This window comes from Nyctibius grandis, chromosome 6, assembly GCF_013368605.1.
Source record: "Nyctibius grandis isolate bNycGra1 chromosome 6, bNycGra1.pri, whole genome shotgun sequence".
Taxonomy (NCBI): Eukaryota; Metazoa; Chordata; class Aves; order Nyctibiiformes; family Nyctibiidae; genus Nyctibius; species Nyctibius grandis.
In genome coordinates, this window is record NC_090663.1 from 79,813,770 (window position 1) to 79,957,948 (window position 144,179).

A 144,179-nucleotide genomic window follows, 5' to 3' on the forward strand; every position below is an offset into this window, starting at 1 on the left:
TGATAGTGCCACAGGTTAAACAAATACTGGAAATTTTGATAGCAGAGGTGTTTTTTTTCTTAAGCATTGGAAAAAATACAAGTACTTCAAAGTTTATGGCAATCTCCAAAGAGCAGAATGACTAAGATGAGAGTCTCCCAGACACTCATAATCCCTCTGAGATGTTTTCTACATGTTCTCGTCTATCTGGCTGTAATTCGACTCTCTGATTTCTGCATGGCAATCTCTCTGTTCCTAAATTACCTATTGCCATCGGTGAATGAAAATCTTCTCTTCCAAGACACTATGTGTCAAATTTCAGCGTGACTATTAGAATAAAATGACATCAGCTTTACTCAAGCGATATGGTAGGGCATCTTCTAATATACTCAACCAGCCCCTTAATCTTGATAAAGACCCTTTTATAAATATGTATATTATTCAGTTATGGGGATCTATTTTTTGGCTCTGCCAGGTAAGAATATGACTGGAAATCAGGAGCCAACATAAAATGTTTGTGAGAGGCATCCAGAAATGCATAGCATCATTGATAGGGAGATCGGGAAACATTGCTGGTTGGGTATTCTTGTCTGAAAGCTGGTCCTGTGTTTAGCTTTGTTAGGATTTTTAGAACCAGATCTCATCAAATCACTGGTTTCTTAATTGCTTTTTGGATCACTGTCACAAAAGATCTATAGATGGAAAGGTATAGATGGAGGTACACAGTGTGCAACTTTGTAGGGCTAATGTGACTTGAGGAGTAGGGTTCTTCTGGAATTCAGGCCAGAAAAAGTCCAACATAATAAAAATAATATATGCAATGCAGGGGTATTATAGCACAAATTCTACACCTGGCAGTATTTTTGAACCTATTTTTCTGTTAACTTTTTTAGAGATCTGCCAGCTTGAATTCTTATACACAGTTTCCCGATGCATTAATCTCCGTAATAAAATACTATGCATTCCCACAGAAGCCAGCAACACAAAAGTAAAAGGGAACCTGTGCTCATATTTCACCATAAAAATGATCTGAAAGAATTGCTGTGTGCAAGGATTAAACTGTATGAGTTTGCTAGCTAACCCCCTCTCTGGAGATAGAGTAATAATGCGGATGTCCTGTGAAAATAAGAAATTGCAAGACCGTGCAAGCTGAAAATTCAACTAGAAGAGCTAATGCACGATTATTGATTTTGGAGTGGTTTTGGGGATTCTCTGCTATTGCACGTTCCCATTTTCCCACTGCCATCAATATCGCCACCACCGTCCCTATATGGCCACAGAAAGAGTTTCCCTAGGGAGCTCTTTTTTTCCCCTCTCTTTCTGACCATCTCCCTGCTGTATCATGTAGCCACTTCCATGCTACATCAGAAATCCCTTTTGGCACGCAGAGAATCATCTCAGATAGCAACTGCAGGTAGAAAAACACAGTTTCTGAAGTTAGCAGGGCCTGGTAAACTAACTTATCAGGCAAAAATGACACGAAGAGCTGCCAACGTGTACCAAGTAAAAATCACATGATTCCCCACCGTGTGCTATGGCTTGCTGAGCACTGCAGGGAGCAAAGAGAGCACTAGTACTGCGTGAAGGCTTTCTGACGGCTGGACTCTATTCCTGTTCAGCAGCAATAGCAATGAAAGCATCCTGACACATCTGTCTGGCTCTTGAATCCTTTTGAATATTGTGACAAAGAGAGGAATACGAACAATCATAAATTATTCATTTCCGAGGTGGATGAATTCCTTAATATCATACATAAGATGCTGTGAGGCACAGCAGATTTGCTGTCCTTAATTTTATCGTGCCATAAAATCACATTCTGCTAGACACTAGTAAGACATATAAAAATGGAATGGGACTATATAACCTAAACAAGACCACTAAATACATTTAGGTTGTAATTTATACTAGATGATAGTTCCTATGGAAATCTTCCATCAAATGACCCATTCTTACACTCCCTGGGAGAATGCTTGTTTATAGTAGCCTGTTCTTCACATCTTTTTTATTGATACAGCAGAAAATGTGATAGTGAGATTTGCTTGAGACCAATGTATCTACTGCATATGCAACATGTACAGGTCATATATAGTTGCAGAATATATGGTAAAGCATTTTTCTGTAGAATTTAGCAATGTGAAATTGCTTTTCAATTCTTTTGCTTCCAAATGCCTTTGGTAGGGATTTGTTTGTTTTTTTCCCCAATATTATTTCTGAGCACAGATAATGATGCTACAAGCATTTGAAAGCTGTCATTTCTGGTTAAATCTCCATGCTGAAAAGGATTATTACATATCGGTACCTAGGCAGGTTTTGTCAGTGTAATTCAACTGATCAGGGACTGGAAATTCTAACTTTGCAAATTGTCACAGTCCCTGGACAACTCACCGACTTCAGAGCAGTGTTCATAGCTACAGATGTTTGTTTTTAGTAAATTTTTCCTTTCTCTTTTTTTTTTTTTAAATCAGAGCATATTATTTTCCTTATTTATTTTTTTCCATTACAGGACCCTTCCCAGGCCCTACTCCACAAACAACCATTACCTCCAAATTTCAGGAGTCATTTCACAGGTATTTTCACAGTCAGCCCAGTTCTGACGAAAAGAGACAAAATGATCTCAAAAGCTCTCATGAGCAGCACTACACCTGTTAGCTTTGTAAAAAAAAACCAAAGTGCAGTATCTCTTGCCACTCTCCTTCCCTCGGGAGAAATGGCAGCTCATACCCACTTTATGCACTTAAGTAACAAGTCTCTAAGCTGCTGATTTGTTTGAACCACAAAGCTGCCCAGCTTAGCAACGGAAACATGGCTCTGTCTCCAACAACTGGTCACATGCAATAGCAAATCAGGATGAGTCCATAAGGACTGGTATCCAAGGTTGTTTCAGGCAGACAGATACTTGGTGTGACACTTAACGTTTGAAGAATCAATAAATATGCATTGATTAGACTTTCCTTTTCATAACATCCAAATGATTAAAGCTACTCACATTCTTTGTAGCCCACTCTCTTCTAAGACACCAAGGCACTCACGTTTCTCCACCAAGTGAAAAATCACGATTCCCCAAATGGGTAAAAATTCCCCACAGTTATTTCTAAAATTTCTCGTATAAAAAAGGAAATCGTTTCCAAGAGCCCGGGGATTGAACACAATTTTCCAGAGTCAATCAGACAACCCTACTTTCCTATAATGCAGTGCTTTTGAAATCAGCCCCACAGCCTGCTACGTGGCAGTATCCTGGATCTAATTATTTCCCCGTTTATAAGAAGGTGTGAAACAAACATACTATCGCTTTATATTACACTTACACTTCTAATTATAGCTACAGCTTGTTATCAAAACCCTAATTAGGTGAGCTGCCAACAGGTCACAGAGCTCGGTTAGTAACCGTGGCGATAATTAAACAACAGCTTATGGTAGTAGTTACCTCTGCTGTAGCCTTCACAGTTTATTAATTAAAAAAAACCAAAAAGCCCAAATCTTACTTTCTAACAAGCAGGAGGTTTTAGCAAGTTCGAAATTAGTTACTCAGTTAGTTGGCTTACTGGTCTCTCTGGAATAGATACATGGACACGATGCGTGGATGAAAATGTAGACACTTATTAATTAGTTCCTACTCATTAATCATACGCATCTGCTGTGTGTGGTTTTTCTGACCAGAAAACTAAAAGACAAAGGGAAGTTAGGGAGCGCGATTCTGCCGCCCTTACTCTCTGCAAACACTCTCTGTACAAGTACTCTTGCTCAATTCAGTGGGATTACTGGTTGCATGATGGGTTTGAGCCCTAGACTTCTTTACAGTACATTTTGTAGCTGGAGCTTACCAATTCATGTCAGAAATCACCTGGCCTTTCCTTGCCTTTTTGCTTTGAACTGAAGTCAAAGGTGCATGCAGCCGCACATATTTTGGCTAATTCTAAACTTTCCAGATGGGGACTCATATTTCACAAGTACAATTCAAAGCAATATGTACCTTTGATCAGTTCATTATAGTAAGCAGAACAGAGAACCTCAAATGCAAATTAATTCAAGCCAGTTTCAAACAACTTAATACACACTTTCTTTTTTAATACTGAAATTAAGTCTACTGATGGGCGGGCCAAATCGGGGCTACTTAAATTCAGTCCGTAACATGGGAAATCCTGTCTTTATCAGAGATGATACCTTGCCTAATATGATACCTGAACATCTTTTTTGACAGGACAAGGGGCAACGGGTGCAAGCTGGAGCACAGGAGGTTCCACATAAATATGAGAAAAAACTTCTTTATGGTGAGGGTAACCGAACACTGGAACAGGCTGCCCAGAGAGGTTGTGGAGTCTCCTTCTCTGGAGACATTCAAAACCCGCCTGGACGCGTTCCTGTGTGATATGGTCTAGGTAATCCTGCTCCGGCAGGGGGATTGGACTAGATGATCTTTCGAGGTCCCTTCCAATCCCTAACATTCTGTGATTCTGTGATTCTGTGATCTTTAAACCACTGTGCAAGTCTGGATTTAGATATGGAGCTAAACATTATGGGTAATGAGTAGCTATGTGTAGTTCTTGTACACTACCACCTTAGGCATGAAAGGCATTTCAGAGGCCACCTTGTCCACCTGAGGAGGACCAATTAGGTTCATATCCATTATATTAGATGTTTATCCAACCTCTTCTTCAAGACGTTCAGTGATGCGGACTATAACCCTGCCCAGGTGACCTACTTCAGTGCTTCCAAAACTTTACTATTGGCAAGCTTTTCTTACCACCTGCTGTGACTCATTCTGGTTTCAGCCCATTATTTCTTGTCATAGTGAATCAACCTACAATTCTGGGTTTTCTGAAATGTTATTACGATTTCAGAAGTCTCAAAATGCTGTAATTTAGGACACTTGTGACTTCTGTTTAAATATTAGTTAGGCTTTTACAATTATCTATTGATAACTGTGTATCCAGTATATTTTTCTAGGAACTACCTAAATCGTCACTAAATTGTCCTCTGAGTTTGTCTCTGAGAATTTTGCATCCTTAAAGTATGGTATGTAAACATAAGTATTGTAATTACAGAAGCAAATAGAAATCTCTTAGTATTGCAGTCCATATTACTATTATATGAATCCCTCTTTTGTAACTGAGGGACCTTTTTCATTGTTAACACTTCGAGTTATAGTATAATTGATTTGTTGGTCAGAGAATTTATTTTTTTTTTCATTTTTAGCAACTGCCTTGTTTTAGAAGAATTTTCCAAGGCAGTAGAAATATATTGGCTATGTAGTGCTATGTTTAGAAGTATAGCCAAATGTTGCCGTCAGTAAGTAGCTTACACATAACAACATATCTAAGAGAGCACGTAGATGGAGCTTTTCAAAGCTGATCGTGTTTTCCAGTTGTTAAGTGTCTGACAAAATTAACCTGTTGGTTTCTGCAAAAAGCCAAAGGATGCATTTTAACTTTCTAAAAAATGTGTTACTATATTTATTCACAATTATAATTTTCACCATAAGATGGGCAAAGTCACTTATAAAATGTTGTTTCTGTTCACCAATTGGATTGATTGAATTTCCTCAAGATTTTTTGTACGTAGCAGTTTAAGTTATGCTAAGCTTTTTAATTATTCAAATCACCTGAGTACTCGTAGAAAAAAAGAGATTCAGAGTTGTCTTCTAATGGATAATGCCGCCGGTGTGAAGACTTTGTTTCTAAATTGCATTTCTCATCACAATATTTTGCATAACCTCAGCTGAAAATAAAACTTGCTTACCCAAAAGTGAACAGACAAATGAGCCACAAGAAAACAGATTTTTATACAGAATATCATTATGTAGGCCTAGTTTCAAATCCAGCTGAGATATGTCAGCCTCTTCTGAATGTAGAAGGAAAATGCTGAAGATCACCATACATTCCACAAAGATGTCATGCTGCTAGGAAATTCCTCTGAAATATGTTCCGAAAGGCAGAAAAAATAAAATTATAAAAAACTTGTAAAAAGGCAGTGTAGAGAAATAGCTGAGATTCCACCAGTCTCCAGAAAGTGGACCCATCAGCTGGCACAGGGGTCTTGACAGACCTTCTTCTCAGAGCTAACAGAAGGGCATGCAGAGAAGTGCCTCCAAAGGATTTTTTTCCCATCCAAAGATAATTGCCTAAGCTGAGTGAAATGCGTCTCTCCTGGACATTTCTCTTCACTGAGGTAGCTCAAACAGCTTTAGACAGATCCTGGATGACTGGCTTGGCAGAGGGACTTGCCTTTCAAGTGGATGAAGATACAGAAGAAAGAATATCATTCTCAGTGACAGACTATAAGAATGAAAAATCTATGAGATAGGATTTATCTGTCTATCTATCTGGGAATACGAATCCCTATACTTGGGGCTTTCTTTTTTTTTTTTTTTTTTTAATACAAAAGGCATAAAACCATCTTGGAAGCAGAGAACAGACTCCAGCCTTTTCCTCCTCCACGTGTGCCTTCAGCCATGGTTCCCCTCATCTTCTGCCCCACAAATCTCAAGCTATTTTCTCCTACCTCCAAGCTGAAGAATAAAGAACATTTCCCACCTCCTGTAGGACAGTCTAAGCTGTATGTCAGTGACTATGGCCCTCTCCTGTGGGGCGGGAAGTGGATCCCACCTCATCATAGCATTTCCAAATAAAACAGTTAGTTCCCAGAACCCAGAGAGGCGACTCCAGCTGTGAAGTTGTTCTAGACTCTAACTCGAATTCCCGAAGGCTCATAAGTAAGAACTATGGGTAAATACCCAAGATGAGGAGAGAGGAGAGCTTTTAGCTATCCTCCCATCCAGCATTTTACATCAAACCAACTGAAGTTTCTGACTGCGCAATACAGAGGCTGTTTTGTATCCTGTGCAGGACTCACCATATGTTGTTACACAGACAATTTGGCATCTCATTCTGCATTCTGAATCCAGGACCTGGTCACCCAACACCGCCTCCCCACCCAGCAAGGCTCCTCGTCACCATCCTCAAGTCCCCCAGTGGATCTTCATACCTGCTTTTAAGACTACTAAAGTATTTTATTTAATAACCCAAAACTGGAGCTGGCAACTGGTTTGCTGTCTTTTGGCCTCCAGAGGAACATCTCCAGTCCAGCAGAACATTTTATAAGACTCAGCATTTTTCTAAATGGCATTAATTGTTATTTCCCTTCTCAGCTGTGTGCTACACTTTGTGCTTTTTGACTGCCAATTTTATACCAGGGCAGCTGCAGTTCACGTTTGCTGGGATTTTTGGGGATGGCAGAGAGTATATAAATATGAAACAATATTGAAAAGCATACCAGGTTATCTACTTGTAAAACTACCTGCCAAAGCAATATAACATTCCAGACACACTTGGGTGCACATTGCAGGAAAAACCAAAGGAAAAGTCAAAATAAACTCTAAAAATAATATGTTTAGTTGGGGGTTTTTTATGCTTTGGCAAATGTACATATACGATTTTTTAAAGGTAAACGTTTTTTTAATCCTAGAACATAGTACAGTAGCATACATAGGTCTTTAAATAATTAACATTTACTTTTTTCAATTATCCTTTACAGTAAAGAGCTGGGACTTTACATCCTTTGATACTCAATTCAGATACTGCAGTATTTGTTAAGGAAGGAGGATGAGCAAGTTAGGTCTCTTCCATTTCCAAAACAAGTGAACTTGAAATGTAGATGCTTTTATCCTGCACTTGGCTCTGAGCAGTCCTGCGCCTAAAATTAACAGAGAGTGTAAAATACACTTGATTCTGAACATCCTTTGTTTCAATAAATGAATATACAAACCAAACTCATGATGCAGCAGTAGGATAAAATAGTCACTGTTGTTTCAGTCTGCTGAAGGAAAGCTACTTCCATTCTGCACAATCTCACAGTAAACATTTTAAATGACAAAGCTAGTTCAGATGGTAGGTGCAAACATGTATTATTCTTCCATTTTCTCTTGTAATGTAGCCCAGAGGATTATGCCACATGGTATACAAAATAAACGTGGAAGAAATAATCCTCCATCAATCAGAGGTTTCTCTACCATAGTCTGATCCCAAACTCATTGAAATCCATGGAAAGACTCCTACTGACTTAACTAGGCTTTAGGACACGACAGTAGTAAATCTGTTTACATCACTAAACTATTTTACAATGTGCCTAACGAAGGAAGACAGAAGAGGATTAAAACAAGAATTCTTCCATCCAGTCTATAAACTCCTCGGGAAACAACACTGACGTGAACTCACTGGCATGCATATTTTCAGTGAATCATGATTTTAGCTAGCACATATTTGCGGGCTGTCTTCAGAGAAGACAGATAATGTAAAAGGCAAAGTTTTAAGTTTTTTTTTTTTGCTGGGGCACTATTTCTGCTTCCCAAAACTAAATAGAAGGAAAAGCACTGTGAACTTACTTTTTGACTAGAATAAAACGAGATGTATTCATCCAGCCAAAACTAAGGCTTGTTAAATATCTTGCATATGAAGACCACGAATGTTTCTTTGGAAAGGCTTACAAAAACACCCCAAACCTGTTCAATAATTTATTGACATTATTTATTAGTAATAAAAATTACTTTTCTGGTAATCATAACTTTATCCACTTAACTGATATTTTGTCCAGAGGAAAGTTCATGGAAAAAAGAAAACATTTATGCACATAGAATTGGAGTGGCATGCTAGTGAGTCTCTTCACCAAACCATAAGAACAAAGAGAATACTAAGACATGAATATAGTAAAACCAACATGACCATATCAAACATTTTTGCACAAATTAGGTAAGTTATATGTAAAAAAAGATAAAATTTGTAAAAAAAAAAAGAAAAGCTGTAACCCGTCTATGGCAGGAATACAATATTTTTCAATATTTCTTATAGTCGTTCAGCCACCTTCAGCCTTTTCTATTGTTCATTTGAGATCCTTATGGTCAGTGAGTAGTACAGATATGCCTCTGAATGGATAAGATAGAATACTGTAGACATGCAACACATAAAAGCTACTGTATTTCTTTTGACTCTACTTTTTAACTTTTGTATGGGAAACTAAACTGAACCAAATCCCTAGGAACATTGTCAAGGTGCTACGGTAATGCCTTTTGTGGCTGTTGTGAGATATATATAATGCAGGATGTCCAGTGAAATGAAAATAGATTTGCGTTGGAAAGCAGAAGCAACGAGCTCCTTTAACAAAAGTAAAAGTTCTTTCTGTATTATAAATACAGTAAAGTATCCTCATAGGACCTTGAGATGAAATGAATGGTCCCAGGTGCCCCTAAGACTTTGAAAACACTGAGAAACTTGAAAGATTTCATATTGCAGAGCCTACACAAAACTGTCCCTCTGCGCACTCTTGCATCTGCAAATACACCTCACCATGTAAAGTGGATGGAAGATATATGATGGGATTATTTGCAACATAATACTTGATTCAATAACTCACATCACCTTTTCCAGCCGCATGCTATTTTACTCTATGGTCCTCTGAAGCTGGGGAGGAAACTGGGGCATGGAAATAAATTAACCTAAAAAAGATTATGCATTCTGCTAACAAGTAAGAAAAGTAAAAAGAAACTGCCAATTCTCCTCATTAAATTATCCCTTAAGATTTGGTTGATGACACACCGTGAGTTAATTTTTAAGGTCTGTATTTTTTTCTGTGGGAAATCTATCTGAAAACAAAATACTAATAAGTGTGGTGGGAAGTTCCTGAACTTCCAGAACTGCAGCAGGAAATATTTGACCTTAATAGACCCCTAACTGCGACGTTTTCATCAGGGAATAATATCACTAAGCAGTGTCTACAGTAAAACTGTCTTACAACAGCACCGTGGAATTTTAAACAAAATATGTCAAGAGTAATTAAAATCAGAAGAATGATCAAGTCTCAGTTAACATTGCTACATAAACAGCCACTACCAAAACAAGAAGCAAAAAGCCCCAAAGATTATAGAGACAGAAAGCATTTTGTTTAAGAAAATTTAGAAGTTTAGAGTTTTTGTGTGACTACATCCATCATTTATTCCACTTAAATTTAAGCTGTTCATCATTTTGGGGGTCTTCCACGAAGTTTAATTACAATGCAGTAAATAGAGGGAGATTAAGAGCAATTCTGTTGTGCAATAAAATTCAATTACTGACAGTTTTAAGAGGGATACTTAGACCTGGGGGAAGTTTGGAAGGGAATTTCCATACATATTTTGCCGAAAGCAAAGAATGCCTCTACTTAATCCATGGCAGCATGAAGAGGTTTTCCTGAAAGATAAATGATAAATAAATACATAACAATAAATAAAGTGGCATCTTCCATTTTGAACTTGCTTTTCCCTCTCAAGACTGCATAGCAGCTTTGCTGTCTACAGGTCGAACCACTCCCCAGAGGAGAACTGTCAGAAAAGTCCAGAATATTTAGGAAGGGGCAAAAATGAATGCGTGGGATTGCCTTGGAGCCTCAGTGAGCCACTGCTTGACTGATAGAACAAGGGCTGGGACACCAAGTTCATGTCACAGGCACAGTTTGTGTTTTACTCCCCTTTCCACAGCTTCTACACACTTAGGGCTGACGAGGAACTCAGTGGAAATACAGTTTATCTCTTGTGATTGACTCCTGGATAGGCCAGAGCAGACCCACAGGACGCAGCAAAGACCACAGCACTGTGAAGAACTGTCCAAAACTTAAAAAAAAAAAATAGAACAGATGACTTCATCAAGTTTATACAGTTCATATAATTAAAAGACCACCTTCCTCATCCTACAAAGCTTTGGCACCAAGTGCTAGTGACCTGAGGGCACTAATAGGCCTTAATTGCCCAAGCAGCCCCACCTGGGTCCCCCACCCACCCCCTTCCCCTGGGGGTATTTCAGCCCAGCCCTGGCCCTAGCCTTAGTTTGAGCAGTGTTACAGGGGTCCTTGCTTCCAGGGCTCTTCTGAAATTATTGCTTGGTGCTTCTGGAGCAGCATGCTGACTATCTTGTCTCTGAAAGCTTGTGACTTTGCCCTATGGATGTGAAGGTGGTGCACTGTTTCTTCTTAGCTCCTTCAGGAAACAAGGAACTTGCTGCCATTGCTGTCCCTTATGTGGGTAAGTCCCACCATTTGAAATTGGTAAGGGAACTGGTGGTACTTCACGTTTGGATCTAAGATCTGCTATTCTTTTAAAGCAAGTGGCAAGCTCTAGGTCCTGATGCAATCCCAGTGTGATACTGAGAGGTCTTCTCCAGGCTTAGAGGGGCAACACATCTGAAGGACACAGTGTTTCTTTGAATTTCTTCTGTTTGCATAAGATTGGCTTGCAAGACTTCACAGGTTAAGGATTTCAGGAAGGATGGTTGAAGATATAGTAGAAATAAATTAGATGGTGGAGGAATCACACATGCTGACAGCGTGTAAATTAGTATCTTTGAATGTTTTTAATATGGCTTTGTTTATGCCATAGACAATTCCAGCTTGAACAGTACCATTGCAACTTTTGTGAAGCTTTTTTTGAGGAACTAATGTCTGACTTCCTAAATTAGTGTGGCTCCTTAAAAAAGATCTTATAAACAAGCTCCTGCCAGAGGAGCTGTTCCTGATGTTCAAGGTGATAAATCCTTCAGTCCAATTTTTCCACTTGAAACCTGACAGACCTTCCAAGTGAATAGCCATGTGCCATTTGCTCCTTTGGAAAAACTACTTATTTACCGGCATGAGGAAGAGCTTTCTGGAATCTATACATTGTCTGAATTCTGCAGCTCATAGTAGTGACTCTTTGGATCTCATCTTGGAGTGTGCTGAAGGCAAATTCAAACCACATAAAGACAAATGTTGACAAGTACAAGATCAAATTATTGCTGATATCATTACTCTTCCCACTCCAAAGCATCAAAGGAAAAGCTATGGGTTTGTTGATTGTTTTTAAATGCAAGACTGACTAATGAGAAAAATAATCATAACTTACAAAATCTTGTTTATTTGTATTCTAAAGGACAAAAGCCTCTTTAGATGTTTTTTCCAAGGTCAGGCTGAAGGCTTTACTTTGTTTGAAAGAGAAAGAGCAACCAAAGTTGTGCACTCTCCAGTACCTGAATTAAATAAAGATTCCACTGGAGATCTTCCAATCTTCTGTCTGAAATATGTAGCTTTAAGATCTCTTTTCATTCTGTGTGTGTTTTTCTGTGTTTTCCTTTGACTTGCATTTGCTAATGTAGAACAAAATCATCTTATTGCCATAAATTGCTTTAAGAAGTAATGATCTATGGATGTCATGAACTGGTGAATCACACTCAGAATTATTTAAAACCTTATGTAGGCATAATGCTTTGCTAGATCTCATAGAAAAGAACCAAGATTCAGAGGTGAAAGTCATCGTTTACTCATCTGAATAAGCCATAAGACATGATAAAAGAATTTGAGAGATAAAATATCTACATTGTGAATGCAGATGGTTGATTAGTACAAAGACAAAAACATGCAGAAAGTGTATTGCAAATATTGTTTTCTTTCAAGATGTTCCTAACACAAAACACTATCAATGGGACATCATCAGGAACACTTTCCAAAAAGGAGCCACACAGATTTAGAAATTAAACTATTTTGTGGTTTTTAAAATATGAGTATTAAACCTGGAACTCATGAAATTTTGGGATGTTGTTTCTGTAAATAGTGGATGAATTCTTTCATGCAGTGGAGCTGACTCAGTATTGCAGATGAGTAAGAGGAGGGGGGGGGGGTGTGTCATCAAAAAGAGCTTGAGAGTCTTGGTAGCTACACTGCACCTTTACTGCTGCAGCAGTATATTCTGCATTTTTTGTGTTACACTTATTCACGTGAATGTCCCTATTTAACTATCTTTGCAATATTTGTCCTGTTGAAAGCAGATAAATGAAAAGTAGTTGCTGGACGTCATGGACCTGTTGGAGCAGGTCCAGAGGAGGGCCACAAAGATGACCGGTGGGCTGGAGCACCTCCTATATGAGGACAGGCTGAGGGAGTTGGGGTTGTTTAGCCTAGAGAAGGCTCTGGGGAGACCTTATAGCAGCTTTCCTGTACTTAAAGGGGGCTTACAGGAAGATGGGGAAGAACTCTGTCAGGAAGTCTAGTGTTAGGACAAGGGGTAACGGTTTTAAACTGAAAGAAAGTAGATTTGGATTAGATATTGGGAAAAAGTTCTTTACTGTGAGGGTGGTGAGACACTGGCACAGGTTGCCCAAAGAAGCTGTGGATGCCCCCTCCCTGGCAGTGTTTAAGGCCAGGTTGAATGAGGCTTTGAGCAACTTGGTCTAGTGGAAAATGCCCCTGCCTGAGGTGGGGGTGGAACTAGATGATCTTTAAGGTCCCTTCCAACCCAAACCATTCTATGATTCTATAATCATGTCAGATAGCCTAAAAGGCATACAGGGGATGCTTGATACTTACAGCAGGATTTTGAAAGCTACTGTATTCATTGCTGTGAATGGTAAAGCATGGTGCCAAACAATTGGTTGTAATTGACTTGATTTTTCTAAAAAGTACAGTTGAAGGGCAAAATAGTGCATTCCTGCCACAGCACTTCAGTCATGACTTGGCCCTTTCCCCATTCTTTAGCAGGCTAACCAGTGGACACCTATTTTATTCACTTTCTTGTACACTCATACCTGTGGTAAATGACTATTCCAATAGACAGTAAAACTACATGATAACATCTGTAATGAGTGTCTCCCTCTGCATTCCTCAGGGGAAAATATATGAGCTTATTTTGGTTGTGTGGCTCTAGGAAGCAAAGGCTGCCAAAAAAAAAAAGTAAAAAGTGCTTGGACTGGAGAGTTCTGAGGTTTGAAACAGGCTTTAATTCTTCTGTAAATGAATTCCCTGCTCTTTGGACTACCTTCCAAGGAGACTGCAGCCTGAGATCAATGCCTTCAGCTGGCTGCAGTTCTGATGAAAGCCTGTGAGGAGTGGGAGGAATAGCCCATATTACTTCATTCCTCACATGTTTGTGTCTTCCCCTGGAAGATCCTACTCCCTGCGCGGTATGTCAGCATATAGAAAGCTGCTTCTAATTTGAGTTTGAGGTAACTGAATCAAAGGAAGGAAGCTGACAATTGTGACTGGTGACTCCTGTGATGTAGAGGTAGATATGGAGCCAGCTGTGCCTCCCACCAGCACCCAGCCACCCAAAAGCTGCTGAGTGCAACCCCTCTGCAGCAGACCTGGAAAGACACCAGCCAAGCCATCACCAAAAACATGCTGCAAGGCAGCGGGCACAGTGGGAAACCAGGGGCTGGGGGAAGCTAGAGCAGGAGAGTGGGGAATGAGCACAGAGATGCTTATCTGCTATCTGAAGGAGGACCTACCAAACCAGCCTGTCTTCAGCTAATTGCATCTCTCCCTGCCTAGAATATTTCTATTAGGGAAGAGACGACCTGGTGCTTTTGGTGACTGCCGGGGAAAGGCTGACTCTCCTTTATGCATACAGAGCTACAGCGACCCAAGGGCTCATCCTTCCCGAGATCTGATAGTGTACGCAAGAGGTATAAAGGAGTGCTTTGCCTCCTGCTCACATACTCCCCTCACTTCTGCTGCAGCCCTGCAAGCAGGGTCAGACAAGGAGCACATCATGCCTCCTGCTGTCCTCTGAGATGTAATTAAAGTAATTCTTTTTCTGATTTCACAGGACAGCTTCAGGCAGCCAAAGAATCAGAAGCAATGCTATATGACATATAATCCATCCTCTTCAACCTGCCAGGCAGGACTTTTGAAAAAGTCATCTGACCATTCTTCATGTGGTGGGGTTTTTTTTGAGATACATCAGCAATTTTTTGAATCAAAAGGTAGTAATTTCACAGAAAGGAACACCTCCAGTTTTCTGAATACGGTAATTTTATTAAAGAGCAAATAGTCACTTTAAAAGAGCCTAATCATTGATATTTCAGCCAGGCATTTCTGAAAATGAAAGACCACATTTGTAAGAGCACTTGAGAACCTTGAAGTTATAAATAAGTGTCTAATGGGATTCACAGAAATTCCAGAGCAAGCAGGTAACTAACAAGCAATAGAATTTTTACCAGTCCCACTTTGGACTCTCTTGTATCTTTTAAATTCTACATATTTTTTAGAAACCTTTAGATAATATGAAAAACACAATTCTTCTTTTGAAATGAGTCAGTAATACACCTGCATCTGATTTACATCATGTACAGGATATGACTTTCATGAGTTAACCCGTCTAGTGATTATTTGAAAATGGATTGAGAATCTGATTTGTTAGGCAGTTTCTCAATAGGATGCAGAAATGAAAACCATTTGGATCTTTCTAGAAATATTTTAATTTACATTTTGCAACTTCCCTTTTTACTGTTTAAAAAGAAATGTTCAAGTGTCTTCATTGCTTTTAATGTGCTCCTGCAAATTACTGCAACACTGCTTGAAACAGTTTGTGGCTCTTAACTTATTACCTATGGCAAAATTCCAACTTGTAATATAAGTACTTGTTTTAAAATACTTTAGGAACCTGGTTTAGGAACCTGAACAATATTTTGTTTCACATATCGACTGACCAAAGATGAGACATGTATTGTAACAGATGTTTAATTTGGTCCTATCACATAAGCCATTCAGTATAACCACTCAGAAGGTTACATCTGAAAATCTGTTATACTAATTACTTATTTATGCTGTTAGTGAAAAAGCCAAACTGATTAACTTGCATTCTGTTGTGACTCTTCAAATTCTTGTATTTAATATCCTCTTAAGTCACTCTCAGTTTGAGGTAGGGGTAAGGGCTAACAGCCTGTTCTTATGACTGTGAGTATATAATTCTTTATTCCACTTCAATGGAACCACGTGTAGAATATAATGCAATTTATTTCCAGAAAGATTATTAAAATCAAACTTTAAGTGCCTTAGTCATGTTCAAGACTTGCTTCTGTAGACAGAGAAGAAAATCTGTTGTCTGATATGAATTTTTTTGAATCTCAAAACACTTTTTCTGGATTACTTTTCCAGTGGGCTTTCCAGTATGCCACAGGAAGATATAAAAGAGCTCAAGTACTGGAAATACATAATTCCTAAAGCATATATGAGCATGTAATCTTAATTAATTTCTTATGTGATCATAGGTATTCTCAAGCATACTTTTGAAAAGTGAAACTTTATATTGGTGCAGGAACAAGACAGGACAAATGGAAAGGAGGAGGGGAATTTTACATTATTCCCTGGGGATTCTTTTTGTCCTGGAAAAAGGATTTGCACCATATAATAGCATTAAATCACCTGTTCCTACAAGTAAACTCCTAAAACCCAGGCTATTAGCAATGGAGATTGCAGACATTAAAACAAATGGAAAAAAAAAATTTCTTTTTAAATTATTCAGTTAAATGTAACAAAATTGCTGTAAAATACTCTGCATAACATGGGACAAAGTATTTCAGACAAAGAGTCAAGGCAGAAAAGCGTAATTATTTCTATGAATACCTCCTCATTTAGCTGTTCAGGGCTTTTCATTAGAAAGAAAGGGCTTTTCCTTGGCAAAAAGGAGTCTTTACCCATCCTTTACTGGTTAAAAGCCACTGGGTATAACTGTACTAGTAAAGCCTGACTTATGACAGCGAACATTTAAAATGATCTAGCAAGCTCATTTCACTATTGCATGTCACATAATGCCATTATATGATACACTTACCAGAATAAAATTTTGGTTACTATTTCAAAAAATGCTGGCATGTCTAATGATGGTGTTAGAAAGCTATTAGTTATAACAGAGGCTTAATTCACATGCTACACAATAACAAGTGGATTCAGTTCTTCAGGGGAAAAGTAATCAAAAGATTTAAGTATGATATCCTAATCCTGGAAATGTAAAGATCTAAGGATATTTATCTTAGGAACCCTTGACGAGCCAGTAAGTCACATTAAAACATTATTTCAGAGCAAATGAGTTATCTTACATTTTAATTTTCAAATGGAGAAAATGAAGCAATTCTTAAACTAATGTTCTTTTAAATGCTTCTATCAGTCTTCTATCTGTGGCTGTAGATTAGATATCTCTGGTTGTTTGATATTATGTAATTACATGTTTCTTTAGCCTTATCTTCAGATACTTTATTTACATTGGAACTGGGGAGTATGTTTTGCTGCTTGCCCTGAAAAGAGGAGCTATATTTATGAAAGTATGTACCTACTTCCTAAAACAAGCACATCTCATGCCATCAGGCAATCTTTATGTGTGTATGTCTGCCTGTCCCCAACTCATCACTTGGGAATCCATTTGCCACTTCATATCAGATCCGATGGCAGAGTAATAGCCCTAGAAATGCAAAGTTCTTGCAAGTTCTGTGGAAATAGTGAAATAAAGTATTAGTGTCTGTGCTGAAGGAAGGGCTATAGTGTGAACTGAACCCCAAACAGTTCACATGGGAGAAACGTGAATGTCTAGCTGATGGGGAAACCTCTGATTATTGCATTTTATTAGAAACCAAAGCCATAGGAAACCATGTTTTCTCCTTCTGTTGCTTTAATATATGTGTATTTAGCTACTTGATTGAAGTATTAAACTCTGCATTTGCTAAAGCATGTAGGTCTCTCACTTCAGAGTGACCCAGTGCATACTAGCTATTGCTCTGACCAGAGGTGATAGCTTCACATTCCAGCTCCGTCCCCTATGGTGAAAAAAAGTTTGAAAGTACTTTTTCAAAGAGAATGGAAAATGTTTGTGGAAGATAGCAGGTACAAGAACCCCTGTGCCATTAGATGAGCAGAAATAAAGATCTGAAGGATATATCCTAGTAATTGAGATGAGACATAATATATATGGTTAACTGTAGTGGTCAGTTGTGGGGGATACCTCAGTGTATTTTACTCACTGTTTGTGCAGACCAGCACAACTGGGATAAATTAAATCTATGAGTTTTTGATGACTGGAAAAGTGTAACTCATTCTCTGAGGTTTCATTTTTCTCTCCTGTCTTCCGCTCTGACTATGCATTTTGCTTCAAAGGCTGCAGGAATGTTGTGACTGATTTGCTTCCAGATGTTTGATTCAAAGCCTTTTCCTCCAGTACCTACCAATACCTAACAAAGCTTAAAAGAAGACTTTAGCATGTCCTAGAAGTACTTGATTGGTTTCCCGATTATTTTTTTTTCCCTACAATTAAATGGGTTATAGAATGCTTTCTTGGAAAACACGGAGTCTTTTAACCCTAAATCTACGTCCAGTCAAATAATTCCTTCTTTCCGAGAATTAAATGTACACATCAACACTGAGCAACCAACCAGACATATGAGTCAAAGAAATTGTGAGCAAATATTGCCATACCACCATCTGATGTTAGATACTACATATAAAACCTTAAATATAGAGGTTACCTTCTTACCTACAGGTATATAAATAGTGATTTTTTTTTTTTTTTTCCTGAACACAGCTATTTGCAGGGGACAGGACACACATCAGTGAGAAACAGAAGGTTCATTTTATTACAGATAGCTGAATTTTTAAGAATGTGACTAAGCATTTTACATGCTTAAAATACTTCATATTCATGAATGATCATAAATTTGTGCAGGGCTAGCAAGGTTATAAATGTACACATTTTTATAACCTTTCCAGACTGAAATATGGGGGGGTGAATAATAGCTTTATTCCTCAGACCCTCTATAATCTATTCAGAAAGCGCCAAACAAGTTTCATTGCATCCTGGAGGTGCAAAGACAATTGTCTGAGAACTGATGCTGGATGTGTGTTCAGAGGTGGAACTGCTCTTTCACCAGTATTTTTTGTCACAACCAGCTGTACCACTGACACCACACAAGGCTGGTTTTGCTCCACAGCAGACCTAAAAGATATAAAGATTATTGTGTTCCAGTCACAGTGGACTTGAGGAAATCTTGCATGTATCTTGTCCTAGTTCTGTTGCATTCACTGATGGTCAGTGTCTCTCATTACTGCTGCCTTAACCATGCAACTGTGATTTAGGATGTCTGTATCTCATGGGATCTGTCCAGTCTCCCGCTGTCATCACCAGAACTATTTTGTCTTGTCTTAGTCCCATTTGCTTCCCCATCCAAAGTCTGTTCCTGTCATGGTTGGTGTCCTTCAATCATGGACCGCTGGCTACTTCTGATTGTGGTTGTTGTCACATTAGGACAAGGTTCATGAAAAATACTGGGTATAAATATTGATCCAAGAAAAAGTGAGATGCAAAGTGTTGACTAGCAAATAACAAACCTTCATGATGTTCCCTGTCCTGCCATTTAAATGATAGGCATTTTCAAATGTCATCACCAAGAACCTGTTGTTTTGTAGTTTAAAAATAAATGCTCTTGTCAACTCACCTGAAAAGACTCAGCAATGGTTTATCACTAAGAACTCTGTTCAGATATGATTTTTGCATAAAGATAGTGAGCATACGTTCTGGTCTTCTGGCAGACTGCCATTTCAGACCACTTACCACTAAAGGCAGCAGACTAAGACCCTTGGCTGAAGTTAAGTAAGCATGTTCCTACTCGTGTTTGTGGATGTAAATGTGTTTAAACTGCATGAAGAGTTGGATCAATGCTTTAGTTGCGGTTAAGTATGTAACAAGAGCAAGAGAATTAGTCTTTGCATGGGAAGAAAACTGTCCTGAATTGCCAAAGTAGTGTCTGAGTTTTATCTGAATCAGACTATTAGTCTCTGTTTTCTTTCTAATACCTCACTCCAGACCTGTGGAAGAAACAAACTCCAAACCTTACACATCAAGATTTCTTTTAGATTTTTTCTTGGATACCATGACGTGATTTTAATTTTTTTGTTGCCTTTGGGTTCAGCATAAGGAGAAGTAGTCCCACTTGGCATCTGTCAAAGTATTTTCCTCGGAGAAATCTGCAGGGCTGTTACCCAAAATTCTGTTCACACATTTGCACAGCTCTGCACTTGTCCTTGCCTGCTAGAAATAATGATTGATTTAGAGGGCCAGTTCCATGTTCTGTGTTTAATTAAAGCCTACACTGTCCTCCTTTTTGCTATACTGTCTTCCATGTCCCAGAAGTCTTGATAGAGCGTATAATTGGTGTTGTAATTAAATTCCCTCATTCCAGGATCTTTTCTTACTATTATTAACCATATTTTTCACCTTTAGAACAAAGCTTTGCAAATCCATTCATGTCCTTTAGCATAGACTTCACACTTCCCTATTAATGCTTCTTAACTTCTTTCCCCTCTTAATTTTCTGACTCCAAAGACCTTTGGTACCTCAATAGTCTCAGTACACTGCTCTTGTTCAGACACCCTTGTAGCACACTGCTTGTCATTTTATGACCATAGAAACCACCTTTCGAGATATTCCTGTGTTTGGCTTATCTATAACTCATCAAAATGCTTGCCTAGATCCCTAACAGTAGTCACAGCCTTTCTAGTCCCACGTTTCTTAAAAGATGTCCTTGTCCTTGATACTGCTGTGTCTTGCCTTACTGTAGTGCATACCCTTGGCATTTACTGCAGATAAATGCATTTATCAACATCTATTTAACAAAGGAGTGTTGGTGTTCACTGAGTGCTGGTTCATAAACATTTCTCAATTTTGCAGTGCTGATGTGGGTATGTTAAGGGACACTCATTCTTAAGCAAAGATTTGCTGGTTAATAATATTTTTTCTTTACCAAGCAGTTTGTAAAGTTTTCCTATTGTATTGTAAATGGACCATGACAGAACAAATTTGCTATTAAGTGAAGTTTTAAAGGTCTCTAAATTTCAATGAAGATTCGTAGTATTGTATGGATGAATATATTTAATATGTACAAATCTGAATAGTTGCATATACTAAATAATAAAAAAAAAAAAAGAAAAACAGCTTTAAGGATCAAATTTTTAATAGATGTGTAAGTCATCCATGGTATCTTCAGTACTGGTATCCCCTCATGAATAACCTGGGTTCTCCTAGGCAGCCAGACATCTTTGTGTGGTAGATAAGCATGCGTTAACTGTCTGTCTGCACATGGCTTCCTCTGGCACAAATACGCTTACATACTCACAAATGCTAGATGTTACTTCACAGGCAAATCCAGATCCAAAACCTTAATGTGTGAACCTCGTGTTCAGCTTTAAAGACGCTGGTAGTCCAATAGGACTCAGAGACTAGTCATTCACACAGTTAGACATGTGAGTAACGATTAAAGCGGAGAGGCTACTATAACACGGCTCTAAAATATATAAGTGGAAGTTTGAAAGTTAGTTAGCTGAAGGTTACTTCAGGCTAATGCTGCCATTCTTCATAATTAACTCCACAAAGAGGTCTTAAAATGCCAATTTTAATGTGAAATCCTTATTAAAAATAGCATTTATGGTATTTCTTTATATATTTTCAAACTACCACACAGAGCACTATTAGTGTAGCTTAATCCATTTTTCATCCACTTTTATCTTTGTCTTCTGTAGGTTGGCTCATTACTTCAGTATGGGAAAAATACTTGGGAGTTACACCATCCCCTCTGCTTCAACTTCTACTCTAAATATAAAATCTGTTTAATGAAGCAAAAAGAACAAAACCAATAATGGATGTAGGTATCAACAAATTTGACATGCATCAGAAACTTTTCCTCTCAAAGTATCCTATAATTTTGAAAATCTAACTATTAAAAATTATACTGTGGTTGGCAATTTCAATTTTTCTCAACTTCCTAAAAGGGGGGCTTTTCTAATTGCAATGAGTATAGCTCAAATAATCTGAAACTGATTAAAACAAAAATTAGTTTTAGTTCACTAATTTGAATTAAATACCTGAAGTACCAAAAGCTTAAATAGGAGACAGCAGATTTAAGTTGGCATAGATATTAGTAATAGAATATAATTTTGTAACTCACTGACAATGCGAATCATGCTTACTTATTAACTCAGCAGGATTTAGTCCAATGCTGAACAATATTATTTTACGTGTATGTTCAATATATTGACAACACCAGGGTGTGATTAGAATAAACTGAATTGTCATAACATTTTTAAAAACAAACGCTGTTTATAACTTTTAAGCCTGACATAAAAGGATCTTCAGTGACTGTGGCAGAATTTCTATATTCACGATGACTGTTTCTCAGAAATAACGGCTAAATGATTTTTTTCTGGGTAAACTAATCCAAAAGTACCTGGCAACTGTGAAGAATATGACTGATATTCCAGCTTCTCTGGGATTTTCTTTCTGTAGCTACTGTAATTAATAATTATGCAGCCATTAGGAGTAAATGAAAATGTCACATTGATGTTACTCTTAATGAAGTAGATTTTCATAAAGGTGACAATGTGCCTTGCTTACAAACCAGCGTGATGACAGCCATTATACTTTATTTTTGTGGTGACTGGTGTCGTCCAAATTTTCTATGCTCCTAGGAACAGCAGCAACATGTGTTCGAGTCATCTGGCTGTATAATCAGAACATGACTATAATTGTACATACACACACTCTCCTCTGACTCCGTACCCACGAGGTCTGATGCTGCACTCTCCCCGCGGCATCTCGGGCCATCTCCCCGTCCCGGCTGCACGCTGCTTCCAGGGCAGGGACTGCTTTTATACTGGGGTCTTGCCCGGTTGTGGAGTTGGAAACAGTTCCAGTTCAGACATAAGCTAAGGAAAACCTGGGTCTGGGTTCCTAAAATACTTGTGTTGCACTGTCCTAACTCCACTTGTGCTCATTATCCCTTCTCCCTCTCAGATGCTGTGTACAAAAACGGGCATTGGCTTCAGTGTATTTAGAAATATGATTTCCTGAGTTTATTGCAATTCTAATATAGTTAATAATGTTCCTCAGAAAGCTGGATTACCCAACTGATTATTATACATTTATAGTGAGACAATATTGAAGCTGTCAGTCAGCATCCAGTGATTTATCAAAAATTTACACTGTTTGCACTTTTCTGCTTGGCTTAAAATGGTGATTGTTTTACTTTTGTTTTGTTTTAACTGCACAGGCTTCTACTAATCTACTTCTCATTAAAGTACCGATGCAAATCCTTTCTCCAATTTGGCTGGCAGTTTCAGAATTGTCTGTACATCGCAAACAAATCTTGCCTTTTCAATATCAACCGCCTACCTCCTGAGCATCTGATTAATCCATCCAATCTATGACATTAAAAAAAATACCTATTGCTGTGGCATAATTAAATTTCCCAATTAAATATCATTTGATTTCATTTGGAGGGAATTACTCTTCATGGTGTGGGCGGATCTCCAGGAGTGTTTAGAAGAATCAAGCTAGCTACTTAACAAGCCATTAGGGGATCTAGTGGTTGTTACCCTCTGTTGAGAATGCAGTCAAAACGCTAAAGAACATAACCAGCCCATGCACGTGGTTAAGGTGCATGGCTTAAGAAGAAAACCTAAGTATGAAACGATTGGAAAAAATATTTCTACTAAATGAGAGTATAGTCTTGCTGGATGATAAAGCTGGGACAACTGCTCTGGTCACCATCCTACTTGTATACTACTTCCATCTGACTTTGGTTTATGTCAATAGGATTATAAAGAAGTTGATACATGTGAATGCTATTACCTCCAGCAATAAGACTCTGAATTAGTTGTAAAACACTTAATCCTCTTCCACTGAATTTAATGCTGTGAATATAGTGCAAGAGAAAACATGGACGAGTCTAAAACTCCTTGAAAACAGCCACTTAACTATGCCATTTACTTAAAAGCTGTTGCAAAGTAGAAAGTGTCTACTTGACTTTCAGTGATTTCTGAAATCTGGAACACTTGTCAAAGGAGGGAAACAATTATTGTTTTTCTATCATGGCAATGACACTAATTAGTGTCTTAACATGGGGAGTTAATATAGTGGCTTAATACAGGGACATAATTTATCATGCTTAATTAGAAAGTCATTGAATATATTTTCTGTTTTCCTGACAAAACCTGATAGAACTTCTGATAAACCTGGCTTTAATCTGTTCATTTTGATTTACTGTCAGGGTAATAGTGATTACCCTCTTAATTAGCGGTCAAAGGGGAAGACAATAAATACCTGTAGCAAAACATGGCAGATATGACAATGGAGTCACAGCCACCAGACAGATTCTTACCACTAGAGAAATACAGATTGATCTGAAAATAGTTGCAAAAGTATTTTAAAATGAGACTCTTGAAAAGCTGATGATGTCACGAATATGTAATTGATTTCTAGCAACATTTGCAGCATGTCTATCTGCTGTATAAGCAGCTTCCTCAGTCATCTTCAGACTACTTTTGATCCTCTCCGTTATAGTAAGATTGCCTTTGCCATGGTGACTAATGACTTCTTCCTATGTATGTCAAAGTCCATCTTTCTGCTGCCCTTCTGTTTTACTTCACTGAGTCTCTAGGGAGACACTAAAGGTTCCTTCTCACGCTGAGAATTATTCCCCAGTCCTTAGATAATATGTATATGGGTAGACACAGCTCCAAGCATTTCCACTACAGTGACAGTGTCACGTGGAGGGGAACTTATCTTACACCAGCAAATACAGAAATCCCTTTAGTCCCTGCACTTCCCCAGTAATTCACACCTGCCTCCCACCCGGATAATTTAATCTTTGGAGGCTTCAGGACTCCATTTATCATCTCTCTCTCTCTCTTCTCATTTACTAGATAGCTAAAGTTATCTCCACCTCCTTCTGCCTGAGTCCCATCACAAACTTAATCCATTTAAATCCTTACATTTTTTTTCTTCTGTTAAATCCTCAGCTTCAAGGTCCTATGTGCCACCTCTGAATATTTCTAAGTATAACCAGCACTAAGGTACTGGAGTGTTCTTGCAAAGACTCAGTAGAGCCAGCAAAGACAATTTAGCTTTTGCCCTTTTCTGCTTATGACTATGTAACAAAATGGACTTTGTGCTTTTTTTGCCAGTCTTCCTGCAGGTTTCGGATCACAGGAATTTACCTGTAAGGAGGTGAATGGGTCAGAGTGGTAATCTGTTTAGTTTAATATGCCATTTTCAACACAGGCTAGTATTGATTTTTTCAGATGAACTGTATCATCAAATTAATCCTTTTTTTCTTTTAACCTCAACTCCATTTGTATTTTTTCAGACTTTTTAATGAGATTTGCTTTCAAGAGAAAGCTCTACATCTAAATATTCTTTAATCCTTTTGGGCAGTGTATTCCACAGTCATAAACCATCTGCTGCATAAGCCAGCTCTTCTTCTCTTCTCACAGGTTTCAATTTCATTGTCCGCTTCATAAGAGCGTTAACAGGGTTTTATGAAGATGAGGCACTCATGGAAACAACCTGTACCCAAACCCTTTGAGCTTTAAAGATGTGGCCTGGATTTTGACTTCAGTTTGGATTTCTACAGTGTGCTAATGCAGTGCAGAAAAGGCAGGGTATGTGGTAACGCAAGTTGAACAGTAGGAGACAGCTCGTCGTGAAGAGTAAGATACTCCAGTAATGTATCATCACACTCAGTGCTGCTGAAGAGCTGTTTCAAAGCCATCATCATGTTTGTTTTCCAGGTTCCCAGTACACTGACTGGTCTAAAACAAATGCTGCTGAAATCCAAACTACTTTGGAAAAGTCTGTGTCTGTCAATTTAGGAGAACTTCTTGCCAAATATTGTAAAAGAGGATATTTGTGGAAGCTGTTGCTGTTACTGGTATTACTATGACTAAGGTTGCAGTGGCTTACTGCACGCTTCACCGGCACAGAAAAGAATATTCTCCTGCTCCGACTGCTGCTTCTGCAGAGGAAAGCTACCTGCATTTTCCATTTCACACTGCAGTGTTTAATGCAGCTCTATATGCATCTTCATTGATGCTATCTACACATCTGCAGGCATTGCCCTTCGGAGAACAGTGGGTTTTGTGAATTTCTACAAATACTATTTAATATCTAAAGTCAGTATCTGCCCTGAATCAACTTTATGTACTTTCTGAATCTCTCCTGAGTTACCTTCAGCTTGTGAAGTATAAGTAAACCATGGGAATTCTGTGTTTGGTGGGTGCAGAAGAATTTAATTTTACTATCATCATGTGCCAAACTACATTTAGCTCATAAAACACCAATTTTGTCATGTTGGAAAACGGCAAGTGGAAAAGTTAGTTGCTTTGATACAAGTCTTCTTTTCCAGTATGCATCTAAAGCTTTGAGTTATTTTACTGTGTTGGAAACACAGTAAAATAACTGATTCTTTCCTTTTTATTCCCCTTATAAAAGGAATTATTTTGGATTTAAAAAATACTTTAGACTAGATAGTCTGGAAGATGGAAAATAGAGCGAGTTTCTTATTTACGAGTTTCTTATTTAGGGGAAGTGAATGAAATTCTGCTTATCAAAGGACATTAATGATCAAACTAAATTCACTTCCACACAAAATGCAAATGCTGTTTTTCAATCAACATTAATTTTTCTTTTTTGTTTTATTTTCAAACTCTAATAGGACATTTCTAGGAATGTATTTCAGCTTCGTCTTCTAAGATACAGAAGATCTGCAATTAATCTAAGCAGACTTATCCAAAATACACTCTAAAAATTCATCTCACTATGTATTTTCTGTGTTTAGAAATGTGTTAGAAAAGGACTAATCAAGTGATTTCACAGATGCAATGAAACATAAAAAAATCTCTTGTATCTTTATCCCTGTTGATTACAATTTGTCATGAATAATTTCAGCTTCTGAGTGTCTACAACATTTTAGTGGGCCCAGCCTGTAAAAAAAAAAAATAATTACTTTTTTTAGGATTATGCTGATTATTTGTATTATTTATTAACTTTGTAAGCATAAAAATAATTCTACAGGCAATAGGTATGACTTTTCAAACAGATCCCAGTCAAGTGATGGATGATACTGAAGCAGTGTTTTACCCTCTTCTTCCCTGCCTCAGCCTGGGCAGGGTAAAGGCCAGAGCTTCACTGTGACCCTATGAGTAACCTTGCCAGCAAGGGCCACCAAGACAGCTCTGAGCTTGCCCTTTTCTGCTCCTGGCTCCTCCAGTGCTCTTGCTGAGCTGTTGCACATGCTTTGTGTTACTTCAGTCTCCTTGTAAGAAAAAAGGATCTGTATTTGCTATTTTAAGCGTGCCTTATGTTAAGCAATAGAGATGGGCATGATTGCATTCCATATTGTCTTCCAAAATGCTGGTAACTCTGGAAGCTTAGCTTATATATATTCGCATTTGATAGATGTAGTAGTCTTGCAGCTAATGCAGTGAATGGTAGAACGCCTACCCAGCTTCAGGCTGCTCCCTCTCTGTGTGAAGCTTGTTTAAAAGGACAGGCAACATTAAATCCTGCAACTTTCTCACTTCTAAAACGATGACTTACGGAGCACCCACAAGTTCAAAAGAACAGCAGAAGTGCAACAGCAAGTGCTTGCTCACCTGGGGGGTTCTGTCAAATGGGCAGCTTGCCTCCATAAGGATTGCAGAATAGTGTTTAAAACACATGAATTCACAAATACCAAGAAACTCTCTTGAAACGGGCTAAACCACATGGAGAGAAAATGAGTTAAATTGAGTCTTTATAGTACATCCGCATGACTTCTCGCATAAAAGCTTATGAGCTACTATAGGCTTAGGGCAGAGGTTTGCAAGAGCATATACAGCAAAAAGTAGGTTGGTTATTTATTACTTGGATAGTTTATGCTGATGCAATGATGCATCAAACTTAGCCAGTTAGAGCAAGTTTATGGCTACCATGTGTTACTGAAATGGTACAAAATATTTTGGTAAGTCTTGCTTTAGCTTGTGGTTTGAGCAGGCAGAAGAAAGGAGATAGGAAAGATTTACTATTTTTATTGTACTGATGGGGAAATAGAAGCAGGTAAGGTGACCCGGATTGCTCAAGATCACAGAGCAGGTCAGGGCAAGCTTCAGACACTGCTTGTAACACAAGCTGATGAAAACAGTGAGATTACATGAGGAATACATAGTATGTACTTCAGCCATTTGTACGCACAATTTCCCAAAGTTTACAGCTTATTAATTTCTCACATAAATCAAATAATATTTTGTTAATTTCACTAAGTTTATACAAAATCTTGCACCAGCATAAAGTCTTCTGTTATTGTAGTAATTCTGATTATTCGTCTAAGTATTATAATCTTGGGCAACTGACTGTCTTTTTCATACCCAGTCTGAGAACAATATTGAATATATTTTTGGTCCAACTTGCATAAAAGGTCACTTTCTTGATTTAGTTTTCTCTTATGGCTTACTGCTGTGGATTTTTTCTTTCCACTCCATAGACTTTTTCATGCCATCATTTAATGATATTTAAATTCTTCCCAGTTCCTCATACGTCTTCATCCAACAGAACTAGTTATCAACTGCAGCACCTTTTGTCCAGAATATTATACTTCATTATTACCTTTGACTGGCTTCGTGTGTTGTCAACTGTTATTAAACGGAATGGTAATGTTATACCGTAATTCATATCACACAAATACTGGGTAACATCCTACTCTCTGGTAGGAGGAAGCTGAAGTATATTCATGTTCCTATATGCACAGCAATGTTCAAGGTTGGAATGACACAGGCTGGACAGACTATAGCACTCCAGAGCTAATCAATAAGTATTTCTCGGATGCTAAAAGCAGTTGTTCGGAATTTTTTTTGTTTAGCTGCCTAAAAATTGCAATGCATTTTCCAGACACCCAACTAAACCCATGCCCAATAGGTATCAGAGGTTGAGTGTCAGTTATTAAATAGAAGGTTCATATCTTTCTAGTTCTTTTTTGTTTAAAAAGACGGACAAAACTAAATCCTGCCATTTTCTCACTTCTACAACAACGACTTTGGTTTTGTGCATATATATGCATTAAAAAAAAATGCTGCAGCAAATCTTGAAAGCCAATGCATGGGGGTTTTGCTCAAGAGGCATAAGTGTCTCCTAGCTCATCGGCTAAATTTAGTGTGCAATCCTGGTGCCTACATTGGGAGGATGGTGCTCTCATGTCAAGAGAGAAGAAAAAGGCTACTCCAGAAGCAATTCAGAGCATTTAAACCGGGCTCCTGTTTTGAATAGCCATCTGGAAAAGCATTTTTCTTGACAGTGTAGCGGTGATGAGCAATTGTACTACTAGGATGATAATATCAGATAGTAATAGATGTAATCACAGTTATAACTACATGTGATACAAAGGATACCCGAGCTACCAGGCAGTCATGTAGTTACGGTATCTGCAATACTGCTGCTGTGTTTTGCTCTGATTTTGGCAGCTCAGCTTGGCTGTACTTTGATGTATTACTTCTTGCTGCTACTCCTGCTCAGGTAGGCCTACCTGCCCTGCCTCTTTGCTCCTGTGCTGCAGAGGAGGGTGAGCTGCCAGCTGGTAAATGCCTTAAGCCAGGCAGTATGGGTGCCTCTCCCCACCTGCCTTCTCTTCCCCCACCCACGATCTTTTCCAGGCATGGGCAGTAGGTCTTTTGAGTTTGTCTCAGTTCTGTTTTTAAGCTACAAAATGACCATCCAACATGGCTGGGGTATTCAACACACACAGGTGATTGCACAAAGGATGAGGACACGTGGATGCAAACCTCCTCCCTTCCCTTTTCTGTGGCTACAGGACAGATGCTGTTATTAGAAAGAGGGGATAGATCCTGCTCCTTGTTTATCAAGGAGCAAATAATTGCCTTTTCTAACCCAAAGCACAGTAGCCATTTTTCTACCAAAGTGCAACTAGAATATGTTGTGGTGTCAGTTCTGTAATGACCTAGAGATTAATGCTGTCAGCCTGGAAATAGGAACAATTTCCTTTTCAGGGGGAATGAGAATACAGCTCCCTCCTCTCCTGGCCAAGTGTTCCAGCCACCACATTATCCTATCCAGGATCTTTTGTTTAATTTTGCTTCAGCTCAATCATCCTTGCATCCTTTGTGCACAGAGATTCAGTTTCAATAGATGGGATAGATAGTACTCCTACCCAAATTACTGGGTAATGAGGAAGGCTTGAGGAGGGAGCTGAAAGGAACTATTATACTTCCTAGCTATATTCTTAGGTAAAAGAACACTATTGCCTTCATCTATTGAAAATCACAACGATGAGGGGAAGTCCCTGATAACTAGGAAAAAAAAAACCCCAGCATTATGTTCCTCTTTAAAAAAGGCAAGATGGAGGATGTGAGGAACTAGATGGTCAGCCTCACCTCTGTTTCTGAGGAGCTCATGAAGCACAACCCCTTGGAGTCTATTCCCAAGTATGTGACAAAATAGTCGGGCAATCTGTGCTTTACCAGCACAACTGCCTATGACTGACTCCATGGGTGATCAGCAAATGGTGAATGTGATCTAACCAGACCATAGCAAGGCTTTTGACATCCCGTGTAGCGTTCTCATTTAGGAGCTGAGGAATTATGGCCTGGAGGAATGGATGATCAGGTGGGTTGGAAACAGGCTGCACGGCTTGGTTCAGAGAACGGCAACTGGTGGCGCAACATCCACGTGGCAGCCAGTGACTGTGAGGGGGCTCCAAGACCAATACCAGGGGCTGATGCTTTCCAGCATATTCATTGCTAGCCTGGATGATGACACAGAGTGCTCCTTGTGAAGGGCATTACGCTACACAGGAGAAGTTGCTGGCATGGCAAAGAGAAAGGTTCAGTCCAGAGGGAGTTGTTGAATTTCAAAACCAGACCCGCAGCAACCTCGTGAAGTTCAATAAGGAGAGATGCAGAGCTCTGAGCATGGGACACAGCAACCCCAGGCATCTCCCCAGGCTGAGAAGCAACCAGTGGAGCGGCAGCTCTGCTGAAAGGGACCCACAAACATGGCAGTGGATGCCAGGCTGAACACGGGCCGCCCATGTACAGGACTTCCAGATGATTTTGTGGAGGCACCTTGTATGATACTGAGAGGCCCAAGATGAAAGTACATTTCACCCTAGACAGATTTTGGGACTGAGACCAGAAGAGAAACCAGAGAAATGCTTTTGCGTAAATATTTCATGTGATAAGACTTCCACTATTTGGTTGGGAAATTATAAATTTTTTATGTTAATGTTCTTATGCTATACTAAGTCTACACTATCTTTATTTACCATCAACTTCACTAATTTTACCTGTCAGAGAATGAAAGTATCTGAATTAATACATAATTACACATGAAAATCAGTAATTTAAAATTAGAAAAGTAGTTAAAATGACTACTACATGTTTAAGTAGATAATCACACCTCAGGCCCACCCTTGCAAAACATTTATTTTTGGACGTGAATCACTGCCTACCAAAAGCTTTACCAAAGACAAGACAAGCTTGCAAGGATTTGCAGCTCCTCTCCCTTCGCATGCAGAGCCGGCTCCGAACTGGCTGGAACGTGCGTGCGCCCAGACAGTGGGACCCGCAGCGGGGCTGAGTCATGCACGAAACAGAACAGAGACAAACTGATAATAGTGCTTCAAACTACACACAAAGCAAACAAAAGTTGACATACGCATATGATGGCTCAGGTTTTGATGACTCTAAGTATCAGCCTCATGCTGCTTTTCTCATTGTAATCAATTATGTTCTCTTGCCCATCAGGACTGACTACTTTCATACCCAAATCATATTGAAATTGTTAAAATAATTGAAAAACACACAATAGTCTTTTCTATCATTCTGATAAAGATGTGGCAAATCATTCAGAAAGCAGAACAGATTTTTGTTTAACCCATCACCTCAGGTTTTTCAGCGTCTGCGCAGACTTCATAATGTTACAACTTTTTGTGCAATCCCTTACTAAAAGTGTCTTCTCATTTTCTTAGCCTTAAGTAGTATTTAAGTGTAAAACTGTACCTAAAACCATGCATGGCACAAACTTCCCATCATATTTTAAAACCAGGTGCTGCACCGTGGCTCAGGGTAAGCAGGAAGGTTACTACAGCTTCAGACCACCGAAGCTAAAAGGAGAGAGAGGTTTTTTTCAAACAGGAAATTTTGATCTGTTTCATCATCTTTGTGTCTCTTTTAGGTCTTATCTGTCAGTCTTGTAGCCTGCAAGGTTGCATGCAATTATATCAGAGTTGGTTTGCTATCTATGTCAAACTAAGGTATACAAAACCACAAAATAAGGTTTAGTTCTTATCCTGATACTGTCTCATTAACTACAACGTTGCACAATTGTATCAGTAATATCTGACCCTTAGCTATAATAATTCACGGGGATGATGTCATCTAAGCTGTCACGTTATATATAGGAGGTACTATGCAAATAAACTTGATAACAAAACGCCTTCCTTGCTTTTGAAGGCTGACTTCAGGGTCTTAAGTTTTTGTGTGTACAGATGAAAGATCCCAGCCTAAGCGGCTGTGCCTCTTACTTCATAACAGTCTCATTTTTTTAACCCTTTGATCTTTATTTAGGATTTTTTTTTTTAAAAAAAAGAAAGGATTTATCATTGAAAGTGTCTATACGCTTTTGCTTCCTCATAGTAACTTGGGGGGGGTCAATGCAAGGCCACTACCAACCCTCACCTTTAGGTCACACATACATCCTTTTGGAGAGAAGCGTCCAGGTCATACTTTGAATTTTGCAATATTTTGCCTTCTTTTGAACAAAAGACCAAAAGTCCTACCAGTGATAAGGGTATAATTATATTCTGGGCCTGCTGCATTTTTTCCTACTTCTATTCCCCCCTCCCTTCCCCTCTCCTTCCTCCCCTTGTCATTCCCACAAGTACTTAATACTCCTCCTAGCTGCAGAAGTGATATCCTGAAGGGAAGCTTTGCTCACATGCAGTACCCACAAGTTGGTTTTGTGGGAGTAGTTATTTTGTGTCCTCTGTCCCATGCTAAATTCAAATTACTGTCATCTGTTCAGTTGTAGGGTTTGTGTATTAGCGTGGAAAGGTTAGTATTTTTACAATTATTATCTAGAACTCCATTGTGATTACATTTAAATATCAATAATAGCAAACCATGCTATTATTCCTCTTGCTGCAGTATACTCATATCGGATGTTGTGAAATCTGACAGCACCTTTTCATGCAAAAAGGATTTTCCTTTGTGCCTTGGCCATCAGAAAAGCGGAAGCTGCACTTTCCCCTGGGTCTCACCATTGTCCAATTTCATCCTTTTTTTTTTTTTTTTTTCCCCTGGATCCTCTACCAGTCTAATGTTTGTGCCTAAGATCTGCCTCATACGGTGTTGAATCTGCAGCTATTTCTTGCGGGGTTTTTTTTCAATTTCTTTCCCTCTGTCAACCTCTGTTTTGTCTCTAGCCAACTCAGCAGACCAGACCTGCAATTCCATCGCTCCAAATGTTATCTCTCTCTATTCCTTTACTGTTAAATGAAAAAAAAAAAAGAAAAAAAATTTACAGTTCAAAGTCTCATGGAACTTGTATTAGCATCATTTTTGGAAGTCTCAAGTTTCCACAACATTTCAAAATAGAAGGGTGGTGCAGCTGGGAAAAAAAAAAACCCAAGCCTAGAGAAGACTATTTGCCTAAAGTGCATGGTTAATAAAAACAAGAAAGCTTAAAAAAACACCCAAAACAACCACACAACTTTTTCTTACTACTAATCTTATTTCTGTTTCTCCCCCACTCCCAATTGCTTTGCAAATTTGTAATTCACTGCTTCCAAAGGTTCTTCAAACTTGTTCTACTGGTTTGCAGAAGCAGGCAGACTTGTTTTCCTAAGCTCTTCACTATACCAACTGAATTGATTTCATTTTTCATTTTGCTCCTACAAAGAATCTCAGGACGCTCCTCGAAGGGCCCTAAACCACTCTGTTGTATCAGATGGATATATTCAGTGTGTATTCCACAATACTTTAATTATGTGGTGTATGAAACCATACAGAGCCGTGCTAAAAATGAAGGCACTGTTTAGTAATCATAAAGACCTTGATCCAACAGCTAATGGAAAAACGCCTTATCATAAATAATGCAGTCAGCTCCAAGGGGAGCAAATTTTAATGAAAATCCTTCCTTTGCTTGCCATCACGCAGCCAAAATCATAGAATCGCAGAATGGTTTGGGTTGGAAGGGACCTTAAAGATCATCTAGTTCCAACCCCCCTGCCATGGGCAGGGACACCTTTCCACTAGACCAGGTTGCTCAAAGCCTCATCCAGCCTGGCCTTAAACACAGCCAGGGAGGGGCATCCACAGCTTCTCTGGGCAACCTGGGCCAGTGTCTCACCACCCTCACAGGAAAGAATTTCTTCTTAATATCTAATCTAAATCTCCCCTCTTTCAGTTTAAAACCATTCCCCCTCATCCTGTCATTACTTGCCCTTGTAAAAAGCCCCTCTCTCGTTTTCCTGTAGCCCCTTCAGGTACTGGAAGGCTGCTAGAAGGTCTCTCCAGAGCCTTCTCTTCTCCAGGCTGAAAAGCCCCAACTCTCTCAGCCTGTCTCCATAGCAGAGGTGCTCCAGCCCTCTGATCATCTTCGTGGCCTTCCTCTGGACTTGCATGAGTGGGGTGGGGGACTTCACAGGGGCCTCCTAAAGGTGTCCAGGAGCAAGTTATACCCTATTTTCTTCCATATTTCCACTGGTTTGTAGGGATCCACAAACCGTAAAGCTCGAAGGTCACTATATTAATGTGGTTTAAGACAAGGGTGCAGGCTGCTCCGCGTCCCTCTGGCTGGCACTTGGCCCTGGCTGTAGCCAAGCCCTGCTGCTCTCAGCTGCCTCAGGAAAATGATTTTCACTTGTGCACATCACCAGAAGTGAGGGGGGGGTAATGTTCAAAATTGCTGGGTGTTATTTCGTGAGGCTGCGCTTCCCCCGCCGGCGTGATGAAATTCTGTCTGCAATGGGCCAGTTCAGGGCAAAAGGAGAGAAGGCGATGGTGTGGCAGAAGGGAAAAAGTGCTTTTTTTAGCGATTAGGCCTGCGCTTCGCTGAGAAAGAAGAAAATAAGGTCTCGCATTAGAGGGCCCGCGCAGGCTGTTCCTACACGGGGGCAGCGACCCGGGGCTGACGGAACGGCTGTTTTTTCTCCAACCGGAACCTTTATTTTTTCAAGTTTTGCTGCTCTCGAGTGGGACCGGACGGCGGGTAACGCCGCGCCGGGCTGGAGCGGCCGCGGCTCCGCCGTCCCCTCACGGCACCGCCGGCCCCGGGCGGAGGGAGCCGCGCTGCCGCCCCCTGCAGGGCCGCGCCGGGAGGGTCCCGCTGCCGCGGCGCTGAGGTGAGGCGGGCGGCCCCGCGGAGGCCGGGACAAAGCCCGGGGCGGTGATGGGTGCTACCGCGCGGTGATGGGGTACGTCCGTCTCCCTCCGCCTCGGACTACTTCGCCCCAGATGTCGGCGGCATCTGCTCCCGCCCCCGCCGCCGCCGCACGCGCTGGAGAGGAAGCGGGGCGGGGCGGGGCGGGCGCCGGAGGGGGCGGGGCCGCGGGCGGAGCGGGGCGGGGCCGGGTGGAGGAGGGTGAAGGAGGCGGCGAGGAGAGTAGCAAAGGGGCTGAGGCGGCGGCGGAGCGGGGCGGCCGCGGCCCTGGCACGGCGGCGCCCGGGGGCGGGAGCCCGGGGGCTCGGAGGAAGAGGAGGGGCGCGCCGCGCCGCTGCGGGGAGAGTCTGGAGGAGCAGCCGCCGCCGCTGAGGTGAGCGAGCAGCGGTGGGGAGGCCCCTCGTCCGGCGGCGGCGGCGGGTCGTCCCTGGCGGGGCGGCGGTTGGGGCGGCGGGGCGGGCTGTACCTGCCGCCTGAGGTGGGCAGGGGGCTGACAGCGCTGCGCGGGGTCGGAGGGGGGGGGTGTGGGGGTGTTGTCTGCCGCCGGGCTGGCAGCGGGGTGCCGCGGCGGGGACCGGCCGCCTCGGCGCGGTGGGGGTGCGGTGCCCGGGATCTTTGTGCGGAGCCGGGCGTGTGTGTGTGTGCTCAGGGGGAGGGGAGCGGGGACAGGGCGTGTGTGCTCCGCGCCGGGGGTGTGAGGAGCGGGAGGGAGGGGGGGAGCTCCCCAGCTGCTCGCTTGGCTCGGGGGTTTTCAGAAGGGGCTGCCAGGGCGCTGCCGAAGCGACTTGTGAGTGGTATGTGGCTGTGCCTCGGCTGAAAGCAACCGGATCGGATCGTGGGGTTAACCGGGATAAAGGGCTTTGGTTGAGGACGGGGTGTGGGGGGTGTCCCGGTGGGGACGGAGCGGTGCCAAGGGCGGCGTGAGGCGGGGGCGGCGGGGCCGTTCCGGCGGGACCCGGCGGCTGCCGGGCGCCCCGCTGCCGGCCCGGCGCGAACAAAGAGGTGTGCGAGGAGCCGCCGGCAGCTCTCCGGGTGAAATAAACTTCAAAAAAACAACGCAAACGCGTAGCCGGCACTAGGAAAATGGGGTGAAGAGAGAATTCGGTGGTGAAGCCTCGTTAGAGAGGATGTTTCTCAAATGGAGGGGTGTATTCGGTTGTCCCCAGGAGAAAACGCAAGGCTTTTTGCTCCTGGGGTTTTGAGGCCACTGTCATATCTGTTTATTGGGTTTTGTTATGTCTTTTTATACGTGGCTAATCGTACCTTGTAACAAATGTCTTTAAAACAGCTTTTTAGATTAATTTGATTTAACAGTGTAAGCAAAAATAGAGCCCTTGACTTCACTCTTCGTTGTCTGCGTTTGCAATTGACTGAATTGTGACTTGCACGTAGGGTTAAAAGTGCTGTCTTCTTTATTTCAGAGCTCTAGGGGAAGATGTTGTCTCTTCTGACATCTTGCGATTAGGATACCTGAGAACAGGTTCAGTAAGAATCCAAGTTCCTGAAGAAGACACTTACGAATGTATTGAAATAAGGAGCTGTAAACATTTTTTTTCCTGTCATCTATACTCTATAAGAAACCATAATCTGAAGCGCTTCTCAGACACTCGCCCAGATGTGTGAAGTCTGCCAAGCTCGCTGTCCGAACTGTCCGTTTCTTAGTAAGTGGTGCTTACCCACGTTTGTGGTATGTGTGTAGTACTCTGAAGACAAATCGCTTTCTCTATAAAATTCCCAGAAGGAACATTTTATTATGGACAGCTTTTTCTGGATGTGTATCCAGAGAGATTAATGCCTAGACTTGAAAGGCATTTAGTGTACACTGAAAAGTTGGCTTTCCCTCAGTTTTTCCAGATGTATTGTCTCCCTTGTATACTGGGAACACGCACGACTGCGTAAACTACAGATGCAGCCATGGAGCTGTATGAACTCTTGAGCCATACGAGAAGTATTGTTGAGCGTTGGTATCGGGCACTGCTTCATGATGTCAGCTGAACTGTGATTGTGTTATGCTAATCACAATAAAGCATACAAATGGAGTGACACCCTTCCTGAGAAGAGGCCGTTAAGCTTTACGAGAAAGGTTAACTGATTACCTTAACCTCTGTCAAGTTCTGCGCAGAAGATTATTCCGTGCAGGATGAATGCGTACCTGCCTGCTCTGAGATGTTGAAGGTGTGCTGCTGCTTATGACAAATCCAAGAGAAAAAGCTTTATAAAATGGCTCAAACCAGCTTGCTGCAGGGAAAGCCGTTTTACTGTAGGGAGTGGGTTTTCCACAAGCTTCAGCACTGCCTCCAGGAGAAAGCTAACTGCAGCAGTAGTGCTGCCAACAAACCATCTCTTGTAGCGAATTCTGGGAATAATACCGGTGTTGTCTCTGGGAAAGGAGCTGCCTGGGGTGTATTGTTGGTAGGAGGGCCCGGTAGTGGGAAGACAGCCCTCTGTACTGAGTTACTGTGGCCAAGCTCACCTGCAAACCTACAAAGAGGCTTACATCGTCAAGCTCTAGCCTTCCATTTCTGCAGGGCCCAAGACTCTGACACGCTCTGTGTTGGAGGGTTTATTAGAGGTTTAGTTACACAAATCTGCCGCAGTGGACTGATCCAGGGATATGAGGACAAACTAAGAGATCCTGCTATTCAAAGTCTCTTGCAACCCGGGGAATGTGAGCGGAACCCTGCTGAAGCATTTAAAAGGTAAAAATAAATTAAAAAAACCCTATCAAAAATAAAACCCAAAGGAAAAAAAAATGCTGGCTTCTGTTTAGGTCTTTCTTCCAAAGAGTCTACAATGCAGACAGTTTAAAACGTGTTTGTTTCATGCCTTGTTATCTCTGTCAGAGCTTGCAGACCTACTGTGGAAAAATCCAGGTTTGTCCTTATAGCTGACATAAATAAATATTTACTTTTTAAACAAAATTTATTAATAATAGTGAATTTATTTGCATTTGTGTATTAATACCCTCAGTTGCCACCAGTGTTCTGGAAAGACTTTGACTTCAGAGCGGAAGATACCTAGTCAGTGGCCTTCATGTGCCATAGGGGTAGGGCAGTTTGTCCTTCATAGACCTGGAACACCTTATAGGACCCTCGCAAAAGCTCCCAATATTGTGCTCTAAGAGGAAACTGGACTAATGGATCTCTGGGTCTGATCCAGCACGTTGGTTTTATGTTTGTCTAAAAATATGTGGTAGGAAAATGTCAATTAACTCCTTCTGTTATTCTCACAGTATGCACAGATTATGTCAAATCTTTATGGCGACTGATAAAATAAGTACTCCAGAGTATTGAGTGGATCAGAAATTTATCAAGAGGGCTCACCCTGCCCCTTAGAATGTTTGTCAGCTAAGCTGAAGGAAAATATTTATTTACTTGGTGTTCCCTAACAAACCACAGTCTCTTCAGTATGTCTGAGAAATTCTGTTTCTGTAAAGATACTAATGTGTATGCAAGAATGTATATCCATAGATCGCTTAGAAGAACGTGCTGTCCTGAGCACAGCCCTCACAAGCACCTGTCTGTCGGTCTTTAGTCCTTTGGGTCACAATGAAGGAAAATTCGGAAAGGATAGGGCTTGTCTCTAGCAACAGGGCTTCAGCTGGTTTTGTTACTAGTATAAAACTTTCCAGGTATATTAATTAAACTGAAGTTCTTCAGCATTGTGTAGTGACGTAACTTTCTGTGGTACTTAAGGGTTTATTGGGTGATGTTTGCAGTATGAAAAAAATTCCTTTTTTTTTTTTTTTTTTCCTGACTACTAAGGCTGGGTAAACAAGTACTGAGGTTGAACTGATATTGTCATGGTGGTGTGAAAGAGCCTTCCAGTTCTGATGGCTGTTACGTCCTTGCCTGCTGAATAAACAGGATGCATGTCTACATTGTTTTCAGTGTAGTGTCTTAAATAGTCTAAACCAAGACTAATTCTGGATTTTTTTTGTTTGTTGCTGAGTGAAGATGCAACTTCTAGCAGCTATTAGGGTCCTAATTTCAGAAATATTAAGCCCTGTCAATTTCTAATGGCTAAAACTAGGTGAAATTAAGTGGAATAGTGGATTGGCCATCTAGATTTAGGCAGTCTTTTGAAGTCATGGAAGTGGATTAATCTGGTGAGTAAGAGCCTGTTTATGTTTAAAAGTCAAGGAAATCTTACTCATTTAGTACAGGCAAGTTCTCTATGAGAGATGGAATCTTTCCTCTGTTCTGAACATGATTGTCCTACTCCAAAGAACAGGAGTTAGGTAAATGTCTTTAGATGAAAATGCAGTATAGAAATATAAAAGATACTTGTGAGTCAGACTCAGCTTTTTAGATAAGACTGCTTTTTATGAACACGGGGTTTAACGATGAGCTGTTTGAGTATTTAGGTCAATATACAGGGTTCTTGGTTTTGTAGTGGAGAAATAAAATATGGCACAACATCTGGTACTAGTCTTTCCTTTCTTGAATTTTGCAGCAGTGATTGTGAACTCTTATTATTAGGCTAAAAATACTTATGTTGTAGTACAACAGCTTCAGTCTAGGAGATTTTTTTTTTTTTTTTTTTTTTTTTTTTAGCCCTTCATGTATTCCCTTGCTGCCCACCTACCCTGATCTGCTGCTCTCAAAAGCAGCTGTGGTAGCTAGTCTTCATTCTCATATTTCAGATTTAAGGGAGATGAGGTGTTAGAGACAAGGTGCTGTACTGGGAATATAAGTTTTCAGCGCTGTGGCGGGGGACCAGGAGATGGCTGTTGACAGCAGTATCACAAGCTTGTTCTGCCTGTGTGATACAATCACTGTCCACAAACGAGAGGAACTTGGCAACCCCCTCCCCACCATCAAATAGCTCAATCATTTGTTAATTGAACTTTTGTTAATATATAAAGCACGCGAGAAATTTTTAGCAAAAATATGAGTATTTTTCATGGTTTCTAAGAGTTATCACTGAGCACTTCAGTATTCTGGTCTGGTGTGTTTATATATGCTTTGTGTTAAGTGAAAGTTGTGATGCGAAATGAGTTCTAGAAAGACTTAACAGTCAGCTGATTGCCTTTCATATTGTGTGGAGGCACTGAAACAGCACAGAGCTCTCTTCTTGACTCTCCATTAATTTTTACCTTATTTTAATTTTCTTTGGTGAGTAAAGAAAGATCTTTCTTTAAAGACACTGTCAAAAGTTTTGCTCTACTTTGCGTGGCTGCTTCAGACCCAGCTATGTATTCATGGCCTAAAATGGAAAGTCTTCTCTTTCTAAGTGCTAAACAAGATTACACCATTCTATTTTTGTGCTAATTGTCCTAGAAATAGTAAGAAAGAAAAACTTTCTAATACATTGTAACATGCCAGTTTATAAACAACACAAAGTTCATTAGTTAAAATAGTGAATCTTTTTCTGAAGAGTTTTTTGTATAGGTTTTCAGCAACCCTGATGGTCATAGTGATACTTGTGCAAGTGATGACCCAGAGTTAAGACTTTTCTCCTCCGTTTGAATGTCTTCTGTTAAAAAATCCTCATGTATTTCTGATCTTAACATGCCTGATCTTAAAAATTTCTGATCTTAAAAATTCTTTCAGGAGCAGGTCTTGCAGATTGGAAGAGCTGGAAGGGCTGGTCTATACAAATGTGTTTAACAAGCATTTGTTGCTGCACTGACAGCTGAAAGAACTGCTACTTACAGCACCACTTCTGAGGCACTTCTCGTGGATGCAGAACTGGAGCAGAAAGCAGTCTTAAACATAAGGGAGAATGCTGAAGCCTCACATTCAAATTTAAATGAAAGTGAAGCAGAAAGTATAAAGGAAATGGCAGAGAGTGTTACAGACTCCAAAAGTAAGAAGAAATGATGTGTTAAGCTGAAAGAATTGAATTGAAAAGGTCGATTAGGCTATTCTTTCCTGTTTCAATAGAAAAGTCAAAATTAGAATAACCCAAATTTTGCAGTACTATCTCTAGGGTTGTGAATGGGAGTTGGTTTTGGTTTTGCTGCAGAAAGTTTATACTTCCAGCGATTGGTAGGGATACAGGTGGCTATCAGTGATCCGAGGCCATGAGATCATAGAGGAACTCTATCTGATAGACGCCATAGATGATACTGAACTTTGTGCAAACTAGGCTGTAAAAAGACATTTCCCCTTCTGATCCTGGTTTGTGTTTTTCAGACAAAGGAGATGACATCAAACACCTTCAGACAGTAGGGGAAGGCACATAATTCCTGCGTGTTGTGCCACGATGAGGATTAGTTGTGGAAGGCAGAGCTTGGTTAATTCACAGCCCAGAAAGTGGATGTTACTAAAAGTGTAGACCTAGTTTACCCTGCAGAGTTGATTTCTTTTGCAGCCATTGCCCAGGGTTTGAAAGACATCAATGACCAGAGTTCCTGGGTCAGTTTCAGAGAACTTAGAGATAGAACATGTCTGTTAAGTAACACCATGTTTTTAAGCATTCACTGAACTCGCCTTTAGTGTGCATTGCTCTAGTACAAACTTAAAGCAAAATTTGAATTTTGCTTGGGTCAATGGCCAAAATTAATAAATTACTGAAATCAATAAATTGCTGAAATTAATAAATCCCCCCAAAATGGTGAATTTTACATCTCCCAGTAGATTGATGCAGATGGAGCTGCTTTGCTATCACTCACAGATGAAGTTTCTTGCTGTCTTCTGTATGACTTTCCAAGAAACTTCAAATCTTGTGAGACTTTTCACATAGTTATTTCTCATATACTGAATTTGGGTCAATGCTGTTCAAGAGGGTTTTTTTACTTGTGTCTTAAAACTTTATTACTAAAGTATTTCTAATACAATTACTTTAATGTAAGATGGACTGATCAAAGATATTTATATTGGGGGAAAAAATGAAGCTGTGAATTCAGATTTCCACTTACTTGCATTGCTGAAATTGCAAGTAGCTGTCCCTGATCAGTAGGGATCCAAGAAAAGAACAATTAAAAAAAAAAAACCAAACTGCTGAACAAGTTTGTGATTGTAGAAGAACTTCAGAGAAGTTCTCTCAAGCTGATGTTGTATCTTCTTTACCAAAAATGAATGTAGTGGAAATCATGCCCCAGGACTTAAGTATCCTGAAAGGACACCAGATTTGTTTCTTCTTCTGTGCACTCCAGTGCTAAATTCAGTGTCATGGTTACTTTTGCAGGTTCCCAGACAATCACAGCTTTTCTTCTGTTTCTAACTCCTGATTTCTGCTACTCTCATTTGAGAAGGAAACCCCAGAGAGTTAACTAAGCTGGACAGGTGACAAGAGGCATCCACACCAAAACTTTAAAATGATGGCCACAAAGAATTGCTGGATGTTGCAGTTTCTCCACACCTTAGTGCTCTGTGAAGCTGTGCTAGGTATCTGTGGTATAGTTCCTATGTGTCTGCAGGCACAACAGATTTGCGTTGTAATGGAACGTGAGCAATAATGTTAAGTGATATAAAAAGTAAAGCAGTTTTATAGTTCTCTAGAACATGCAGATATCTGTAGACTTGATAGTAAAAAGTGTGAGAGGTCATGTAAGGTTTTATGCTGACTGCAAGTTTGAAGCTGGGGTTTATGTTGATTAAAATGGAAAGCCGCCTTCTATGAGTCACGGCTTTGGACAGCGTTAAAGTACAACGAATCTTGTGCCAGTAGCTGTTATCTATGTACAGTTAACTTTTACCTGTTTGGAGGAGAACTCCAAAGGATCGAGCTTCTGGTGTTCCGTGTTTGGCAATATGATGGAAATCTCATAGACAACAGAATTCAGAGGAAAAAAAAAAAAAACCAACCTAGGATTGTCAACCAATGCTAACAAGCATTTCCTCCCCTCTGGCCCTTCACCTGTACTGGCTTTCCATGCTACTAATTTTTTTTTTCTTTATTTCATCCCTGTTTCCCTCAAGAGTGGTGTATCTTCAGAAATTCGCCAATTGCAGGTGATCGAGAGAGCTTGTTTCCCCCTGTCCTTGAGATAAGGGTAAAAGTTTTATTTCAAGTTTTGGATTGTTTGTCTGACAACGTCGAAAAACGCAGGTTTGTTCAGCAAGTGTTCTGTGGTGGTTGTCCGGGGACTTTAAGTCTGCCGTACTGAAATGCCATTTTTCTTGCCATTTATTTAGCATAGATAAAGGAACAGGTTTAGAAATTGACTTGTGTGTGATAACAGATGAAGTGTGAAGAAGCTGTTCTTTTTAGAACTCCTTGTACGATCTTTGAAGCCAGTAATATAATTAAAATTATCATGGCTTGTGTAGGCTGTATTGAACAATTAATTAGCTTTTCACTGTTTTGGAGTAGCTTATTCTTAATTGCAAAAATTTAAGTGGTTTTTGGAGTAAATCTGAGAAGTTAAAGGCCAGCTCCTCTTTAATTTTTCCCTTTTTCTCTTTTTTTTTTTTCTCCCCCTGCTTTTAACTGTTTACATTCGCATTGTCTTTAGCTGACAGAAAGTTTCAAATCCACTTTAATGGCTGAGGCCAGAGGTGAGTGTACTGACTTCCATGGAAGCAGGAGGAGTTAGTCTTTGATACTTTACCCTACAAACTTTGAGTGTTCCTTGCTAGTGAATTAACCACAGTACATGCTTCTGCACCCAAAGTTCCCTGACTGCTGTGAAAATAAGCAGTATTAATTTTGCTCTGGAGGGGGTGAGGTGGTAGGATATGGTATTTGGGCTACTTTTCTCTTGCTTTTATAGATTTTTTTTTTTTTTTTAATTAAATGCATTTAGTAAAAGTTTGTTTTTATCATGAGCTTAGTAGGGATTGAAATAGAAGATACACTGAGAGGCAGCACATTGGAGACAGTTATAGATGCCTGAGCCTGGGCTACTGGAAACTTGAAGGCTGCTGGGATGTCTATCAATTTATTCTATAAGACATTAGTAATGCAATATTAATCTTTGTATAGGAAAGAAATGCCTTGACTTTGCTCACCCAAGTCTCAAAGACTGTCTGGAAGCGATCTACATCTTTTTTTTTCTAATCTTCTTCCTCCTTCTAGAAAGGGCTGCTAGACAACCTTTCCCTTTGCTTCTGCAGCTCCAGTACAATCTCGGGAGCTGTCGCTTTGTGATGGTTACAAGGAGGGTGTGAACATAGATCTTGTCAGACTCTCTAATTTCATAGAGCTATAAATGGCAGAAACAAAGCCAAGGACTAACTGTATCCCGTTTCATGTGAAGAAAGATCTGAGTGCATAATGAATTCATTTACAAGACCCTTTAAAGAAGAAAGTTGTTAAGCTTCCAGTGTGTTTATTCATTTACCACATGTAAAGTTGAAATGTGCAAGTGACTGATTTTGACCTCAAGAGAGAAGGTTGGAAGGGAACCTCAGAACAAGTCCATCTCCTTCCCTGGGCAGAAGAAACCAACTCTGTTTCTGAGAGATGCTTGCTTCATCTGCTCTTACGCTTCACAATTCTTATCAGAAAAAAATTTCCATGTGTCTAACCTGAGTGTTTTTCTTGCGACAACCTAAGCTTGTTACTACTTAGTGTTCTCCAGAGACATGGAGAATAGATTCGTTCTTTTCTTTTTGGGGACAGCCTTTTATGTATTTGAATACTGCTTTATTCTCTTTCATCTCACCTTTAAATAATTCTAACTTGTTAGTCTTTCCTCAGAGGTCACACCTAAGAATGTGACATTAAAAAAATCCCTTAACTAAATAAAGTTTTCTGTATCTAAAGGAAAGTTTTCTTAACAGCATTTTAGATGTGTAAATATGGAACACTCTGCTTCTGTACTTTCCCAGAATTTTGTCCATTCCTACCTCTTTCATTTGTGCTTGACTAGAATCCTGAAGCTAATTGGATCCCAGAGGAACTTGAACTGGTACAAGATTGAATTCTCCTTTTAGTAACAATTTTCAGTTAAAAGCAAGCTTAGAAATGAAGTTGTTTTGTGTTAGGAACCTTTTTTAGACTTTCTGTGGTGCATCAATGGGTTGTTCGAGATCTCGGCACCACCAGCGTGCCAAAGGAGAAGTGCAAGCAGGGCTCTATCAAGGGACGTTCTTCGTGGTCTCTCCCATGTAGTCTTCTCCCTCTTTCTAGACTCAATTGGAGATTCCACAGAAGCTGGGTGTTGGAATGACAAGCTCTCAATTCTGTGTGATTTAAGGCTAGATTCATGAAAGGATTTAAGTCTCCCTGCTTTTTGAAAAACTTAAGATTGTCAAACATAGCCATGCCAAAACATAAGGAGCACATGCCTTTTTCTATCACTGACAGTACTACGTACTCAAGCATAATGGAATAATTATAATTTGCTTTTAGTATCTCATTTCTGGTGAAGAAAGTTTGTGTCAAAAATATGTACCTTCAACATCAAGTGGCTGAGGTGCTTTTTAATTTAAAAAGTTTACTCGTGTGGATTTCATCAGAAAGACTGGATGGTTTTGCAGTCTTTAGCTCCCTAGTAGATTGATCTTCATACTGTGGAGGCTTATGCATAGTGATTGTGTCGCAAGAGACATAAAGTATTAAAAATAGCAGACAGACTTCACAGCACAAAGCCTTTTACAACTCTTTATAGGAAGCAGCTGCGTGTAAGCTGATATCTGCAAGATCTTCTGAGGTCTAATGAAGAAAAATGGTGAACAAAGTCTGTATGAAAGGAGTAAGGAACAGTACAAAAAAATGTATTGCGCTGAACCTTAGTACTGTGTCCCATGTCATGGTGTACTGTGAAGATGTGAACAACTGCAGTTTATTTGTGCTAAGTGTGTGGTAAAATGCTACTCGTCTTCAATGTAGCTTAGTAGTTACAACAGTTTAAGTAATTATGAGTACAGTTTCTGTGCTGACTTTCACTTTTGTGTGGTGTGAGTGTGTTAGTTTATATTTACATATTTAGGTCATGTATCTTATAGAGGCTTCTAGTAAATATAACATTTGTCTATGTTTTAATCATTCAGTAACATGATTATACTCAAAGAAGACAGAGGCAGGACACCAACTGCAAATCGTACCAATTCATGGGTGAGATGAGAAACTTATTTTTGTACGAGCATGCACAAGAGGTTAAAAAGAATCTGCCAGCTCAGCTTCTATTTCCAGCTCAGTGAAAGTGAAGTTGAAGAAAGTAAATTGGTATTTCATAAACTTGCTCTTGTGAGAGCATCTTGACTCTGATGGAGCTTCTGATTCCTAGTATGTAGATGTAGTGTGTAACTGATGCTTTAGACTTTTAACTGGTACTGGGTTTCGTAGAAAATGCTGTGTTCTGGTGCTTTCTAGACTATTAGAAAGTTGAGCATTGCCTGAAGCTTAAGTACTTTGTGGTATGTTTCTCTTTAGGCTTTTCCCTTAAATCTGTGGAGTTAACGGGTCACATAGCAACAGTTAGTGTTTCTGCAAGAGCACGTTGTATGTTCTTCTTTCATTGTGTGGAAGCACTGCGTATAGACTGAACATAATACCATTTAGGGTTTTAACCTTTTCAGTTCACATTACCATAAGAAAGTTTCCCTAAGGCATTTTAATAATGACAACTTACATAGACCTTTTTGTCTTCTACTTCTATAGGCATTAACATTTTGCCTTTAATCTGTGTGGCTCAGTCTTAAACCTTACAGGTTTTCCTATAAGCTGTTTAGTTGGATGGACCTTCATAGCAGTTCTCACTTGTTAATTATTTCCCGTCCCTCCAGTTTTCTATGTTCATAGCTTGTGCAAGGGTTTAAGTTTCTATTCTTTTCTTCCTTTTTTTAATGAAAAAATGAAAAGGATTTGTGAAGTAGAAAGGACTTAGTGTGTCTAATATACTGGGAAAAGATAGTATAGAAATATCACCTGCTGAAAGTGTTAGTGAAGCAATGCATTGAAGAGGTTTCAGTTTCTTCCGTGTGATGATGTGTACAATACACTGGGAATGGCGAGAAATCTTCTTTTAGGAGCAAGAATGTTTTGAGTAGTTAATGCAGAAACACTTCATGATTGAAGAATTACTGCTCAAAAAGAAAACAATTAGAAAAAAGACAAGTGTGATGAAAAAAAAATTTAAGAAAATAATTATGTTGAAATAAGGATTGAGTTTTATATAGGTGTTCAAAGGTATTTCAGAGGAGGTGCTGAGAAGAATGTAGGTAGGCAGGTTCCTGGTATACTTGATGACATCAAAATGTGATGGGGTAGTGTGAAAGAAGAACTGAAAATGAGATCAAGAAAAGAAAGCAAATGGGGAAATTTACATAGCTGATGGAGTGAAAGGGGCAAAACAATTGCAGTCAAAGTCCTCTCCATGTTGCATGTTTGCAGGTACCTTCACACAAAGCAAGGACCAAAAGTCTTTGTTGTTGATTGATAGAAGGTGACCAAACTTCTTGGCTCACTTTTGGATGCTGTTGTTTAAATTGACGGCAGTAGGAGGAAGAATGGGAATAAAGGATCATACGTGAGTGGACTTTCAGTCTGCGGCCCATCAGAGGTGTCTTTTCCTTGTTTTTTTTCTTTGTCATGTACTAATAAGAGTTGGTAATTCTGGTGCGTGTGCTAAGAAGGGCAGATGAGCCTTTGGCTGCGCAGATGCAAGCTTGTGTGCTAAAGACCCGTGGTATCTTAGTAGATGAAAGAGATTAAGAGGAAGGGGGCATGGCAGCATCTTATTTAAGGTTATTTGAAGAACAATGGAGTCGTCCTGGAAGAAACAGAAAACTGTTAAGAAGCTCTGGGTTTGTTAAGGAAAATACCAGCAGTGTAGAGATGACACTAATAGGCAGATAAGAATGAACCTCATGAGGAAAAACTGTTAAGAATGGGATTACAACATGATTTTCATCTTAAAGCAGTTAATTAACAAATCTTGGTTTAACTACATTAGCTTTCCTACAGTCATGGTGAGCATGATACAATCACTAAGCTGTCTCTCCTTTTTCTACGCTTTCATGAAGTAGAGTTCAACAGGACATCGCGGAAAAAAGCTTTGTAGATAAAATGCAGCTGATCTGCAATAAGAGAAATTGCATCCTATATGGTTATAAATTACCCTAAATTAGCCAAGGAGTGTCAACTCTGCCTTCCCTACCAGATGGAAACTTAAGTACTCAACAACACAAACAGTTCAAGAATGTTACAAACTCTTCTGTTATGTTGCCTCGCTGTTGGACTGGTGTAAGTGGTGGCAGTGGCACCAACACACATTAGTTTTGACTAGTCTAGAAACACTTAGGTAAACTTTCCAAACTTTTACTGCATCCCATTGACAAAAAAAAAATGAAGAAAAAAGATATTTTTTTCTGCAGAAGATTTGTAGCAGGTACTGCACATTCACATTAAATTTTATTTTTGTGATTTCACGTATACTTTCTTTCCTTAGTACCTCCTTCTATTTTAAATTATGATAAAGTTGCCATCCACAGTAAACACGTTGTGTATAAATTGCTGTGGGAAGAAAAAAAAGAAGAGAAAGTAGTTTTTGTCACTTGTTCTATTGTAGTTAAGGCTAAAAATAGATCTTACTGAATATAAAGCTATAGAATCGGTTCAAAAGCTAAATGCATCGCTGCTGTAAGATAATAGAATCACGTAGGTTCACATGGTGCTAGCCTAGCAATGTTTTTTGAAGTAAATTGCAGAGAAGGTATAGAAAGGATCAATAGGAGATTTACAGTAAAATTAAGAGAAGCTATATCTGCTTGGGGCCGAGGAGGGGAATAAAAAAACAAGCCATAAGGTAACTAATACAGACCCAGAGTGATGTACGAGGAACATATGCTTTGGATTCTACTTTGGGGAGTATGGGAGAATAATTTTGAATGGGACACATGAAAGCTGCTCCATCTGTTGCCCCTTCAACTAAGACAGTGCGATTAAAGGTTAGGATACTCCTTTTTACTTGAGAAAATAAGATGGAAGAAGCTATGTGGTAATGCAAACATAGGAGGAAAGCTGTCTCAAGTGCTTGACTAGTAAGGGAAAATCTTAACAGCTTTTTGTCTGGTATTTGTGCAGAGGATTTTCTGAAAATGAGGTTGGACAGTATAATCCTGCAATCAGTTCAACAGCTGAAGTGTGAGGTGCTTATGATGATGTGCAAGAAATGAGAAAGGCAGGTATAGAGCAACTTAATTAGAGAATGATCAGGATTTCAAAATGTGTATGGTTGTTTATCCTGGTTCCTCCAGGCAGGCAATTCAAGAACACCCTGTTGTGAAGAAACAGCTTACTGCTGAAATAGCCACTGCAGCACCTCTTCTTTGTGCTTCCCAATCAGTAATGTATTTTTTTTTCTTTTGGAATCAAATGCATAGGAAAAATCTAATTAATGTGGGGGTTGTCAGACTGAACTACAGTAATAACGGTGGCTGGTTTTGACTCATGTCCATTATGCTATTGTCTTTTTGTTACACGGTCATGGAATACTAGAATGTAGGGCTGGCTGGACAGTAAACTGGACTAGAGCCTGACAAAAGCCACACAACTGAATGTGTTCGGTGCAGTTTTCTACCTGTCTCATCTGGGGCTTGTTTTGTTTCTTTTTTTGTGGCTAGCATTTTCTCTCATGTCAACAAATACAATCATATACACAGAAAGCAGTGTCTGTTTCTTAACTTGTGTTGATGCTCTGCATAAATCAAGACAGAAGAAAGAAATTGATTTTGTCTATCTCCTAAAAGGTGGAATAATACCAACAGATTAAAATACCTGTAAAGCTACAAGAATTTCGGTTCAGTTGTATGCTAATATGTTCAGATAACACTGCTTGTAGAAGAAGATATATTTTTGTTTAACAAATAAATATTAATTTTTCTATGGCTAAGGAACCAGGTAGTTAATAAGGAAAGCTGAAAAGACTATTTCACCTTTCTGTACCTTCGGTTTTGTAAATGATTTAAAACTAACTTTGTAATTTTAATACATTCTGTTGCATATATAAACTTGTTAGCTTTCTTATTGTGGTATCCCTCTCCTACATGTTGCGTTTCAACCACAGACTTCTGAATATTTACAAAGTAAGTTATTATCCTAACTTTACAGGTATGGAAAATAAGGTGCAGTATACGTAATTCTCTCATTTCAACTACTAATAGTTTTCAGTGAGTCTGATGTGATGCTTTCATCTCATGCATTTGATATAAAGTGTACTTTCTTTGGCACCCCATACCTCTTCCTTTTTTTTTCTTTTTTTTTTTAATTAAGAAAGAGATTGAATTGTGGAAACAAAACAATGCGAATTTAATTGATGCTTAATACAAAGAAAAGCAGTGATTTTTGACCCTAATAAAAGAGAGCTTTTAAGCAACACCTGGTGGATGACAAATCCCAGGGGTAAATATAAATAACAGCAACTTAGACAACCACTCAAAAACTGGGGGTGGAGGAGGAGGGGAAATAGGGTTATTCATATAGGGTCATGGGACGGACAAAGAGGAATATAAGTGAGGTAGTTAATCAAATGCCTTAGGTGCCTTTATACTAATGGAAAAAGGTATGTTGTAAACAAGCAGAACTGGAAATATTACTGCACAGTCAAGGTTGATTTAAATGCTCTAAAAGATCTGTCAGGATAACTTGTATAACTGGTATGTTTAAAAAAAGAAGTAGCTTGTTTAGGAGTTGCTTTTCATATCGTGTGCTTGCTTGTAGTTCTAGAATAAACTAAAGAAGTTAAAGCCACTGAAAAATCCTTGAGTAAAAGATATACACTACATGTGGTGATAGTTTTACATGTGTGATACCTACTTAAAGGTTTGTTGGTGAGTGTTATCTTTTATGGACTGTAAATAAAACTACCTACCAACTACCCTATTAGACCATCTCGTGTATCTAACAGTTTACCTGCTTTGGCAAAGTATAGTAGTTGTCAGTAACAGAGAGATTTCCACACCTCTAAACCATGTCTTGCCCAAAATACAAATGTTTTATTCTACCAAACCAGCAAGATCAAGTGAGCTAAGCTTCTTTAAGATACCAAATGGAATTATCCAGGGTGTAGAATTTGAACAATAATATCTATGTAGTTGAAAAAACGAATAACAAAACAAATAGGAGATGAGCATCAGGTGGGAAAGCACGATATAAGCAGGAGTCTGTCAGTGACCACATTTCTAATGTCAAAGAGGAGAAAATAGCTAGTGGGAAGACATAAATTCGCTTTAATCAGACTGGAAAGAACTAGCTGGGAAAATGAATAACAACTTTTAAGATCATTTCATAGTCACTATCTCCAAATGCATGATATTTAGAAGAGGAGGAGAAAGAAGGACAAACTAAAAGCAGTAGACTTGGAGATAATGGTGACCTCAGGTAATTTGTGGGTAAGATTTCATGAAGACAAGTATAATGGAAGAAAGGAATTAGCTGGAAAGAACACTGAGATCTCAAAGCAGTAGATTAAATGTCCAACTTAGGGCAACTGAGCTCATCATTCATGTGTTAAACACTAGGAGGAAGGCTGCAGAAAAAAAGTGGATCGACTACTGAATGTGAAAGTGAGAGTAATGTGAAAATGAGGGCAAAACTGAAAGGTCAAGGTGCATTGTTCATGTTTCCTGTGAGGCGTGTTTTGTTTGGTAATAAGAAATAATTCCATACATAAGTTAGCAGAAGGAAGACAATATCCACCAAGTGTTGGTCTGCTATTCACTGGGGAGGAAAAACTGATAGCACTGAGAAACTTAAAATGTTCAATGTTTGTGTATATTGCCCTTTCTTAAAAAACAGTCATTTTGCAGTCAGCTAACATAATTAAAACTAGCAACAAAGAAGTAAGATTACAGGAAAAACATAGCCTGGACAAAAAAAAAAAACCCACAAAACCAACAAAGAATAGGTGAGATGTTTTCAAATTGTTCAGGCTATGAACTGTTACTGATTATCTTCAAAGGACTGGTTATCTTTATCAGAATGGCTGAAAATTCAGACTTGAAACAAAAAGATGCAGATTTAGTGCCTTGCTTTAAAAAGGGACAAAAAGGCTTTGGGGAATTAGAAGCATGTCAATTGACATGAAAAATGCTGGAACAAATAAACTATTTGCAAGGAGCTGGAAGATAACAAAGAGTTGAAAAACGGCAAACATGGTATGACATGGTTTGGTTTTGACAAATCTAATCTAACTTCTTTTTTGTAAGAGACAGAGCAATAGTGCTTGCGGATAAGGGATAACCGTAAATGTCAGTTTTGACTCCAGGAAGGCTTTGATGCTTATGTTACTCTTGCAAACAGGCTATGTGCAAGGTAGAACTATACTTGGCTGCATGCGAAGAGAGTTGGGTAACTCTACTTAGAGAGTAATTATCAGTAGATCATTGTCATACTGACACAGCACATCATGTTGGGTTTCACGGAGGTCTGTCCTGCATCTGTCTCTCTTTTCAGTGTGTTCCTTAATGTTCTGGCTGACTCATTAGAGGGAAGTGGTTATAAATTTTGGATACTACTGGCTTCCTTGTAATGACCCTTGTGTTATCCATGGGATGCAAGTAATAAGGCAAGAAGTACAAGGTTTACATTGCAGGAAAACAGCTTAAGGTTAGACACGTGAGGGGGAGGAGAAGATTTCCCCGCTAGAAGAATATTGAAGCGCTGGAATAAATTGCTTGGGGAGACAGAGTATTGATCACTGGAGGTCTTTAGGAATGCCTAGACTGGTGTATCTCAGGGATGACAGATGAAGAGCTAGTCCAGCTGTAGGTGGGGAAGTAGACTAGGTGACCTCTCCATCACTGAAAAACAGAACTGAGAGAGTTTGTGTAGAATAAATAACTATTTTATATTACGTGTTCAGGAAAATGTTTGTATTGTTTCCTGTACTCTCCTCCTCTTTGCCTTTGGTAGGGACGCAGATTTTTGTATGTCAGACTCTGAGTAGTTTAGAACATATTGTATATGGTAGCACATATGGCAAATATATTCCGTTTGAAAATACGTAGAGAGAGTCAAGCTCCTCATGGCAGCAGGTGTGAATGGTTTTCAGCTACAGTTGTCCTTTATAATAGCAGAGCTGTTTGCAAACTGTTCTCTGCAGTCTGACTATTACACCATAATATTTGCTCTTAAGGTTTCTGTCTTCTGAGATTGCGAGTAAGCCCACCAGCAGATCCACTGGCAATGCTTTTTATAGACAGAAATCACCTGTGTGTTTGGATGAGGCAGCAGGAGGTCTCTGATCAATACGTGGGGTCCAGTGTGCTCTGTTCAGGTGCCACCGCTGGCACTGGTCCTAAAAAACCTAAATAAACCCTACTGTTGTCTGGCCTGATGCCCTGGAGCTGGCTTTTGTGCTCTCCTCCTGGGGCTGCAAGCCTGCTTTACAATTGCAGATAAAACTCAGGTTGCTACAAGACATTGCAAAATCAGGTGCTGAATTGCACAAGACTTGCCTGCTGTTTCTAATTCACTGCTTCTGAAAAGGCCAGACCCTAAATTTACACCCGTGTGCTCTGCCTACAGCTTTCCCAAGAGGTGATTCTCAATTGTTATTTTTTTTTTTCTTTTCTGCTTTCTGCCTCTTCCTTCATCAGACTAACTGTAGTTGGACAGAACTGCTACAGCCAATTTGTTTTTCTGTGCAGCCTGTAAATAAATAATTTACTAGAAACAATAATCTATATTATACTCTAGTCCATGAGCGTGTGCAATTCCAGTATTACACTTTGTCAGAAAGTCATAACCAGTTGTAGTACACTTTTATCACGTTGAAAAATTCCAGAACGGGTACCTCAATAACCCCATCAAATCTATTGGGATGTACACAGGCATGCACACATCAAATTGCATCACTTCCCTTTTGCCACAGTTAGCCTTATTTTTATTTTTATTTTTATTTTTATTTTTATTTTTATTTTTATTTTTATTTTTATTTTTATTTTTATTTTTATTTTTATTTTTATTTTTATTTTTATTTTTATTGCATCGAAGTGTTGTATGCTTCACAGCCCTCGTATTTCTCGAATATTTCCACTGGTAGTTAAGGGTCCTGTGTATATGTTTTTCGGGATCTTGTTACCAGGATGAGCAGCTGGGTGATTAGTAAGAAGCAAAGGGCTGCATTACGTGTGTATAAAGTGCCAAGAATTGGGGTGATATTATACAGAAAGCAGTTATTGGAGTTGACCATTAGAATTTCCATTTTAATCATTAGCCAGAACGCATTACGAGGCAGGTAAATAAACTGTTTGCTGTCAGTCATCCACAAGACATAAATGCCTTGTCATAGGACAAAGTGAAACTCGCTAATCCACAACCAGTACTGCAAGTAGTTTGTAGAGATGCTCTGGTTTTTCTTTCTGTATGAGCACAGCTGCTGAAAGGCTTCTCGGAAAGAGGGTAATGCTTCAGCAGCTGAGCGGCAGGAAATGTCGATTTTATTAGAAGTGAAATTTACCTTTTCTTCTTTTATTGTGACCCGTGCCCCATATGCAGTTTGGAAAACAAAAGAGAAAAATTCAGCTATTGGTGTATGTCTGTCTTTGCTGAAGCTTCTAACAGTCTTTTAACAGCTTTGTCTCCACTGGCTTCATTCTTTTAAATGCCAGTTGGGACTGGGACACACACACACAGAGCCTTAATGCATTATACTCTGCTAACGAACCCCTGTGTTATTATAATATACAAACAAACACATGTCTGTAAGCTCATGAGGCCGTGGGGAGCAAGGTGGGGTATTTGCTGTCACTTATGAGAATTTTTTAGGTACAGATGATTAAACAAAACTTGGAGTTTTGCATTTTGTTTTCTATTCTTACACATTTTAAAGCTTTTATGTTTATTCCGTGAGCAGTGGAAGTAGTGAAAACCCTGTTGTGTATAGATCAGTGCCTTTAGGTACCTGTGTGCTTAGATACCTTGTAATGGCCTGGGCTCCCCTCTGTAATGTCTGTATGACACAATTCCTTGCCCTTTTCCTGTCATGCAGCTCCTCCAGCTCATAACTGCCCTAGAGAGCCTTCTCCTTCCCTGCGTGTCCCCCAGCAGTGGGCTGGGGTAGATGGAGCTTCTGCTACACCTTTCAGAGCTGGCAGAGGCAGCATCAGCTTTCCACTTACCGGTTAGGAATTTTGTTAGGTCTCCGTGTGTGATTTTTAGGCAAAAATCCCACTACTGGGATTACTGTGTTGCTGGCAAAAATTACTACAACATTGTGTAAATATAGTTGGTTTATTTACAGTTTCACTATGTACTTAATTTTCTGTTTTTTCTGATGCAACATAAATGGAAATTAGTGTCTTAAAAATTACATGGTAAACTGCTGTGATATATCATGCTGTAAGCCACCCATAAGAAGGAAAATGCTTGTTTGCTTTTCTAAAGATTGAGACTAGTGTTTGAAGAATTGTCTGTTTAGTTATACGCTAGGTATTGTTAAACTCTTTATATATAAATATATATGTACACAAAGATATCCATCCAATATATATAGGCATATTCCTCTATTACTTTATTCTTAAATAATTCTTTAGATCAAATGTGCAAATGAGCAGTCTCCTTGTAAACTCTGCGAGGCGATCGCATCTCATACAGAGGACAGCTCTGCTTTGTCTCTCTCACGTGAGGTGGATGTTGTATGAAGCTCTACTGGCAAATTTTGCCATTAGGATAATAAATTCAGGTAAAACTCAATGTAACCTTGATTGCTGATATCAGTTGATCAACTAAATCATGTTGCTGGTAATCACCAAATGTATTCATCCAAGGTGTTATGAATACATTTTTTCAGCATATGTTTACAATCCTCAAGGATTTACTTAAGGAATTACAATTCTAATGGAGTTTGCAGCTGTTTTCTGTTATCTGTGTGATTGCATACTGGCACTACCATTTCTTGTGACTCAGAATAGTGGCGTTAATATTAACTTATTTTGTAAATATCACATGTTAACTGTCTCATTGACAATGAATATTGCTGTCCTTTTTGAAATCACAGAATCAGTCAGGTTGGAAGAGACCTCTGGGATCATCGAGTCCAACCATTGCCCTGACACTACCGTGTCAACTAAGCCATGGCACTAAGTGCCATGTCCAGTCTTTTCTTGAACACATCCAGAGATGGTGACTCCACCACCTCCCTGGACAGCCCGTTCCAATATCTAATGACCCTTTCTGAGAAGAAATTCTTCCTAATGTCTAACCTGAACCTCCCTGGCGAAGCTTGAGGCCATGTCCTCTTGTCCTATTGCTAGTTGCTTGGGAGAAGAGGCCGACTCCCACTCTTCTACAACCTCCCTTCAGGTAGTTGTAGACTGCAATAAGGTCACCTCTGAGCCTCCTCTTCTCCAGGCTAAACAACCCCAGCTCCCTCAGCCGTTCCTCGTAGGTCAGACCCTCCAGACCCTTCACCAGCTTGGTCGCCCTCCTCTGGACTCACTCCAACACCTCAACATCTTTCTTGAAATGCAAATAGTCTTTAGAAAAGAAGATGTTCTGTGGTCATCTTGGCAGGGAGGTGCTGGTGAACTCAAGCAGGAGAGTGCCAAATTCCTAACACTTCAGAACTCCCAAAACCAGAGAGAGTCAGAGGAGCTCAAGTAGAGCATAAGAGCGACCTTACCTGATAGCATCAGGTAAGGTCGCTCTTATGCTCTACTTGAGCTCAAGTAGCTCTACTTGAGCATCAGCATCACTTGGAGCATTTAGCACCATTTTTAAAAATACATTTGGGATGTTTGCTTTACTTTTCTTGTGCTTGTGTCCTGTAGCTGTGGTTTTTAACTTGCAGCAGTGCCAATGAGAGATTACTCTTTCCAACCTGACAAATTACAAAAGTAAAAAATACAACCCAAACAGCGGATCCAGCCTCGTTCAGAGTGATAACATTGCACGTGGTCCAGACCAGAACAAGCACCCAGCACAGTGCCATTCTCTTGGTACATAAGAAAAACTTATGCATATGCAAAGTCTGAGCATAAATTATCTGCAGTTAAAATGTGCGGCTTGTGTGCCTTGGGGCAATACGGGTCTGTCCTTGGACCTTGCTAGCCAGCCCGAAGCAGTTTGTGTGTGGACAGACGTGTATCCCTGACCTGTTCGATAGCATTGGCCTGGTGTAGAAAAAGTGTGCTCCCCTGGGCTGGGGGGTCTGCCGGGCTGTGGTGGGAGCATCTAGTAGTTTAAAGTGAGGAGGAAAAGTTAACCGCTCAATAATTAAGGAAGGAAAGGGCGGGGGGAGCAGAAGAGGCTAATTTAATGTGCAGGGATTAGGAATGTGACAAATAACTGGTGAATTTGCTCAAGGAACCTGGTGTAGAAGCATTTGTAAAAAAGCAGGAGGAGGAAGCAAAGGTGGCTGTGATATTGTCTGCTTTTTTACAAACTTGCTTTGAAAAGAGCAGAGTTTGTAAGACCTCTGGGATCGTTCTTCTTTGCATCAGTGTCTATACCTGAAATACAAGTGCTAAACTATAACCTATTGTCGAGAAGGTGACCAAAAGGCAGTTTGTTAAGGAATTGTCATACTGATGTAGAAAAAGAAATGTGAGAGCTGTAGTAGTAGTTAAGGAGATTTCCAAATCAGTCATTTCTGTCATGAAATTTGAAGTATTTTGTGTTTCTCTAAAAGTAGCAGCACTTGGAGCCTGACAAATAGGGAGGGGTGTTTTTCTTATTTTTTTTCCCTTGCTTCTCCTGGCTTGCTTAGGAGGTGGGTTTTATACACTTGTTCTGTGTGTGTTTGTCAGTAGTGAATGCTAGTAGATGGATAGAGAAAAGGGAGCCCTTTTAGGGCTAAGCTACATTCCTGTTGTAACAGGCTTCAAACAATTTAAGTGGGGATATAACTGAATTTCCTATACACTAGAGACAATCAAATATGAGTAACACATTCATAAGAAACTAGGATTTATAACATCTTTTGCTCGTAGAACCACTCATTGTTATTTGGCATGTGTGTGTGTACCTTTTTCTTTTTTTTTTTTTTTTTTTTTTTTAGCCAGTATGTGGCATTCCACTGTGACTCTCTTTTCAGCCTTTGTGGACAACACCGCTGTCTTTCTACTTTGTTCTGTTGTGTCTTGGTATTTTTGTGGATCTAATCTAAAAATCTCAAGGATAATCATAAGCAGAACTTCACTATATATTTCTTCCATATGTGGTAAATCGTGTTTGCGTGGGTTCGGACAACTCGGTAGCAATCCTGAAGAATTCTGTGGGATGGCTCATTGTTCTGAGGACTCCTTACTTGCTAGAGAGCATGTAAAACATCTTTGCTCTGCATAAATAAGTCATTATATTACATTGCCATTAAAATGAATTCCATCAGTTAAAATACCTAATTGTGCTGTTTTCTCTAGAGACCTTTTATTTTTACTGGCTAATTAATTGTGTTGTTTTAAATCACGATTTCTATTTCAGAAACTTTCTGTAATGATAACCACTTTTATATCTGTATTGGATATAAAATTATGAAGATAAAGCTGTTATCCTTTCAGAAGGTAAAGAAAATCAACTTTTAATCTTTTGAGAGGCACTCTGCAAACTAAGCAATCTGTTACAACAATCTGTAGATGAATCGCCATTTACAGAAGTACTTTAAGACATTGTTAATTCCGTGTTGATTTATGTAATTTTCCTATGCAAGCAAGAAATTGTAGGGGAGTGGAATTACTAAGTCACATTATGGAGGTAAACATGACGTGACTTCTGGAAAATTAGCACAGCACTTACCATCTCTGAAAAGTTTCACTATTATGTTACTTGGCATCTACTTTGAACTCAAGAGAGATAAAATGGGAAGAATAGAAGTTTATCAAATGGCTTCTAAGGGTGCTTTAAGAGAAAGGCTTATCAATGTTTTGTCAATGCCACACTTTTCACTCAGCTTAAAGTAATATTATTAAGTCATTGAGCCTCATTTCTTATAGGCGTGTATATATATCTATAAGTGCGTATATTTTTCCTAGTGGAATTTAAGTTATGTTAAGATTCAGAAATACAAGTATTGTGGAGTGGAAAAAAGCAGAGCACAGGGAGAGAAGAGTCTGTGGAACAGCTTTTTATGAAGCACGATCAATGTGCTAGGACTCTTCTGCCTGGGAAGAAATGGCTCGGGGAGACTGGGATAAGTCAGAAGATTACAGATGGCATGGAGAAGGTGACTATGGCATAACTGCTCACTGTCCATTCCAGCACAGAAGCAAAAGGGTATCGAATGAAATAAGGATGGTTTGGATTTAAAACTACAAAAAGAAGTGATTTTTTTTTTCATGCAGCATGTAACTAAGCTGCAGAAGGCCTTGCCGCAGGATGTTGTGGATGCTGGAGGCTTAAATCAGTTGGCAGAAGACTTGGACAAACCTGTGGAAGTGTGGTCAGTTAAGGGGTGTTAAATGCAAAGCCTGAATCTCTGCTTCAGAAAGTCCCTGGAAGCGCTCTTTGCTGCGGTCCCCGAGAGTTCTGGGAAAATGTGGTTTGGTGCTTGTCCGGCGCTTACATTAGTCCTTAGACATCTGCTTTCAGCCCTGTTTGGAGGCAGGGTGAACCTTTTGATTTGACCTAATAGAGCCAACTACGTAGTAAAAGAGCTACGTACTGCAGGAATTAAGCAGGATGATTTGGGACTCTTTCCCAGACATGACGGTTAGCTTTTCTTGGTGGTATTCCCAATAAGTAAACACTGACACAAGAATGTTGTCAATGCTCCTAAGATATATTGTAGGCATTTGTTAGGGTCACGCAAATTTTAAGTGAGATTTTAATTTAAGATACCATTACCATTTCATTGTATCTCATAGTAACATTCATACTTGAAAAGTAACTTCATATAGAGAACTATGTGAGAAGAAAATTGGTTTTGATAGAAAAAGAGATGTTGCAGGGAAAATACCTTGACATAAATGGCTGATGGGGCAAGGCAGCATTCTGGTGGGGGAAGGGGTGGAAAATGTGGTCATTTCCAACTGCCTCCTTTCATTGTGGGGTTGGCATCACTTGGGAAAGTAATTTTAACCTCGTGGCTACTTTAATTTCCTGTTCTGTAAATTGGTAGCTGCTTAACTTCCCAGCTTAGTGAACAGTGGTTTTAGTTGTACTTCAGGCATCTTCTGAAAGAGTAACTAGCTGTGGAAGTACCAAAGAATTCTCAGTAGTCTTGTGCATCTGAAAAAAAAGGAGAGGAGGGCAGTGTTGAGGATTTAAAATCCATTTAATACCAAATACTTTTGGAACACAAGTATTTTGTACTTCCTTTTTGTACCTTTGGGGAAATTGCTCCCTAGTGTGATCACCTAGACTGCTCTGCTAGATTCCACAGTTACTGTCGGACATGAAAGGTGCATCACTCTGTTGCCATTTTGCATTTTTCTCAGTCAGAAAACCAGAAAATAACGAAGGTTCCACTAACAGTGCTTATGAATAATTTCTGAAGTGGGTTGTGTTCTTCCATTAACAGGCAAGATTTGCCTATATTCCAATTTAAATGCTTGTGTTTAAGAAAAGACTGGACATGGCACTTAGTGCCCTGATCTAGTTGACAGGGTGGTGTCAGGGTGTCCTGGTTTGGCCTAAACCAGGCCGATTTTCCTTTCAGTGATTTTTACTTTCAGCTAAGTCTCCTCTAAGTAACTGCACTTTCTGAAGCTAACTGCATGTTTTCGCAGACAGTGTCTGCTTCCAGGACAGATAACGCTCGAAGTTTGTAGTTATCACTGAGGCACCGGTAGGGATGTTGTGCAGAAAGGCTCTTGCTGTACTTGTTCTTGAGAGAAACCAAGGTCACTGCTGAATTCCTCACTGCTTACGAGTGAAGAGCCGAAGGGGGGGTCGCAGCTGCAGGGGGGAGCGGACAGGGCAGGTGACCCAAAATTGACCAACGAAGGTATTCCATCCCATACACGTCATTCTCAGTATAAAGCGGGGGGATCACGAGGGTCTCGCTTTCTTTCTGCTATGGCCGGTGTCCAAGGAGGACTCCGTCTGTTTTCCTGCTGCCCCCGATCCCGATCCGTGCATCCCTGAATCCAGCTCTCAACCGTCGCTAGGCCCAGCCTGGGCCTTCCCGGAGCCTGCCCTGCAGTGCCGGTGGTGATGTGGCTGACTTCAGGGGAGCTCAATCTTGGTTTTGTATATATATTTGTATATATTTGATTATTTCTATTATTGTTATTATACTCTTTTTCATTATTATAGTTTATTAAAACTGTTTTAACTTTCCAACCCAGAAGTCTCTCTCCCTTTTCCCTTTCCCTTTCCCTTTCCCTCTGGGGGGAGCGGGGGGGGATAACAGAGAGCATCTGCTGCAGGTTTAATAGCCGGCCCAGCTTTAAACCGTGACACAAGGCAACAGTTGGACTCGATGATCCCTGAGGTCTCTTCCAACCTGGTTGATTCTGTGATTCTGTGAAATAACGTGTTGACCAAAGTCTTCTGAAGATACATTTGTTCAGTAAAACAAATTAAAAAATATTATTATCGTCTTGAGTAAAACAAAAAATACTTATGATGTGCATACCTTTTGGACATATGCAAATAACAAATCTACAAAAGAGAGTAAACTGTTAGATACATATTTTTCTCACCTCTTTCATATTCTGAATCTTTTTACTATAATGCAGAAGTTCATTTGCCAAATGTATTTAAAGATAATTTAGTCAGTGAAACTTAGGGGCCTAAATCATTATGAAGTTTCCCCCAAAATAGTAGCATAGTGTGGACGTACTGGATAGACACGTGACAGTTATGTAGTAGCTATGTAAAGATACGTGTGAGTGCAGAGTGGAGTACCGATAAGGGTGTCAACAATGGCAAATTTCGGATTTTTTGCTGCGCAATGATATGCGTTGGTGTAGATGCTACAATCCTGAGGATGCAGATAATCCTTTTGCAGTAATAGGAACTTGGCAGGTTCAATATAAATAAAAACTAATACATCAAAGCCACTACCAAATGCCTCAGTCTGCTATTAAATTAATTTGCATTTCATTTGTGAAGGTATGGTGGAAATGTTGTTCTTTGTAAAACTGTTCTTCATTCAGACTTGAACTCGTGAGTTTTGATTATTTCATGTGTCTTTGATTTAGACTTTGTTTCATGACCAACTGTTGTTAGCTATTAGTTTCTGATAAGCAATAATAACTTTGGCAGAGACAACAGTAATGAAGTTCTTCAACTTTAGGCCAAATAGCTTCTTCTTTTTACTGAAGCAACATTTTTCCAAGTCTTCTAATGAGCCTTGAGCAACACTACATCATTTTAAAGTATTGTTATAAACTATAAGTTCATTAAAAAGTAATGTTGCCTGAGCAAGAATTACATCACTGTTCAAAGTGTCTCTGTTTCTGTTAGTCCAGTCTATGTCAGTTTTGTCTGTGGTAACTATTTAAAAAAATAACTTTGCATTTTAAGTTGATCATAGCTTCAACTTGAATGGCTGTATGGTAGTCAATGTGTTGACAAATGTATTTAAAATACTGATTTTTGTTTCGTGTTCCCTACAGGTGCATTCTGCTCCCTCTCTTGGGAATGAAGCCCCCTCAGCAGAGCCTCTTCCTGCTCGTGGATTCGGTAGACGAGGGCTGTAACGTTTCCGAGGGTGAACAGACTTCTACAAGTTTATCTGGAACAATAGCGGAGATTTTAGCTGGCCACTTTGAGTTCTTCCCTCCCTGGCTGCTCCTGCTGTGTTCTGCCCGCAAGCAGAGTAAAGCTGTTACAAAAATGTTTACAGGTGAGTACAGAGCACAGGAAGGGTTTGTTACGTGTGACTAGGATGTAGTATTTACAAGACCCTCAGTAATGGTTGAAAGCACTGATGAATGCTTAGTTCTAAAAAAATGACAATCACAAAAATGGTAATTCTAGAAAACACACATTCCAGTTTACTGAGGACTATAGAAAGTTTAAATCGGCCAAGTGTTTTAGAGCTAAACTATGTCTCTGCAATACATCTGCAAAGAACATGGCTGCTTTGAGTTTTCTTCTTGCTTTGCTATTTTTAAAAAGCTTTGAAACAGTGTAGGTGATTTGTAAGTGCATAAGTATGTCAGCTGCATACACCCATTCCTTACAACCTCAAAAGATATTTTTTTTTTCATCTCATTAAAATCTCTCCCCTTATTTTCAGAAAGTGGGGAATAACCTTTCAAGGTGGAACTTGAGAGGGGAACAATGTAGATGTGGATTCTCGGAGTATGCTTTTGGCAAAGGTTGCACAGCAGAAAAAAAAGCTTTACAGCTTCTTCATCCAGCTTTACTGTGTCATGAGAACATTTCTTCACTATAATGACATTGTTACTGGAAGTTCTCTGAAATTTAATAAAGGGCAATATCTAGACTGGATTCCAGGCTATGTAGAAAGCCTGTGTGTATCAAGGCAACAATTAGGACAAAAATGTGATTATAGAACATAGACCCATAGGCTTGCTCGTTTCCACAGTGGCAAAAGGTCAATGGGATAATTGCATTTTGGAACGAAGTACTGTATTAATCAGTGGCAGACATGAACACTGGTATTTGAGAGTATGTGAGAACTAAAGGAAACTTTGGGGGTAGCTTCACAGAGCTCCTTTGGATGTTCATATGGGAATAGTTTTGTCAAAGTTTGGCTGATTAGATACGTTGTCATTGCCAAAAAACAGACAAAACTTTCTTCAGAGCAGTTTTATTTCCTTTCCATTGAATCATATGATGTTTCAGACTAGTCCGAAAAAATTGCTGTTGTCTTCTAAGTATGTTTCCAGATGGAATTCCTGACAGGAAAAATCAGCAGAACTAATGGATATGCCTTTAAAATAAATTTAATTTAAATGAGTTAATTTCTCATTTCCACAGAGAATGACTTGATGAATAGCATAAAGGAAGTTGGCTTGTGATATTATAATCCCGTCTTCACTGTGGAGAAGGTACAGCAAATAAAGAATGAATCCCAAAATAATTGAACACAAATTGAGAAGAAATTTTAGAGTCTATTTGGAGGAAGTGGCATTTTTTTCCCGCTATGAAAGAAAACAGTGACATTACAGACAGTGTGATGGTTGCCCGCTTAATACTTTGTTGGATTATTTTCCGTTTTAGAGCCAATATTCAAGTTTGTGATATAGTGAGGATGTGAGGAGCATGGCTGAAGCTACTGTTAACTTCAGCTCTGTTGCAGTTTTGTGTTGTAAAACTTGAGATAATGGTCATTTCTCTTCCAGTTCTAGCCTGAAAAGGGTGGACTGACATTAACACTTCTGCTGGGGCAAACTCTTCTCCTCCTTTGTGGTATTTGAATGTTTACTTTTAGTTGAGCCAATTTATAAAGCTATTTAATTGCTGGGCAGGCAGAATTCAAGATCAATGATGAGTATTTTTTGCACTCATGACTGAAGAAATAAATAGTGTATAATGTGTGCTGCACTTTGGGACACTATTGTGCTGAATTTCTAATACTTCCGATTTCTCAGCAAATAAATGTTTGTAACCGTAATGATAATATAACTGTACATTTTCTTCAAATGTGTTTCTTTAATTTGGAACAAAAAAAAAATCAGTTTCGCTGTAACTTAGTAAGATAGATTGGAATCCTTTTAGGATTATTTTAGGAAAACATGTTCCACATGTAGTTTATTCTGCTAAAATTTTAGAGTACGATATGAAATGGATACTAACCAATATTAATTTGTTTACAATCCGTTTGTATCAGTTTTCACTTAAAATTTTCATGTGGTGAAAACCCCCTCCAGAAATCTACTGAAATGAGAGCTAAGCATATTCGTCAGAAAGTGTTATCAATGACTGGGATCAGGATTGCTGCAGGGGCCTGGTCCTGACGATGCTCTTTTTTTGGGTGTCCAGATGAGAGTTCTGCAAGCATCTCCTTAGCCAAAAATAGTGATGACGTGGAAGAAGGAGGCTGGTCTTTCTCATCCACTCTCATCTTGCCGCTGCCAGTGGTGAATACATAAGAATGAGAGAAGGAGAAGGGGTGTTTATTCTGGTCCTCTTTGTTCATTTTTGTTGGTGACTTATTTGTGAAAATTGAATAGTTGTGCCTGTGTCTGCTGCAGTTTGTGTTCTGGGCCCTTCTGTATTCCCAGATTCTGTAGTACCACAATGTGCTACAGATTTTTCCCCTTACTCAGATTCTCAGCTTTCATTAATTAAAAAAAAAAAAAAAAAAGTCTTGGCTCTTGTGGCTGCAGAGACAACCTCAAAAATATGAACCAAATGTAAAACGATGCCTGCATGAGTCTGTGGTCACCCTCCACAGTGAGTAGAAGCCAGCTGATGGAGTAAAAAAGGGTGACAGATAACGCGTGTCCTCCTGCCTTCTCTTGCGTGTGCACTGTCACCAACTGCCACATCATGCCTGTTTGTTTTTCTTAGGGACTTTTTCCCTAAATGTAACTATTCTCTGTCTCACGCCCAAAATTATCCACATTATCTCCCATGACATCATTTGCTGGCATTTGGCTACAAGTATGGACAGTCAAGCAGATACATGAAACACGGTCTTTCCACAATCTTTCTATTATAATATTAGGAAAAGATTCCTTCTGTTTCTAAATAACTGAAAAAGCCCTCTAACCTGAAAGTGGCACAGAACATAAAGGTTTTGGGTTTTGTGCTAATTAGCTCATAAAAATGCATCTTCTAAAATGAGGCTAAATCTTGAAAGCATAGCAGTTGTTCTTACAAAGCTAAATTCCTTTTTTAAAGATCCATCATAATAGTTTAGAAACTTTAGGCATTTTAAAATGAAGCAATTTTATTTAGATAAGTTTGAGTGAAAAGCAGATAATTTCTCATTAACAGCATAGAGGTAAATAGACAAAAGCATGTATATACAAATACCCTATTTATTCATTTCAAGAGGCTTTTTTAATAAGCATTTTCTTAATTTCTTCTTCTTTGCTACACACATAAATATCTGTGGCATCTGGCTTCATTATACCCATCAATTAAACACGAACATTCTTCATCCAAAGAATTCCTTCTCATGCATGAAGCATGAGTGCACCAATGTGGTACAATCCATGCAGATGTCACATCTCGGGGAGTGGTAGTTTCCATGAAGTTAATGTTAGATACTGGAAAGACACTGGAAACCACAATGAAAAGAATCAAAAGTGGACATGAAAAGGGTTCGGTTTAGCCTCGGAGGCAGCTTAAGCTCCATTCACCCACTTAAAGGCAAAAGCAGACAATCTGTCATTTATTTTTTCACTCTTTCCTTTTATCCGTCATTCAGTTCCAGACAGCCAGATATTATGAAGACCTGATATTTATCCAAACTTATTCTGGATTAGAAATCTTGGGAGCATAAGCCTTTCTCATATTTCTGCTATTTGCTGGTTCTGGTCTGAACAGATGCGGAGGGTTGTTTTTCTTGTAGCCTTTCCTAAAATTAAAAAGTAAGCAGAAATGTGAAAACTTTAGAGAAATATAGTAAAAATCACAACCCAGCTTCTCTGCACCCAAAAGCTCATACTGTTTGGTGGTTGAAGCTACTCAGGTAGTCGTATTGTTCAATCTCCAAATCAAATCAGTTGCCTGATTTGGAACCAAACCTTTTCTCATTAGCTGCCATTCAAGAAAATAAATGACATGAGACCACTTCAGGAGACATTGCTTCACAAAACAAAATTTCAGTTGTCCTCTAATTCTTCATTGTAGGTTGGAATTTATTTTGTGTGGTTTCATGTTACATTAAAGTCTTTATGGGAGTTGGGTTTTTACTATAAAAGATAATTTTTATATACTTATATAGTTGTAAAATTTACTTCTATAATATTAAAGCTTTGAAGAAGTTTATTTGTTGTTTTGGTTTGGTTTTGGGAAAAAAATTAATTTAGAAGGCTCAGGAAATAAACTGGGAGCTCTTAATTACTGTTTCCTTTCTTCTCATGACCACTTTCTTCTGATTACCACTGTGAAAGCATGATACTAGGGAATTTCATATTTCCTGGTAAAAAGTTGTGCGTGAATTTTGAACTTATTTGCTTTGTAATTAAAGAGGGAAGCCTAAATTGCCTTAAATGGGCTGTTACCCGCAAATCTAACTAAATAAACATCTGTGCCACGTCACGGAGCAGTGAGAGCAGCAGATTTCAGACTCAGTGTCTCTTAGCATCTGGGGTAGGTGCAGTGACATTTGTAATGTATAGTATACTGCAAATGCACTAAAAACTAAGTGTGCTGCTTCAGTTCTCAGGTGCATTTTACTCTGCTGGATACATTATTCTTTTTGAGCAGGTGTGCATAAATGGCCATAGAAATACCTAATTTAATATATGCTTAGATCAGCAGTGGAAATTAATAATGCCAAAACATTGCCATGTTTTTAATCAATTAGTTTACTTTAAAGTTAACAATTCAGTTAAATATATTAAAAGGTATTTAAAACTTTTGAAATTTACTTATGGAAATGTATTTAAAGATATGAAAGCAGAAGGATATTTTTAAGTATTTACTGAAACCTGCTAGTTAATAGTTTATTTTTTATTCTTAAAGCTTGAGAAGGTTGACAGACATTAAAAGTATTTATATAGCCAAGATACTTTTTTTTTTCCCTTTGAATGACCCTTGATCTTGCCAAGAAATACATTTGGAACCGATTTGTTTACAGAACTGCCAGGAATTTAATAAATTGTGAAAATCCATATTGGAGCTCCCATTGGGTTGAAGGTGATGTGTTGTAAGAAAAATTTTAACAATGCAAAAAGCAGGGTCGTGGGACTGCCAGTTCTGTCTACTGTGCTCCTGTTTTGCTGAGCTTAAGTAGTTCATGGGAATGCATCTGAAACAAAATGAGCTTTCTCTTAATTTTTGGTGCTTCTTGTCCATGAAAGTGACTTATTGTATCTGGTGGGGTTGAAAAGCAAGTTTGCACGATCTTTGTTTGGAAATGTAAAATGACCTCATTTAGATAGATGTTTGGGCAAAAAAACAGGGCTTTGTTTTCCTCCTTCAAGCTAGCAACAAGAATTTGAGACGTAAAAGAAAAAATAATTCTATCTATAAGGCCTTTTTTGAATTACTTGCTTATTATAGTATGGCATGGTGCAGCGGTTAAAGTTAACAACATACTTCTGTTCAAAAGTCTGTTACAATGGCAGTTTGTTAATCCCAGCCCTTAAGGAGTTTATCCTCCCTGGGACGTGTGAAGATCTGTATGAGCATAGTGTGCTTCTTGCTATACAAACTTGTTTTCACATATGATCTATAGGATCTCATTGACAAGGAATATTTGGAAATACTGCAAAAGAAAAACAATTTTTAGTTTCCAGGAACATACCAGCCAATCAAATTGTTTAAATTACTTACTTCTGGAATATTCACTGCTCTGAAGTTTTCTGAAATTTATTTGCTTGGCTGAAGTGCTTAGACATTTGGTACGTCTCAGGTGAATACAGAGTAGGGCACTATTTTTAACCCTAATATGGAACAAAGTAATGATACAGCCTCATTTAAAGGGAAAATAAAAACACAACAGCACAAACCCTTCCGTTTTTTTTACTTTTTTTGGAGGGCTTGGGGTTTTGTTATCACATCCAAAAGGGTTTTGTTCACTTTCCCACCCATTTTGGGAAGCAGAATGAAAATTGGTATTCAAAGACCATTGCAAGCTAAGCAAGAGTCTTTTGCTTTTGAAGCACACATACAGGGACTGAGATGCTTAAACAGTTATCTCTGCAAGTTTTCATATGAAGGCTGGGAGTCAAGGGAGGTGAAGTGTAGTCATTAGTCAGTCAACACTGAACGTTAGCTGAGATCTCAGGATTGCTGTCGTGTGAGTCAGTCAGGGGCTTTCTTGTCCGGGGGAAATTAAATCAACCACTGTAAAAACTGAAAAGCCACTTGAGTCATTTAAAAATAAAAATAACTTACATATGCAGATATATATTGGAAGGAAGGATGTGGGCATGGGATTAATGTCAGAGATCGGGGATGTTGTGAACAGAGTCACTTATGACTAAACACATTGAGGAGGACTTTGCAGAGCTCCGTGCCTATTCTCATTCAGCCAAGCGACAGATACAAATCCGTACTAGGAGAAGCAGAGAGGTTCGAAGAACTGGAAGGTGAGTCAATGTGGTGGTCACATTTGCCCTTAATTGAGCAAAACAGAGCTGTTCCCTGCACACGAGACAACCAAAGGGACACTTGTGTCTGATTACAGCTCTGTGTCTGCATGCCACTGTTTTTAATGCCTCTGTTTTCACTTCTGTATCTTCTGAAGGATCATAACCTAGAAACAGCCTTTCACTTGAAGTGAAAGCTTGGCATCTGCAGAACCACAGGGCACTGGCTGTCCTTACTCAGTGGAGTTTTTTACTGGCTTATGTACGTGGATTATGGGCTTTGGAAAGTCGCATACAGAATATTTTAATCAAATACATAGTAAATTGATGAATTATACCATTCTGCGGGTCAGGTTAGGACATTACTTGAAGTTGTGACAAATTATGGTGGATAAAGATGGTTCTGTGTTTCTTTTGAGAGAAAAAAAAAGGCCTCTGTGGAATGGAGAAAGATCCCCCAGAATAATTGTATTCTGCCTCCTGGCCTCCTCATTCAAAAATCTTGAAGTAGATAATCTTATTAGTGTTGTTCTAGCCTGAGAAGTGACTGTGCAAAAGTGTCCTATCCAGTGATTTTATTTTGGGGAGAAGCACGTTTTTGTTTTAGGTATTTTGTTGATTTAGTCCTGTTAGATTTGTTAATGCCCCTATAATTAATAAAGGAAGCAGAAATATCTTAGTAACACCACCATAGTTTGCCTCTCAGTTCTAATCTGTTGTGTTTGTACAATGCTCGTGTAGACTAAACAATTAACAGAGTGAGCTTAGTGTGACATTCAGAACCTCTGCTGAAGACACTAGGGAACAAAAAACACAGCTCAGTTATCAGGCTGAGTTTTCAGTCAGAACAAGCTCACAGACTAGGCAGTTTGATCCACAGAATGTTTAAATACAATAAAAACATAGCTCTGAAAATAAGTCTTCAGAGTCTCCCTTAGAATTATTTGCTCCATGGAGATGGGGCCAAAATTGCATTGAATGGGTTGCCCTATGGTTGCTTTTCCTTCGGTATAATTTGGAGGTTAGTAACTGCTTTGGTTTGAAAAGCAAAGTTGGGGATTTTTATGACTAGCTGAGCTGACTGTAAGGAAATGTGTGCAATCTGGTGTGCTGGAGGAAGAGATTACAGCCTGTCCCTGGAGAAGTGAGGTACCATTCTGGCCTAAAACACCCTAGTTTAAGCTGTTGTGTCTGTGGCCTCTGCGGTGTTCCCATAGCTTCCGGAAAAGTAGTGTTCAAACAGCATGATGTGTCATTAATCAAAGAGGGTGGGTCTTCATCAAATGCTTAACTTGGCACTACCAAAGCAAATGTTTTAAAGGAGAGAGATAGCCCTGTAGTCCATACAACTATATCTTAATTCCGCCTCGTTCTTGAGAGCCTTATGGCCACAGAGGTTGCCCTAGGGACTTCTTCGCAAGTGCTCCTAGGAATAGCATTCTTTGCTTTGGGTGGAGAGGTGTACGTGTACGCGTGTAGGGAGGAGATGTACACAGTATGCACGTATGAAATACTTTCCCCTTTTCCTCTAAATAGTAAACAGGTTGGAAAAACAATGAGATCATACAACTGTGAGAAAACCTGTTCCCGTATACAATGAGTCACCTACCAAAGAACCGAGGTGTTTAGCTAAAACTCAGTCCTTAGTTGGAAAAAAAAATAAGTAATTTTCAGTGCACAGAGGTGTAAAGATATTTAAAACTATTTTTCATTGTCTCTCTCTCCTATATCTTAAAGATATATCTTTGAAAGAAAGTAAGGTGGTCAGGTTAAAGTGATTTATGAACATTTCATCATGCTTATGTACCAGGTGTGAATAGCCTCTTCTATAATTATATTAATATAATAGCTGTCTTAATCTAAATAGCTGAAAATTATTTGGAATTCCATTGTTGACCACATTGGAGAAGGGATTATTCCTTTAATAATATAATAATACTTAATAATCTTATTTTCGTTGCAGTTTAGTATTGTCCAGGGTAGACACACAATGCCTGATTCAAAGTGGGTTTTAGATTTATTTTTTTTTTGTTAGTAGCATGTATTTCTTCTTACAGTAGATGATGATAAAAATGTGTCTATTATCAAAGTTCTCTGCTATTATTATTAATTTACATTCACTATGTGTGCACACAAAATACATGATTCTGGGTGTTCCCTACCCAGAAATGTCTGTCTTTTATTTATTTTTTTTTAACATTGAGTTAAGCAAAACTAGATGAGAAATAATAGCAACTTTCTTCCCTTTTAATAGGTTTTCGAAAAATAAGTCTGGATGACCTACGAAAGGCTTATATTGTGAAAGATGTGCAACAATATATTCTGCATCGTTTAGATCAGGAAGAAGCACTGAGACAACATCTCACAAAAGAAACTGCAGAAATGCTGAATCAGCTTCACATCAAAAGCAGCGGTTGCTTTTTGTATCTGGAACGTGTCCTAGATGGAGTTGTGGAGAATTTTATTATGTTACGAGAGATCCGTGATATTCCGGGAACGTTAAATGGCCTGTACCTTTGGCTCTGTCAGAGGCTTTTTGTGAGAAAACAATTTGCCAAGGTCCAGCCTATTCTTAATGTAATTCTCGCAGCCTGTAGGCCGTTAACCACAACGGAATTGTATCATGCGGTGTGGACCAAAAATATGACGTTGACGATGGAAGACTTTCAACGCAAATTGGATGTCCTGTCAAAAGTCCTTATTGATGGACTTGGAAATACAAAAATCTTGTTTCATTACAGTTTTGCAGAATGGTTGCTAGATGTGAAGCACTGTACACAGAAATACTTGTGTAACGCGGCAGAGGGACACAGAATGCTGGCAATGAGTTACACCTGCCGAGCAAAGGATTTAACACCGTTAGAAGCTCAAGAGTTTGCGTTGCATCTGATTAATTCAAATCTACAGTTAGAGACCTCAGAGCTGGCTTTATGGATGATATGGAATGGCACACCTGTCAAAGACTCACTGTCAACCTTGATTCCTAAAGAACAAGAAGTATTACAGCTACTGGTAAAAGCTGGTGCTCACGTCAACAGTGAAGATGACCGTACATCTTGCATCGTTCGGCAGGCTCTGGAGAGAGAAGATTCCATTCGCACCCTGTTAGACAATGGAGCATCCGTAAACCAGTGCGATTCCAATGGGAGGACGCTCTTGACCAATGCAGCGTACAGCGGCAATCTTGATGTCGTTAACTTACTGGTGTCAAGGGGAGCAGATTTAGAGATAGAAGATGCTCATGGGCAAACAGCACTTACCTTAGCTGCTCGGCAGGGACATACCAAGGTTGTCAATTGCTTGATCGGATGTGGAGCTAATGTTAATCACACTGATCACGATGGCTGGACGGCATTGCGATCTGCAGCGTGGGGTGGGCACACGGAGGTGGTTTCTGCACTCCTTTATGCTGGAGTCAAAGTGGACTGTGCAGATGCTGATAGTCGAACGGCGCTGAGAGCAGCAGCTTGGGGAGGACATGAAGATATTGTGCTGAATCTGCTTCAACATGGTGCTGAAGTTAATAAAGCTGATAATGAGGGCAGAACAGCTTTGATTGCAGCCGCGTACATGGGGCATAAAGAGATCGTGGAGCATCTGCTGGACCATGGTGCGGAGGTAAACCATGAGGATGTGGATGGAAGGACTGCGCTGTCTGTCGCTGCGCTTTGTGTACCAGCTAGCAAGGGACATGCCTCAGTGGTTAGTCTTCTAATTGACCGTGGTGCTGAAGTTGACCATTGCGATAAAGACGGCATGACTCCGCTGCTGGTAGCTGCTTATGAAGGACACGTAGATGTTGTTGATCTACTTCTAGAAGGAGGAGCTGACGTTGATCACACAGACAACAATGGCCGTACGCCACTCCTGGCAGCAGCCTCCATGGGCCACGCTTCAGTTGTAAATACTCTGTTATTTTGGGGTGCAGCTGTTGATAGCATTGATAGTGAAGGGAGAACAGTTCTGAGCATAGCCTCTGCACAAGGCAATGTTGAAGTAGTACGGACTCTGCTGGACAGGGGACTAGATGAAAATCATAGAGATGACGCAGGCTGGACACCTTTGCATATGGCAGCTTTTGAAGGTCACAGGTTGATATGTGAAGCTCTTATAGAACAAGGTGCTAGAACAAATGAAATTGATAATGATGGACGTATACCTTTCATATTAGCTGCACAAGAAGGTCACTATGATTGTGTGCAGATATTACTGGAAAATAAATCCAACATTGATCAGAGAGGCTATGATGGGAGAAATGCTCTCCGGGTTGCTGCTTTAGAAGGTCACAGAGATATAGTTGAACTACTGCTCAGCCACGGAGCAGATGTAAACTACAAAGATGCTGATGGCCGGCCAACACTTTATATCTTAGCGTTAGAAAACCAGCTTACGATGGCTGAGTATTTTTTAGAAAATGGTGCAAACGTAGAAGCAAGTGATGCTGAAGGAAGAACAGCACTCCATGTTTCCTGCTGGCAGGGCCATTTGGAGATGGTACAGGTGCTGATAACATACCATGCTGATGTGAATGCTGCAGATAACGAGAAGAGATCTGCTCTGCAGTCTGCTGCATGGCAAGGTCATGTGAAGGTAGTGCAGCTTCTCATCGAGCATGGAGCTCTGGTTGACCATACATGTAATCAAGGTGCTACTGGACTCTGCATTGCAGCCCAAGAAGGGCACATTGACGTTGTCCAAATATTACTGGAGCATGGTGCTGATCCAAATCATGCCGACCAGTTTGGCCGCACCGCTATGCGTGTTGCAGCTAAAAATGGACACTCTCAGATTATTAAATTACTGGAAAAATATGGTGCGTCTACTCTGAATGGTTGCACTCCGTCTCCAGTCCACACAATGGAGCAAAAACCCTTACAGTCAGTCTCCTCTAAAATGCAGTCATTAACAATGAAGTCAAATAGTTCAGGGAGTACTGGTGGAGATATGCAACCTAGTATGCGTGGCTTATCTAATGGGCCTGCTCACGCCTTCAGTTCTCCTTCAGAGTCGCCTGATTCTACGGTTGACCGTCAGAAGTCATCTTTATCAAATAATTCCTTAAAAAGTTCCAAAAATTCTTCTCTCCGCACCACGTCGTCAACTGCGACTGCCCAGACGGTGCCCATCGATAGTTTCCACAGCCTGTCATTCACAGAGCAAATACAGCAGCATTCCCTGCCACGCAGCAGAAGTAGGCAGTCTATTGTTTCTCCTTCTTCCACAACTCATTCCCTAAGTCAAAATCACAATTCACCAAGTAGTGAATTTGAATGGAGCCAAGTAAAACCTAGTTTGAAATCAACTAAAGTGAACAAAGGGGGGAAAACGGACAACTCCAGCAAATCTGGGTCAGCTGGCAAAAGAATAAAACAAAGTAGTTCCTCCCAACCAAAAGTGTTAGAGTATGAAATGACTCAGTTTGATAAACGAGTACCTATTGCCAAATCTGGGACGAGCGTGCCGCTTAAATCCATGCCGGCAGAGCCACAGTGCAAAATTTTGGTCCCGCCAGCTCAGCAAGAAGTTGGTCGATCTCAGCAACAGTTCCTAATTCACCAACAGAGTGGAGAACAGAAGAAGAGAAATGGAATTATGACGAATCCAAATTACCACCTTCAGAGCAATCAGGTTTTTCTCGGTAGGGTTTCCGTCCCACGGACAGTGCAGGACAGAGGGCATCAGGAGGTACTGGAAGGCTATCCTCCCGCAGAGACGGAACTCAGCCTTAAGCAAGCCTTAAAACTTCAGATTGAAGGGAGCGACCCAAGTTTCAACTACAAGAAGGAAACACCGTTATAAAAGGTAACCTATCCAGTCACGAAGGAAACCAATGTGTGTATTCCATCGTGTGCATTTTAAATATGCTAAAATTATGTTTCATTGTCGTTTATCATCATAATTGCTTTCTTAATGAAAACGATGAATGTTAAAATCTTAACCTGGCAAGTATTTGTTTTGCTGTCGTTTAAAAGCATCAACCTTAGAGGAACTGGGTCACCATCATATTTTCTGTTGAATTCTGATTGCTCAAATCATACCCCACTGTCTTTGAGACGTGACTGAATAAACCAGCAAGTTTCATGTAGCATTGATTTGGAATTTTCTTTTCAGACATAAGGACAGCTGGGAGTTTTAATATGTGATATTTTCAGATACAGTAATTATTTCATTATTTACAGAAGCACTTTTCAGGAAGCCTCTGAAGATTCTTGTTGGTTGCAGGGAACAACTTTACTTTTGTGAATTTGGATTTTAAATGTGAAATCTCAGTAGCATAATTATCTACAAATTAAAAAGTTAAAATACTACACTAAAGCTTTAATTTTCTATTTCTGTTACTGTGAGGGTAACCCTCCTACAAAAGAGATGGCATTCCTCAGAGCAAGATCAGAACCTATGTTATGGTACCAATTTTCTGACCATTCTGTAGTTCTTAATCAGTGGAGCTGAAAAAGAAATTTTGTCTAGCTTTTTTCAGGCCTGAATTGTCAGTTAGTCAGCTAAAATAGAACTATTTTTCTCCCTCTTCCTGATGATGTTTATCTTTTTTAGGGTATTGGGAATGTGTTAATTAATATGTTTTCTATTTGAATTTCAAAGAAGCAGCATCTTTATGAAATGTATGCACATCTCTTACTGCTTATTTTGGAAAACAGTTTTTGCTTGTGTAAATGCTGCATTTTTGACAGATCAGACTGCGGCTCCTTAGAACAAGAATGTTCTTGCTGGCTGACTCAGTTCTGCTGCAAGTCATCAAAGACCGCAGGTTTCTAGGACAATTGCAGGTGGTGCAGAATCCACAAATGGGAGGTTTTCAGCTGTCAAAAGCACATAGACAAGGTTTTTCCCAAAATGTCCTGGAAATGGATTTCACTTTAACGGAACGCATCTCTCTAGATGTAGCTGAGGTCTCTTGTGAGTTGCGGAGCGTTAGAATATTGTGCAGGACTCCAAGATGTTTCCTTGGGGTTGGCATTTTGGTTAAATTAAAATATTTGAAACAATACAGTGTTTCAAAAAGCTGTATACTAGAGCCTGCACATTTGTAAAATGCAAATATTAGCAAAGGGTCAGACGAGCTGTGGGGCAGGCAAAAGCGAAGAGGCAGGACAGCAGGAGCGGGCACAGAGGGGAATCAGCAGGTGAGAGAGAAGGGGCCCTAAATCTTCATAAAAGTCAAAAGGACTTTAGATTACCACAGTTCTACATCATGTCCGAACAGGATTTAAATTTGTTTGTAATTTTTTTTCCCTGCCTCCATAAAACATATTAAAATGTATAATTACGAATTGTATTTCCTAACTCTCCTGTACATGTGCCTGATGTTCAGTGCTTGCTTTCATGTTACACTTTATTGTAAATAAATAGTACGGTTCTGATGTAGGATGTATCGATTTGACCTGACCTGTCATCAAAAGACTGGTTTTGATGAATTTTCTGTCTTTGTTGATTTTAAAATATATACAAAGCATGTAAAAAAATTGGAACATTCCACATATAGTTTTGAAGCTCAAATTGGGCTTTGCTTTATCTGGAACAAATAGTGCTTTACTGAAAATTCACGTGTTTTCTCTGTGAAGTACTTGTTTATGCAAGCGGCTAAGCACGTGAGGTGATGGATAACAAAATAGTTCCTTTTGCTTTTTCTCTTAACAGTTTTTCATCGCTTCATTTTAAATATGGCAGTTTAAAACAATTTTGTGTGCATTATGAATTGCTTGGCGCAGGCTATAATTTACCTCCTCTTTTTGCCAAGTCTTGAGCACAAAAACAGTAATTTCATAGAACCATAGAATGGTTTGGGTTGGAAGGGACCTTAAAGATCATCTAGTTCCAACCCCCCTGCCATGGGCAGGGACACCTTTCCACTAGACCAGGCTGCTCACAGCCCCATCCAACCTGGCCTTAAACACTGCCAGGGAGGGGCATCCGCAGCTTCTCTGGGCAACCTGGGCCAGTGTCTCACCACCCTCACAGTAAAGAATTTCTTCCTAATATCTAATCTAAATCTCCTCTCTTTCAGTTTAAAACCATTTCCCCTCATCCTGTCACTACTTGCCCTTGTAAAAAGCCCCTCTTCCGCTTTCCTGTAGCCCCTTCAGGTACTGGAAGGCTGCTAGAAGGTCTCTCCAGAGCCTTCTCTTCTCCAGGCTGAAGAGCCCCAACTCTCTCAGCCTGTCTTCATAGCAGAGGTGCTCCAGCCCTCTGATCATCTTTGTGTCCCTCCTCTGGACTCGCTCCAACAGCTCCATGTCCTTATGTTGGGGGTCCCAGAGCTGAACACAGTACTCCAGGTGGGGTCTCAGGAAGAGTGGAATAAAGGGGCAGAATCACCTCCCTCAACCTGCTGGCCACGCTGCTTGTGATGCAGCCCAGGATGTGGTTGGCCCAGGATGTGGCTGGCCTTCTTTCCCTGTTTTTTTTTGAATAAATTAGTGAATAAATTAGTCACCTGTGGAGAATCACATCAGGAATACTTTACCAGAGCACCTGAGGAAGGGCTTTGCTTCCCTGGCTGCTGCTTCTGATCTCTGTTTGGGAAGTTCTCCTGCAGTGGGGACCTTGTAGCTGCTTTGCATGGTAGAGAGCACAGGGAGTCAGTCGTGGGATTTGAGTTAGGCAGGAAATACTTTTCATCATCGGTATGTTGTTATGTGCTTTTAACTTTAATTAGAAATGATGTAGCTCGCTTTGTGGCAACAGAGTTATTTCAAAACTTAATGTTTCTGTTTCGTACTTTTAGGCCAATTCCATGACGCTATGAACAGAAGCGCCTCTGCTCCGAATGATTTATCAGCTGGCTGGGATGAAAGCATACAATGCTTGTTTAGTCCACCTAGAAATTCAAGAATGTGATTACTACAGTACAGTTACCTTAATTACTGTAACGTGCCTACATTTTCAGGCTGCCTTCTCAGTATAACCCTCTGTGCTTCAGAAATTTATTTTGTGTACTTTGTATTTTAATACACAGAGAATGAGCACTTTTTTTTTAATTGCAGAAAGATATATGCTGTATTTCCCCAACAACAGCTGAAAATGGTAAGAACAAGGAGTTCTGATTTCCTATTCCAGAACGCTTGGTAGAGGTGCATGTGCCACAGTGAACTGTGTATGGAAAGGCAGTGCTTTTTGTATTTATTTTCATGTGGCTAAAGAAAACAAGCAGTTTGTCACATTTGCCTTGTTGTAATGTGTGGTCAGTTCCCTGTGTACTTCAAAAAGTTCTCTCCAGAAATACAAGTCTTGTAACAGTATTTTATAAATACTGTACTTGTGTGTTCTGTCTGTGTTAATAGCTGTTCAGTGGTAGCAAGGGAGTTGGACTGCAACCATCTGCAGTATCTTTGGGATTTTTTAAAAGGCAAAATCCACTGTCTGGTACTACAGCACCAAATCTGGACGGCAGACTGTGACCGCTGAAAGCAATAGGCAAATTTGGTCTTGGACACTTGATCTTAAATAGCCTCCGTTACTGTTATGGTAATGAGGTAACTGAATATGGATATGTTTTGGTGCTAAAGTAAAAGGTCTGATCCTGCTTTCATGTATATCGTTATATGTTAGAAACAGCTCTTTTTTTCCAAGGTAAAGGACTGTATTGAGAATGTCAGTAAAACGAACCATGGAAAATACAGATGCTTTGTTAATGAGGCTGAGAGAATATCCAGTGAGAGTACAGTGGCAAAGCAAACGGTTAGCAATACCGTTGTCTGGGGAGTACAGAGATTACTGAGGTAGCCCTGTCCTGAGACAATAACTCTTTAAAGCACAAACTTGTATGAATGTGGTTACTGCTTCGGATGGATGAGGTAGAGCCAGCGTGAGTATCTCTGTACCTGGAGCGGGGTTAATCGGCCACTGGGATAGTCCATCTATGGATGATGGAAAGCTGGTTCCCCACTCTTACCGCAGAAGAATTTTCCTTTTCTGAAAGAGAGCAAAATCAAGGCCATTGTTGTGAAAGGGAACAGTATGAATTTTTCCTTTGAATGTGCACATCTTACTTGCACAGCTCGGTGAGTGATGAAATAAAACAAGTGGGTTATTTTCTCCTAAAAATGCAAGCTACATTCTACTATTCACCATTACACAGCCTTGCGCTTTAGAAAATAAGCCTATTTTTGTATGTGAGTATTTCTTCTAAAGGCTTGGGATTCATCTTTTTCATACTCTAATTCTGATCATTCCACAAAGAAGATGATAGAAAGCTGAGGTTATTTTTCATAGAGGATTAATTAGGTGTATGGCTATCCTTCAACTTTTATAAATGGCCCCTGGATGTATATGTAGTGCATATTCTGAGGCACTAAAGGGCTCCGTGTATTGTTATTATGATTAACAATCATCAGAACACTTTTTTTTTTAATATCTTGCACCTCCATTCTTATTTGCTTGTTACTAAATGTAAAAAGAATCTTTTATAGTCAGGCATTCAGCATATAGTAAAATTTAGATGTTAAAAGTTGACACACGGCAATATTGGTTATTCTGAATGTTTCATGTCTTGAATTTCTTGTCCCCGTGGGACAATTATAAAATAATCATAACAGGAGTCTGGCAGAACGGCCTTAAGAGGGTTAGTGGCTCAGTAAAGAGAGAGTACCAAAATGTTCTCAGCAAACTTGTTCCGAACCTCAAGTACAGTACACTCGCAATACTGTGCAAGAATATGACTTTTCTTAGTTATTAGATGTATGTTTTGTTCTGTAGAAAGGGGTCCCTGAATGCCGACGTTTTTCTACTGACCTTGACTGTCATTGGGATTATATTTATTTAATTTTATTGTGTTGTTGTTAATTGCACCTTGTGGACAGAGGACGTAAAAATATGGCCAGTTTCACAAGGGGCCACAACTTATAGATAGCCTGAGGGGTTTTGTGTGAATAATACTTCCATTTGAAACAGTTGCTGGGGAAACCTTATGTCCAAATCAGCTGAAAGTAGACCCGTTGAAAATGTTTTCAGAATGACAATTCTTACAGATTTTGAATATCACTTTGGAACAGAGCATGGATTGCTTTAAAACATCTCCTTTCTCAGAAGGTCTGTGTATTCCCCATTGCTGTTGCGTGTGATTTTTAATGTCATCGTTTGTGAGGGTTTTGCGTACAAAGAAAAAGTTGCTGTTCCCCCCGTTGTTCGCTCTGTTCTGCTCTGCTCCTTCACATCTGTACAATCAAGTGGAGGTGAAAGGAGCTGCATAGACTCAGCACGGTTTCTTCTGGCGATGTAACAGCTCTCACTACCTAAAAAAACCTGAACAAAACGTGAATCCTGTTTCTCTTTGTCCCATTTCACTGGTCCTTCCAAGGTCATCTCTGCAAGACGTCTAAAATTCTTGGTGGGAGAGCTAGGGAAAAAAGACCGTTCTGTGGACACGGATATCAATACTGTATGCATGTGGAAAAACTCTTTGGAAGAGAAATGCATTAAGAGATACAGAGGCGCAATTGATGCATTTTTGTCTTCTCTGTGATCAGTATTGAAAACATTACCATTTATTTAAAAATAAAAAGGTATTTTCCCTCATCAGTTACTCTGCTATGCAAATGTCTGTTATGCTTAATATTCCCCGTCTGAACTCGGTTAACTTGGTTTGCAGATAGACTGTTTTTCCTGGAGTGAGTTGTAAATAGCCTTTAATGTACATTGAATGAATTTCACATTGTAAAATTTTTATTTTATTCCTTGTATTATATTAAGCGAAAATCCCTGTGTATATGAAAGTGCATAATAAATATATTTGCTTTTCAGCAGACATCTAACTGTTTTAATTTTACTACCTCGTTTCCTGGGGCATCTCAGGAAAAGGTTATTAAACTTGATTAACATTCGTGTAGTACTTCATGAAACACGATGTACGTGTCCAGTAGGCAGTCCAGGCTAGCAAAACTCAGACCCCAACATTAATTCCTCTGACCCTGCTTATCACTTAATTGACCTTTTTCACGTTAATCTGAGTCAACCCTGAGCATTTACAGGAGAAAATTCACTGCATGTTCATGTGTTTAAAATGACCGTGATATACCGTATATACCAGGAGGGCAAATAAATTCAGTATTTCAGTTGCTGTAAGTTCTTTACCACTTAAAATGGTATTTGTTAATTATCTCTTTGATCAGTGTTTCTCTGTAGTATTTTCACTTTAAGCAAAAGCTCTCTTACTGATGGTGGCTATTCTTTTTTCCTTGAACTTGGTATTAAAGTAGGAGAGAGAAGTTTTCCAGTCATCGCAATATCCCATTTGCCCCTGTGATATTGTCTCACTCTGCTTTATATTGTATACCCATCGTCATTTCTCTGCAGAGTTGTTGAGCGTGAAGGAAGAGTTTGGCTGTGCCTTTTGCAGATGATGGTTCAGGTTTACCTCCACGTATTCTGGTTCACGCTGCTTCCAGCTGTTGGTGCTCGTGGGTCCACTGATTTCTAAGATTAGGAGAATGACAAACAAAGTTGTTGGTCACTGTTGACTTGTTTTCTGTATATTTTTGTGGTTTCTCACAATAATCATTCACCCTTTTTTGTTAAGTTCTTTATGTCTGAAATATCAAAGTATGAGATGCATTAGTTCAGTGGCTATTTTGCATTGAGGCAAAGAATCATTTTCACTGAATTAATCTTTGAGTAAGTTCTGTTATGTTCCAGAGACACACATATTCTTCAGATAATCACTGTAATAATATTTAAATAAAATTATTCAACACCTGTTTTTAATCTCTCATTCTATGGAATATAAACAATCACACTGACTAATGCTTCCCATCTTCTGTGAGATCTTTACAAGAGTTTGGCTTGTCTATTACATGTATTTTCCAAAAGAAAGTGGGGACTGGTTGGCACAGTGAACTAAAACTTTCAGTGGGAGGCCCTTTGAGAGACAGCAATGAGAATTCGGCATTGATCTAAATCCTAATCATTTTATGCTACAAAGAGTCACAGAAATAGGGTATGGGACTGAGAAATCTACTTGGCAAATCATTTTATTAAAGAAGTCTCCGAATTTATATGTAGGTAATATAAACAAATTAGCCTTTAGAATGAAAATCTAGTTTGCTGGTGTCCCAGAAAGACCTACTGTTCTCACTTCTATTCTTCTAAGTTTGTATTAGACCAGCCAAGTCACAGAACTGCAATTACAGATAGATTTTAAGCTAGAGAAAAATAATGTCTAACGGACTCCTATGATAAAATCTTGTGCCTTCATGAATTTAGTTTGTGTCCTGTAACCATTTCTGATGGATTAAGAACACAGTAAAGGATTTTGTGGTTTGTTTTGGGACCTTTTTTTTCATCTCTCTGCCTCATTAGTTCATTTTGGACTCCCCAGTCTGTTCTGTAGTTGGCTTTTGGCGCTTGCTCCAGCGTTTGCGTAGGGGACTGCCAGAGCTACAGTGGCTTTCACCGTTGTTCTTGTGTAGACTTGAAAAGCCAGGAGATGGGGAGGGGTGATGCAGGTAACGGCTATGCCAAGTAGAGCTAATCAGAAAAATAATTGCCACTTCTTTGAATCTGGAAGACTTCAAGCAGTTATCTCTGGTTTAGTGGTTTCCTTCAGTTGAAGCACAGTTTCAGGCTTGAAGTCTGAATCACTGACAGCCCACTGGCAGAAGGGCGTGGGATCTCTAGCCACGGGGCAGGCGACGCGGTGCCCCGGGTGTACCAGGTGGATGTGCATTTCAAGTAGGAGTCGGTTTTTGCTGAAGGACTGTATTTATTCAGAACACAATCCGCTGTTTCTGGGGGGAAAAAAAATTCTTTGTGAGAAACTTATTGAAGAAAATGGTTTTACGAAGAAGCAGTGTGCAACCTGCTTGACTGGCCTGTATGGGGGGACTAAAATCTTTAGCTTCCAAGACTATAACTGTGTTCAGAATTGTTCTTATTGCATGTTAGTCTGCTACAGAGGTTCTTCTGGTTTGCTTGCTGTTGGTCTGTGTTAAATAGCCCAGGTTTCAGAAACCCTCGTCTCATCTGTTTACTATTCCTGAATTTTGTTATTATTTTGTATTTTAAATAATGATAATTCACAGAGTTAAGATGAGAAGTCTGACTCTCACAATATGGGCAAGCTGCTGCCCCTTAAACGGTGGTTTTTCCAACTGTGGTCTGCAAAACCCTCGTGATTCATGAATGAGCTTTAAGGGCTTCATAAAAAAAAATCCAAACAAACCTATTATCAGACAATTTGAATTCATAAGGGGGCCTTAGGCATTTGCAATCAAAAAGGCTGAAAACCACAACTCTAAAGTTTCAGCTAAGTAAGTTAGCGGGTTTAAGGCTAGAAATTTTTGATTCACAAGTTGGTTTGGGAGCAAATAAAAACGCAGGCACCTATTGCAGTTTCTCCAGTCGAAGCCTGGCAGTTAGATTATGATTTGATTTAAAGATATGGTTGTATTTCTAATTAAGTTTTGTTCATTACAGACCTAGGACAAATCATGAGCACTTCCTGCTGGGGAACAGCACCTATACATAGGCTGATTTTTTTTTTTCCCCCTGCATGCAAAGCTAGTATTCCCAAACGAGAACAAAGTGTACAGAAAAGTGTTGGTCAAATTAGCAGTGGAGGGGTGTAACGGAAAGGCCAAACCAGGGTAAGTTAAAGTGGGTATTCATAATATTTCACAGAATCACAGAATGGCTAAGGGTTGGAAGGGACCTCTGGAGATCATCTAGTCCAAGCCCCTGCCAAAGCAGGGTCACCCAGAACATGTTGCACAGGGTCGTGTCCAGGCGGGTTTTGAATATCTCCAGAGAAGGAGACTCCACACCCTCCCTGGGCAGCCTGTTCCAGTGTTCATATTTCATTTGATATGGTAAAGACTTTCCATTTTTTTTACTGGTAGAATGTAGATTATAATGTACGTTACCAGATCTGTATTGAGAAAGTCTGTTTCTTTGGAACTGCTGGAGGGGGCAGGAAGTTTTTAAAGAATCCTTTGCAAGACGCTTGGTGCCTTTATGAAAGGAACTTGGCAATAAAGGAACCTCCTGGTTCCCGATGACATTACAGATTTCTTGGTGCAGTTGATACTCTGGAAATACCAAGATGCCAGAGAGGAGAGTTTACGGGACAAAACGGAATAAACTGTTGGGATTTTGGGTTTTTTTTCCTCCCCTTTGACTCCTTTATGTAACTTGTTTTCAGTCTGCAGCTGCTAGGGGGAAAGATTTTTTTTTTTTAAATTCAGGTAAGTAATAGAATTCTCTTTCCATTAGGAGTTAAGGATGTGAGCACAGCTGTTGTGTACTTGCTATGTCTTGGCATAGCATTAAGCAACCTCACAGGGAGACTCTTTAAAATTCAAAGCTTTATTCATAGATGACAAAGACAGAATGGACCTTTATTACGATTTATTCTGTCTTCTTCCATTATACTGGCTATTTGGTTTACCATTGTATTTTTCTCAAGTCTAAAACAATCCAGTCTTATTCAGCAGCGTATCTATCTGGACAAAATGCAACACTACAGTGCTCGAGATTGCTTTAATAATAATAATGTAATAATTACATTGCGCTTTTTCTGTATCGCTCTTCTAGAAGGTGTTACTTTTTACCAGTAAATCCCAAAACATGCTACAGAAAAGACAAGAACAATATAGAGATAAGGAAATGTTTGCTCTGTCAGTCACTGAACAGGCGAAAAACAAAGTCAGGAAAAGCCCCTGGGTCTCTCCCAGCACTTGGCAGTTCTGCCGCCTTGAATAACCTGTTGTCTGGCATTAACTCATCTCCTGCTTTTTTTTAGTTGCTTTTTCTGCATTTGCAGTATATGTTGCTGGAGGCTTTCCACACAGCTGGGTGCCGCCAGCTCGAGCTCCTTGGCCAGCCGCTTGAGCTGTGTTAGGGAGGAGCCAGCTCCGATTTGGAGGCCTCTCAGCCAGCAGATTCATATTAGGTTGGGCAGAGGGGCGTGCCTCACTGTGTCTGGTGTGTGCTTGTGTAGCATGGCACATGTGGGAGAGCTCGCTAAGCTCTGTGTATAGCCATGCTCATTTTTGCTGGGGCAATCAGGTCTTTCAGAAGCCCCTCTTGGAAAAAAAAATTAGGCTTATGCAGGAACCTGATTGACAGATATGGAAAGACCCCAGAGTTCTTCAGACTTTGTGAGGAGCAATACTGAGCATGCATCCCAGCCTTCACTTTCTGGTGCCAGCTCTCTCCTAATGTAATACTCTGAACTGAATGGAAGATGAAGCAATGTGAATGTTTCTGTCCCTGATAATATTTAATGTCTCCCTTGTGTCTTAGTTAGCTGTCGATCTTTTGACAAATTAATGGGGCTGCCTGTTTCTGAAGGCTGTCATTTGATGGTATTCATGGTATTGACAGACAAAATCTTTTTACAGGCACAATGTTCAAAGCAGAGAATTTTTTCGGAAGCTGGATAGGACCAAGCTGTCTATGTATCTTTCCAGTTAAATTTTTCTGAAAAGTGGGAGCAAAAAGCACAAGAAGCATTGATGTACAAGGTTTGGTTGTGTGACAGAAAACAGGGCGAGGGGGACAGGTTCATGTCATCTCAGAAGTCTTCAAAACACAATTCGCTCATTGCCTTACCTAAAAACCTTTATTACTAGAACAAACCTTGAGATTATTAGTGGGTGCATAATTAAGAGCAAGGGTCCTCCTTTGTCTGCAGGAAGTGTTCGTTGCAGACCAGGGACAAGGCAGAAGTGCCTTTGCTCTGGCTCTGGTGCAACGTTTGCCCTGGTAACACCGTAGTTAATTCAGTCTGCTTGTCTTCTGTTGATATTTCCCACAAGAGGACTGGGTGAAGTTGTTTTTGAAATGATTTTGCTAATTACTTTTTCAACATTTTGAATTAATGAACAAAATTATTCAGGGACGTTCTTATTTACAAGGGGTAGAGACGCCCTCCCTGAGCAGTTACACTGATTTCCATAGCAGTGCTTCAGGAGCGCGGTTCCCTTCCCTTGAAGGAAAGGTAGCAGAATCTGCGCCTAAATCGGTATTACAGTGCTTTTTGGCTCACGCTGCTGGCTCATTTACATGAAGCCTGCTTTTATAAAGGGCAAGTCTCTCCCCCGTTTGCCAAGATGAGATGATGAGTTTAAGAACAGCCATTTCAGGACTGTCACGGTTTAAAGCTGGGCCAGCTATTAAACCTGTGGCAGACGCTCTCTGTTAACCCTCCTCGCCCCTCCCCTGAAGGGAAAGGGAAAAGGGAGGGAGACTTACGGGTTGGAAAGTTAAAACAGTTTTATTAAACTATAATAATGAAAGAGAGTATAATAATAATATTGGAATAATCAAATACATAAAAAACCAAGATCGAGCTCCCCCGATGTCAGCTATGTCACCACCGGCACTGCAGGGCAGGCTCCGGGAAGGCCCAGGCTGGGCCCAGCGACAGTCGAGAGCTGGATTCAGGGATGCACGGATCGGGATCGGGGGCAGCAGGAAAACGGACAGAGTCCTCCTTGGACACTGGCCAAAGCCTCAAGCCGCAGAAGCAGCCCGAAGCAGCAGAAGCAGCCCAAGCAGGCAGAGGCCTCCAAAAACTGAAGGCCGAGACCCTCGTGATCCCCCCGCTTTATACTGAGAATGACGTGTATGGGATGGAATACCATCGTTGGTCAATTTTGGGTCACCTGCCCTGTCTGCTCCTCCCTGCAGGTATGACCTCTCTTCAGCTCTTCACTCGTAAGCAGTGAGGAATTTAGCAGTGACCTTGGTTTCTCTAAGACTAGAGTACAGCAAGAGCTTTTCTGAATAACATCCCTACCGGTGCCTCAGCAATAACTACAAACTTCGAGCGTTATCAGTCCTAGAAGCAGACACTGTCTGCAAAACATGCATTTAGTTTCAGAAAGTGCAGTTACTTAGAGGAGACTTAGCTGAAAGTAAAAATCACTGAAAGGAAAATTGGCCTGGTTTAGGCCAAACCAGGACAAGGACACATGAGAAATTCATCCAGCCCGGCAATCTGTCATTAGCAGTGACCAATGTCAGATGTGAAGAGAGGAGTAAAGAACAGGGTAAACTTTTAATGATTTTTTTTTTCCTCTGAATGCCCTCCAGCAGTTTGTGGTTCAAGGATTTCCAAACCCAGAGACAGTGTCTTTGTCTTTAATATTTTATATGTTGGTCAGTATTAACCAATTCAGCCAAGAACAAGTGGCTGAGATGGAAAAAGCACATTGTAATTTTTAAGAAGTATTTAATATTTGTTCTTTTAAGGGTAAAACCACTGAGCAATCAGCTATCAAACACAAGTTTTAATCCCTAAGTAGGTTTATGTCACAGCTCTATATGTCAAAAAAAAAAATTGTTTGGTATGGAATAAATGTGGAGCACTTGATATTAGCATTATACAATGCAGAAAGTAAAAATATTACTTGAGACAAAAGAACTTCATCACATCTGCTAAAAACCTGTTTTGCAACAAGCCAGAAAACCCATTGCACCACCCCAACTCCTTGCAGGGAAGCTAGCATGTCTTTTTGCGTAGAGACAAGACAATCCCAAGAGTGAAAACATGAGAGTTATTGTTTCCTTATTACAGGTTAACAACATGAACAAACTTGAATATCAGTTCACCGTCTCGTCAGCTATTAGTCAAAGCCATCAGATGTCAGTAATAAGGAATGCATGCTCTCAAAAATGTGTGTTTTCAAATTGAAAAGTGTGCACTAAGGGGAACGCGGGTGCAAGAGAGTATTACCATCACATTTCTTGTCAGTAACGCCATGCAGCATGACAGTAACTGGGTGAAAAGGAAAATGAATCTAGCAGCTTTACTCCCTCCTGCATTTCCTCAGCTCCCAGTTTGCCAAGCCCTGTTCCCAGGATCAAGCTCTTACCCTGCAGAAATAATGACTGTCTTTTCAATCTGTTTTCATTTCACTTTGTGATTTTCATAGATCACATGGACAATGACTAGAAGTTGCCAAGTAGTGTCAAGCTGATTTAAACTTGACATTCCCCACACTCCTAATCTACTCCTTTAGAAATAACGCAAGTTTCCACAACTTAGATAACACCATGGTCAAAGTATTCCTTGGCTCCTCCAGCTTTCCCAGTCCAGGAGGACCGTTAGGTTGCGGGCACCGTTCCTCACGTGGCAAAACCACGGTCTCAATTAAACCTGCTCCGTTCTTCACTTAGACATCCTAATTAGGGGGCAAAGTGCTGCTGAGCGTGGAGATGGACAAACAGAACATGCCGTCTCTCACTGCAGAGGTAGGCAACACGTAGGCAGCTCCTAGACAAGGAAACAGCAGAACTGATGACAGTATTTTACTTTTTTTCCTAACAAACAGCTGAAGTTTTATCAAATTTTGAGTGCTTCAAGGTACTAAAGATTTTTAAGAATGGATGTGGAAGAGAGAGGTGTGGTCTTTATGTGGATGTTTATTACTGTCCCAGGTAGTCCGGGAGGAAGTGCAGAATATCTTGTTTGAACATGCAGCTCCATGGTGGGCAGCACAGGCTGCCCACAGAGTGAGAGCTGACCTAATAACAAATGAGAGATGAGAGTGGGAATTGAAGCCTTCAAAAACAAACACAAGTGGCTCATTTTTAATATGACAGAGGAGGGGATGCCAAGTCAGAGAAAGGTGGCATAGCAAGAGCCGTCCTAGAAAAACTGTCCTTGAACATTGACTCAGGGTGGATATAGCACAAGATGTGAGATACAGGACTTTTACCTTGTGAGGAGAAGTGTTTCTATATCCAAGAGGTTACTGAGACTGACAGAAGAGGTCCTGAAAAGAAAGGTTTGAGCTGAAGACCAAGTTAGTGACAGGATGAGTGTATACCTTCCTACTAATGTAGTCTGGGCTGTTCCCTGTTCGGGATCAGCTGGTCTGAGGACGTTGTTTGGATATCAGAGTACTGCTGTAGCATTAAGGTAGAAAATAGGCTAGCACAGCATGACCACTCCCTTAGGATGTGGACTTTAATCCACACATTGGTTAGTTTGAGGTTACATAAGGCTATTTAAGTGGGTTTCTTCTGGGCCAGGGCTAGCAAGTTTCTCTATATGCAACTGCCTTGCACTCCTTCTGAAAACAGAAAGGCAGCCCACCTGCCACTGGATGGAGGCACAACCAGGTGATGCTCCCAAGCTGGCCTTTGAAGCCGTGGAGACCTGTTGGTGCAGCTCTTTGCCTGGGCCAACACGCCCTGTCACATCTGGGCCAGCTCTGTGCCTGCCAGCCCGGTTTACATGACTAAATTTAAGCTGTGAGACCTGGCTGCGTTGATCTCGGGGTGGTAGAGCAGCACGAGGTGCCCGGGGTGGCCCCATCACTGCTGAGCCCCTTTCAGACCCTGGTGGCCTGATGTAGAGTGAAGACCCACTGCCTCCATCTCACGTAGGCTTTGCACTGGGCCTTTTTCTCTCAGTTTCACCCACGTTTTTGTGGTTCACAAGTAAAACTAGTTTCCAGCGGGAGGTGTGTACTGTGATTAGCATGGTGCCTGTCTCCGCTTTCTTTTTGAGGTAGGTAGTTACCAGCGTCTTGGCAGAACTTCCCCTCTGTCATTAGGTTGTTTAGGAGAAACCAGAACCACGTATCTGCTCTTTTTGCACACCACTTTAATTCCCAAATATCTGCTCAGACTCAAGTTTACTGTAAAGTGAGAATCAGTTTACTTTAAAGCAATCCAAAGGGAGCATGATTGAATACTGCTCAGCTAACTGTTCCTACACCACCCGGTCATCGGCTGGCAGGGCGTGAAGGATGGTTACAGATGTGGAACAGGCTGACTAAAAAGGAAAGCTGCTTTCACACAGCAAGAATCTCCATATTGGGTTAAAAAAAAAATAAAGCAGCAAAACCCAAGCACCTTTCCTCCCACCAGACTGCATGCGTATCAGAAAGAACAATGTAAAAACACAGGCTTAACTCCTCAATGTTTTCCCTAGCTTTGATTTTATTGCTGCAATAGCAGCTTATGAAACATTAGTGTAAAAAGACTCAAAACACAAGTCTGAAAAGACACAAAAAAGAATAAACTCGAGCCCACATGAGCGGCTCGGTCATTGTGCTTCAGTGTGCTGTTGTTCAGTGTATAGGGGCAGAAATAATGACAATCGTTTATCACGTGTAGATGAAATTGCTTTATTACTAGGCATTAGTATAGGAGTCTGTAACTGAAATGCCACTGAAAAAAACCCCAGTATTTTATTGCTGAGTTCAAAACCCGTGAAAAAATACTCCGGGAAATATTTATGATCCCATTTTAGTGTGTGACAAATTACAATGGAATACTGTTTGGACAGTCCTTGCTATTAACCAGATGCGGTGGGTTCAGGCTTCTCCATTGTACAAGAAAATGACTCACATATTCCTCTTTCATCCTAAGGGACGGCTGAAAAACTGATTGCAGGCGCTCTCGCTGCTATCCTTTCACGCTGGGTATTTCATCCCATCCTCTACTCAAGCTGGGTTTAAGGAGAAGAAAAGATGCTTGTGTCTAAGAGATTAAATACGTTCAGACAGTCATCATTAGTTGGTCCCGGCTGTGGCACCGTGCTGAATTTGCGGTGTGTCCCAACCCCGAGGCGTGATTACAGAGCGAACCCCCGAGTCTTCTCTCCAGCCCGTTTTTAGGCTGGTTTTGCTCCGCTGGCTTTGCAGGCTTAACCACACAGCATTGGAGGCTGCACGGGCAAATTGCTGCTGCTTTAATCTAGATTCTGTTTCAAAGATAAATACGCTCTCTTTTCATGGGCCTTAAATCTAATGCAAGTTTGGCCCAATGAAATAATGTTTGTATTACAGTATTTTGAGTAACTATAAATGCTGATGAGACTCAAAGCCAAATCTAACTGCAGTCAATACAGACCCAGAGAAATTGTTTTCGGGCTCATGCCAACAAATTGTGATTCATTTCTTTATTGTGGCGCAAGCTTGTTTCTGAACGTGTTCCGCATTAGCTCTGTGAGCACCCAGCGCGGTCACTGGCACGCTCCGCAGCACAAATCCGTCCTCGCTTCTGCAGCACACAGTACCAATCCCACTGTGAAGCTTTCTTCACTCTATCTTTACCTCCAAACTAGAAAACATGGCTTTTTTAACCGTTCTGAGGAGGTACTCGGGACTAGCAAAGATGAATGTCATTTGTGCTCCTGGTCTATTTTATAGTAATATGACTAGCAACAGACCGCATTAAGGTAAAAGAGTGTTATGCTGATAATTAAAAAGATGCCTCTGGGTAAAAATGATTAGTTCCTCAGATTCTATCTTGATTCAAGTAACAGTCAGAAAGTCTTGGAGAGCTGCATATCTCAGGTTTTGTTGCTGAAAACACTGGGGTTCCTGGAAAACCCAGGGAAGATGTGCTTTGTTTACACAAATTTCTTGGAAGTGGCAATTCACCTAAATTGAAAATGCTCAGCAGAAAGCACAGATTCAGAGAGATCTCCTGCTTTAATTTTCTGCAAAGTCTGACATCATCGAAGCATTTTCTTCTGTAATTTTGTTACTTCCATTTTTTTGAAGTAAAACTTACAGTAGAAACAGAAGTAAAAGACAGGCATAAAAATCTAGAGCTTAAGGTGAACAGTCAGAATTTTTTAGCTGATCTGATTCAGTTTCCTCCTCTTTAGATTTCTGAGTCAGGGTAACTTTCAGATGTTGATTCCCAAAGTCTTGAAAGACCAGAAGTTTAATCCACACCCAACTTTAATTTTCATGTCTTTTCATCATATGGACTTCCTAAACCTACGGCGTGCCAGTTTTTCCAAATTGTAGGTTTTTGCCTCCTTTTTAGCTTGCTTTTCTGTCCAAATTGCTCAGAAGTATGAACAAACATATTCCAATTTCTCCTTGCTCTGCTCTCTGACTTTCCTCTGGCTGGTGTCCACCACAGAGAAGGAAAGAGGCTCAGATACGATTTGGCTTTATGGGAAGCGGTGGTGAGGTTTCAGAAGCAAGTGAGACAGGACCAGAGGGAAAAAGAGCGTGGGGGAAGGAAACTCATTTCCTCTCTCTTGCATATTTTCCTCTTGATTTAATCATTCCAAGGACCCTATAGATATAAAATCTGAGCATGGGCATCTTATCGGCTCATCTATAAAGTTTCAGAGCTTCTGTTCAGTGTAAACAAACTGAAGCATGTGTACTTTCCCAGAAGATATTAGTTCATATTTTTCTTGAGCATTTCCTACTCTCCTTGGTCAAACTGAGGGGAGTCAGATTCATGGCCATAAAAATAGGTAAGCCTGGAACCCGGCTTCTCCAACAGGCAGAGAGTATAATGGCTGATGCCTTGTCCGGGGACAAAGGTACATGGGGAGATCATCTTGGATTGCCAAAAAAACTCATCGGTGTTATAATCCTCAAGTATAACCAAATTTCCTTTACACTACTGTACGTCTAGATTAGGTTCATTGAAGTTAACTTCAGATTGATGCAAGATTAAAACCACCATTTAAAATTAGTGGTGAAAAGAAAGGTAATCTCTATTTCTAGGAAAATGTTACAGTGAACTCTGCTGACTTGATTTATAATAATGGAAAATAATGTCTTTGTACCTCTAAAATAAACATAATTATCCATTCTTATTATCACAGTAATGTTTGGAGCTAACTGCAGAAGGAGATCACGTGATTGTTGTATGATCTCAGTATGAGTCAGGAGTTACAATATTTTGTCCTAAAGGCTCCTCAATACCAGCTTCCACACAGTTAATGTAACTGGTAGAAGATCATACAAATTTGGAATCTAAGGTAGCTTTAATCTGACTGAAAGTTATGTTGTACAGAGCTTCTGGTGCTGTTATTTACTGCACTGCAATCATTTTTCTCTCTTACTTAGAGCCACGACTCTGCCTTAAGTCATATCACCTTGTGCTCTGATCAGATTTCACAAGTTGAACAGAGTCGCAGCAGATCTGCGCGTGGATGGGAGTCCTTAAAAATACATCCCATGCTGCAGGCAAAGGCATCTGAGTCCCAGCCACACAGTTATGCTGCTTCTTGGGGGTCTCTCTAGATGGGTGAAAAGTTATTTTCTGCCCCCAGCACAGCTGCAATAAGAAGGGTGCAGGGAATGCTCCCTCTCTTTCCTCTCTTTTTAATCCCCTTTTACCTTTGGAGCTGGGGCCCTGTTCCTCATAGGCAGGAGCTGTTGGTCTGAATCTCTTCAGACTTATGGCCAAAAATAAAAAATCAACCAGAGGAATGGGCTGAAAACAGCGGGATCAGTGTGAGGGCAGCTGCCCCCTGTCAGCACTGCCGCACCAAGGGCAGCAGCAGCTCCAGGTTCTCTCTCCTTAATGTCATTTTAGTTAAGGACACAAATGTGTCCTTTCTAGAGTAAGATATTTAGAGGGTCCTTGCATGCCTATGACCTACAGAAGAGGACAGTTCACATCCTTCTCATTCCTTATTTTATCAAAGAAAGTGTTAAAGCTAATTAAATAGACTCCTGGGCAATTACTGGCTCCATTCAGACAGTGGCAGACACAATGAGTGTTAACGAGAATCATGCTTTTTTTCTTCACCGTAAAACTAAGCCTATTCCCTCCAGGTCTCAACTGCATAAACCCTGGGATGTATTTTTTTATCTTTCAGTTTGCTTTAGCATTGTTTTGCAGAGAGTGTTTGACAATAACCATTAATTTGGGGAGAAGCTACTGCAGACTGTAATTAAGGCAGCCATTTGGTTAAAAAAAAAAAAAAAAAAAAGCAGCAATCAAGCAACAGCAGTATCTTTTTAAAGAATAGGAGACCTCCCCCTCGTTAAGTTGTTTTGAGAGGATATTTTTAGGTAGGACATCTCCCAGAGAAATAATATGTTCTAGTTGGTGCCTTAAGCTAACAAAAAATTAGCATGGAGCTTTTTTCCCTCAAGAAAATCACCTTCCTTTTAAATATATACAAGGTATTCTACAGATATTCTTATTGAAGGTGGCTTCTTAACGAGTCTTTACTAATGTAACAAAAACAAAGTTGGGAAGTGTTTTGATTATAGCTAGGCTAAATTTCGTTTTGAAGGGAAAAAGTCTTTTGATTATTTCTTAAATAATTGCTTGTGATAATACAAACTCCTTTGTAATGTTTAGTTAGAAATAATTTATATATAAATAGAGCCATTTAATGTAAGAGTAACCTGATCTTGTGTCTTGAACAATGAGTTACTTCATGCCCTACTATAGGATCAAAAGCTTCTCATTTCAGTAGATAGCTGTTTAAAAAACAATTTTAATGGTAATTGAAGGCCTAATTAGTTACTTTGTAATATTTAACCAATATCTTTACCACTTCAAGAACTGCTAAGAAAGAGAGGCAATATCTCTGACAATTTAAGCTACAGGAACTCATAAAATATGAATTTAAATAGACTATTTAAAAAAAAAAAGAGATTCTCTTATTTTAAAAAAATCTTTTAAAAATGAACTAAATTAGAAATTCAGCTCTAAAGAGGTTCTGAGAGTAGCAGTAACTGCATCAATGGATGTCGACACAAACCAGGGAGGAGGTCAGTGTTGTGGTTCTTGTTTTACAGAGAGGAAAATCAAAGTGTGAAGGACGGGGTGAGATACCTAAGATTGCCCCAGCGACCATCAGGAGACCCAGGAGCAGGCACCAGGCTTCCCACCTCCCAGCCCTAACTCCCTCCCCTCACCTGCACTGGTACAAAGATGTAAAGCCCAGAAGCAATGAAGCTGCTCTACACCAATGACGGTGCTTCCAAAGTCACCCCGGCCAGACGCTAAGGTAAGAACAAACAACCAAGTTTTCACCAAGTCAGTACAAAGGGAATGATACCAGTGTGATCTCCATCTATTTTGCTTCTATGGACTTGTCATATCAGTGAGGATTATCAGGGATTCTGACATGTAGCAAGAGATTTCCTGTGTGATATGGTCTAGGCAATCCTGCTCCGGCAGGGGGATTGGACTAGATGATCTTTCAAGGTCCCTTCCAATCCCTAACATTCTGTGATTCTGTGATTCTGTGATTTCATAGCAATCTTATAAAATGGATTACATTTAGTGTTGCCAGGAAAGTTTCTGGGTGTAGAACAAGGAAAGATGTGAATTTATGGTGTGGAAACCAATATCCAGGCAAAACTTGCAGATTTATTTTATCTATGCTGCTCAACAACGCTACAGTCTCTATTTTTGCTACTGTGCATACAGTATTCCCTGGATGGAAAAAGAAAAAAGTTAATATCACATGCTTTCTCCAAAACATGCGCATCCTTGTAAGGGAGATATGTGTTTGTGCAAAAAAAACCTCCACTTTTTTTGGAAAACATTTTCATTTGTAGGATTCTAAAATGTGGTCTACATTGTTATGAGTACCAGATGAAAAAAAAAATCATAAATACTCCTCAAGAGGGATTTCTGGTGTGCTAGGAAACAGGTTTAAAGCCTTCAAGCTTCAGGATTGTCAGGACTGTCTTCAGGATTATGCGAGTTGAATATCTCTGAAGAGACCTCTGGTCAGTAGCTTAATGTTTACAGTGTGCTGTGTTAGGGATTATGAACTCCCAGTTGTATTGTGCTAAATCGCTTGCGACTTGGTTTAGCAGAGAAAAAAAGCTTTGACATTGCACCGGCTACTTTTGACATAGACATAAGAGTTGATGCCAGCCAGCTGAGAGCCATTGTGTGGGAAAAATAGAAAAAGAGATGGTTTAGGTGTGAAAGCAAACTGTTGAAGAAAATTAGGCACAGCAATTATGATATATGTATTTTTAATTAAATTTCATAGATTTTTAAATGTCATTCAAAGAGAGGAAAATTCCCAAGGCTAGCAATTATTTTACACAATTTATAATATCTGCAAAGTACTGCTAGCTTTCATCAAGCCACTGCAAATAAAATCTTTGAGCATAACATGGGAAGATTTATAGCACTGGAAAAGTTTGCAATAATGACAATGTTGATATCCAAACTTCAATTTCAGCAATGTTTGCTATTCATTTAATCTTTTTGCTTTAATCTCTGCAAATGAAATCAATTTAAAACCTCTGATTTTTTGTTACTAGCCAAGCTAATTCTAGGTCCAAAAAAATCTGTGATAAATATGCCTGAAGGATCATAGAAATTGCTGTTTGGCATTTGCATGAGTGCAGAGTGTGCTTTGTAGTATATATATGCAAAAGTGCTACTGGTTTATCATTATATACGATCTTTTTCTATATTTTTTCCTAGTGTTTTTGTTTATATTTAATTTCTCCTTGGTATGTGTGGAACACAACTTTCCAATAGCAATATTCAGTCAGCCTGTTTAAAAAAAGCCCCAGGACATATTTCTACTAAGCAAAATCTCTGAAAAGAAAGGGACAACAGATAAAGTACCCCCACAGAAACAATTCCTCTAGAAGATTCTGCTATTGAAAATATGTAATTATCTAATCACTTCCATCCTGGTACGAAGCATACAATTAGCTACATCTTGCCTTCTCTTAAAAGGGAACAAATGCTGCATGGATTCAATTAATAAAAACATTGCTAGAGTTCAGTGCAGGGAGAAACCTGAAGGATTGGGTATTTCTTTTCTGTATCCCAGCATATAAAATAATTGTGTCAATTGTATCTTTTTAACTTGCTCAAAACAAGAACTGTAGCAAACCAGGTAGGCAAAAACATGAATCAGGAAAACTGTTGTGTAAATAAGCGGGAAGACAACGCCATTAACATGGCCAAGAAAAACTATCTGAGCAAGTTCCATGACCTCTTTAGCAATAGCCATTAGACAGTATGGTTTATATCACCATGAACTGAATCAGAACAGCAGCATACTGAAATGTGGGAAGGCTACAATAATTTTTGAAAGCTAATAGTATATTTGCTATATAATGATTTGTTAAATTTATATAATGAATCATTATATACTTCAGAGGTGCAGTAACTGTGACTCTGGCAAGTACCAGTTTATAACTTAGCTGTAGTGAGATTGAAATTAGTGGAAAAACTATTAAGAGAAGAAGGTGAAATCTTCCAGAAAATAATGCTACCATGTGCAATAAAGAGTACTGAGCCTTTAGCTTCTAATCTCTTCCTTGGCTTCCTCATATCTGAAGCAGATCTTTGGCTGAGTGAATTAATGAAATTCAAATGGTAAGCAAAAGAGAACTGCAAGAGAAAATATTCTTTTCAAGTTATTTATATATACGTGATATAGAAAAATATTAAAAAAACCAGAACAATTATAATCCAATACATTTTGCAAAACAGATGCAGCTGTAGTAAGCGTGTATTTGCATAGGTACAATTAGTTAAAATGCCAGGTACGCAGTTCACTTTCATAGCTGAGCAATCGCAGCAGTGGAGGTTTGTGCACAGCAAATCCCTATCTGTAATCTGGAGTCACCGATGTAGCCTGTAAGAGTATTTTTTTCCATAGTCGCAGTTATTTTTCCAGCACACGAGCTCTGAATCTGGTTCCAGTTTTCCTGGCTGTATACATCAAGTATTATTCCTGACAAATATTCTCTCTGAGTGATAGGTGTTTACAGTGATAACTGTGGGATTTCTGCTGGCATTGTGTGTTCATTTACAAGGAAAAAAACTGCCTCTAGCTTTAAAGATGGGTCTGTATTACCCCTAAACTTCTAAGAACTTGTTTCTGAGTTGGTAAACACAGTTTACTCGTTAGGTCAGGGGATTTCTGTAAACACTGTACTGGTATAGTACCATACCATACTAGTACAAGGCTATTTGTTGTGCCGTGGGTTTAAAACAGACTTTGTCCTGTTGCAATTTCTGAGTTTTCTTTGTTAGTACCTAGAATTTTTACTTAGTGTAATGCACAAAGCGTCTTAAGAAAGGTAGGGGAATATTAAGAAGAATGTGATTTTATGACAGCTGTAAAAATAGTTGATTCCATATACCTTTACGCTTTGCAAAGCATTAGTAACTGGATCCTGGCTACAGCATGTAATTACATTGCTTGATGCATTGTTGGGCATTAGTAGGATTCCTTCCATCTGCCTAATCTTCCCCATCCAAGAATACGATCACATTTTATTACAGCCATTTAAAAATTCCTGGTCCTTTTCCAGGCTCACTCTGGGTGTGATAATACAGAATTTCACCCAAAATATTTTAAAGGAAAACTAAGCATTATGAGGCAGATGAGGATAGTATTTTTCTTACCAATGTCTCAAATTTATGCTTTTGCTAGTGTAAAATAGTTTGGGTTTCATTAAATATGACCAATATTTTTATTTTTCTTTTTATTTTCTCAGAATCAGTAGTCAAACACAAAAATGCTTTTTAGAGGCCAAGGGCTTCACAAAATAAAAAAATTAATGAATCCATGTTCTCCCACATTAATTATCTATTAAATTAGCTCAGTCTATAGGCAAGTAACTTAAAATCAGATCTGAAGAGGTGTCAGTTGTATCGAAGTATTGATTAATTTAAGAGAGGAAGGCAAAAGCCTGGCCCCAATCCCTCGCCCTCCCTCGCCCTTTGTTCCTCCTGCATCAGCTGGAGGCACAAGGTGCGCCTGAGTTAAAAACAAAAGTTCCAGACTTTGCTCTTGGTGTTTGAGACATCGTGATACTTTTCAGGGGAAAAGCAGCATTTTGTGCTCAGGTGCTGGTGCCAGCAGGGATGTGAGATCTTGGTAGAGTGATAATATTCCTCTAGGCTGTAGCTGCCTGTACAAACACAAATGACTACTTGTAAGTAAGGACAATGACAAATCAGCCTGCTGTTTCAAATGTTTATGTAAAGAAGTTGAAGGTGTGTTTTTTGCAAACATTTGTGGTTTAAATTTAGTTATCCAATGTAAAAAGAGAAACTCCAAAGCCTATCGGTGTCTTTGTTGCTCTGTAGGAGATATGACTCCTTAAAAAAAAGCACATAGACTCTTTATCTTTTCCTCTTTGGGATAAACCATTTAAAAATTTTTCTTGATGTCCCCTTACAAATTAATTTCAGGCTCAAATTCCTTTTTTCACAATACACCCCCTTACTTTTAAAGTTACAGCCCAGTTGAGTGAAAGAAGAAAAATACCTTCACTGTGCATTTCTGCCCTACCTGGACAAAAAAAATGGCAAATATCCACAAACTTAAGGAGTAGACAGCATATTAAATTCCTGAATTACAATAGACTGACAAAACCTCAAGAAATAGCAAGACAGCATCTGCTTGTTGTCTGCGATTAGTTTACATCTAACGGGGTGAAGTTTTTGTGAACATATTAAAGTGGCATCTTTCTGCCCAAGATCAGGGAAGGCTGGAGCAGGAATTGTCTGATGTTATCTTTATGCACAGGTTAGTCAGAAAAAAAATCTCTTATTATCTCAACTGGCGAAAGAGAATATTGCCTGTATATTTTGGCTCATGGAGATGGAGGTGCTGGATTTCCTGCACACCAACTTTTTATGGAGACACCCATCTTGAATGTAGAAGTATCATTGTGTTGGTTTATTGAAATCTGAGCAGGAATACCCTTTCCTGCCCTTCTCCTCAGTACTTCTCCTATTGTTTCAGCTGTCACTAGTGTCTTGCTTTGAATTGTTGATTATAAATTACCTAAATCCTTGAATTACCATTCGTGTAGTTTCTTCACAAAGCTTCTGTCAGATTCCAGGATGGAATAATTTAGGAAGAAGAGCTTAAAATAGACACGTATGATTTTGAGAAATAAAAGAAAACCTCTGCAGTCCATAAAGCCATCTGAATATAAAAATGGTTTGTCTTTTGCCCGCTCTAATTAGACAATCAAAAATAGATTTCTATTTCAAGCAGGGCATATCCAATGAAGTTTGCCATTCACCAGACTTGAGGCTTTCTTACAGAGACTTCTACCATAATAATAAGGAGATGGAAAAAGAAAGTAGTCTTTGGCAATGCTCAGGGAATTTGGTTTTCTTGATGTGAACCACTAGTGTGGTAGATCTGAGAGGCAGCGGTACTTGGTGGCTTTTTCTTAGACAGTTCTCCTTGTAGTGAAGAGTATAATGATGGTCTTCTAGTGACATCAAAGTATGTTGATGCTACTACTGAAATGGCTTTGCAGACTTGAGAAATCAGCATCCTCGCATTCGCTAAGCTGTGTATGACTATTGGGTTGGAAGGAACAACTTAATTTCAATGTTTCCCATAGAGGAAGGGTCTGGGGTCTTGGGACAGGTCAGAAGCCTTCCAGGATTTGGTGGCCTTACTGGCAGGGAAGACACAGGATGCCTTGATTTATTGACAGCAGAGGGATAAGGTAACAGGTTTATTTGCGTCACCAAGTCTTGCTTTTCTCTTCTGAAGTTGGAGTATTCTCAAGCTGCTCCTCCTGAGCTATCTCGTACAGGACACCTGAGAAGCACATTTCAGGAGTGAGTGTTTCAAAGGAGAGCACCTCTGGCAGCAGCACTATGTCATGCTCCTGGGCTTGAGTTTTGTGGTTGCACGGATATGAGAGAGGAAGGGTTGACCAAATGCCCTCCGGAGGTCCCTTCCAGCCTAAATTATTCTATGGTATTTCTGTAAGACCTTGACCTGATGAAGGAGTGCTTGGAGATGGCGCTTCATAATCATCCTCTCCTTCCTGTAAGATCTCTTTGCCCAGTCCATGTTGTGAAGTTCACTCAGGGCCACTTTAAGTGAGCAAGTGTCACTTTCTGAATAGTACTAGCTCATGCCAGAAAGCTGTCACTCACCAGAGAAACGATGGCTTACTGAGCAGTGTAATTATGTCATAAGCTTTAAAGAAAGAAAAACCTGTGCGATCTGTGTGTGACTGAATGAAATGTTGTAGCCTGTGAGACAGGCTGAGAATCGTTTTCTAGTAGGTGTCATGAAATTTTGGAAGACAACAAGTCGCTGAGAGATTAATTGCCAGACAGAGTTAAAAAAGGAATTCTGAGACCAGTATACGCATGTACTGGTGAAAACTTACCTGAAGTAACCTTTATAAGCTCTAAGACTAAACAATTTATCAGTGCTTATTTGCCAAAGGAAATTGGTGAATTGGTAAATTATTAGGGTAATTTGTATCTACAAAAATAGTTTACCAGTTCACAAAGAAGAATATATCATACTAAAAACTGGCTTGCATTTCAAACTGTGGGTTAATAACAACTGAACACATGCTGGCACATAATTTAGATTCCAGCCATGAAGTCTCTGAATTGTGAGCTGGAAACTACAATAACGTATTTCATAAATACAGCTATTGTTTTTGCTGGCATCATGTTGCACGTAGCAGTTATAAGAGCACTGTTCAATATTTAGCGATCTTAAAGGCTAAGGAACAGTCTGAAAATCTTCTTTGCATTATTTGAGGAATTGAAAAGTTGGTCCGAATCAAACTAAAATGCACAGATCAAATTGCTAAAATGGAAAAGTATACATTGATGGGTTTGAAGTTTTCCCTACCTTGAAACTCTTATTTATAAGGGAATATTTTATTAAAATAAATTGTTCTTAAGATTGAATATTTATATAAATATTAGGCTGTAGTTTCTCCCACCAAAGAAACATTTGCAGATGTTGGATATTTGGCGTCAAGGACAAATTGAAAAGGAATCAAAATGTATTATTGAAGTGAACACTCGCTGAACCCAGGCGAAGGTGGTCACATAATTGGGTGTCTGTGTGACTATAACCATTTGCAAAATGGGGATCTCTGTCTAAAAAAGCATCATGAATTCAGCCTTTCCATTGGGATTTATGCTGTTTCTAACTGAACCAAAAAAGCCTTGAGAATAGAGCTTTCCATTTCATTGGGCAGAGGACAAGGAAAAGGAGAAGGAAGACGTTGTTTTGACAGTTTCATTTTTGCTTGCTTCTGAAGACTCTAGTTAATATTTTTAATAATCAACCTGAGCTTTGGAGACAAGCTCAGCAGATATGTCTATCTATCTCATAAAAGTCATTTTAATCCGTACAAATGTAGTAAACCAGAAATTTGAACACTTTGCATTGTGAAATTCTGGTGACAATGCAGTTGTCGGTCATTTAGTTATAGGAAATTAAGAATTTGTTACCAGAAAGGGGTGAATGTGTTGGAATTAATCCTATTGAATCACGTGCAAATGCGTCGACCACCTTGCAGTTCCTAGTGTCAACTAATTCTATTGCAAACGCCACAGTGCCTTTATCCAGAGGCATACCTGGGTTTCTGTACGCTGTTATGGAAGTTCATCAGGGCTCTCTCTTGTTTTTAGACACTGATAAGAACACAAAAGCAAAGTAAGCACAATTTTGTGTACCCATTGTGTACACAATTTTAGATGTTCAATGTGAGCAAATGCAATCTCCTGTGACCATTCCAAAACTGTTAAGCTTCCTTAGCTTGCCAGCGTGATTCCTGCAAAAGTCGGAAATGTAACTTCAAGCAAATTAGTTATTTGTGCTTGAATACTCAAATGAATGACCGATAAACACATCTGGATATATTTACCTTTCAGTAACCGCTGATTTGTTTCTCACAAGTATAAAACAATAATTGTTGCATTCTTGGTTTTGGGGGTTTCTAATCAAATCCAAATCATTGAGGTGTAAGAGTAAGGTACCCCACTATAAACTTCATTGCCTATGAAAAGCCACACTTAATTTACTGACCTTCCAAATTGTTGTGTCCAGGGAAGGATTAATGGAGCAGTCTATCTGCTGCTTAGGAACCTCTCAAGAACACTTTGAGATCATTATACTGTTGTTTTAGTTTATAATAGGAGTATTAACTTACTCAATGGGAGTATCGATTTCCAGATAATTTACAGGTGGAACTGGCATCATTGCGAATGTATTTATGTGAAACATGAGAAACATTCAGAGAAACCATCTGGAATTAACAGCCAACACACTGTTGGGAATCCAATTGCTTCAGTTCAAATCTATGAAGTTTAAAGTATTTTGTAAGCAATATAATATTTCTGACAAGGTACTCCTCTCCAGTAGTATGTTGTGGCAGGAAGGCTCCCGAGCTGCTGCCTCTACTCACTTATTATTAGAGACAAAGCTACTTCTGTATGTGCTCTTCCCCTTTGTCCTCCAGACCATATACACACACTTCATCCACAAGAAATGATTCACGAAGCCAAGTGCTTGCAGCTCTTGAAATCAGGGGACTGAGTTGACTGGTGTATTCTAGCTTAGTCTTGATTACTAAATACATCATCAGACCAGACTATGGCTTAAACATCGATTCTTCATGGTTCAGAAAGCACTCTTGGCTCTTCTGTGACATTTGGACAAAGCCGGAGTGGCTGAAGTTTATGGAGTCGGGCTGCAAAACTGTGATTGATCAAATAGTACCAATCTGACAGAGTGGACGGAGAGAACCAAGGACACATAATAAAAAATAGAGACAGTGCATATGTTGTAAAGCATGCTGGGAATTGAGTTGTAAATTTAAATCCCTTTCTCCCTCCGTATGAAACTGCAAAAGCAACCAGTAATTGGAATTATCTGATAAATGTTAAAGCAAAGACATGTTACAGCTTTTAGTGCCAAAGTCTCCCAGAGCACATTCTCTATGGGCTTACTCAGCCCTAAACAGGTCAATAACCTTTAATGCAATCCGTTGGGGGAAATAGAAATGTCAGAACTATAAAGTAGCCTGTATCAATTTCAGTCCCTTCCAAATAACCAGTTTGACCTATGGATTGAAATACTGAAATTAAATAGGAGTCTTGAGCCACTGAGATGCCAACCATCTCCCCGCTGTTTAGACTTGAACAAAAATGACCATTTTGGTAAGGATCCCAATAGCAATGACTGTCTGTTTTTCATTATTATTACTTTTTAAACATTGCAGGACTGCTGTACTGTCCTCAGTGTCAGTGACACATAAGTAATTTGGCTGACATTTTAATAAACATCTGCTTTTTTCAGAGCAAGCCACAACAGTCATCTTTGTTAGGGTTTCCTGGCGTTCTAATGTCATCTCCATGGATATTGCAGTCTGTTCCTGCAGAAACAAAACAAATATAAAACCAACCAGCCCCTCCAGAACTTGGAGTGGGATGGAAAGACCATAAGAGCTTTCATTCCTCTCCGTTCATGCTTCTCACCCGCAGCTCAGCTTTGGTAAGCGTTCACAGGAGGCTAGCATTTGCCTTCCTCAGGTGGTGATGTCCTCCTGATGTAGCGCAAGGTTTTGGGACTTTCCAGGATGGGAAAACTGTGGGTGATCAGATCAGGTTGGAAGGGTGACGTTCTTCCTCATGACAATTGCTGAATTTCCAATAGCCCGGGAGGCTGAAAGTGGGTGCCTCAGGAAAAGGGCTTTGGTTTATTGTTGTTACATTATGATATAGATATTAACTTGTGTTTGGAGTTTAAACTAGCATGATTCTCTTGCCCTAAAAACACCCATATTTTTAACAGTGTGGGACGGTGGGAGTAACACTGTTCAAGGTGGTGTGAGAGAGAGACTGCTTTCTTATAAATTGCCAGCTTAAGTAAATAGTGGCTGTGCCAGACAACCAAACCTGTAAAAATAGTTTTGTTTCACTGCTTCTTAATCCATACTAGCCAGGAAATACTGAGAGAGTACAGTAGTAAGAGCTGTGGTATACTGTGGAAATATGCTGTTATGACTTAGAGTTCCTGTCAGAGAAACCAAAGTTTTTTTCTGAGGTCACAAGGTGAGAAACTTTAGAAAGTGAGAAACTCTCTTATTTATGAAGGGATATGGGCTCAGGTTAAATGTTTTCATCTGATAACAAGTATCATTAACTAACTGAGTTTGGAAACCTCAGCATTTTTTTTTTTGTGTGTTAACGTGCAAATATACACACTGGAAAACCTAAGCAGACTATTTAATCGCTGAGCACATGCTCTTGGAAGTGTGAATTTATGTTGTCTTTGCTCTTATCAGAAGTTATAGAGGGCAGGGGCAACAGCAACAGAGTGTCTGGACTAAGCAACCTCAAAATATAATGCAGTCAAATAGTGTGCCTTGAAAGTTGTAAATAACCTCCTACATGCAGAAACTAAACACAATTTATCGTGTGAAAATTCCTAGTTTTACTCCAGCACTGACCCTGATCACTTTGTCACAGAAGGTCCCGCAGTTGACTGCCTAAAGCAGACAATCAGACAAGATATTGAACCCCTTTTCCAAGGTTCAATGGGATCCTAAAGGAGGTCTAAAGTGGTTTTGGGGGTTTTGGTCTTTTTTTTTTTTTTTTTTTTTTTTTAATTTATACTGATTTTCAGGATATACTACTTGGCAGCTGCCTCATACAGCTGGGTGTACCAAGTGAGTTGTCAGCTCTACAAAAGTATCTTGGAGCTGTGCTGGGTTTTATGGCAGATTCAGTAAGGAAAATAAATGGACCAAATAAATAGCTTAAGGCAGCTGGAAGGTTACGTATTTCAGGGAAAGGGGAATCTTTTCAAAAAAATCGGTAGGAAAGCAGGGCCCCAGCTTAACCTGAGAGTAATTAAAAGAAATTAGTGTCTAGGACTTATAGGTAACTTTTTGGCAGTGGATTGAAATGTGCCTGAGAAAGAGGTCAAAGACTTTATCCACATTTTTTCAGATGGAGAAGCTGGGATGGTGAATGGAAGGTGATTTGCACCATCCATGGGAGGTCAGGGTGCCTGTGCAGTCTCACAGGCCCTCGTTTACTGTGATTACAAATGCTGCACTTCTAGGGCAGCATCTCACTCAAGAGACAGGTAAGGGTGGCTCAGGGCCAATGAAATACAAACAACTCAACAAATGACACTGCTGCGCTTAGAGAAAAAATAATGATGGTATATTAATTGCTACTTTTGCAAAAGCTTAGTCTTGAACTCTCCTCCAACTCCCACCGCGCTCTGAGCATGCTTTCTCTGCCTTGTCACAGCATGTCTATGCTGAACTCTTGAGCTCCACTTTCTACATTGCAGCAGTCGATTTTAGGACTCCCATCCATCTCATAGGAATGCCATCGCTCATCCCTATGTCTCCACAGAACAAACTATGAGGTTACTGTGAAAGCTGCCCCATTTTCAGTGCCCCTTGAGCTCTGTATCCACTTGGCAGCTTTCTGGGATATCCAGCAAGACCTAACGAAAGGCAGCCGTGTAATGGTAGTAATGTTGCTCCAATTAAAACCCCTCAGCCAGTCCGATGCACTCAGCTCTGCCTCCCAAGGGTTCAACAGTGGTTTCCAAGGGTTCAACAGTGGTTTCCAAGGGTTCAACAATGGCTCAACAATGATTTCTGTGGCTCAACAATGGTTCAACAATGGTTTCCACGTTTCAACAATGGTTTCCACGGTACCTGCAAGTAGGTTATATGCATTGCTTATATCAGCTATCAGCTTTTGAGGTGTGCTTTACAGGAGAAGAGGTAGAAATGCAGAACAAATCTTCTAAATGGAAAAACTGGGCTGACAAGTCTGACGTTTCTGTGGTTTATATTACCTGTTAGTAAAACAAATAAGCAAAGCCCAACCACATTGGGCAGAGAGAGAGAATAATTTATGCATAAGTTTTCAGTTTTCAAGTATTTTTAATTACCCGAGTTTCGTTCTTCACTTCTCATTTTCATTTTCCTAGACTGAAAAAGCACATGTTAATGGTCTTTGCTGAATACAACTAGAAATCCTTCTAATCATTTTGCATTTGTTGTAATGATATAAATTATTTATGAAATGTTATTCCTTCACAGAAATAAGGAAAGCTTTCATTATTCTTTTGTACCAATCCCCTTATGATACATCTGTCAGTATATCATTGCAGAATTGCACATAGGAGGACGCCAAAGCCAAACACAGGTTGTAAAGGATTGATAGCCATGAGCTTGTGTGCACTGCTGTGTTACACACACGCAGTCAAAACACACTGGCTGCTGTATTAGAAGTAATGCTTTAACACTCATTTCTTACATCTTATTTGTAATGATCTGAAGGCTGCACTCCTGGAAGTAAGTGGATCCCCTGGTTTTGGAAGAGGGAAGGTTGCCAAATGATTAATAAGGGAATGACTGTAATACCGCAGCAATGTTAATTCCTTTCAGATGCTAAAAGTCAACATTTGAAAGACAAACACTGCAAATATACAACCTGCAGCTCAGAAAACATATTCATAGCAAATATCCTGCTAACCGATACCAAATGATATCCAATAAATACTCTAACTTTGTGATGTTAGCATGCAGTTTAAGACCTCAGAAATCATTTTGGTTTACTATGGGAAATGCCCAATGTTTTCACATATGAAAGCTGAATTAGATAAAGAGCCATTTAATACTGGGGGTCATTCAGATATTGGAGATGTTTTTTCCTTTTTGAAAGCAGTGAAGTACAAATGCCTTCTGTATTTATTTATATATATTCTGTCTTTATTTGCAGTGCCTTCTGTTTTTCATTTATAGTGTGTTTCTGCCTGTCTAACTCTATGATGCACTTCAAATACCCTCAGCTAGGTGTTCCTCTGAAAAATAAATAAGGGCAGGACTTTAAACCTTTATGCAAAAAAAAATATAATGTGTAAGAGTAGAAAATGAAAGGGTTTTCCGTGTTATAGAAAGTCTGGTTTTTCTTAGATAGCCAGGCAAATAGGCTAATCTTATAAAATTATATAATAGTGGAAATTAGTTAAAGATTATAGTTGTGGAACAGACTATCACTGTGGAGATAAAATAGGCTCCTGTCCCCACCACCTAGTGTGCTCAAATCAGGACTAGGCACATCAGAAATGGGTGTAAGAGAAGGAAATATTGTGGAGTTGCACCAAAAAAAAAAATCCCCTGACGAGCTGATGAGGAACTCTAAGGGTGAATGAGGAGGATTGGTGATGAGATGGCAGGGCTCCAAGGTCACCAAGCAGGAATAACTCCTCCCTGTCAGATGTCGCTGGGGATTGATCCTTGCTTTGGGTGAAGGCCCTGTTGCTCCCACCCGCAATGACGGGGCTGAGTGTTGAGGTCCATGTGGATATCCAGGGCCACTGTCACTGGTGTAGGTAGAAGGAACCACCCAGGTCCTGTTAAGTCTCTACATTAGGCACATGCTCACTGAGAAACTACCAGTTGACAGCTGTCTGGGACAGTCTTTCTCTCTTTTTTCCCCTCTTTTTTTTTTTTTTTTTTTCCCCAAACCTTCCCCTAAAGACTCATGTTGCTGTTTCACAACTGTGAATCGAAATTACTTGTGTTTTTAGTGTGTCGGTAACAGAACTGTATCACCATGGCAAATAATATAAATGTTTCTCCAGACGCGTCAGGTTAAATGGCTCACCCTGACCAAGTTTAGAGCCTTTTGCAGCTGAGGAAATGCAACATAAAGCAAATGCCACACAAAGCAGCTCCCCACGGAGGAGGTGCCCAAAGGCTCTGTCCAGGGCCACCGACCTCCCATCTGGGATGGTGTGGAGGCAGCAGGCAGCTCCAGGACAGCTTTCCCTGGGGGGCGGAAGGGAGATCTTCTCAGTCACTGGGACCAGTAGTCATCCCTTGTGGGAACGCCAGGCCACGTGGCCTCCACCCCTTCTGGGAGGGTGGCCACAGTTAGGACAGGTACCTTGGCAGGGGAGAAAGAAATATTAGCTTAACTGCTAATTCCGAAGCTTATTTCCCAGTTCTTCCCTGATTTCCCCAGTAAAATTCCCTTTTAATTGTACAAAAGATTTGCTGTCTGTGCAGAGAAAGCAGTTCCACCTTGGAGAGGGGGTAATTAATTTTCCCAGACTCTGGGAGCTTGATTTGTTGTTTGTTCTGGCTTCAGAAGGAACCTGACCCGCCTGCTGCTTTGCTGAGCAGAAAAGATAATTTCTTCTGAAAACTATCCTTATCATGAAACCCGCCTTGAATATCGATCCAGTCTATGTCAGGCAATTCTTTTAGCGCAGAAGGAAAACTCGAAAGTTATCTAAATAGCACCATCATTTGGAGAAACTGCCATGATCTTCTTTTTGCAGAAATATTTGTTCTACTGGACAAGTATTTTATGCTATTGCCCACTACAACCTCCAAGTCGTGTATAAATCGTAAGGATCATGTATTTTCACTTTGCCAGAATATTATCACTACATCCGGCAGCTTTAATTTCTGTGGTAACTTTTTTTTTTTCAACTCAAAGTACTTTTGATTAGATTTAGATTAATTTAGATAGTGTAAACATGTTCTAAAAATGTAAGACAGCTGCTCTGTCTCATGTGATAAGCGAATTAAACAGGTCATGTTTTCATTCATCACAGCTGGGGATCAGGTGGCAGGGATAGATTGCAAAGGTAAGATGGTTTCTTTTCTAGCAGATGCTGGCAGTGGGTTTGAACATGAAAGGATGCCATTAAACTGCTGAATCTTAAGTGACAGCGCGGAGTTCCTTCGCACAGAAGAGTTGTCTTCGGCTATGCTGACAACAGAAATTGTGTGTGCCGTCAAGAGCGATCTGTTTCTGAGCCTTTGTTATGAGTACGGATGTGGTAGCTGAGCATAATGTATCTGAGGCAACTTCTTGATGGTTTCCCTTACAGAGGAATGACAGGAGGGGGGAAGGCATGGAGAAGGCAAATTACAGATGATGTAATACCCTATTGATGAAAACTGACATTCATACAGGCCTAGGAAAAAAGGTGTAGGTCCTCATCCACATCTTGATTCATACCAAACCTTGGAGAAGTTTCCATCTGGGGCTTTGGTTTGGCCCCATATGCAGATCTGCCTCCAAATGTCGTTCTTAATCTGGATTCACTGTGTGAGCAGCCCACTTTTCCAGGTTATGCTAGTGGCTTCAATTTGGACAGTTACTAGTATTTGTGTCTTCATTCTGATTTTAAAAACGTGACTGATAATTTTTTCAGGTTCTGCTTTCATTGACAAAATAGACTGCAAAAATAAAAAAAAACCACACCTTTGTTTTCATCATTTTGAACAATAATGTTGAAGACTCTGGTGCTGCCTCTACCCTTAAAGCTGGAGTCTAGCTCTACCTTTTTTCCTATTGCTCCTGACAAAGAGGCTGTAGATCTCAGTAACCTGGCTGTGAGCTTGAGATTTCTAAAAAGCAGGTAAGGCTGACTCCTTAGGTGCCAGGGAAAGCTATTGTGTAACTGAGTTTTCACTTTGTTAGTGCATATCTGTGCAAGGCATCTGTGGCTATCATGGATGGGCATGTGCTATCTTGCATTTCTCACATGGCTCTAGGTATTTGTAGTCTCCATTTTGAGGTTTCTTTAAAAAAAAAAACCCACCCCAAAAAACTTGCTTCCTTCCTTGCCACACATGACGAACAATAGCTCTGACTAATTTAAAAGGTTTTTGTTTCTTAGATGCTGAAGACAAGGTACTATAATGAGGAAAAAAAAATAAAAGAAATTAATTTTACATTTAATTCTGCATGCAGTAAAAGTCATAGCTGTCTCCTGGGAACTGAATTTTCTCTTCTGGTGAGAACAACTCCCAAGAAAGTTTGTGTATAGATGGCTTTTAATATACTGCCCTTATTATTCTATAAAACTCTTCTAAAAATGAGGACAGTAGCTATGACTGTTCAGCATCTTTTTCTATATTATTTCAGTATTTCCTTCTGTAGGATTTGGAAACAAATTGCATTCCTATAATAATGCAATCTTCTGACAGCATTGGCAGCGGCAAACTTTAGAGATGTATGAAAACTGTCTTCATATTATGGATAGTGTAGAAGGTGATAAGAAGCTTAGAGGAGAAAAATAGCTTGGGGGAAAGGAGGATTAACCTCTCTTACTGAGAGTGGAACAGATACCAAGAAATTGTATTTTGCCTGAATTGCATTCCTAGTTTGAATGCATTCAGATTTGGGGGAGGATGTTCCGGGGGAGGGTGCGTGGGAAGGAGCTGTGGTTCTTGTACTTTGCACTCTGGCTGCATTTGTGGAGGAGACTCAGTAGCTGATACGGAGCTGTTTTGCCTAAGTAATGCCTTTTTGGGGGGGAAGAGTAATTTATTAAAAAAAAAAAAAAAAAAGTGCCTCCTCCCTGCACCTCCATTTCTGGCAGCTTTTCCTTCCTGATTTGCCCTGTCTTTCTTTGGGCTGTTCCTCAGAAACAGCTCCCGGCAGAGCGGCTGGCCTGGGCGAATCCTCCAGCAAACAGCACAGGCAGCCACGGCTGACTCCCAGCTGTTGATCTTGGACAGGACAAAGAAACGCAATCTGCTTTCATGGGGGATTTTGAGTCTGATCATTTTGGTGCCATTCCAACCCAAACCTAAACCCAACCGTTTCTGAATTCTCCACAAAAGGGAGCAGTGCCTTGTGGGAAGGGGGGGGACTTGCTGGCTGTCCTAGAGCTGTGGGTCTTTGGCTGTGAAGGAGGCTGCATGGTGGGCTCTCCTCAATCAGCTGTCCTAGAGCTGTGGGTCTTCGGCTGTGAAGGAGGCTGCATGGTGGGCTCTCCTCAACCAGCTGTCCTAGAGCTGTGGGTCTTCGGCTGCGAAGGAAGCTGCATGGTGGGCTCTCCTCAACCAGCTGTCCTAGAGCTGTGGGTCTTCGGCTGCGAAGGAAGCTGCATGGTGGGCTCTCCTCAACCAGCTGTCCTAGAGCTGTGGGTCTTCGGCTGCGAAGGAGGCTGCATGGTGGGCTCTCCTCAAGCAGCAGAGCCTCTGACCACAGGCCCCTGGGAAGAGGGGTCGTTTGTCAATTGGTTTTTTGTTCCCCTGGCAGCCCTCCTTCAGGTGAACTGGTTGGGAGCTGCAAGGCAGAGCTGCTGCAGAGCGGTGCACGGTGCTGGGAGAGGAGCTTGCCAAGAGCGTGCGAAGTAGGCAGGCAGGGAGCCGGGCAGGTTTCCAACAGACCTCTAATTTCCAGGTAAGCGGCAGCAGGAGTTTCATGGTGCTGAGAGCATCTCTGCCAGGGTCGGTCTGATAGATAAGCTACGAAAAAAAGTTGCCGGCTCTGAACTGACACCTGGACTTGGGATTGCAATGCAGAGTTGGGGGATTTCAGGCAATTTAGCTGCAGTTCCCCAAACACCCCACCCAGGACACCGTGGGTTCAGCAAGCCGCTAATTAATCCAGTAAAGCGGTGCAAGACTCATGGGGAGCAGCAAGGTTTCTTCTGAGCAGGAGTGAAAGTGCAACTTCCCACCGAGAAAGAAAGGCAAGGCCCTCCAGAACAAGCAGGAAACACAAACGGTGAGCGCCCAGCAGGCTGGAAGCCTCCTGCCCGTAGCAGGGACCCAGGCCCCGCAGCACTCCTCCGCCTGGGCAGGCGGCCAGGCTCTCCGCATGGGTGACTGGGAGAGCGCAATCCCCCTGAGGCTTAGAAATCCTAGCCTGAACTCTGCCTCTCCGGGGAAACTGCCGTTCGGTTTGGATCTGTGTCCCAGCACGATTTCCTCTTCCTCAGCAGCAAACTGAGGGGTATAGTTAACAGGGAAATTAGGTGTTTAAACTCCACTGCTCCACACAGCATAGCAGTTGTACTGATGGTGTCTGAGAGACAGGTCTCGGCATTCAACCACAAACCTCACTATTGCTAACGCATCTTGCCCTTGCTTCACGGAGGGTCAGCGCTCTCCCTTTGCTTCTGCTCAGGACTTTCTTATCCCATCCATGGCACAACTCCGGTTGCCCTATTAAATGTTTTAGAAAACATCACTTCAAATAAAATCTCCAAGGCTTAATTTAGACAAGAATTTTTAAACTTTTCCATAGACATGAAGTCACCAGTTGGCACTAATTGTGTTTATAGAAATAAAATCTGCTCGTTATTATTTGCTTTTCTGTTAGTTAAGCTCCTTTAACCCATGCTGCCTTCCACACTGGCCTCCATGCAGTGGTAGCCTGACAGGTGGTGAACTTCTAGATCGGTTGGTATTTCAGTGGTTGAACAACTTCCACAACCAAATAGCTTGAAAACTATCAAAGTCAGACCTGAACAATCCTTCTTGTGCTTAGCTTTTAGATTAATCACCTCTGGCTATGCCTGAATCTCTCTCCTGTGGGAATCCCTTTCCTCAGCATCTCAATTTAAGGAGAGCAATGACTGGAATTTGAAGCAAATATTACAAAATAATCGTGGGAAACAAAGTTTGAGTTTGTAATGATTGCTTGTATCAAGAAAATTATTTGGAAGTAATATTTGATCAGTCAGCAAAGAGAATTACACCTTATTCCCTCTCACCCATCGGTACAAGTTACATTTGAGAGACTTGAGCAGATGCAATGATCTATTCACAAAGGAAGTCTAGACCAATAAATAAGTACAGAAAATATTTGAAAGAGGTCTGTAAGAATTGGCAATCAGAATCTATTGGTTTGTAATACATAAACAGAAAAGGTGGAGAGAATTTAAGATGACGATGCAAATGATTTTGCATTTTTCACCTACTTGTAATAGATTTCTAGATATTTGTGAGAAGGAAAAACTGGGAGGAGTAATTAAAAAAAAAAAGTATTATCAAAAAATGATCAAAATCTAATATTCCAACCCACTGTTCCAGAAGAAGATGCTAATCATGAAAACTGACCCCCCCCAAAAAAAAATTATGGAATACAAAGAACCTATCTTGAATGGGTGTCTTAAATTGCATATTATTTCTGTCACTTTCAGGCACATCAAAATCAGCGTGCTTTTTAAAGCAATGTCCAGAGGAGAGTGAAAGGACTTCATTGTTAGTGTTTGTGGTGTAGATGTTTCTAAGCATTAAATGGCAGCCTGTGTTGTTTGTATTGGATTTAGATCCAAAGCAGCTTTTGAAGCTGTTTTGTCAGGTGTTAAACTGCACGTAAAGACACCACATTACTGTGACTATTGTAATTGTAGCATAAATTATCAGATTATAAGTAGAGGACAATACACTATTATTGTAAAGAGCTATAATGCATATGAGTCTTCTACAGTTACCAATAATAACATGACAGTCATAAAATTAAAATCTGAGTATTTTTATGTTGTCTGGCCCTGCAGTGTGAGTTTACCTTGAATGTATTTTCTGCCTTGTGAGTTGCTGAGGTGTGCAAGTATTTAGGGTCAAATCTGAGGCTGAGCACGTGACCTGATCCAAGACCTCAGAGGTCAGAGGAAAAGCCATCATTTTTCTTCTGTCTACCACTAGGTTTTGGGGATGTAGATATTTATAGATGTAAGGGGGCATAAGATTTTTGCACTATTAACTTGTCATTTTCTAGAGATTTACAGAATGGTTGTTTACTTTCAAATGTAAATCAGAAGGCATAAACAGACACTAGGACTGCAATTCCTAACCGATAGATTCAGTATGAGACCATGCACCCGGGATGGATATTTCAAAGCAGAGAAAACATTTGATCCATATTTAGTTACAGTTTATTTGCAGGCTGCAGTTGGATTGGTTAACAGCTGATGCACATTGTTATGAGTGAGCAAAGGGCCCACCTTCCTCATACCTCCACTGAAATACAGACAAACTCATAGGAAATACTGTTTCATATTTTGAAGAAACCATCCTGTAGCCTTCAGTTAGTTTTTGTTTTAATCCAGTTTATATGCCTAACCCTTAAAGGCAAATAAAGTTAAGCAAATGGGAATGTTTATAATTTTCTTCTGCAATTGATACATGGTCTTTTTGGTTGTGTTGTCCTGGAAACCTAAGTCATGGCTTACATTATAAGAGACTCTTTAGATGATTGCATTTTTACTGGCTCAAAGTGCATGGATACTTCGAAGTGGCAGCATCCAGCTGCAATCTCTATAATCTGCCAGTAGTACATATCCCAAAGGAATGATGTCCAGAATGCAAATGTATTATTTTAAATCATAATAATATCACTGAACGTTCCACTTGTCATTCTAATCTCTTAGGAAACATTTACTTTTAGCTTAACATTCAACCTCGTCAGCCTAATTGGCCTTGTCTACCCTAGACTTTGGCTTCAGAATTTTGGATCTCTGTAAAATATATTCCTTGTAGCTCTGATTTTTCCAAGGTATAGTATAGGTTTGGACTGCACAAACCTACAGCACAATTAGGAAATTTTCCCTCTTGTTTTGTCTTGCCAGAGGATGTCGTATTATTGTACTTAGCTTCATTGTACTGAATTGCTAAAAATGGGAGGAACTTGTGCTTTTATGTTCAGGCAGAGAGAAGTTCTCTAAATCCAACTAAAAAAAGCACATATTCCTGATAGTTGTTCCCTCACCACTACTGGGCTGTATTCGTCCTTGTTTGCACAATGTTTTTTTTTTCCAGGATTTCACAGGGTTTTGATTGCCTGACATGGAACAATTTTGAACTTTTTTTTTGTTAGTATTGTTTAAATTGTCATATGCATTATAATCAACCCAGTTGTTTGGGTCTGAGCATGAAAGTGAAATATCTAAGCAGCATCTTAGTTCCTACTAACTTCAGTGGACATATGTGTTATTGTTCTTAAAAAGATCAATCTTATAAAAAATTCAGGAGCCAGCAAAGTTTAAAAAAGATTTTTTTTTTTTTTTTTTTGGTGGGTTGGTTTGTTTATTTGTTGTTTGTTAATCCTTGCTGTAGGCTATCCAAAGAGTGTCTTGTAATTGTAAATGCTGGGATGCTTCTTGTACCAGAGCTGTGCAGCAGCAGCAAGAGAATGAATCGACAAACTCTTAGCTACGCCTTAGCTGGGGAAAAGGAGTTCCTAGGAAGGGTTTCATTCTCTGTCGAGACTGTCAGAGTGACATTGAGTGAAGAGAAATTGGGAAATGGTGGAATGAAAAAAGGGTTTCTTCTTGCTCTCCTTGTTTTTGGACTTTTTATTGCTTCTCAAAACCATAAAGATGGACCAAAGATGATTTAGGAAGTGAAATTCTTCCCTGTATTTGTTTCCCCTCCCTGGATGATATTTTGCAGAATTAATTCTTATGAATTAAAGCCCTTTTTTCTATTTCCATGCTGCTTGTTGCTGACCCTGGGCTCCTGATGGAGAATTCAGGGAAAAGATGACTTTTCACTACTTTCTCTTGCTTGTAGTGTCTTCCCTATGGATTAAAGATCTACTTTCCATAATCTCTGTGCTTAAGATATGTTAAAGCTTTATTCGTTCTTCCATCAGACACTCAGCTATTCTTAATAGGATGATTGGAGATTGCCCTTACTCATCCTGTTATATGTTTGAAGAATCTTATAAGGTTTGTTGTGATTCAGGAAGCAGAGGAAGTCTTGAAAAAAGCATCTATTCCAGATCATGTCTACACAGTCCCTTGGAAAGGGGCTCCTTTCATGTTCCTTGTGGGCTTGACTATCACTTTATTAGCCAGGACAGTAAGCTCAGTTTCAACACCACCGTACTCATGCTTTTAATGATGTAAATGTCCAAAAATATTCTGAAAATGAGGAAATAATGATATTATAGGATGGAAAATTTTGAGAACATCTAATATGGAAAGGTTAACTCCTTTGGTCTTATGTGTCTATCTCTTCTATGTGACTGAACTGGGCATATGAAGATGAATAAATTGTAGCCTGAGCTATGAAATCAATACCGTGAGGGTGAAATTTGGCATCATTAGCTGGTGATCACTGACACAACTAGCAATCAGTAGTGGCCTTAACCTGTGACTATTAGACCACAGTTTGGTTGACCACATGAAATGATAGCGACAGTGTAAGCTACTGCCACAATATCAGCCAAGGATGATACTCATCAGCCCCATCAACTCCTAATGAGGCAATAGCAGGGCTGACATTGAGATGATTTCTTTGCATTTGATCAGAGAGTCTTAATGGTTCAAATTTGCACCCTGATCTGTGGGTAACTGAGAAAAAAATGCCTTCCAGCAGAAAGGCATCTAATTCCCTTCTCTCCCAGCCTGCATTTGTAGAAAGGCTCACCAGTTGACTGGGCATTATGGAAAGCTGGGTTAGGTTCGTGCATGTTGCTTTTCAGAAGTGTCATTTATCCTCTTTGGTAACAGGCTGGTAATAGTGCTTCATGTTCTTTTAAGTACTATCTTCTGTTCATTTAAATGGTAAATCTCGCTATGTGCATTTAAGGTATTTAGGATCAGGAGGCCATCTGGCATCACTGCAAGTAGTAAGGTTCTGGTTAAAATGTAAATAAGGTTAAAAGGGACCTGGTAAAACTAAATAGCAGTAAGTTTGTTTTCCTTTTGGCAAAACAGAAGGAATATTCTCTGCTGATATTTCCCACAATCCTTATAGCTTCATTTAAAGACTCTATTAAAATATAATTAGTATATATTGCATTTAATTTGTATAAAATGGTATTCATATGTATTTGGTTAATAGAATCACCAGCCACAGGCTTAGAATCGGCACACAGGTGCTGCATAGCCAACCCAGTTTCCTCTCCCTCCCCCCCATGGATGCCCATTTCTGCAATGTCCCCACAGTAAATGAAGTTATTGGGGTACAGTGGAGACCAAACCCCTGGTGTGCAAATCTGCAAATCTCAGTTTGGGTAGGTTTCTATCTCCCAGGAGCCAGCCTGCAGAATTGCTCAGGACACTCACCCTATCCCATTTTATATTAAAATTATACTATTATGAACTTAAAAGATGAATATGCTGAGGTGTAAAACTTGCTTGTTATCTGAATTGTTTGCATTGCTACTCGTTATTTGTTTTTATTGTACTTTGATTTTCTTGTCCAGTTTTATAGAAAGCTTCATAAAACCCGCAGTGCTTTAGCACAAATATCTTGCCTAACTATTATCAGGAAGCATTTACTCACTCAACAAAAAGTTATGAGGTGATTAATGTGGTAATTCTTCCTGACAGGTAGAGGGTTAAACTCATAGCAAGTTCCCAGCACTAAAAGGGCAGAGGATTTATTTTTGTCTGTTGTGAACAAGGTCGTGTTGATAGAGAGAATACCAAGAAGCTTTTTGGTCATCCAGAACATCAGTCTAATTGCCAGGACCTGCACAGACTGCTCTAGTATGAAATTGCAATTGCTGAGCAGCTGGTTTAAAATGTCTGGAAGGAATAGAACTGCTGGATTATTTCAGCAAGCAATTACTAAGCAGCAGTAATTTATAAGAGGGATTGATTCTGCATTTCTCAGTGGCGTAAATCCAGGATATGAGTACTTTTAGAAGAAATTGCCACTAGAACTATTTTTTTCCTTGAAAGACATAACTTGGTGCTACGTATGTATGAAAACTAATTTCTTCTTGAAACTATTCAGAACAAAAGTGGTTTTTGGTCAAAGCATGAATTTCCATTGAAATACTGATCAAAATGCCACCTGAGTTCAAAAGGCAAGTGCCTGGGGTAGACTTCTCTGTTGGCATCGTATCTGGTGGGCTACCCTGCGTCCTAGGCTTCCAGGGACAACAGTTTCAGGCTAGTTCCAGCAGGAGATGTCCCTGGAGCTGCCAGGTTTGTGGTTTTGGGGCAGCCGCACCATATTCACACAGTTACATGCTTTTGTAGTTAATGTTTTTCTCAGAATTCTTCCTCTGCAACAAATTTCAGGGACTCCACTTCTCATCCTGACTAGGAGCTGGAACTCCCAGATCTTCCGGGTCAAATGGAGATTCTGTATTTTGAGTAGATTCACTCCACTGTAACTAGGCTTTATTTATCAACTATAAACCATGTATTGCTACTCCCAGAGAGTACAAAAATTAGTAACCAGCTGGACATTCCAAGTATGTTGCTTTACACTGATACCTATTGCACGTGGGAGTGATAATGGTCCGTTGCTGACCCACTTAACGAAAACTTGTGTAGGTGATGCTGCTCTGAGTCTGTTTGCAAACAAACAAAGAGCCGGCATCAGATACGCCTGCGAGGCAGACTATAGGCCAAGATTTGTGGGGCATCATTATGCGTGTGTAGGCAGTTAAGATATTCGTGGTGAAATCATGGCCTCATTGAAGTGGGTGGCAGCTTTCCCACCGCCTTCAGTTTGGCCAAATAGGAGCCTTTCTCTTGTTATTTACCCAGGGCACTTGACTGAGTTCAACGGAGACTAAACGGCATAAAATTCAGCATGATGCCATGGCCCTATGAAACAAGTTCTGAAATCAGTTGACATACGTAGGGTTTGTATTTATTCCACCGCCTAAATTTTGTGGCAGTTTTCACTCAGAATTGTCACGATACAGATAATCTCCATATACCTGAAAGTTCTCTGTAGGCATTCACAATTGTCTTGCTAAACAGTTCCCTGAGTAATAAGCATAAATGATGAAATTCTGTTATCAGGCTGGATAAAGTCCAGTAATATGGCAAAACACGTAGGCTTCCAGAGCAAGATGAGCTACAGATGCATGATGGACTAAAACACATTTTAAAAGCCTCTCTCTTTCATGTGTGTTTCCCACAGAATATGATTAATAGGAAGAGGAAAGCCTGATTTTCAGTATTAAGTGGCAACGTCTGTGTATTTTGTGAAGGCAGAACTTGGCTCCATGTGTTTGTGTTGATTTGAATGTGCCTAGACTCCTCAGGGTTCAATTCCAGGCAAGGAAACACTCTCACATGAAGTCTATGAATTATTACGACTTTATAACTGTGGCATATATAAATCCCAGGTATTTCTGTGCTTTTAAAGAATTGCAGGTTTTCCAGCAGTGTATAGCAAGGATTGGTGAATCTGTGTGGAGAGGGCATATGATCTCTGGAGAGAGGGCTGTGTAATTATCAACCGTAATACCACTCAGTAACGCTGTCCCTACCATGACATATCCATCTTAGACTGTAAGATATGTAACTGTGCCTTATCATCAAAATCTGTTTCAACCGGTATGGCTTAGATCATCCTGTTTTCTCATTTGTCTCTGGTATTTCCTGGTCTTTAAATCTCCAGACCACCTGGGGCTCTTAACCCCCTTTAATAAATAGGTCCATCACATTTTCCCTGTGTTCAAAAATGTCACAGCTGCTTCCAATATGCTATGCAGGCATCATAAAAATAAGTACGGTATAAAACATTATTATAGCCCTATTTCCAGTTTCTCCAGCCTAGCTCATTTCAAGACATTAGCAGTTCTGCAAACTCTGTGCTGTGATTATTCCTTCCAGTCACTCTCTTTTAAAATATCCTGGTCAGACGCTTGTACCTTAGGCCATGAAGCAGCTGTTTAATAGCCTCGAGCAAATCTGCATGTTTAAAAAAGGCGGGCAGCATCCTATCCTCAGAGTTTTCCATCCCATAACACAAGCTGCTGCTGCTTCTGCCCGCACTGGCATTGCCCACACAGGGTCTGTGCACAGTGGATGACAGCGGATCACCGGCCGCTGCTGCGCTTTTGGTGTCCGTAGGAGCCATCTCTTGTGGCCGATAGCCTCTTCCACCAATGGGTCTGAACAGAAAGGAGCCGTGGCTTCCAAACGATATTTCTTTGAAATACTGCCTGACCCCGTGCTGCATGTGTGACCTGGGCTAACAGAGTAGCTGTCAAAGACTGGTGCGTGGTGTTTGGGTTTTCTGTTACTAATCCCGTCGTTCTTATCACATCAACAGAGATGATATAAGTGTCTCTGCAGAGCGTAGGGTTTTATTCAAACACGTTCCAGGCTGTTTTCAGGAATTAACAGAATGTGGGTGATGCTGGCCCTGTTGAGGCTCAGCAGCAGCACTTGCGCTGACTTCAGCAGGGATCAAGATTTTACCCTGTGTCCTTGTACTGTGCATTATTTACAAATTGCAAGCAGCTGAACGCAAGGAGCAAACAGTTAAAGGGTTCCTAATTTGTATTTAACCTGCATTATAAGCAGACACCTGCAGATCATTACACAGAAAGAAATGCATCTTGTATTGGATATAGTAAATGTAATTCTCATCTATAATCTGTTGTGTCATGGTTTGTTTTCATGGTTGTTTTTTAAAACCACTTCAGAGGTGCCAATACATACACTCAAATCAATGTTACATGCTAGTCAACAATAATCTTTTTAGGCTATCGTCTCGATAGTTCCTCCTCCTGGACAACAACATTGTGTATGTGATTTAGGAAGGAGAAAGTGCAACAATAGCATTTTGTTGGCTCCCAGTGTCTGGTGACTTACATCTAAGGCTGTGTGTGGCATTAATATACTTTAGCTGGTCCTTTTCCAGGAGCAAGGTAACATTTTAGGCATGCTCCTTCGGTGCAGATGGCTGCAGTATCGCTGTTCCTCAAGAGACATCCCCCTCCCCAGGGCTCTGCGAGAGCAGGCATCATCCTCCTTCTTGCAGACCCTGCTTGCAAAGGGTCTGACACTCATTGGGAGGTACTATGCCCAAATAATCCCAGCTGGCAAATGGCAGCCCTGCACAGCAGAAACGCGGGCACCGCCTGAAGGCAGGCTTGCTTTTCCTGGCTCTGTTCTCCCAGCCCAGGCTCTGGGAAGGGACGAGAGCAAAGGACCTCAAAGGAATTTCCATCCTGACATGTGCCGTTGTCCAGGCAGTTCAAAGATTTGGAAGTTTCAGAAATGAAACATAAGTTTCCAAGAAAGAGATGGATTCCTTCTCTCATTTTAAAAGCGTGTACTACATGCAAAAACCCCATTAATAACAAATTACTGAGGGCCTTTTCTGGTGAGGTCAGTTTGAAGGGCGTCCTTCTGCAGATAATTCCATCCTTCCATCCATAACTTCTTTTCACAGGTCATTTTTCTTGCTAGATTTACTCCTTTCCAGTACCATAAGTGACTAAATAAGGGCTTTAACCCTCACAACCAAACTTCTCTCAAGCTTGGTGTGCCCAGTCCGGGAACGCAGGCACATTGCCAGGACAACAGAGAGTGTCATCATAGCGATAGGCTGGGACCTCGCAGGGGCATCACAAAATCGAACAACTGAGAACTGTATACAAAAGGCCCTATTTTCACCTAAATATAATTTAATCACAGACAGCACGGAAAACAAGAGCTGCAGATGATATTTTATCTCCTACAGATTATTTTCTTTCCAGCTTTGCTTCCCTGCATGGCAAGCTGCTAAGATATTTTAAAAAGCTGAAAATCTGTTCTTAATCCAGTCCATTTAGGCTTAAGTATTGCTGCAAAATCAGATCATAACAAATGGGTAGCAAAATGATCCTCCCTTAGAAGTACTTCTGAAAGTTTACCTAGAGAGTGACAGGGTTTTCAAATGAACTCCGTCATCTTTAACTAAACCTTCATCATTATTTTAATGTTTTTCTTCCCTTCACACAGCTAAAAGGCACTGATTACAGATCTAATCACTGATCAGGTGATCCAACAATAACTCCAGTAAGAAAAAAATCAGTTCCTTGAGCTAGAATAAAAGTTACAAGTTTCACTATCAAAATGATGAGTGATAAATTGGCAAATGGGCCAAGTATTTTAAAATCTTGTAACAATCAGAGAGCCAGATGGAAGTTAATGGAGTTATTCTTGACATAGGGAGCATCCACAATCCCAGTTTGCCCAAAGATTTTCACTAGTTTTTTAATAATAGATTTCCATGTTTTGTCTGAAGTTTGTTTGCAGGATACAACTTAAATATATATTCAGTAATGAAGGGTCATCTTCTGTTCTATCTTCTGCTTTACTCCTGGCTTCTAAACTTGTGTTAAGACTGTCTATAAATCCCACAGTAGATTAGATATTATTATCAAACATCCTAAACGTTCCATGATCTCTCAGACTAACAATGGTATCAAATTTTTTCCACCCATATCTCCATTTTCCAGAACATGTTTGCACCATTCAGCATGAGGAGTGCAGCTCATGAGCTAATTGCAACGACCTAATGCATCCAGCAAATCTGGCTTCTTTCCACGTGCATGAATCATTCACAATGAGGCCTGGATCTCTGTGAATGTGTACAACCACTTATTTTTAGCAAGCTCCTTGTCAAGAAAGTGTTGACTTCTCTGCTAGGTCCCTTGGTTTCTCCTGCTCTCAAGTGCCAGCAAACCGCCGGTACCACCAGCCACAATGCTGCTGTGGTGCCTTTCCAGTTAGCAAGGGTAATGCGATGAGCAACGACTCATAGTTTTCAATGCCAAGAAATACTAAAAAAATAATCTGTGAAATCTGAAAGAGACTTTTGTTGTTGTTGTGGTTGTTAAGCCTGGGCAGCTCTGGATTGTCGGGAGTCCCTCTCCACACTAGGAATAAAATTTTCTCTCACTTCCAAAAATGGTGGTAAAGCTGGAAAAGAGGACTGTTTTGTTCTGTTGCGATGATAAAAGTGAGACGTTTGCTATGTTTGCACATCATGCTTCTATTCTTGAAATGACCGTTTTATGAACAACGGTAAGGAAATTAAACAGGATTTGAATTTGCCCTTCAGGTTATAAACAGCTCTAATATTTACAACGCACTATGCACTCGACTCTCTTGTAGCAGGAATGTTAACAGCAGCTAAATTAAAGTTGCCTAAAGATGTCCATTAGCCTAGGCAAGAGAGATTCCTAAGTATATGTGTATATAATCTTTGACTTACATGAAAAATCAAAGTTATTTGTTGGAATTCTTTCCATATTCATTTTCAGATATATTAAAAAGAAGCTCAAACTTTTCAGTGCAGGTCAGCTTTTGGCTCCAGTTTTCTACCTTTTTTCCTTTTTTGGATGTTTTTTTGAGATCAGGTATTTTAAGAAAGCTCTGGTGTGAGACTTAAGCTTTGAACAGCCACAGCTATACATGGATTTGCAGATGGCTCAGCACAGACCACTGGCTTAGCAAAGAGCACTGGGAGAAGCTCACTAGCTCCAACTTCCTCATGCAAGAGTCTCTGGTTGACAAACTGAGTCTTAGGGTCCCTTTCTATGACTTGTTAATTGTCCTGGGTTGTTATTTGGGAGAGAACATTTTTGCCTTCAGGTTTTTCTTATCAGGAGAGTGAACAATTGTAGAGGCCATGGCTTTTCCTTTGGTGGTGCGCTGGTTTTGCTTTAGAAATAAAAAACAAAAAAATAGACTTTTCTCCTATGCTGGTAAGAATAAGACTTTCGTGTTGGCCTGGTTCATTATTATAAGAATATTTTTATTGTGGAAATGAGATTCTTTTTCCATCTCCCAAGCAGTGCCTATACAAACATAGTTCAGACATTATGTGGCCCGAGAATAAACTGTCACACTGTTTAAACCCAGCTTCATAACTCAGCAGAAGCTGGGAAACTTCTTTCCCTGAAAATTAAACTTATTTTATGAGTAGACTTGCCTTGTCGGGTGAGAGGGAGACATGGTCAGAAGAGCTGTCTATAGCTAATCCTCTCATGCTTATATGACAGTCATCTCCAGGTCCCCATGGTGTTGGATAAACTGTAGGAATCTGGGTTGGTGAGCCTTTGAAACTATAGGCAAGCTCACAGAAGCAACCTGAAGAATTTCAACTTCACCTTCCTTCACCATCAAAAGCAGTGGGCTCCATCTATACACCCTGAAGAAACCTTTCTTCAAACCCTGAGCTCCAGCTTGGGTCTCTTCCCTCTCACCCTAGGGTTCCATTTTATTTGCTATCCAAATATCTAATATCTAATTTGAGGAGTTACATAGCCAGGAAGACAATCTAGACTTTCTTCTGTTCTGCCACTGAATAAGTGTCTTTAAAATTACAGTTGCCTAACTTTTTTATGCCTCATTTAACAGATGCAAAAATGGGCATACAGTGCTTTTCAGTCTTGAGTTGAGGTACCTTTGCTCCGGTACTCCACATCCCACCACAAGCGCTACTGGAGGCTCTGCAAGAATTCTGCTGCATGCAAATGTACAGTCATTTACTTTCCACAACTAGCCTTACCTGCATCTCTAATAGATCATGGCTTAAATCTTGACGTACAAAAGCTTAATTATTAAAAATGTTCTCAGAACTAAATAAAAAAATCTGTAAACTTTGGCATTGACATAAATATTCAAAATAATTCTGAAGATTGCTAAATTTTTGACAGCGGAAATGACAAGCAGGTCAAGTCCCTGGACCTGTAACCATCCTTTTTGTCTTGCAAACCTACACCTAAACTTTCTCTACAGTGCCTGCTATTTTGTTATATCCCATTTTAAAACAGACTGAGCAATCCTACACACACCATGCTAGGTGAGAAAAATCTACCAATTCAATGTCAGAATGTCCTCCGCAATATTTTACCGTCCATTAATTACAGAAATGCTGTGTGGCCCAAGGCACACATTACAGAATGAGACACTGGTCATGCATATATATTTTTTTTTTTCCCTATAGGTTACACTAGCCCAGTATTTGCTGTTATAGCAGCAGACACTTTGCATATCCAGTTAATATTATGTGGTTACAAAATGCAATATGCAATTACTTCACCACCACAGGTTTTGCTACCGGTAAGCCTTACCTACCTGCAGCCAAAAGGTTTACTATAAGATTCCTTTCTCAGAAACTTTACTGAAGTAACAAAGCAATTATGGATTGCAATTGATACAGCACTGGAATGTGTGTTCTTGACAAAATCAGGTTAATCCAGGAGAGTTTATTAGGTGTATTAGCTGTGGTCCCTCTTCTCAGAGTAGCAACATGGAAGGACACTAGTACTCCTGAAACACTGATAGAAATTGTACGTGGAGGAAATGCTGCATTTCCTTTGTTCTTTACATGTTCTATAAATATTTCATGTGTTTGTTAAAGCTATGTTATTTCTGGAAGTCTGCCTACTCTCTTGTTTAATTTTCCCCAAATCCTTTAGGGCTGTAGCTAGCTTGGGATACACAGAGATTTAACATTCCATATTTATGCTCTGTTAATAGGCACCACATGAAGATTAGGAATGTAAACGGGTTGTGAGGAACAGAGAGGGAAATTTTTAGCATGTCTAAAAAAGGACTAAGCTTAGAGTCCTTTTGATGAAAGACATTTCTATTACTCATACTTGTGACTTTCCATCCTTCTCATAGAAAAAAGAATGAGAAAGGTCATCAGAGCATCCTAAACTTGATCAGATGGTGGAACAGTCCTGCTGAGTTTTGCATCTCAACACTTTGAATTACAACAAAAGAATTTTCAGCAACAAGCCCTTCATTTTCCATCTCTGTATATTCATTTATCACAGCTGGTTGTCCCCAGCTTCTCTTGATCGTAGCCAGCTTCTTCCCCTTGGGAGAAAGTATCCCCTAATATAAAAAGGTTCTCCATTTACCTCTGCAAGTGAACATAACCTTTTTCTTGCTACAATAGTCTTAACACGCCCAAAAAATGAACTACTGTAACGTTCTGTCTATGACAGTACGTACAACAGAGGTGCTTAAATATCAGAGAGATATATAAAACCTTGTGTCTGTAAATATACTTAGATCACTGAGTGAAAAAGTTGAACTGCTTTCAGAAATGACTCAGTGCTTGTGCCATCCATTTAGAAACACAGGTCAACCCATGAAAATTTGTTTGAATCACAAGCATAAAATTGTTGAAGATGGGTTTTACTGTGCTCATGATGTATAAATCATTCTTTCAAGCAGAGTATAGTTGCTTAGGACTGAAGTTCCTTAGGTGCTTATGAAAATTTTACTCATTATGTTTCTATTTTTCATGCTCTTCTACTATTTGTTTGTTTAAATATACATATTGAGAAGTCAGTGAAAAATGAATCATGATAACAGTTCTTTGATCTTTCAAATATAATAAAAATGCTGTTTTGAAAGAAGTCATCCCAAAAAAAGCACTCGTTCTCTCGAGCAGCTCCGTTTTACTTCAGGGCCCCATATCTTTGCCTGGAAATTCAGAAGTGATGCTGGTTTGGTAATGTCTATTGGGAGTCACTAGAAAAACACAGAAAACCTGGGCATGAATAGATTTTCCAATGCAACTGGAAAAAGAATGATTTCACCTTGTGCTGCGTAAAGAGGTGAAGTAGTTTAAATGTGTCCTGAAGTCTCAGAAGCATACGGCTTCAGAATATGGTTTCCTTGATTATTGGTATCTTTAAGCTGAACTGATAATGTACAGGATATTTCATACAACACTAGATATATGTAGGGTGAGATTTTGATGGCACTACACATACTGAAAAACACCTTTCTGCATGAGGAGTCTCACTAACAGTGATGAGATTTCTCACAGCATAAAATACTGAGCAGAAGGCATAGGGCTGCAAGAGTGTGGTTTCTAGTGTTTTGAACTCCTCCTTCTACCAGGCAGTTAGGAAAAGTCAGGTGTATATTGAGAAAATAAGAGGCTGGTCAGTGTAGCAAATCCTGAGGCCCTTTTTTCCATTTCCAAGAAATAGAATGGGAATCCCATGTACACCCCAGAAAATAAAAGTCCCTGAGAACAGAGACCAGAATCTTCTGATCTCCCCAGAAATTCAATATTTTTATTTGTAGTGATGATATCTCTAAGAAAGTAAGGCAGCGGCTGATTCACAAACCATAATGGGAGTTTCAAGGGTATTTGCTCAGTGAATGAAATCCTGAGATCATGACTACAAGTCTTGGCAATTGCTCAGTTACTTTTATTGCAGTTTTAAAACTCATCTGTGCTATTTCCCACATGAAAAACAAAGCCCACGCAGGTTTCTTGTGCTGTATTAGCATTCATCTGCTTGAAGTTCCAGCTTCATATGAGGTCCCACGTATCAAGGTGGAGACCTCAAAGAAACATCGGTGTTCCTTGTTTTTCTAAGGCAATAAATAATTACAAAAAAAAAAAATATCTTTGCCTAAAAACTCATTGCCTTAGGGTTTTGGTCTCCACATCCAAATGCCTACCGAACATTTAACTGACAGTAACTATGTAGAGAGCATCTTCTCCCCTAAGCCTAGCGATCGAAACTGAATTAAAAAAAGCTTTTGCAGCAATCAACAGCTCTGCCTCCTTCAGCAATGCCACATGAAACTATTCAGAGTAGACACCTTTTAGAGTCAACAAAAGGTTCTGCTGCCAAGAGAGGTGTAGGAGGATCAAGCCATAAAAGAGGGAAACCAAATTGCCTTGCGCTAAAACTCATTGGCAGTCACTGTGCTGGGGTCAAGGCCTCTCTGCTTCCTGTCACGGGTAAATGAGAATGACATTGAAGGTGTCAACACTACCAACGCAGCTATAACCTTCCTGATGATCACCATTACTACGGCAGACTGTCCCACAAGAGTGTAGGCCCTTTAAATTTAATACCCTGGGGAATTTCCATCAATAAAATTTTATCTGGATACAGTAGCTCTGGGGTTTTATGTCATTTCCAGGGGTTGTCTTCATGGAGGTGAATCTTTCCCGTGTTTTAACAATTCTCTATTCATGTTACCATAATATGTTTTGGTCTTAGAATACCACTTTTTTTTTTTTAATTTCTTTTGAAATTGAATTTAATAGTCTTTTTTTAATTCACTTTTGGAGAGACTTTCCACCAAGTTCAAAACATTCTAGTCAATGCTCTCTTAAGTGTGTTCACTTTTAAAAAAATAGAGTGATTTAAATATAAATATTTTTTTAAATGACTCACCTTGAAATGCTGAAAGAATGACATCATTTCAAACTCTGCCCACTCTTTTTAATTTCTACTGGACTTTCAGACTGGCTTCAGAAATCTGAGATAATTTTCTTTTTCCTGCAAAATCTCAGGCCTTTGCAATCATTTGTACCGATGTTTGATCTGTGAAATCTTGATTTGGACTTCCTGGCAGATTTGTACTGAACAGCATCTCTAATCCCTTTTAGGACACATTTTGTAGGCTGAAAGAAAGGGATTTTTTTATCATAGGGAAAATTTGAAAAAGGGCTTTACCCAAAAGATTTTCCCCTAACCCAATCCTCTTTAAAACACGAAACCCAACACCAAGTAGACACTAATTCCAATTTGTAACAAAACCAGGAAGACGGGGGAGTGCCAGTGGTTATGCATAAGTCTCCGTATGAGACAGACAACTTAATAACACCACTTATTAGCGAAGCCTTAAAGGTAATCCCATTAAAGCTATTCAGCAGAACACTGATATTTTTCTGAAATCTGCTTGGAAGCAGACAGGATTACTCGAATGAAATGTGAGCAGCTTTCCAGTAAACCTCATCCCCCTACCCCTTACTCCCGAAGGCTGCAGACCTTGACGCTCCACCGTTCTCTCACTTGACAGATTAGGTGAAATTATGACTCAGAAATAGGGAGGGATGGAGAGGTGGACGTACAAACTTCCACAGCTCTTCTCGTCAAGGCACGACGTGAGACCTTGCTGACACTGCCACGGATTTCTTTCCTGGCCCTGTATAGTGGTAATTCAGGTAAACTGGTCGCACTGCATGGCAATTAATTTCTGGCAGATAGTTTTGGTTTTTAAGTGTACGGGTACAGCAACAAATGTTAGGGAGACGGACGCTTATTATCCAGATGGCCTTGCATGGACATTGTTCCCCCTTATTTTCTTTATGCTTAACTCTGCCTGCCTTTCCATCCAAGGAAATGCTATGCCTTGAACATGTGAAGTGTCCCCGTGATCCTACCCTATGAGTGAGACACGGGCTGGGTTGTTAGTTGGTGGTGAACGCTCACAAGTGGTGGTGGTTTGACAGAGGTACAGAGAAATTTGGAATGACAGGAAACTAAGATCTTGTTTGAACCTGAGAAAGGGTGAATTTCTGTTTTAAAGCACCTTATCTAAACAGTACTTAAGGAAGAAAATCTTGTGAACTCTTGTTAAAAACTTATAGCTATAATTTAGAAACTCCTTTCATCTAGCATGAAGGGATTTTTTTGCCTTGAAGAAAGAAGGATGCAGTGTTCCCATTTGCATGTACTGTGTCAGTAAAATAGGGATACTTTCGGCAATGCTGTTTTCACTTCTTAATTGTACTCTTTCAAATATCTGAATTTCTCTTAGATTTTCAGAACCCTTGAAGATCCCCACATAAATTGTCCTTGAAAAAGAGTAATTTTTTTCCTCTTTTTATGAGTGATGTCTACTTTATTTGGGTTTAACAATAGAACTGTACTCTGTGTAAACATTCTGCAAGTAGTTTAATCCGAACCTACAAGGATATCTGGTTTCTCTAAAGGTGTCTATAATTATACGGCAAAGCTCTGAAGAATGTAATTATTCATTTTAGAAACTGGGCTAGAACATTACACAACTGTCTGGTTTAGGTTTGGAAAAGGGAATATCACTAATCCAAAGGATTCTTTTTTAGGTCAATACCTACTATGGTTTGGAGTGGTGTACCGGTATGACAGCTGTGAGGAAGTTTGTGCACCAGTGAAACCACCAGAGACTCCTTCTAGACATTATCGAGATGTCTCTGCCATCTCTGCAAGGCTCTGGAAGGGGAATTTTTATCTGGCATGTGGCTGGATGCTGGGACTTGTTTTTTCCAGTGTGTTGCTTTTGGAGTGATTACAGTATTGCTGGTGGTACCAAGGTCCCCCCACAAGCCGTCGTTGGATCAAGTCATTTTAGGGTCTTAAATGATATTTCCTAGGACAACTGTTTATCCAGTTGACCTCTGGGTGACAACTTTCTTCTTATCAATGCATAACTAAAAGCAGCTCACTGCTTTTAGCGGGTTGATGGCTAAATGGCTCTTTCCCTTCATGGCCTTGCTGAAAATTGGCAAGGTACTGGGAAGACGGGAAAGTTTTGTTAAGCCTTCGCAGAATGACTTCTCTGTGGGCTAAAATAGATTAAAAGCTGCTCATTTAGTGGTCCATGAATAAAAAGTAAGGAAGAAATGCTGCTGTGTGTCTGAATGGTACCTTTTAGTCAGGGGTTTAATGTTCTTTAAAAGTCACTGCTTCAGTGTATTTGTTTTGACTTTCCTGCTTTTCCCCACTTAGACTTGTCCTGATACCAACACCACTGTGTCTGGTGGCTTACTAGGTACTTCTGTAAAACACCCCTGATACACCTGAGACACTCAGCGCTTCTTTTAGTGTTGTAGTAGCAGCTCTATCTTGATGAATTAGAGAGAGGAAAGTTCCTTGACTGAACTTTGATTTCATTTTGGCCTGAGGGAATTTAAGCCAAGGCAAGGAACAAAAGTTAGCTTTCCAAATATTATGGTGGACAGAAAGGAAGGAGGGTGTTACTTGTCTTGAAAATATGTCAACTATGTCCATCTATGTGCTCTGCCTGGCTAATGACAGTATTAATTTTGTCGGGGTTCCTCTGTTGAGTGAATCCATACTGTTCAGCTATCCCATACTGGAAATATTCCCATTTTGGTGGCTTTAGTATAATTCCTGCACTTCGGTACATTTTAGACCATTTCTCTTCCTCTCAGCATAAGGACTTTACTTCCAATTTGCCCAGAGGCTGTTGACATTTATTTGTATTTGTGTCAACTTTTCCTTTATGGTGAGCATTTCAGTTTGCCTCACTTCAGCTGTCAGATTTCTTACAGCTGGAAGTAAAATGGTTCTACTTGATTGCTTCTAGTGTGCAGAAAGTATGCAGAAATATGTGTATTTCAAGTGAAACTGATTCTTGGTACTGTTGATATTCTTCAGAGGTGTAACTGGCCCCAGATTCAGCAGCCTTTTATAGGCACTGCAGAATTAGGTCCTAGTTGATTATGCTTTCAAAATAGAGCAAAGTAAGAAAAGGCTACAGCATTGCTAATAAGACTGAAAAGGACTCTTTGAATATCTAGTGAAACCTGATGTCTTGATGTTTTCTTCCCAGATGCATCAAGAGATGAGCATAAAAAGTGACAGTGGCTTCTTTTCCTCTTTTCTTTGCTTTCTAATCAGAGTCATGGAGGGGCTAACGAAGTCAGCTAATTGCTCATCATTTGAAAGCTCGGGGAAATACTTCCAGCAATAGCACGCGTACTAAAAAGTAAAGCCTCAGTCATCCTGCAGCCATTTATGAATAGAGACCAGACTCGCTGAACAGTCTCACTTGGGAGGAAGGAAGGGGAGGAGGTGCTGCAGAGTTCCACGTGCACTTGTAGGGGTTACAGAGGTTTCATCTCTTCCCTGAGGCATGAGAGCAAGGCCAGAAGAGGGTCATGAATGCAGTCTGCTGTCCAGAGTTTAAACCCCTTTGCTGCTGCCCTTTTCTCCACCCCATTCATATAGCATAAAGAGTTATCTAAACTCTGGGTGCCAGCTACATAGTTTAACCTGATGGCCAGATGGTAGAGGGCTTCCACAGGGCAGGAAGGGATGTAGGCTTCATCAGCTAAATTAAACTTCCCTTACAGAAGGGGGCAATGAGGTTGTCCCTTCTTTTGTCACGTTGTTCCTATTTTCTAACCACCAAGCAGCTGGATGATCTGGAAGCAAATGCTCCTTGTCAGAGAAATTAATATCTAAATCACTGTTCTCCAAAGCGGAACAAGAATGTATGAGGGTTTCTGGGAAAGTTCGTTTTGTACACTTGTCAGACATGGTTCCTTTCATTAACATAACAGATTGATTGCTGCTTTGAGATATTTTTCTTTACTCTCCTTCAGGCTATGCACTTTTGATTAGAGGTGACTGAATAATTTATTGCAAATTGCTTATTGGAAAAGGTTTGCTTTATTTTATTCTGTCCAGAATAATGTCTTTTCAAATGATTATTCAAATTATTGTTCAAGTGATCCTCTGAATAGTTTCAGAGAAAAACTCTTGGTCTAAAGCTTATTTGGAAACAGGTTTGTCACAAGTGAGGTAAAACCACCGAAGAGCATTTTGATACTCAAGACTGTAGGCTGGTTTGGAGTGGATGAACAGGTCTCTTATTTTCTTCCACGCCTTGACTGGCTGTTAACCAGTCTGTTATTGGTTTTATAATGTAAACACACTTGTGTTTTACAACATTCACTTTGTAAGTATTCTCCACAACTCATTGAAAATGTGCTATTTCTATAAACATCCCTGCTACTAAATTCATTTGAAGTGATATTCACTGGTAAATAAATGTAGATGGTGCAAGAAGACATGAAAGAAAAATCCCTTGGGGAAGGAGCGGGGGTAAATCACAGAGATAACATATCCTTTGGAAGTTTTTATATAAATAGACCTACAGATTTCCACATGTTTAGTCATTGGAGGAGATTAAAACGTTTGATGTGCAGTTACCATTTCACATGAAAGCAAAAGGTAGTTTTTCAATTGCATTTGGTCCTTATAATTCAAGTGCTGACAATCGCTGGAAACCTAATTTAATGAACATTTTATAAGATCTTCAGGTTCTCTGTGGAAATTCCCCCCTCCCTTCGCCCGGCTCTGCACTCCCTCTTGCTGCGGTTTCATGTCTGTAGGCCCATTCCTAGCAAGCTCTTCGCATGCCAGCGGCTCTCCTCTCCCCTGTTTGCTCTCTGGAGCTGCTCCCATCGGCACAGGCACTCGACACGCCTACAGCTGCTCTGCTCTTCTCGGCTCCATCAGGGTATTTGTTTAATCAACACAATTACTTGTGGCTTGGTCAGCACAACGAGGTGAACACGCTGCCAGTCGCAGGGCTTGGCTTATCATCATCCTGTCCCTGGGGACATGCCCCTGGTGCAGCATAAATATCGGCGCCTTCCAAATGTTTGCAAGGTCCCAGTTTGCCATGAGGTCCCGGTCAACTGTCACCAATCAGTATCCTTTCAACCTTCTTCTTGTCTCTCCTGGGCAGAGAAGATTCATGATATATATATACCTGCTTTGGCAGGGAGTTGGACTAGATGATCTCCAGAGGTCCCTTCCAACCCTGAACCATTCTGTGATTCATTCTGTGATATGAGGCTGGAAAGGCAGGTGGTGGCAGATCGTGAAGGGCATGGATCACTTTCCCTGCTGTTGGTCAGCAAGTTGCCCTCAGGGAAATGCCTGCTTATCCCTCTTCTCCCCTGTACTCTGAGGGACACAAAGAGGTGCAATTGTGGGTGTAGCAAAAAGGTTCCTCGGGAGCAAATTGCTTTGCAAATTGCTGTGTGAGCTGCCATCCCATCAGGGTTAAGCAAGACGTTTACGGCCCTGAGCGAAGGGGGAGTTTGGCTGTGTTCGGGAAGGATGCTGCATTCAGCAGCAGGGGGTTAGGGGGAAGCTCCAGGAAGAACTTTTTATTTCTTAGGGATTTTCTGCAACGGGAGTCTCTGAGCAGCTCACTCTTCCAAGGCAATGCTGTGCAGAAATTGGCCAAGTGCATTAGGAAGAGCACAGGAAAGGCAGGAAACTGGTGAGAGGGTCAGGAGGAAAGGGAGGCTGTTGGTTTCCTGGATGACCTTAGAACAATATGATTGCTTATATTAATTTGAGCATTTGCCAAAGAAACAGTTGCAGCGTCCACAAATGCTGCATAATGTTGCAGAGAGGATGATTTAATGAGAATAATAACTTTTCCCGCGATAGCAGTCAGAAATTGTACACCACCTCCACCATGAGACAAAATCCTCTCTCAGTCTTTTCTATTTGATCAGGACAAGAATGACTTAGAAAAAACAGCAGGCCTTCAGTAGAAAAATCATGTTATAACAATTTTTTAAATGAAAAAGGGAACGGATGCTTTGCCCCCTTCCTCGCACCGCAGTTGTCAGCTGTGCTGGAGTGGAGCCAAGCACGCGGCAGGGACGTAGCGTTGCCACCAGGCAGGGTTGGGGCAGATTCACTCGGGCAGAAGTGCTGTGCAACGGCAGATGTTTTCCCCAGGGACTGCAACATGCTTTAGCTCTTTTCCATGGCTTTTGAGAAAGAGGTCCCACGGAGGAGATGGAGGGAGCTGCTCTTTGCTGGTTATGTTTTAGAGGAGGAACTCATCCAGGTGGTCATGTTTTGTCAGACTTGTAATTCTGGATGCGCCTTCTCAGTACGCTTGCAGCCAGATACGATTTTGCTCTGACCTGGCCTGAAGCCATGTGAATGCCATTAAAGAGCTGCTGAGCCTGAGGCAGGGACCAAGCCTGGCTGCGAGGCATGGTGCTGAACCATCAGGCTGGGTCCGATCCCATCCCGGGTAGCCCTGGAGCCTGTCTCTGGCAGAGGCTGGGAACAGATGCCTCTATGCAAGTCAAGCAAGTAATGAAGCATGTAGGGTGTGATCCTTCCCTGCTCTTGTCAAGCAGCTGTGCGGGGCCTCCCTCAGCCACCCAGTGTAGGGAGCACCCGTATGGCTGTCCCCCAAGAGACCAGTGGTCTCCGTAACGTCCTCTGGCACTGAGTTTCACAGATCAAGTTATTCCGCATGTGGAAAGAAAGGGTCATCTCACATATCCTCCCCCTCTTCCAGTTAAATGAATGATGCTATAAATGCAATTAACAAGGATTTTTTTTTTAACTGGAGAGAAAAAAAGAAGAAAAAATCACCCTATGAATATTTCACAAAAACTTCTTAGCACAAGCTCATAAATTAAAAGACCAGAAGTTTTTCACATCTTTGCACTTTTAATGAGCACAAGTGCAAGATCCAGGACCCTGAGTGCAGACTTTACATGGAGATTTTTAAAGGAACCCAGTCATTTCAGTATTCATTTCTCAGTGAAAATTCCAGGTACAGAAGAAAGGTTTTTAAAGACAATCACTGCTTTCAGGCGTATTACGGCATCTCTCTTTTTTAGAGTGGCTCTTCTTTTTTTAATGCACTATCCCTGTTCTTGGGACTCAAGTTTCCTTCCTTTGTTCTCTTCTTCACTCCACCCCTACCTCCAAAAATAATGTGCCTCTGTTAAAGTGATATGAAATACAGAGGACAGATGACACAGAGTGCACTGTGTGATAGCTAATGGCCATCTGGGGTGTGGTGGTGAGGTTGTGTACATTGTGTTTCTAAGTTTAGCTCAGTAGTTAAACTGAGCGACAGCTCTTCTCTTCACTCAACCTAGAAGGGAATATGGACTCAAGCTTGAGAAAGTAATTCCAAATTTTCCAGCATCTATTTTATGAATATACTTTACCTTCCTTAATGCAGAGAATTGTTTAATATTCTGCGTGGTTTGGTAATCACTGGGATGCACGCCAGCCTTCTTCACCTTTATTTAATCTGGATCTTCCCAGTTTGTACTCGTTTCCCCCAAGTTTAGTAGATTTATTTCCTCCACTGCCCCACCAATCCATCTTGACTCAGGACTAAAAGAGAGTATGAGACATGAAAACTCACAAGCGTGGTGCCAGGTTCTCTTTTTGATTGCTGTGCGACCTGTCTTTTGCGTACTTGTGTCCATGCTATCACGAGCGACGCGTTCATGTGCGCCTTGTAAAGATACATCTCACGTGAACGCACAAGTTGCATGTATCCCCTGGCAGATCCTTATTTTACTGAACAGGCTGCCCAGGGAGGTGGTGGAGTCACCATCCCTGGAGGTGTTCAAAAAACATCTAGATGTGGCGCTTCAGGACATGGTTTAGTGGGCATGGTGGCATTGGATAGATGGTTGGACTTGATGATCTTTTAGGTCTTTTCCAGCCTTAACAATTCTATGAATTCTATGATTCTATGATTCAAGTCCAGCAAAGGCACTAGATCTTCATGAAAGCATTGCTCAAGCCAGATGTCAAACTTAATTCCTTCTTTTTTCTTTTGGCGTTGCAAAATACATGCGACTATGTATGACTTTTTTTTCTAAAATCATTTCTAAGGTTATTTCAAACAGCTGAAAGTACTTTGCTTTTGCTTCCAAGAATATAGCTCCAGTCAGAGATCAAGCACAGACGTTTTCAGTTGAAAAGATAAATATTTGGGAAAATAACGCTGTGTTTTGCAGAGGGGTCACTGAATGTAACAGCCTCAGTACTTGATGAGACTGTGTTATGGTGACTCAAAATAGGCTGTTATAAAAGAAAAACAAAGACCCCCATGAACCATTATACAGTGGGCACCTCTCACCCCCTCTCCCTGTGTTCTGCAGGCTCCTTGGCTTGTTGAGGAGTGAACTGAGCAGCGAAGCTTTTCTCCCAGTGCTTTAATTCCAGAGATGCCAAGCTGCACTTTCAAACGAGTAAACATCAGTTGGTTCTTCGTGAGAACTGCAGGCACTCAGCAATTCAGGCTGTCAGCTGCTTTAAAGGCTTAAATATAGTTTTAGTTTGTGCTTCTATATGTGAAGCTTTTGATTGCCATTAAAAAAGCAAAGCAGAAATAAATACATAAATAAATAACCAGCCCCAAAGCAGGGAGGCTCTGTTCACTTTGGCCAAAATAGACCTTTTCTCCAGCTTGGTAATATTTAAACTATACACACCACAAATAGCTTTTCATGGGGATGTTACCTCTCGTACTAGGTCAGAGTGGGAGCCTTGATTTCAGGCCAGGGCACCCCTCTGATCTCCATACGACCGCTCCTGGGGTGCTGGTCTCCTTTAGGTACATAAATGTGACAGCTGATGGTTCCTCAGAGGTTTTCCTCTTCTCTGCTGGTTTCAGGTTAGTCAAATCAAGCTTGCCTTTGCAATGGTGAGGTATGAAAAGAATAAGGCTTTTGAACACTAAATTGCTCTTCTAAGAGGAAAAACAGGATGGAGAGGGGAACTCCTACTGAAACTTTTTGGTCTTTGACAACAGCAGTGCTACAAAGCAGCCTGCTGACCCCCTCACTGGCAGGTAGAGTTAGTGATGGCTGAATACAAGCTTCACTTCCATCACCTCTCCCTGGTCATGGAGAGCAGCTGAAGGGACCTGGCCATGGCCCAGCCTGGCAGCAGCAGGGCCAGGGGTTCCTGGCTGCCCGTCAGGCGTTGCCTCTCTGCTCCACTATGCGAGCCCGTGGACAGGATGGGGTCCTGCTGACTTCCACCAGCAGTCATCATCTGGGGTTAGTTACCCTGCCAACTTAATTTCTGGCTAGCCAGTCAAGTCACTGCTTTTTCCACTGGCGGGTCTGAACCCTCTGTGAATGTATCAGGTGATGCTTGGTGGCAATTTGATCTTTTTTCTCTCCATTGTTATGTTTTGCCTAATTAAATACTAGCACCAGAGTAGGACTGGGGGTCATATTTATAATTTTTCCTGATAGAGGAATAATGACATCTGACAGAGGTGTCATTTTGGCAAGTTGTTTTCTAACAAATGCCTTTCTTACCACGTGCCTTAAAACAAAAGGACTAACTGAAGTTGGACTTGGTGGCAAACATAAGAATGGGGTGAAACCTGAGCATTTCATCCGTGCCTTAGCACAATGAAGTCTGTATTTGTGACAGTGTCAAAATGTGTAGCGTAAAGTAAGTTGTGATATACAGTAAGATGAAAAGTTACAGCCAGCTGAAGTGGTATAATGGCAGGAAGGTTTCTTTCTGTGTGCAGATACTAAAGTCAAAGAGAAACTCCAGAGAGGGAAGCCCAGGAGGGAACAGCCAGCTCCTGATGGCTGCTGGTGGCCCATCATTTCCCCATATCCTTGCACAGTTTTGGGGTTAGGGCGATGGGTGCTGTGGCCGGCGTGTGTGCTGGCCGTGCCGAGGTGCTGGCCAGCCCCAGAAACCAGGCAGCTGCTCAGCTCCCACTGCAGCCGCTCCATCGCCCACCCGCTTTGGGGAAACTGGCAGCTACTTCACACCCTGGAGGCTTTTATCCTGCTGTCAGGTTTGGTTGAAACTGGCCAATAATGCATTATTACGGAGGTGGTGATAAGCAGACAGACAGAAAACACGGTCTCATACGCCTTGTTTCCTTTGGAAACTGGGCTAAAAATAACGCAATGATGAATAGAGCTTAACTGAGAGGCATGTTACAGAAGAGAGCTGGTGGAGAGTGACATGAATGGGACTGTCCCATTGTTATTCCATGTCTTGAATGTCAGCGATGGCCCCTCAGAATATTTCTAGCAATTTGCTCACTTGAAACAGAGCACACAGAGGTATCTCCTTATCCAGAGCTCGCTGACCGTTCTCAGTGAAAATTAACATCTTGGTAATTTTAAACCCTAAAAAACCACCAAGGATTCCAGCAGGGTTGGGATGGTGTCCAATAGTATCTTAATCCTTTTTTTTGTCCTTGCAAATACACCAAAGATAATAATTATATGTTCTATTTAAACAAACAGAAGTACTGCTCTCAGTGCTCCTGACTACTATCAAAGCATTCATGTGAGTTCATGATCCCTGGGCTTCCTAGCTGGAGAGGTATTCAAGAGGTCTAACAGCAAGAGAGCGGAGGAGAAACTGAAAAGCACAATAAATAGCACAAAGGAAATCGGCAGCATAAATGATCCTATGCCAAAAAAAAAAAAAAAAAAAGAAATTAAAGGCAGAGATTACAAAGAAATAATTTTTACTTTGATAGCTTAGCTGAAAAATTTGGAAAGAAAATGAATGCAGATTGAAATGAAACAGCAAAGAAAACTCTGTCCCAACCATTCTTTCATTGCAAGTCAGCTTGAAATGTTTTAGTTTCCCTTTTGGGCTATTCAGTCCTCTTGGTTAACTTTGAACGAAAACAAAAGATTACAATGTACATATATTTTTTTTAATCTCAAATTGCCTTCTTCTTTGCAAGCCTTTCCTCCTCCAGTATTGAGGATCATTTAAGAGTAATCAAAACATTTTCCCAGGCTTTAAACTTGGAAATTCGATGGCACAGCAGAGATTTTATATTGTTAGAGTCCTCTAGGATTTTGCAAAAGTACATATACATTGAGTTGCTTAATGGGCTAACATGAAATCTATTGTGATTTAGTTTGATTTTGAATTTAGTAGATATATGGTAGCAGAAGTATCGGAGATATGATTCCCAAACAGAAGAATGTGTTTACAGACACATAGGTATTCCTAAGACAAGAAGTAGTAATTACCTTATATCAGAGAAATTAATTACACTGGAATAAGATAATAGTCATCGTGCCAGTGTATGATGAGAAGAGAGCAAATGGGATGATGTCATATTAGCCAGGAGTGGTTTATCCCTGAAGTTTAAGTTCCTGATGAAACTTCAAACAATAGAAAGAAACTGATTTTTTGAAAGAGTAAGTATCTCTATTAGCTTTGGCTAATGGTGATTAAAACCACTGCAAAACAAATATAAGTAGCTACAAGTTTTGCAGTAAATTTTCCCAGCACCCAATTTTCCCTTTTAGGCAGCTGGCATATGAGCCGTGAAGCTCTTAGAGCTAAGTGTCATCATGGTGCAGCAGGAAAGGACCACAAACCAGCTGCTCTGGCAAAGGGGGTCAACCCAAAGCACCAAGGCTCACGCACGCCCACGGCATACACGGTCTGTGCAGTAGCTGGAAATGTGGAGATGGTTTTGCATGGCTGTAGATCATTGCAAACCTCAATGTGTCCCTGGCCAAATGTAAAACCTGCAGAAATTCCTCATGCATGTGTTTTCTGTATCAGTGAAAACACATTAATTCAACATTTGGACTTCTATAGATTTTAGTTACTTCTGCTCAGTTGTTAAAATGGGAGTAGATAAGAGATGGAAGTAAATACACCTTCAACTATTTATAACGATGTTTTACACTTCCATGGATCCCATCCAGAGGCTGAAAAAGGCTTATGGATTCTGGAGAACTAAGCTCCCCAGTCCTTCCCTGATCAAAACAAATTATGTTGACTGTATTTGACAAAAAGAGAAAATAAGCTCCTACACAACAACAAATATGAGCAGAACAGGCTGCTCATCATTTTTTGATGATACATTCAGAATATACAGCTTAGTGGCTGACGAGTCCATCACCAACCCTCCTCCTAGTCTCAGGTACAAAAGAAGGCAATTAACTCCATATCATTCACTCTGTGCTGACAGTCACAGGTCAAGCCTGGTTTTGAGAGTTTGGCAGGGACCTGGCAGGGTGGGGCTATCTCAACCTATTTAATTCTTAATGGGAGGTAGGTACCTCATTTTGCTTCCCAGAAAAGGTACCTTCCTTTTGCTTCCCAGAAAATTCTCAGCCATGGGCTCTTATTTGCGTTACCTATTCATGTTTCCAGGTGTAAAACTATCCATGTAAATTGTGCTTATTGAGATAAAAATTGAGTCTTTTGGATATGTTGGCACTTTGACAACGCAGCCAGTAGATGACATTCCCTAGGCCAAACTGAACATCCGAGGAATCCTGAAGATGTTGTTTTTGAGCAGCATATGTAATGTATTCCTCACTGGCTCCGATATTTACATTTGCGTAGAACCATACGTGGCAGGCTCTTATGCACGCATATTTTGAAAATCCCCTCTCGCTGTCTCCCAACTTGGGCTCGCTGATGCAGCAAGAACTCCCTCTCTTCCCGTGCACGCAGCTATTTCATACAGGAGCCTCTGTGTGTTCTGCCCAGCTGTATGTGTTTGAATACATTGCCAGACAGAGCCATTCCAATGAAATCATTGGACTGTTATTTGGAGGGCTGAAATTTCACCCACTTCGTAATTTATTTTACTCTCTCCAGAGCCAGCCCATCACTTACCCACTGGAATGCATTGCCAGCTGTCACAGCACACTCATACTCATTGGCTAGCAAAACTTCAAAGTCTGGTAAGCTGCCCCAATGGGGGGGGAAAAAAAGAACTGGCTGATAAGTTTGGTGTTTCTTCACAACAGTTTGCTTGCTTACCAGGCACGCACAAAATCCTGTTTCCCATACACCGCGGCAGCCAAACGAGCAGAAAATCTGCCTGCTGTCCCTCATCTCTTCCAGGCAGCATCAAACGGGAGCAGCTTCAAGCTTTCGTGTCTCTGTGCTGATGCGGGTGTTTTTTCTGTATTAAATATAATATCCTGTCACATCTGGAGAGAGACTTAATCTGACCCAGAGGGGAAGCAGTCCCAGAAGAAGTAGGGAAGCACAAATGGGAAGGACAAAGAAAGAAATTGTCTCCAAGTCAGCCAAAAGGAGATTTTTGGTGATGGGCGTCTCGTTTTTCCAATCAGTTAAAGCTCTGCTTGGCCCTTTGGACTCCTTCTCCTATTTTAGAGGTTATGCTCACCATCCTTGTTTTATAAAGGAAGGTTTCTTGTCACACTGTGCTTGATAGTTTGCGGAGATTGTTGTGATGATGGTGGCAGACGGGAGTTTCTCTGTACATGTATTTTCCTCCTAGCATCACGGCAACATAGTTCCTGAGCAACAGAAGGATTTGGAAATTACTACCATTAATGTGTAGGCATGAGGAGTTTCTAGTAAAGTTATTACCAAAGCCGTGAGGAACATGGAAGGTTTTGCTTGTAGCCATTATGCCTGTGGGGAAGGGCAGGATTCAACCATAGAACCATAGAATCGTTTTGGTTGGAAAGGACCTTCAAGATCATCGAGTCCAACCATTAGCCTAACACTACCAAGTCCACCACTAAACCATATCCATCGAGTCCAACCATTAACCTAACACTACCAAGTCCACCACTAAACCATATCCCTCAGCACCACATCTACTTGTCTTTTAAATCCCTCCAGGGATGGTGACTCCACCACTTGAAACCTTTGTGGATCGCCCATCCCAGCCCTTGCATTGGACTTGGAGAGAAGAAAGGTAGGAAGGAGGGGAGAGGAGGAGATTTTGGAGAAGGGGCTGTGTCCTCTCAGGAGCTGGAGGACATTCACACTGAGCCCTGGGTGTGCCATCTATGCCAGGCACACTGATTTAAATCCATTCCTGTGTTCATCCTTCATTCGCCTGCTGTCCAGATAGATTTGGTTAAAACCAGGCATTCCTGCTGTAACTCCAGGGCTTTGATCTTACCACAACTGTATTTCCATGAGGAGGCTGATAGAAAACTGTTGGCCTTCATTTGTGATTTTCAGAAGATTGATGGTAACTGGTCACCACCTCATTTATTTGCAATTGTAGCATAAAGGGAGCACTGGTTTCATCAAAGGAATTGGCAACAGGTTGTATGTTACACATAATCTCCACCAGCTGCAAATGCAGCTATCTGATATCTTATACTTCAGTTATGCGATGGTATCTGTCTGCTTCCTTTACTGTTTTTCTTAGATATTAATATTTCTAAGTAATTTTCTCAAAAAATAAAAAAGAGAGAGAAAATGAGCCCACTTCCTTCCCTCCCTGCCATTTCCTGCTCTGTGTATGAGAGTCTGCTCATTTCCCCTTTGACCATCACTTTCTGGTTCCTTTGTGCAATCCTCCCACTCAGTCCCTTCTGCAATTTGATGAAAGACTCATTTCCAGGCTGCAGTTTTCTAAATGCTGTTCTTTAGTGGTTAAACATAAATCTCTAAGCTTGTTTTGCTGTTTTTCTATGAAATCTGAAATATAACGGTCTCTCACTCTTGTCTGAGCCAGCAAAGGGTGTCATCAAAACACCAAAACATTATATCAGGTGGCTGAATTCCTTCATCTTTTATTAATCTTGATATATTTGCTTTCCTTTATGTTATCAAAAGCTGTGTTTACATTTTTGTCTCTTTCAAGTTGTCCATGGTGCTTTTATTTTGGGAAGGAAAGCAGGAAGGAAGGAAAGAAGGAAGGAAGAAGGAGGAGGAGGAGGCATCCCTTCCTCTCAAAATAGGGGCTGTATTAGCTTGGGGGCAGCTGTGTTTCTGAAAGCCTGGTTTCATTTCTGAAAAGCAGAGTATTTCATGGATGGCCTAACACAGGTGGAGGCTCGTTCCAGTGATAAGACTCTTTTAGGGGCTGTTTTGAACAGTGGAATCTATTTTTAATGTCACTGCACACCTGTGTCCTTGAGGCTTGTTATTCACTAGCAGGAGGGAAGCAAAGAGCAGAGCAGTGGATGCAGGTTCATCCTGGGGGGAGAGGGAATGCATGTCAACAGGGCAGTGCTGGCTGAGCAAGCTGTGCAATTTTGTTCCCTTGCTAATTATCCTTGGTGAAAAATGTTGCTTTTGCTCATTTTGAGGAGAACATAATTACTTCTTCACAAGTTACGAGTGTCTCTAGTCCAGTTAAAAACACCTTAGTGCGACTCATTTTTTCTGGCTCAGTTGTATCTTGGCCACTGAAGGATACAGGGTAGAGGTGTTGGATGCAGTGCTTGTTCAGAGGCTCCAGAGTGGTTCCTGCCCATCATTGTCTCGATGTTAACAGGAGGTAGGAGGAAGTGAAGTTTATAGGCGCTGATGGATCATTTCATTTTCTTCTTAGTGCCTGTCTTATGCTTTAAACACTGGCAAATCCCCAGCACAGCACAAGAACACCAGAGAGGAAGATTCCTGCATTTCCCAGGAATTTCAGATACAAAACCTGCAGCAAAGTTCTCTTGGGTTGGTCCTACCAGCCGGTCCCTGCTCACATGTAGCACTCATGGCAAGAGGCACGTGTATGCTAAGTCTACAAGGGAACAGTCTCTGACGGTGGCTGCTGAGACTCCCTGTGCCTTCTCCATCTTCAACACACCATGCTTGCATTTAAAAAACCCAGACACTGAACCCATAGTCAACTCAACAATCATACCACGAGTAGGTGCAGCGTAGAGCTATGTGTAAGTCATGCCCCCCACCCCCAAAAAAAGTATTGAGAAAGAGAGACAAAACATTCAGATCAGCTAGTTATTTAATTTAATTCATTTCATCAACTTCTGCTAAAGATCTGGGAGGTGTACCGCTCTGCCCTAACATATGCATTAGGGAATTGCACACTGTGTAAACGGGCTGCGGATGAAGACAGACCAACTCTTTGTTGCCGCATGGCAATTCAAATTGTTTTATCTGCCGTGACAGTATGAATTTGCCCTGTTGTGTTTACTGGAATATTGCATGCCCACTGGATTGGATACAAAACAGTATTTTTCAAAATATTTGGCAAATGCAATAATTTATTTTTACCGTGCCCCAGAAGTCATAAT

At 40.3% G+C, this 144,179-nt stretch overlaps 1 protein-coding gene across 1 annotated transcript; it reads left to right on the forward strand.

Annotated features, from left to right (window-relative positions):
- Nucleotides 1–35,229: 35,229 nt before the first annotated feature.
- On the forward strand, nucleotides 35,230–80,352 carry ANKRD50 (ankyrin repeat domain containing 50). The gene is made up of 5 exons (XM_068402938.1): nucleotides 35,230–35,360; nucleotides 36,409–37,686; nucleotides 62,326–62,555; nucleotides 71,147–74,694; nucleotides 77,636–80,352. The coding sequence occupies exons 2-4, from the start codon at nucleotides 37,208–37,210 to the stop codon at nucleotides 74,689–74,691; spliced, it is 4,254 nt and encodes a 1,417-aa protein (XP_068259039.1). The 5' UTR covers nucleotides 35,230–35,360; nucleotides 36,409–37,207; the 3' UTR covers nucleotides 74,692–74,694; nucleotides 77,636–80,352.
- Nucleotides 80,353–144,179: the final 63,827 nt, after the last annotated feature.

What these genes read in the sequence shown, in the direction of transcription:
- ANKRD50 (XM_068402938.1), top strand. Translation starts at nt 37,208, where the DNA reads ATGGCTCAAACCAGCTTGCTGCAGGGAAAGCCGTTTTACTGTAGGGAG. An exon ending in CCTGCTGAAGCATTTAAAAG is followed by an intron (nt 37,687 to 62,325) that starts GTAAAAATAAAT and finishes TGTTCCCTACAG; the next exon opens with GTGCATTCTGCTCCCTCTCT. An exon ending in TGTTACAAAAATGTTTACAG is followed by an intron (nt 62,556 to 71,146) that starts GTGAGTACAGAG and finishes CCCTTTTAATAG; the next exon opens with GTTTTCGAAAAATAAGTCTG.